At 42.5% G+C, this 144,179-nt stretch overlaps 3 protein-coding genes across 3 annotated transcripts in view; all 3 read left to right on the top strand.

The window, feature by feature from the left end:
* Positions 1–27,896, top strand: part of rnf11b (ring finger protein 11b) — a 31,391-nt gene extending 3,495 nt beyond the window's left edge. Inside the window, exons 2-3 of the mRNA XM_024004722.2 lie at positions 24,969–25,138; positions 27,317–27,896. Coding sequence (XP_023860490.1) covers positions 24,969–25,138; positions 27,317–27,488 — 342 coding nt within the window. The 3' untranslated portion in view covers positions 27,489–27,896. The remainder of the gene's footprint in view (positions 1–24,968; positions 25,139–27,316) is intronic.
* Positions 27,897–54,159: 26,263 nt separating this feature from the next.
* faf1 (Fas (TNFRSF6) associated factor 1) lies at positions 54,160–130,041 on the top strand. Its single transcript, XM_024004810.2, has 19 exons — positions 54,160–54,249; positions 56,513–56,581; positions 62,011–62,057; positions 65,579–65,811; positions 66,430–66,521; positions 66,728–66,819; positions 71,219–71,324; positions 89,693–89,779; positions 96,497–96,592; positions 96,685–96,811; positions 96,906–96,969; positions 97,071–97,152; positions 104,150–104,304; positions 109,508–109,644; positions 109,846–109,934; positions 113,640–113,720; positions 114,012–114,089; positions 121,393–121,608; positions 128,851–130,041. Exons 1-19 carry the CDS (start codon positions 54,202–54,204, stop codon positions 128,932–128,934), a joined length of 1,983 nt encoding a protein of 660 aa, XP_023860578.1. The 5' UTR covers positions 54,160–54,201; the 3' UTR covers positions 128,935–130,041.
* Positions 130,042–141,890: 11,849 nt separating this feature from the next.
* dmrta2 (DMRT-like family A2) overlaps positions 141,891–144,179 on the top strand; it is a 3,077-nt gene continuing 788 nt past the window's right edge. Inside the window, exons 1-2 of the mRNA XM_024003541.1 lie at positions 141,891–142,780; positions 143,111–144,179. The exon at positions 143,111–144,179 is cut by the window's right edge and continues 788 nt beyond it. Coding sequence (XP_023859309.1) covers positions 142,333–142,780; positions 143,111–143,964 — 1,302 coding nt within the window. The 5' untranslated portion in view covers positions 141,891–142,332 and the 3' untranslated portion in view covers positions 143,965–144,179. The remainder of the gene's footprint in view (positions 142,781–143,110) is intronic.

Here is a 144,179-nt window from a genome sequence, read left to right as displayed (position 1 = left end):
TGAGTGTTTGTTGCAGCTCGTTCCAGTCGCTACCTGCAGCGGACTGAAAAGAGGAGCCACCCAGGGATGTGTGTGCTTTGGAGACCTTTAACAGAATGTGACTGGCAGAACGGGTGTTGTATGTGGAGAATGAGGGTTGCAGTAGATATCTCAGATAGAGGGGAGTGAGGCCTAAAAGGATTTCATAAATAAGCATCAACCAGTGAGTCTTGCGACGGGTATACAGAGATGAACAGTTTACAGAAGAGTATAGAGTGCAGTGATGTGTCCTATAAGGAGCATTGGTGGCAAATCTGATGGCCGAGTGGTAAAGAATATCTTGGTCCCATCACTGTAGCTACTGTCATCAAGTTTCCTGACATGACTAATCCGAGGGTCTATTTACCTCCTCACCCAATGACAGAGCTGAGGCCCTCTTTTATTGATCATATTCAGTCCAGCACAAAGGCCATTATCCTGTTTTATTGATCATATTCAGTCCAGCACAAAGGCCATTATCCTGTTTTATTGATCATATTCAGTCCAGCACAAAGGCCATTATCCTGTTTTATTGATCATATTCAGTCCAGCACAAAGGCCATTATCCTGTTTTATTGATCATATTCAGTCCAGCACAAAGGCCATTATCCTGTTTTATTTAATATTTTCAGTCGAGCACAAAGGCCATTATCCTGTTTTATTGATCATATTCAGTCCAGCACAAAGGCAATTATCCTGTTGTCAGTGTGTTTTATGGTTTGACCTCATTGGATTGAAAACCTTGCAGACATTGAAAAAGCTGCCTGCCTGTCACAGCCAGGGCTGGAGGGCAGAGCATGATCTAAGACTTACCAGCAGCGTGTGCTGCCCTGGACTGAGAACTAACACTAAATCTCCCCTCAGAGGTGTCATGAGGCCTGGAGGAAAGAATTGGAGGCAAAAGGAGGAGAGAACCTGTATCACAGTCACTGCTCTGGTGAATGGAAGTCTGGTCAACGTTTTGCTTTGAGCCAGCAAGCTCAAGTTCGGGCTGTGAAGAGGGAAAGTTTTTACTTTGGAGGGGCGGTCTAATGAGCTGTGAGACCTACTGCTGGCGGGAGAGAAAGGTGAGCGAGTGAAAGCAGAGGGAAAAGAAAGCAATGAAAATAAAGCTTCGATTGGAATAGATGCTGACTTCACAATGTTTAAGACACTCGCCTTCACACTGCTGTACCAATAGTGAAAGGAAAATATGGGGATAATTTAAAATAATAATTCCTCACCAGTGAATTCCTCAGATGTGACCGACCTTTTTTGCYTGGAGCTGCTCTGGTACCTGGTTCACCTGCAGATCCTTGGTCTCCCACTCCCACAATGACCCAGATGTCTAGCCTCATTGGCCTGGCTGTGCTTGCATAGAAATGCTTGAGGATAGGAAATGCAAAAAGAGATCAGTATTACTGTATTCTTGTTTCCCTGTTGTACTGCGCTGTCTTGCACAGTGTGTCCTGTCTAACATTGTTGATTTGCAATAAAGTATCTTATTGTGTATAATGATACATGTTTATCCCAGGCTCTGGCAACTGGGACTAGTTTTCTTCTAGTGTAAATCACATTTTATGGTATGCTTCAAGAGAAACAACCCTCCTCAAATGATCCAGTACAAAGACAAAATATACTTTTCATGCCTGTATTGTACATTCTTCAAGTATGAACACAATGACGGACATGTACCTTCGAAAAGACGTGAGTCAGACTGACTGTAATCTGAAGGCATTACAACATTGTGGCGTTCCCAAATTATATATTTAACTGTTACGTCAGAACTAACTGACAAAGGACAAACAAACAGGCCTTTGTCAGCCAGGCCAGCCTTGACCAACCAGTCGGCCAGCCAGTAGAGTGTGTTTACTGTTCCTGTTTGAGAGATCCCCAGGTCTCCTTACTGTACTACTGTATGTAGAACAACTCTGCACTGGTTCAGCCTGTTACTACTCTGACTGTCTCAGGCTCTGATTGGCTGTTAGATATACACTTGTTTGTTTAACCTTCCCCATTGAGATAACCAACTGTTTCCGCCTTCATACCCCCAGCTCCCGTAAGTGCTAGTGACTGAGGAGACATGTTGGGGGGCTTGAGTGGGGGTAACTTGGAGGGGGGCCTATGTAAACAAATGTTTCAGTGGCAACATTTGTTCATATTTGGTTTATGATGTGGCGTTTAGCTGTACTGATAGAATAATGGGTCATTTCTACCTTAAAAAGCACAAGAAAGAGGACCTACCATCTCAGATTGTTCTGAAGTTGTTAATGTAGTTAGAAACGGGTTAGATTAGCATTCCTGCAACATTATTTTGTTGAAATATCATTTGAACTCTGAGAAATTAAGCTAATTGATTGCAAATTGGGTATTTTAAAATGATAGGATTCATATAATATTCAATAAATATAGTACATGTCATCCAATTTGGACCCAGAAAAATTTGAACATTGACAAAGATGCCAATCCCAAATCGACAACGATTGTACAGTTTCAGTTCACTATGTATGACAAGTAGTATGGAGCTGCGGCTCAGAGTATTATTTCTTCATCCTATGTAACGAATTCTCAGTGAATTTGGTGATTGGATTTTTTTCCCCTGTTCAGAGAAATTAGTTGTTGAAGGTTTATGTCCCATCCTACATCCTGATATTACCAGGTTCTGACCACTAGATGCTGTTTCTGCTATTAGATTATTTTATTTTAAGTCTCTCCCCCACCCAATGTTAAAGTGATATTTTTCATCAAAATTTTCAAAATGACATTGGTTTCCTTACCCTGTAAGCAATCTATGGACAAAAAAAAATCATGACAGCTGTGATGGAACAGGGAGTTTCGGAACAATTTTTATAAGGCTGACAGATAATTTGTTCGTTCGACATGGTGGGATCTTTTTGTGGCGGTAAAATTAATTATGCGAGAAATAGCGGTGGGAAAGCCTTTATGCGCATATATTGATATAATATCCATCATATCAAAGTAAATTTGGAGTCACGTGATATTGTTTGGGGTCCTCCCTCTGCGAATTGGGAAACCATGCAGTTTATTAGGCTACAGAGGAAATACAGTGCCTTGCAAAAGTATTCATTCCCCTTGGTGTTTTTCCAATTATTTTTGCCTGTAATTTTTTTTGTAACCTGTAATATTAAATATATTTTGTGGACATACACAAAATAGTCCAAATTGGTGAAGTGAAATTTAATAAATTACTTGTTTAAAAAAAAAAAAAAGTTTGCGTGCATATGTATTCACCCCCTTTGCTATGAAGCCCCTAAATAAGATCTGGTGCAACCAATTACCTTCAGAAGTCACATAATTTATTAGATTGCACACAGGTGGACTTTATTTAAGTTCACATGATCTGTCATATGATCTCAGTATATATATATACACCTGTTCTGAAAGGCCCCAGAGTCTGCAACACCACTAAGCAACGGGCACCACCAAGCAAGCGGCACCATGAAGACCAAGAAGCTCTCCAAACAGGTCAGGGACAAAGTTCTGGAGAAGTACAGATCAGGGTTGGGTTATAAAAAGATATCAGACACTTTGAACATCCCACAGAGCACCATTTAAATCCATTATTAAAAAATGGAAAGAATATGGCACCACAACAAACCATGCCAAGAGAGGGCTGCCCACCAAAACTCACGGACCAGGCAAGGAGGGCATTAATCAGAGAGGCAACAAAGAGACCAAAGATAACCCTGAAGGAGCTGCAAAGCTCCACAGCGGAGATTGGAGTAGCTGTTCATAGGYCCACTTTAAGCTGTACACTCCACAGAGCTGGGCTTTATGGAAGAGTGTCCAGAAAAAAGCCATTGCTTAAAGAAAAAAATATGCAAACACGTTTGGTGTTCGCCAAACGTCATGTGGGAGACTCCCCAAACATATGGAAGAAGGTACTCTGGTCAGATGAGACTAAAATTGAGCTTTCGGGCCATCAAGGAAAACGCTATGTCTGGAGAAAACCCAACACCTTTCATCACCCCGAGAACACTATCCCCGCAGCATCATGCTGTGGGGATGTTTTTCATCGGCAGGGACTGGGAAACTGGACAGAATTGAAGGACTGATGGATGGCGCTAAATACAGAGAAATTCTAGAGGGAAACCTGTTTCAGTCTTCCAGAGATTTGAGACTGGGATGGAGGTTCACCTTCCAGCAGGACAATGACCCTAAGCATACTGCTAAAGCAACACTCGAGTGGTTTAAGGGGAAACATTTAAATGTCTTGGTATGGCCTAGTCAAAGCCCAGACCTCAATCCAATTATGAATCTGTGGTATGACTTAAAGATTGCTGTACACCAGCGGAACCAATCCAACTTGAAGGAGCTGGAGCAGTTTTGCCCTGAAGAATGGGCAAAAATCCCAGTAGCTAGATGTGCCAAGCTTATAGAGACATACCCCAAGAGACTTGCAGCTGTAATTGCCGCAAAAGGTGGCTCTACAAAGTATTGACTTTGGCGGAGTGAATAAATATGCACGCTCAAGTTTTCTGTTATTTTGTCTTATTTCTTGATTGTTTCACAATAAAAAATATTTAGCATCTTCAAAGTGGTAGGCATGTTGTGTAAATCAAATGATACAAACCCCCCAAAAACTATTTTAATTCCAGGTTGTAAGGCAACAAAATAGGAAAAATGCCAAGGGGGGTGAATACTTTCGTAAGCCACTGTAACRTTTGATGAACTTTACASGGTGATGAAAGTCCACAGTGATCTTGATGCTCCTTTCCAATAAATATCTAACGTATTATTCTAGTGACATGATCGATGCTTGACTGCCTTTTGACAAATATAAATGTTTTGGCTCTTATCCATAATAATCTCATCATGTAGACTATCCTACCCGAACTGTATCTGCGAGCTGTTGGCTAGAGCACTCGTGGCAAGACCAGTAATCACATTTGCTATTTAACGATAGATAGAGTTGAAAATGCGATGGAAACACATTGAACTTTAGATTTTTATTCAGTACATGAAAACTTAAGCAAAAACAAAGTACATTTTGTTTGCACTACGTCATCACAGTGATTTTTATCCACAACAAGTCAATTTGGTGGAAACACACCACTGGTGGGAAAATGTGCATATTTTTTTTGTTGTTGAATATTTTCATGAAAATACGTTGCCAATTGGATGGATACCTAATTAGTGTTAGAATTTTTTGGGATCCAACTCGGATGTTATATGCTGTATGAATACAATGTTACATTTGGTGTAATCTATTTGCATCTCCCGGGTGGCGCAGTGGTCTAGGGCACTGCATCGCAGTGCTAGCTGCGCCACCAGAGTCTCTGGGTTCGCGCCCAGGCTCTGTCGCAGCCGGCCGCAACCGGGAGATCCGTGGGGCGACGCACAATTGGCATAGAGTCGTCCGGGTTAGGGAGGGTTTGGCCGGTAGGGAGGGTTTGGCCGGTAGGGATATCCTTGTCTCAGTATGTAAAAATGTAATAAAATGTATGCACTCTACTGTAAGTCGCTCTGGATAAGAGCGTCTGCTAAATGACTAAAAATGTAAAAAAAATGTAAAAAATGCTTAATTTCTCAGTTCAATTTACATTTCAACAAAATAATGTTGCAGGAATGCTTATCTGTTTTTAACTACAGAAACGAATTCAGAACAATCTGAGATGGGGGATGTCATGGCTTGCTGAAATGATATGGAACGACCCTAATGTGATATGACTAACCTGACAGTTACAGGCTTTCCTGTGAGAAAATGTAACACAACATCCATTGATGTTCAGGTTTTTCCTCCCCTGTTGTGTCGTTATACACTACAAGGGTTAACACTATAGGGTTTGCAGGTTAAACGAATGACTTGGTTGCTCTGAGGAGCGCCAGACTGACGGCTAAGATTTCACAGCGAGGGCTACAGTTTCTTCTATTGTTTTCAGAGGGAATAATGCCAAGTCATGCTGCCTATTGTAGAAGGCCTTGTTTTGTTTATTCCTCAGGAAACCGCTGAAGATTTTTGTTGTGAAATCAGCATCTAACTCTTTGCATCACTGATGACATTGCTGTTTGAAAACAGGCTGAAGAGAAATCTGTGTCATCAGACATTCTCTATCACTGCTGCCCATATCAACAGAGACTTGGACGTGCCTGTAGCCTCCACACAGACACAGGCCAGTGGCCACAGGGACACTGCCACTCCCTCAGTGGCTTCCTTCAGGGAAGCCCCCGTGTGTGTGTGTGTGTGTGTGTGTGTGTGTGTGTGTGTGTGTGTGTGTGTGTGTGTGTGTGTGTGTGTGTGTGTGTGTGTGTGTGTGTGTGTCTGTGTCTGTGTGTGTGTGGGTGTGTGTTCGTAAGTGTGTTTGTCTGTGTGTTGGTGTGGTGTTGCTAGTGTGTGTGTGTGTGTGTGTGTGTTGCTGTGTGTGTCCAGGCTCTCAGACAGGGCTCAGGAGTTCAGGCAGCCAGCAGAGCCTTCCATTGTTTGTTCCCTGAAGGAAGCCACTGAGGTAGTGGCAGTTGCTACTGGCCTCTCTCTGTCTGTGTGGAGATTACAGGCACAGGGCCTGGAATTCCTACTGCAGGCTGAGAGGGTGCATCTGTATGCCTGTTTGTCTGAGTTGAGCAGTGGGGGAGTGGATGGTAGAAGAGAAATAGACCCACGCCCTCTCTGTCTCGCTCGCTCTCTCTGTCTGTCTCGCTCGCGCTCTCTGTCTGTCTCGCTCGCTCTCTCTGTCTCGCTCGCTCTCTCTGTCTCGCTCGCTCTCTCTGTCTCGCTCGCTCTCTCAGTCTCGCTCGCTTTCTCTGTCTGTCTCGCTCTCTCCGTCTCGCTTGCTCTCTCGGTCTCGCACATCGTTACAACAGTGTTGTACGATGTGCAAATGGTTAAAGTACAAAAGGGAAAATAAATAAACATAAATATGGGTTGTATTTACGATGGTGTTTGTTCTTCACTGGTTGCCCTTTTCTTGTGGCAACAGGTCACAAATCTTGCTGCTGTGATGGCACACTGTGGTATTTCACCCAGTAGATGTGGGAGTTTCTCTCTCGCTCTCTCTGTCTCGCTCTCTCTGTCTCGCTCTCTCTGTCTCGCTCTCTCTGTCTCGCTTTCTATGTCTCGCTTTCTATGTCTCACTCTCTCTCGCTCTGTCTCTCTCTCACTCTCTTTCGCTCTTTCTCTCGCTCTCTCGTTCTCTCTCTCTCGCTCACTCTCTTGCTCTCTGTCTCTCTCTCTGTCTCTCTCGCTCGCTCTCTTGCTCTCTGTCTCTCTCTCTGTCTCTCTCTCTGTATCTGTATCTCGTATCTCCAGTGAGTCTGTGGGGGAAGGCTGGCAGCCAGTATTGTCTGCTGAGTCCCTGGCTGCCCAGAGCTTGGCAGTGCACATAGGGCTGCTCTGTGGCTCAGCTCTAGCTTTCGCTCTCCCTCTCTATATGGCCTCCCTGTCTGTCTATCTGCTCCCCTCTTCACATGTGTTATCCTTAGAGTTACCAGTGTTCAGCCTATATTCATTTAGCAGCGGCGGGCTGCTTAAAAATTCAGGATGGTAAAACGTTTTCTGTGTAAACAAATGACTAAAACCAGATATAATGTATGCAGAAAAGATAATGTATCTATGTAATTATAGTCTTTGAGAACTAACAATCACCAAAATATAAATAGTCAGGGACACAAGATATACAAGATACTTTGCTGAAGAGAATCTTAAATTCCCAAAATGTCATGGCATGGGCCCCCATTAATTTTGTTATGTTTGAGTCACTCAGATAGCATAAGAACAAAATAAAATAACATTTTATTGGTCGCGTACACATACTGTATTTAGCAGATGTTATTGCAGGTGTAGCGAAATGCTTGTGTTCCTAGCTCCAACAGTGCAGTAATATCTAACAATACACACATCTAAAAGTAAAATAATGGAATTAAGATATATAGAAATATTAGAACGAGGTGTGTGTGTGTGTATGGGATGTATAGACATTATGGACAGTATGTGGATATAATATGTAGTATATCTGAAGAATACGTAGGATAGAATAGTGTCTGTGCAGCAATGGTTAAATAGGATGGCCTTGAATAGAATACAGTATATACATATGAAATGTGTAAAACAGTATGAAAACATTATTAAAGTGAACAGTGATTCTATGTACATAGGGCAGCAGCCTCTAAGGTGCAGGGTTGAGTAACCTGGTGGTACCCCAGCTGGTGACAGTGACTAAGTTCAGGGCAGGGTACTGGGTGGAGTCCGGCAGTCTGATGGCCTTGAAGATTGAAGCTGTTTTTCAGTCTCTCGGTCCCAGCTTTGATGCACCTGTACTGACCTCGCCTTCTGGAAGATAGCGGGGTGAACAGGCTGTGGCTCGGGTGGCTYAGGTCCTTGATGATTTTCTTGGCCTTCCTATGACACCAGGTGCTGTAAATGTCCTGGAGGTCAGGCAGTGTGCCCCCGGTGATGTGTTTATTTTCCTGGCACCACTCCGCCATGGCKCTCACCTCCTCCCTGTAGGCTCATCGTTGTTGATAATCAGGCCTTTCACTGAACATTAGTAAGTAGTATGCTCTGAAGTGGTAGATGGTGTGCACGCCTCCTGAGTCAGACTAAAAGTCCACTCCGAATACTACTTCTCCGCCGGTGGCGTCTTGGAGCAGCCTCTGGGATAAGTTAAATCACCTTGGAGGGTACTAACAAAGGATCCAATTCAGGAAAGTCATATTTCTAATCAAAATGCTGGTTAGTTACCACCGCTCTGATTTCCAAAAGTTATTTCCGGCTGTATGTAATAACGCAAAAAAAACGTTCTGGGCTAATAATGTGAGAAATTACCAAAAATATATATATTACAAAAGTGACTTAGTAGCTACAAACAGAGCAGCCATGTCTATCAGCGCCATCTTTAATTCTACACTGCATAAGCCAAGGCAAAATGTGTAGAATTGCAGGAAATTAGCTTTAAAACATTGCCATTATTGGGCACGGGAGGGTGATGCGTTTTTTCCCAGGTTTACATTCGCCCTTTTGCTGGTTTGACTATATATTTTCTTCCATCCAATTTCCTCATCTCCTAGCATGCGCCTCCACTATATCAAGGTGTTTTGGTACTTGCCTTATGCACTACGCTTTAACGTGCGCTAACTATACCACAGGTCAATATGGTCTACAGTCTGTCTTAGTGATGCACCGATATGACATTTTTAGCCGATACCGATATCCGATATTTTCCTTGCCAAAAAAACCCCGATACGATACCGATAACCATTTTTTTTTTTTTTATGGTGGCCTTTTAAGCATTCTAGTACAGTTAAATAGTTAACACACATGGACGCAGCGGTCTAAGGCACTGCATCTCAGTGCAAGAGGCGTCACTACAGTCCCTGGTTCGAATCCAGGCTGTATCGCATCCGGCTGTGATTGGGAGTCCCATAGGGCGGCACACAATTGGCCCAGCGTCGTCCGGGCCATCATTGTAAATAGGAATTTGTTCTTAACTGACTTGCCTAGTTAAATAAAGGTTTCACACACACCACACTGACCAAAAAGTTATTTTGTTGGCATTTACATACATTTACATATCCCCATTACCAGTAAAACATAATGAAAACCTATTTCTTTCACTTACTTGCTGTGCTGTTTCGTTGTTTATTTGTTCAGTCGTTTCATTCTCAACCAGGATTTCTATGGAACGCAGTTTGGGTCTTTGCGTGTCATAAAAGATACACGTCAAATAACACTATTTGACATGTTAAATAACACTATTTGACCAATCAGGACCTGAATATGACTGCATGTTACATAATTTTTGAACGCGTTGATAATTTTTTTATGTAGTTCTTACACATTGATTACACTATCACTCGGATTTCATATGTCACAACGATTCATTGATACGTATATGATATGATGCTGGTAAAGCTGTCTCACACACCTACAGTGCTGGTCATAAAAAAAGCTAGATAGCTCATGGATGCAAACAATGTTCTTCCCCCAAAACAGAGCAAAACAACATAATCTGTTTCAGTAGCTATAATTAGCTAACTAACTATATAGCTAGGTGTACTCATCTAAAATAACCCTAATTTATAAGACAGTTCATATTTGATTAATGGTGGTCGGACCCATCTATGTGAAGCTTGCCAAAATAAGGATTAGCCACAATAGTGGACTTTGCGGTTAGCTTTCAAAATAAAAGTATGGCATATTTCTACTATTTGTATTCATTTGCATCACTGTCAATGACATATTTTATTTTGAAGGCAAACCGCAAATTCCACTATTGTGCCTAGTTCTTATTGCGGCAAGCTTCATAACACATAACCCGGTCCGGTAAAGCCTCACTAGCCAGATGAAGCTAGCTGGCTGCTTATAACATTAGCTTTGGACAACAGGGTTAAGTAGCTTGCTAGCTATTTATTTTCATGAACTGAAGTTCAATTTCAATAGGCAACCTAGCTAATACTTACTCAAAAAGATTCCTAAATCATTGCTAAGAATAATGAAAATGACTGCAGATTCTACTGGTCATTGTTTTCAGGCTGGTTGTATTGGTGCTAGCTAGGTACCAAGCTAAAGCTAGCTACCCCAGAAGTTACGGTCGAACAAATGATGCTTTATTACCAACGCGGTATTCTAAAAACACATCGTTCGTGGCCGGTGTTTGCTTGTTTGCAGACTTTTTTGTACAGCTTTGACAGTGCTAGTGTATCTTTTTTGACATGCAAAATCCCAAACAGCGTTCCATAGTAAACTTAGGGGGAAAAAAGAAACATCCTCTCACTGTCAACTGCGTTTATTTTTAGCAAACTTAACATGTGTAAATGTTTGCATGAACATAACAAGATTCAACAACTGGGACATAAAATGAACAAGTTCCACAGACATGTGACTAACAGAAATGGAATAATGTGTCCCTGAACAAAGGGGGGTCAAAATCAAAAGTAACAGTCAGTATCTGGTGTGGCCACCAGCTGCATTAAGTACTGCAGTGCATCTCCTCCTCATGGACTGCACCAGATTTGCCAGTTCTTGCTGTGAGATGTTACCCCACTCTTCTACCAAGGCACTTGCTAGTTCCCGGACATTTCTGGGGGGAATGGCCCTAGCCCTCACCCTCCGATCCAGCAGGTCCCAGACGTGCTCAATGGGATTGAGATCCGGGCTCTTCGCTGGCCATGGCAGAACACTGACATTCGTGTCTTGCAGGAAATCACGTACAGAACGAGCAGTATGGCTGGTGACATTATCAGCTGGAGGGTCATGTCAGGATGAGCCTGCAGGAAGGGTACCACATGAGGGAGGAGGATGTTTTCCCTGTAACGCACAGCATTGAGATTGCCTGCAATGACAACAAGCTCAGTCTGATGATGGTATAACACACCGCCCCAGACCATGACGGACCATTCATCTCCAAATCGATCCCGCTCCAGAGTACAGGCCTCAGTGTAACGCTCATTCCTTCGACGATAAACGCAAATCCGACCATCACCCCTGGTGAGACAAAACCGCGATTCGTCAGTGAAGAGCACTTTTTGCCAGTCCTGTCTGGTCCAGCGACGGTGGGTTTGTGCCCATAGGCAACATTGTTGCCGGGGATGTCTGGTGAGAACAGGCCTACAAGCCCTCAGTCCAGCCTCTCTTAGCCTATTGCGGACAGTCTGAGTACTGATGGAGGAATTGTGCATTCCTGGTGTAACTCGGGCAGTTGTTTTTACCATCCTGTACATGTCCCGCAGGTGTGATGTTCAGATGTACCAATCCTGTGCAGGTGTTGTTACACGTGGTCTGCCACTGCGAGGACGATCAGCTGTCCGTCCTTTCTCTCTGTAGCGCTGTCTTAGAGTACAGTACGGACATTGCAATGTATTGCCCTGGCCACATCTGCAGTCCTCATGCCTCCTTGCAACATGCCTAAGGCACGTTCACACAGATGAGCAGGGACCCTGGGCATCTTTATTTTGGTGTTTTTCAGAGTCAGTAGAAAGGCCTCTTTAGCCTCTTTAGTGTCCTAAGTTTTCATAACTGTGACCTTAATTGCGTACCGTCTCTAAGCTGTTAGTGTCTTAACGACCGTTCCGCAGGTGCATGTTCATTAATTGTTTATGGTTCATTGAACAAGCATGGGAAACAGTGTTGAAACCCTTTACAATGAAGATCTGTGAAGTTTGGGATTTTTACGAATTATTTTTGAAAGACAGGGTCCTGAAAAAAATATTATTTTTTTTCTCGCAGAGTTTATGTATGTCGTGAAGCTAATAGCAGTGACGCTACTGCTGTGTAACTCCGGTAGGGCAACTTCTGAAAAATAGAGCACTTGGTAGTGTGTACCGGTACTCAACTAGTCGGAAAAAGCCAACATAACCCATGACGGAGAACGGTTGATTGTCAAGGGCAATGAATTCCATTATCTTGGCTCCAATGGATTTCGCGAGTTGTGTCGCTGAATTCTTTTTACTCTTTCAAATGACTGCTCGACTTGTTGACTGCTCGATCCACACAGCAGACATTGTGGGCTAGGTTAGGAATGCTGTGTTGCACGTGTAGTGCAAACTTTCACGTGGCGTTATTATGTAATGTTCCTACGTTTTATAGGTATGCACGGAAGCTTTGACAACGGTTTTTAACATCGGTGTTAAACTAGACATCGGGCCGATACCGATGTTTGCATTTTTAGCTAATATCAGCCGATTCCGATATGTTCACCGATATATCGTGCATTTCTAGTCTGTCTATCTTGCACCTTATATACACCATTCATAGTGACAATAGTGGTAGGTAGGTCCAGATCTGCAATATGCTAACTAGCAATCATACCACACACAAAAGCATTCAAAGCTGCACCAATTTTCAATATAAGTGGAGAGAGGCCATGGTGCGTCATTGCGCATGAAAGAACAGTAAAGACATGAGGCGCTCAGCTCAACGCTCCCCTATTGATCTAGTTTAGGGTCACTACAATTATCCTCCCTAGTCTAGTCTACAATACCACATTACAATGAGTAATTGCATTATTGTTTTCAAGTGAGTACAAAATTCTACTCTAGGCTGTAAACTGCTGTGAAAATATCATTTTGAATAATGGCGCAAAATATTTCATTCCAATTGGATCAGTTGTGGGTCTATTCTCGACAGTTTATAAGGTACAGAAAGACACATTAGCATGCCAGTCTGGCTGTATTTTTAGTTCTGATACTGAGATGCGCTGTCTGTTGCGGATCATCATTCTCCCAAGTCATCCTATAATAATGTTGCCACATATGCTCCCAGCAGGCCCAGTTATTCAGGAAAGCTTAATGCCCTCTCTGCCTCTTCCGATTCGAGCCTCTATTCCTTGCCCACCTAGAACTCATAACTCTTCAATAGCATATAGCCTAAATATTTGTCTCAACTTTTAAAATGTATTATCTTTTGTGTGGCATAAACACAACCAGGTCCAGTGTTTTAATAGGATTAGGCTACTTCAACCGCCTCCTGTAGGCTACCTGCACACAGGGCCGGCCCGCCCATTAGGAAGAATTAGACGCTGCCTATGGCGCCAGATTGGCGATGGCYACATTTTCTGAGCTAAACTGGCCAAGACACACCTCCAACAACACATAAAACCTCACATAATCCTGCCCAAAAACAATGACAATTTCTTTCAACCAGTGGCATATGGGCTTTTTAGGTGAGCACTGATGCCGCCCTGTGATAAGCAGTTCCCACTTTGTCAAAGGCAGGGAACCCAAAATATCTTGTTCGTTCCCTGCGCGCCTCTCCAGGGTGCTGTTGGAGAGCCGCATCATCTCTGCAGCGCTCCACCAACGTTCCGTCAAAAAAATGATCTATAAAATCATGTAGCAGATATAGCATAATGGTAGAAAGAGTATGTGGACTTTTCTTTAGCCTACAGACTGAAGTTAAAATGTATGACAATGTAAATGAGACGGAAACTTTTTACATCATGCAGGCTTCTCCGATTTAACTAGCTTAACCTAAATGGCGGACAATCAAAAGAAAATTCACTGGCATGTTAACAAACAACATATCCTTAAAACAGGTCAAAGTAAAATGGACAGTATGGAATGGACAATCAGGCTACTCACAGCTGCTGTCCGGGAGTTTCATTGGGTTAAATTGTCATGATTGGTGGTTTTCAAGTTTGTATCCGTAAATGTTTTTATAAGTTGATCATAATGAAATGAAATAAAATACTTCTGCATTTCCCACTGTGTGAACACATTGCAAATAGGCTCAGCATAACTCCTTCTTGTAAAGTTGGGTAGCTGATATTCAGAGCTTAAATAGCCAAATTCATTAGTCACAGGAATCAGGACTAATAAAGCCAATGCAACTGCCTGTTTTACAAACGGTGGGCCTACCACATAAATGGGCATTTCTAAAATTCAATTTCAGGCAACAATGTAGGCTTCTGGATGTCTTTTTTTGGTGCAGTGTGAACCGGCCTTGATTTCCATGTCCACAGATGTTGGTTTTTGTTCTGGACCAAATCTAAYCCAATCAGACGACCAACCAGCCTTGATTTGGCCAAAACATAGACGTCTATAAATGAAGTCTTTTCAACTTTCACTTAATTATCCTGATTTCAACGTCCGGAAAAGACACAGTTTCACCTTTCATTCAGAATTTAAATTGAACCTAACTTCAATGTCATTTTGCTTACTAGGACAATTGTATTTTTTCGGGGGGCGGCACTTTTTTGGTCCCGCCTGGGGTGGCAGAACGGCCCGGATGGCAAACCATGATGTGGAATTAGACATTTAACTCAACATTTACTGTAGGGGGGGGCTGGTCTCGAGTTAGACCAGCCCCCCCCAGTAAATTTCAAACTGTCCTTTAGGTAATTGAAGGGTGTCTGTTCTAGGGTGACTTTTTGAGTTAAATGGGAGAGCAGGGAGAAGGACAGTCATCTTCCTGTCCTCCTCGTCATCCTGTGGGTTTCCTGCCAAAAGGAGAGTCCGAGCTGAGCCGTCACATCCCAGCTGACGCCCCCGGGACAAAGAGACTGCTGACTGCTGCACTACGTCCCCTGGCCCCACCGCCACACCCCCAGCTAATCACACAGCCTCGCACCAGACCTCGTCTGGAAAAGTTATTCTGACACTTTTGTTCTCAGTCTGTCTGTTTTTGACACACACAAGTAGGCAGGGAGAATATAATTCAGGGCTGAAAATGATGTCCTGGCCATTTTGTTAGTTAAATGCTGAGTCACAGCTTTTCAAAAAACACTGAGTGACTGTATAAGGGAATGAGGGACTGTGACTAAAATCCCACAGGAACTTAATCACTCATGCTTCACTTTTGCTTTTCACAATACAGTGCCCAATGCAAAAAGCCTAACGGATATGAATTGTTTGGCCTTTACGCCTATTAAAACTAAGTTTCAAGTTGAACCGTTTGCATGCTTGAGAGATGTTATGTTTCTGACATTAGTAAATGTGTGTACAAAGAAAAAGCACTTTTTTACACCGAGACCCTGTTTTTCATTATACTGAGTGTGTGATTCATGTTGAGGTGAGATTGGATGACCAATTTGAGTGAGGTTTCCATGGGAGAATATTAATTGAAATTTCCTTGATTCTTTGCATCCTCTCTCCACACCTGTTTCTCAAAACCCATTGGATGAGAAGGTCAGAGGTCCCTTCTCTATGACCTCATCCAATAGGTTTTGGGGAGGTGGTAAGGAGCAAGGACATGAGGAATCAAGGAAAAGTTTTTGAGCTTCTCCCCATGAGACAACACTCGTGCCTGGAGCGCATTGGTCTGATGTGATGTCATCTCAGTCTGACAGGCTCTGACAATAGACGTAAGAGGACTCTAGTACCCAAAAGGCTGTTTTAGCATGGGCAGCACCATTGACGACTTTCACCATTTTGAAGTAGTCAACTGGGTGGGACTTCCTATGGGTTAAGGAAGGATCACATAATTCCATTCAGGTCATCAGGAGAGATCAGCCAATGAATTATACTCTTGAGCAAACATTCCATAATTGCAAGTGGCAGTAAATCACCAATCTTAGCTTTATATCTGTTCAAACAACACACTCCAGGTGGCAGTATGCACCCTTTCAGTTTATCAACTTCAAACATAGGTGGCGTTTCAAATTTGGGGAAGTTAATTTTCACCATAAAAATTCACCTTTATAATAAAGCATTCCATGCATCATTGCATTTGCAGACTTATGGAAGATAGCCTTCTATTCCTAATGTGATGAGTAGATTGGATAGTCATTATTTAGGTTAATAATATAACTCAATCACTGTTCGGCAAAAAAAACTTCAATGCATGGCTTAGCGCGAAGTGGCATCGAGTAGGCCAAGGCTTTTTCAAATGCATTTCTTCTCCTTTGCACGGGAAAATTTTTTCATTTTTTATTAACACATTTGTTGCAATTCTACTACACTTTATATGACTGGAGACATTAGCAGAATCTTTTTTAATAGGAAAAAAAATTGCAGGGTAGACTACTCTGCTGACACTGACAAACAGATTAATAAAAGCGACGTTGTCTGATCCATATAATAGGTCTACGAGAAGGGGAGACACAAATACAATATGACATCCATCTAATTTGGAGTAGGAAATGATTGTCCAAAAACAAACTGTCAAGTGGCACTGACCCAACAATGATAAAGAGTGAATATGTACACGCACTGGGGACATGGCCGATGCTCTCCGTTGGTGCCAATAAGATAGGCTATACTGTTCTCTCAGTTAAGTTGATAATTTTGAACTAAAATCATTTTGAACTAAAACACAGATTAGTCTTAATTTTTTCCCCGCAATTGAATTTTAAAATATTGCAATATGCCTAGCTGGGCATATTGCAATATATATCTATTTGATATTTGCTGCGCAAGCTACCAAAATTGCAGGCCCTTCCGACGATAGACACTGCCATTTTTAAAGAAGCTAAAGATCCTCTGTGGCCAAATCATGCTTTCTTGGTAACCTATTTTTAATTATTTTATTTATTTCTGTATAGAAAGGACTAGGCTTATTAGGTTATACAATTTTGTCAATTTAATTACATTTACTTTAGGGGAAGCTTCAAAATGGAGATGGCCTCAATGACGCCATAATGGGACAGATACAATGTTGCATCCTCCAACTCTCTATGGCAATGACTTTTATATATATATGCAGCATCTCGGCACTGAGGTCACCTGGTGAAATGGCGGCCTACCCCGGGTTTGGCCGCGGTAAGCCTTCATTGTAAATACGAATTTGTTCGCCTAGTTAAATATAGGTTAAATAAATAAATAGGACTTAAGCATTTTCCAAAAGGGTTGCATTTTGAGGAATTAACCTGTTTTGTTGTTTTAAGTCCAGCTTTCACCCTGCACTCATTTCTTGCTTATTTTCTGTCATCCAGTTCTTGCTATAATCCCTCAAAGAGTTGAGACTCCCTCCCATCTTTTAGGTTACATACACAGTACTATGCATGCCCTCACTACATCATTGCCCCACTACCATTGAGGCTCTGTTGGTTTTGAGAGTGAAGTTAATCTGTGACCTGGTTGTAGCTTCCTGTAAATTGGCATCTGACTGAACTGGGCTCTGAGACAGTGAACTGGTCTGAACTCCGGTCTCACAGCCAGACTCTGACAGAAATAACCCCAGAGAGTACAGAATGACAGATTGGGAAGCACAGGACGTTACAGTCCATGTGCTCTGTTCATGCAGACACACCACAGACAGATCACTTGCTGGCAGACCACATATCACATGATGTTGTACATCATAGCCAATCCCATTGAGAAGATTCACAGATCATACACTAAGTAGGCCTAGACTATAGCTTAGACGGGCTGTTGTGAACTTCTGATACATGGACACCATCGAAACCCTGAATCAAGGAGATTCCATTGTGGTTATTCCTATTACATAGTACTTTCCTTAAATGCCCCACTTATGTTCAATTAGCGAAACAAACTATACTGAAACAATCTAAACTCAACGTGTAACAATTTCAACGATTTTACTGAGTTACAGTTCATAGAAGGAATCAGTCAATTGAAATAAATTAATTGGGCCCTAATCTATAGATTTCACTTGACTGGGCAGGGCAGGGGCGCCGCCATGGGTGGGCCTGAGAGGTCATAGTCCCACTCCCACCCACTTGGGAGACTGGCCCACCAACTGGGGAGCAAGGCCCAGCCAATCAGAATGAGTTTTTCCGCACAAAAGGCTTTATTACAGACAGAAATACTCCTCAGTTTAATCAGCTGAATCCCGCAGGTGAAGAAGCCGGATGTGGTGATTCTGTGCTGGCGTAGTTATACGTGGTCTGCGGTTGTGTGGCCAGTTGGACGTAATGCCAAATTCTCTAAAACAACATTGGAGGCGGCTTATGATAATTAATGTTCAATTCTCTGGCAACAGCTCTGGTCGACATTCCTATAGTTAGCATGCCTATTGCACGCTCCCTCAAAACTTAAGACATCTGTGGCATTGTGTTGTGTGACAAACTGCACATTTTAGAGTGGCCTTTTATTGTCCGCAGCACAAGGTGCTCCTGTGTAATGATCATGCTTTTTAATCAGCTTCTTGATATGCTTGATATAACACATTTGTGCACAAGATTTGATAGAAATAAGCTTTTTGTGCGTATAGAACATTTATTTWATATTTTATTTCAGATCATGAAATCATGGGGCCAACAGTGGGGAGAACAAGTATTTGATACACTGCCGATTTTGCAGGTTTTCCTACTTACAAAGCATGTAGAGGTCTGTAATTTTTATCATAGGTACACTTCAACTGTGAGAGACGGAATCTAAAACAAAAATCCAGAAAATCACATTGTATGATTTTAAAGTAATTAATTAGCATTTTATTGCATGACATAAGTATTTGATCACCTACCAACCAGTAAGAATCCGGCTCTCACAGACCTGTTAGTTTTTCTTTAAGAAGCCCTCATGTTCTCCACTCATTGCCTGTATTAACTGCACCTGTTTGAACTCGTTACCTGTATAAAAGACACCTGTCCACACACTCAATCAAACAGACTCAACCTCTCTACAATGGCCAAGACCAGAGAGCTGTGTAAGGACATCAGGATAAAATTGTAGACCTGCACAAAGCTGGGATGGCTTACAGGACAATAGGCAAGCAGCTTGGTGAGAAGGCAACAACTGTTGGCGCAATTATTAGAAAATGGAAGAAGTTCAAGATGACGGTCACTCACCCTCGGTCTGGGGCTCCATGCAAGATCTCACCTCGTGGGCATCAATGATCATGAGGAAGGTGAGGGATCAGCCCAGAACTACACGGCAGGACCTGGTCAAGACCTGAAGAGACTGGGACCAGTCTCAAAGAAAACCATTAGTAACACACTACGCCGTCATGGATTAAAATCCTGCAGCGCACGCAAGGTCCCCTGCTCAAGCAAGCGCATGTCCAGGCCGTCTGAAGTTTCCAATGACCATCTGGATGATCCAGAGGAGAATGGAGAAGGTCATGTGGTCTGATGAGACAAAAATAGAGCTTTTTGTCTAAACTCCACTCGCCGTGTTTGGAGGAAGAAGAAGGATGAGTACAACCCAAGAACACCATCCCAACCGTGAAGCATGGAGGTGGAAACATCATTCTTTGGGGATGCTTTTCTGCAAGGGGACAGGACGACTGCACCGTATTGAGGGGAGGATGGATGGGGCCATGTATCGCAAGATCTTGGCCAACAACCTCCTTCCCTCAGTAAGAGCATTGAAGATGGGTCGTGGCTAGGTCTTCCAGCATGACTACGACCCGAAACACACAGCCAGGGCAACTAAGGAGTGGCTCTGTAAGAAGCATCTCAAGGTCCTGGAGTGGCCTAGCCAGTCTCCAGACCTGAACCCAATAGAAAATCTTTGGAGGGAGCTGAAAGTCCGTATTGCCCAGCGACAGCCCTGAAACCTGCAGGATCTGGAGAAGGTCTGTATGGAAGAGTGGGCCAAAATCCCTGCTGCAGTGTGTGCAAACCTGGTCAAGGACTACAGGAAACGTATGATCTCTGTAATTGCAAACAAAGGTTTCTGTACCAAATATTAAGTTCTGCTTTTCTGATGTATCAAATACTTATGTTATGCAATAAAATGCAAATGAATTACTTAAAAATCATACAATGTGATTTTCTGGATTTTTAGATTCCGTGATTTTCTGGATTTTTAGATTCCGTCTCTCACAGTTGAAGTGTACCTATGATAAAAATTACAGACCTCTACATGCTTTGTAAGTAGGAAAACCTGAAAAATTGGCAGTGTATCAAATACTTGTTCTCCCCACTGTATATTTTTGTTCAGGAAACCAATTGAATGGTATTTGGTAATTTATATAATCTCTTCCAATGCGATTGGGAATAGGATTATTTTTAGTTTATTAGCCCTAAACTATGCTGTTTATCCGTGGAGATATTGTCACTTTGAAGAACATTTAACATTCTTCCATCAGGCTTATTGTCCCTGGCCTGACTGCAGAGATTAATTTACATAGTTTAAGCGTTAAAATACTTGCTATATTAATCCGCAAATGCATGAAATTGAGGTCTTTGCCATGCACGCCATGCCTCTATGAAAATTGCTGATGTTACACAGTGTCTGCAAATAAAAAGATCAGTCAGGATTTCTAATGGCTAAGCAGAAAAGGCGATTTCATAATCAGTGTAAGTACTATGTTTGTAACATTAGAAGCTACGTATGATGGGACCTGATCAAGTTATGGTTGATTAGGAAAACGTAGACAAAGCTTCTGGCAGGATTTGGATATCTACAGTGCCTTCAGAGTGTATTCACACCCCTTGACTGTTTCCACATTTTGTTATGTTACAGAAGGGATTTTGTCAATTTTTTGTCAACAAACTACACAAAATACTCTGTCAAAGTAGAAGGAAAAATGCAAACTTTTTTTTAATGAATGGAAAATAAACACAAATATATCTTGATTTAGATAATTATTCAACCRCCTGAGTCAATGGGGCGGCAGGTAGCCTAGTGGTTGGAGCATTGGGCCAGTAACAGAAAGGTTGCTGGATCGAATCCCCGAGCTGACAAGGTAAAAATCTGTCCTTCTGCCCCTGAACAAGGCAGTTAACCTACTGTTCCCTGGTAGGCCATCATTATAAATAAGAATTTGTTCTTAACTGACTTGCCTAGTTAAATACAACTTTTTTAAATAAATGCATGTTAGAATCACTTTTGGCAGCGATTAAAGAGTTTTTCTGGGGAAGTCTCTAAGGGCTTTGCACACCAGGTGGATTGTACAATATTTGCCCCTTATTCTTATTTTTTTTTAAAGTCAAGCTGTCACGTTTCTGACCTTATTTCCTTTGTTTTGTCTTTGTTTAGTTGGTCAGGACGTGAGCTGGGTGGGCATTCTATGTTATGTGTTTCTATGTTGGGTTCATTTTCAATTAGCCTGATATGGTTCTCAATCAGGGGCAGGTGTTTTACGTTTCCTCTGATTGAGAATCATATTAAGGTAGGCTGTTCTCACTGTTTGTTTGTGGGTGATTGTTCCTGTGTCAGTGTTTGTGCCACACGGGACTGTTTAGTTTCGTTCGTTCGTTCGTTCGTTCGTTCGTTCGTTCGTGTGTTCTTTCCTGTTCTTGTTTTATGTTCTCAAGTACAGGTCTGTTCACGTCGATTTGTTATTTTGTATTTTGTCAAGTGTTGTTCGTCTTTCTTTAAATAAATCAAGATGTATTCACACTACGCTGCATATTGGTCCGATCCTTGCTCATCCTCAGACGAGGAGGAGGACGAGCGTTACAGAATTACCCACCAACCAAGGACCAAGCAGCGTAGTAACGGGCAGCAGCGACAGCAGCGGCAGCATACACAGGACTTCTGGACATGGGAGGAAATTCTGGATGGTAAGGGACCCTGGGCACAACCTGGAGAATATCGCCGCCCTCGTGAAGAGCTGGAGGCAGCTAAAGCCGAGAGGCGGTGGTATGAGGAGGCAGCACGGAAGCGAGGCTGGAAGCCTGTGAGTCAAGCCCAAAAATTTATTGGGGGGTGGCTACAAGGGAGTGTGGCGAAGTCAGGTAGGAGACCTGCGCCAACTCCCCGAGCTTACCGTGGAGAGCGAAAGTACGGGCAGACACCGTGTTATGCGGTAAAGCGCACGGTGTCTCCTGTACGTGTGCTTAGCCTGGTGCGGGTTATTCCACCTCCCCGCACTGGCCGGGCTAGATTGAGCATTGAGCCAGGTGCCATGAAGCCGGCTCAACGCGTCTGGTCTTCCAGTGCGTCTCCTCGGCCGCATACATGGCACCAGCCTTACGCATGGTGTCCCCGGTTCGCCAACACAGCCCAGTGCGGGTTATTCCACCTCCCTGCACTGGTCGGGCTACGGGGAACATTCAACCAGGTAAGGTTGGGCAGGCTCGGTGCTCAAGGGAGCCAGTACGCCTGCACGGTCCGGTATATCCGGCGCCACCTCCCCGCCCCAGCCCAGTACCACCAGTGCCAACACCACGCACCAGGCTTCCTGTGCGTCTCCAGAGCCCTGTGCGCCCTGTTGCTGCTCCCTGCACTAGCCTTGAGGTGCGTGTCTTTAGCCCGGTACCACCAGTTCTGGCACCACGCACCAGCCTACTGTGCGCCTCAGCCGGCCAGAGTCTGCCGTCTGCCCAGTGCCGCCTGCACTGCCCGTCTGGCCAGTGCGCTGCACTGCCCATCTGCCCAGTGCCGCCTGCACTGCCCGTCTGCCAGAGCCATCTGCACTGCCCGTCTGCCCAGAGCCGTCTGCGCTATCCGTCTGAACTGCCCGTCTGTCCTGAGCCTTCAAAGCTGCCCGTCTGTCCTGAGCCTTCAAAGCCGCCCGTCTGTCCTGGCCTTCAGAGCCGTCCGTCAGTCAGGAGCCGCTAGAGCCGTCCGTCAGACAGGAGAGCCAGAGCCGTCGCCAGACAGAGCAGCCAGAAGCCGCCCGCCAGACAGGAGCAGCCAGAGCCGCCCGCCAGACAGGAGCAGCCAGACCGCCGCGCAGACAGGAGCAGCCAGAGCCGCCCGCCAGACAGGAGCAGCCAGAGCGCCCGCCAGACAGGAGCAGCCAGACCGCCCGCCAGACAGGAGCAGCCAGAGCCGCCCGCCAGACAGGAGCAGCCAGAGCCGCCGCCAGACAGAGCAGCCAGTGCCGCCGCCAGCCATGACCTGCCAGTGCGCCCGCCAGCCATGACCTGCCAGTGCCGTCAGCCAGCCATGACCTGCCAGAGCCGTCAGCCAGCCATGACCTGCCAGAGCCGTCAGCCACCCATGACCTGCCAGAGCCGTCAGCAGCCATGACCCTCCAGACCGTCAGCCAGCCATGACCTGCCAGAGCCGTCAGCCAGCCATGACCTGCCAGAGCCGTCAGCCAGCCATGACCTGCCAGAGCCGTCACTTCAGTCCGGCAGCGTCACTCAGTCCGAGCCACCTTGGGGGGGGGGTACTGTCACGTTCCTGACCTTATTTCCTTTGTTTTGTCTTTGTTTAGTTGGTCAGGACGTGAGCTGGGTGGGCATTCTATGTTATGTGTTTCTATGTTGTGTTCATTTTCAATTAGCCTGATATGGTTCTCAATCAGGGGCAGGTGTTTTACGTTTCCTCTGATTGAGAACCATATTAAGGTAGGCTGTTCTCACTGTTTGTTTGTGGGTGATTGTTCCTGTGTCAGTGTTTGTGCCACACGGGACTGTTTCGTTTCYTTCGTTCGTGTGTTCTTTCCTGTTCGTGCGTTCTTGTTTTATGTTCTCAAGTACAGGTCTGTTCACGTCGATTTGTTATTTTGTCAAGTGTTCTTCGTGTTCGTCTTTCTTTAAATAAATCAAGATGTATTCACACTACGCTGCATATTGGTCCGATCCTTGCTCATCCTCAGACGAGGAGGAGGACGAGCGTTACACAAGCTCTGTCAAGTTGGTTGTTGATCATTGCTAGACCATTTTCAAGTCTTGCCATAGATTTAAAGCTGATTTTTAAGTCTAAACTGTAACTAGGGTGCTAAGGAACATTCAATGTCGTCTTGGTAAGCAACTTCAGTGTATATTTGTTATTTTGTCTAAGTAACGACGGGTGTGTGCGCAGGGGTGTAAGCTGATTTGGTGGTGGTGCTCACTCAGAAGTTATGTAGCAAGCTAAGGTGACAACATTGCCTGCCATGGATGTTTTCCAGTTTCTTTAAATGTTCAAAATCATAGTGTAAGAACACTTTTAAATCCTCAAAGGATAACTTTCAAAACTAGTCATTTTTGGCTGGCCACAGCAGTCAACTAGCTAGCTGTAGCTGTTTAGCTTTCTAGCAAATTCACTCATTTGCTTGTAAACAATTAAGAAGCTATTTAGCTACCACATGTTCCTATCAAACTGTCGACAGAGTAGCTAGCAAGCAACAAGCTATGCCAAATAACAGTCTAAAAACCACTTGAGGGCAAATAAATTAGATTTGACGGTTCAGACACAAGTCACATGGCCAGGAATCAGATTTCTGTATGACTTCAAACCACTTACGAAGGGGGTTTGAAATGTGGCTTGAAATATCTGATTCTGTGCTTTTTGACTGTTTAGACTGCAGGAAGAATATCAAATTGGAATCGGATGTGCAAAAATAATAGGATTTGAGTCACTTCAAACGGTCCAACGTGAACACGGCTTAATAGCTTACGCTGCCCTTGCCAATCACTCCTTTCATTGGTAACAGATTTCAATAGGACACTTTGTCTTGCATTTTCTCAATTACAGTAATTTGAACTGAAACGCCCATGTTCCCTTTTTTAGAGTGAAAGTGCTCTGACTTGGGAAAGATTGCCACCTGCTGGCTCTATAATTTCAAACCACCTCTGATATACTCGTTCTAGTTGCACTACAGTGATACTCTTTACTCCAGTCAGCACTTAACTTGGTCGTTTGAATGTAAAACAGTGTAATGGCCTTGTACGTTATATTCACAATAAACAAGGTTTTTCAACGTGGGTGTTTTCACTAATCCCCTCTGTGTTACCTAGGCCTATTCTCAGGCCTCTAAGTGCAAGTTCATATGTGTCGTTGTGCCCATGCAGGAGCAGCCCTATGTGCCAGTGTACCACCCCACGCCCAGTCAGGCCCGCCTGGCCAGCCATCTAACAGAGGAGGAGCAGGTCCGCATTGCCCAACGCATCGGCCTCATACACCACCTCCCCAAGGGAGTGTACGACGCTAGCAGGGACGGCTCCGAGAAGAGAATCAGAGAGTGAGTACCACCGGCAACAGCACTCAAACACAACACATCTCCAAGCATTAAAACACTTATGTTGTAATTGTGTTGGATTAATGTGCCTCGTACTGAATGGAAATGGGCATCTGCGTTACCTCTGTATGCACATGCACATCGGGTATTTCCATGTAAAAGACCCCATGAGGACCAAGATGTGAAGTTCATGGGAGCCTATCAAATGAAAGCTAAGAGTTTATATTTGGGGAAATGAAGCCATAGATACATTTTTCAACCATTTTCCATCTTAAATATTTGCCATAAGTTATTTCTGGATAAACATCTTCCAGAAAAAGTCAAATAAGGAATTAGAAATACATCAAAACACAATGTTGATGTAAAGTCCGTTGGCAACTAATATCAACACTTATATTTAGTTTTGGAGAAATTGTTTGCCTTCTGTAAGTTTAAGAAATATTGCCTTGTGCCTTGTAAATCTGTAATCAAAAACTCACATATCTATAAGATATTTTCACAATTCTCTACCTCATGAGAGACGATAATGAAATTTCACAGATGTAACAAGTAAAGTTAATTAGTTATAGTGCTTTTTCTTTTTGTTTATTCATTATTTTGCTTATGAATTATTAAATGTATACTTTGGTATTTTGGTATGCTAGTGGATACCCATAGACTTCTAGTCATTGTGCTAACACTAGTTAGCATTGGCTCATGAAACTACCTCTAACTTCCTTCATACTGGACACAGAGACATAAAGATGGCATCCACAAGTTCATCTGACTCTGGGGAAGTAGATAAAGGGCCTTGTTGCCAAAATTTCTAAGTATCCCTTTAAGTGATTAAAATTCATAATTTTGTTACCAGATCGGTAACAGAATTACAAAKAAATCTGTAATGGAATTACCGCAACTGAATCGGCTTCAATGGGAAATCATAATAGTCACAAACCACAGTTGGGTCCCCTGCTACTTTCCTCCCCCCATGTTCAGCTCATATCTGTTTTTTCTTTCTCTTTCTGTCATCTGGTGGTCAAACCAAGAGTGTTATAACGGTCTGAGTCTAGACAACTCATCCCTCTCGCTCTCTCTCTGCTTCTTTCTCTCACTCTCCATTTGTCACCTTTCCTAGCTCTTACTGACACCTACCCATGAGCTCCCTCTCTTTCCATCGAATGTAACCAGCATCCTCACACTGAGCAGTGACCGTCACCGGATGCCCATGGATGTTAAAAAGTAGTTGCAATTTGGTCCACCCTGGCCTTGATTTCAATGTCCACAGACAGACTGGACTGGACTCAATCTGAACCTACCATAGGCGTATGTTTCACAAGTTTGGAGAGCACAGTACAGTACACTACAGTGAGTAGAGCACAGTAGAGTACAATACAGTACACTACAGTAAAGTAAAGTGCAGTACAATACTGTACAGTAGAGCACACTACTGTAGAGTACTGTATAATGTACTGTACTGAACTATACTGTACTTTACTGTAATATACTGAACTCTGCTGTACTGAACTCTACCCTACTCTACTTTATTCTGCTGTGTTGTGCTGTACTGTACTGCAGTGTATTCAACTGTGCTGCACTGTGATGTCCAAACATGTGAAACATGAGGAGAATGACATTCATATCCATAATTATGCATTGCTGTGTAATACAGATAAGGGACCCATGATATAATTACGTTACCGTACATATGTTACCGGGTGTTAATCCACTTCACTTAATGTAGTTCAAAGCCCAAAATATATGTTTTCTAACTCAAGGTGTCGTGTCATAGCTGACACCCCATTCTTTCTGCAGACATACTTGAATCTTAATTCGGGCAGATATTTAAGAGTTTTTGTAAAAACATGGTCGCTTAAAAACCTGAGGGAGATTTTACCGTAATTCTGTTACCAAAGTTGGCATCTGTACATTTCTTCCACAAAATTTGTTTTTGTAAAATATTCTACGGAAATTGATCAAAGTAGTTGTATGGTTTGTTAACTTTGAAATAATAGTTTTTTGTTTGGCATACATTTTAAAGTGAAAAAACTGGTAACGTAATTATGTTACGGTGGACTTGCCCGATCACTTACTGGTGCTGAATGTCAATTTGTAATAAATGAAAYTACTGCATAAGATAGGTAGGTAGATACAACTTCTTTCTAAATCCCACATGATACAAACGTTGTCTCCCCATCTGTGTAGGTGTGTGATTTGTATGATGGACTTTGTGTATGGAGACCCCATCCGGTTCCTGCCCTGCATGCACATCTACCACATGGACTGTATAGATGACTGGCTGATGCGCTCCTTCACCTGCCCCTCCTGCATGGAGCCAGTGGATGCTGCGCTGCTCTCCTCCTACGAGACCAACTGAGACACAACAGCACCACCGCTACCACCCCTGCACACTGTTTTGACTTACTCCCGCATTCCACCTATGCGGCCCCCTCCAGCATCCTCATGACCCACAGACAGCACCTCCAACAACGGGGAGGGTCACAGCCTCTGGGAGCAGTTGAGGGCTGTGTGGTGGTGTTGAAGGGTGCTGTGGAGGCGATGGATGGCTAACACAGAGAGGGGGCCTCTACCTTCTGGCCTGGCCTGCTGGACAGGAAAGCCCAGGCTGGGGGAGGACTGTGGATACTGGTGATCAAAACTGCCTCTTACTGTCATATATCACCCTCTGTCCACAGCCAGAATTCTCCTCTCTCTCACTACCACACCGTTGTCGTAAACGGCCACGCTAGAAGGGAGGGGAAGGAAAGAAATGCGTTAAAACTCTAGAAATACAGATATATGCAAAGATCTCTTGCAAGGAGGTGATTCACTGGCTTTCCTCTCCTTAACATTGTGTTCAAGTCAGAACCTCTGTTCTACCAGTCATCTTAAGGGCTCATTGGATTCGTTTTACTAATACAGAGGAGCAAACTATTAATGCACATGTACACAAATCAGAAGAACTTCTACTTATTTTCTAGCCTCAGTGGAAGAGTTCAGCATATGCTTACAAAATATTTGAATAGAAACACTTAATTTTCTCATATTCAGTATCCGCAACATGATTGTTTCAACACAATGGTAAGCTTTGTTTTCCTGATGTTGACACTGTATCCTTAATTGGTGAGTTTCTTAGACTAATGATCAGTCAAAAACTGATCATATTGGAAGCAGAGGTTTGTTGGTCTGCTAGAGGTTGGTCACAATGTGTTTTTGATCAAAGTACTCTTGTTTAGCACAGTCTTTCTAGACTGCACACCACGTTTCATACCAGAGATATTCAACCTTCAATTCACTCCATTCAGAACAAGTGTCTTAGTCATATTACCAAGACCATATGATTTATCATAATTAGGCCCCTGTGTTTTGGTTAATCATGTCACATGACCTGGATTTTAACTTTTACTTTTTTTGCCTTTTCCAGAAATTAGAATTTAGATTAAAAATGAAAGCAATTGTCTAAGGATGGAGCTGGTACATCTGACATAAAAAGTTTGATGAAAAAGCTTTAAATAATGGTTGAAATCCAGGTCATGTGACATGATTAACCAAAACACAGGGCCCTAGTTCATAATGCATACACACAAGTCATTCAGTTAATTTCAATGAATTAAGTCACATGCCCTAGTGTTTATTTATTAGTTCAACATATGAATCATCACGTTGTTGTGCAAGAGGTTTGGAAATGAGTGTGCTAACCACCCCAAATCCTTAGATTTTTGTGTTCGTCTGCATCTGTCTGAGCACGTGTGTTTCTTCATCCTACTTGTAAATAATGTTGTTTTTCCAAGACTTTCCTGATTTTCATACTTAAATATTGAAAAAATTCCTAATGTATTATAATAACATACTGGGAAAACAAACTATTCAATCAGCACAGTTCGCTGTAACCAATAGTTAATAAATAATGGGTGTGGTTTTGGTCATGTTATGTTGCTGTATTTTGACTGGCTCCAATTAAATGTAAATGTTTATTTCAATTTTATTTTAAATGGGGGCAAGGTATCTTTCATGTTAAGTGATCATTTTGCGACATTTAATAAAAGTATTTTAGATGTACTTTGTTAATTGAAAACCTGTTCTCTCATAGTTGGGAAAAATATGCAAATGTTCCATAAATTACTATGAAAGCATAAAATGTTGATCTATTTTGTTAGTTCGAAGTTTTTGGATGTGAAGAGCGGTATATTATCTATTTTACAAAGGAAGTAATGTAGTAACTTGTTATCGCTGTTTTCTCCTCATCCCAGACATTGAATTCACCACCGCCAGCTCTCTTTGGCATTCAGAGGGCTAGTCACATTCGTAATAATTGACAGATCTTTGATTTTCTCAATGGAGGTAGAAAACATGCCTTCAGTGATCATTAGTCCACTTTTGATACAGTCCCAAAAGGTTTTCAAGAAGCAAAGTGTCACTTGCCACATCATTATGATGATGCAAAATGCATTATTTGTTATGAAACGCATAAGTGTGATGATGTGGCAGGTGACACTTTGCTTCTTGAAAATCCTATGTATTGAAAACTTGACAGCTAATATGCAAAACATTTTGGGACCGTATCAACAGTGGGCTAATGGAAAAAAATCACCAGAAGATAGTGTTTGTGTGGATTTTTCCTTAAATCTTTTAGTTTTATTTTGATCTCCATTCAATGTGGAGTTCCATTCCCTTAGGTCTTATGAGATGGAGGTTGATTAGCTCCCAGGCTGGCATGGGACCCATATTATCTCAAAGAGATGAGGGGAGTGAAAATGGATCCCAGACATGACTTAGGAATGGCCTGGTCGTTGCCGATAAGTTTTAAGGACACTAGAGATGGTGGGAATACTGAAAGATGAAGCAACAATGAGATTGTGTACTTCAAATTATCCACAGCCCCCAACAGCATAAATTACAGGAATGCACTGCAAGACTAGAAGATATACAATACCAATCAAAAGTTTTAGAACACCTACTCAATCTAGTTTTTTTAATACTATTTTCTACATTGTAGAATAATAGTGAAGAGATCAAAACTATGAAATAACACATATGCAATCATGTAGTAACCAAAAAAGTGTTTAACAAATCAAAATATATTTGAGATTTGAGATTCTTCAAAGTAGCCACCCTTTGCCTTGATGACAGCTTTGCACACTTGGCATTCTCTCAACCAGCTTCATGAGGTAATCACCTGGAATGCATTTCAATTAACAGGTGTGCCTTGTTAAAAATGAATTTGTGGAATTTCTTTCCTTAATGGGTTTGAGCCAACCAGTTGTGTTGTGACAAGGTAGGTGTGGTATACAGAAGATATCCCTATTTGGTAAAAGACCAAGTCCATATTATGGCAAGAACAGCTCAAATAAGCAAAGAGAAACGACAGTCCATCATTACTTTAAGACATGAAGGTCAGTCAAACCTGAACATTTCAAGAACTTTGAACGTTTATTCAAGTGTAGTTGCAAAAACCATCAAGCGCTATGATGAAACTGGCTCTCATGAGGACCGCCACAGGAAAGGAAGACCCAGAGTTACCTCTGCTGCAGAGMATAAGTTCATTAGAGTTACCAGCCTCAGAAATTCCAGCCCAAATATTTTTTTATTTTCACCTTTATTTAACCAGGTAGGCCAGTTGAGAACAAGTTCACATTTACAACTGCGACCTGGCCAAGATAAAGCAAAGCAGTGTGACACAAACAACAACATAGAGTTACACGTGGAATAAACAAACGTACAGTCAATAACACAATAGGAAAAAATCTATATACAGTGTGTGCAAATGAGGTAAGATTAGGGAGGTAAGGCAATAAATAGGCTGTAGTGGCGAAGTAATTACAATTTAGCAATTAAACACTGGAGTGATAGATGTGCAGAAGATGAATGTGCAAGTAGAGATACTGGGGTGCAAAGAAGCAATAGTAAATAAATAACAATACGGGGATGAGGTAGTTGAATGGGCTATTTACAGATGTGCTATGTACAGGTGCAGTGATCTGTGAGCTGCTCTGACAGCTGATGCTTAAAGTTAGTGAGGGAGATATGAGTTTCTAGCTTCAGTGATTTTTGCAATTTGTTCCAGTCATTGACAGCAGAGAACTGGAAGGAAAGGCGGCCAAAGGAGGAAAAGGCTTTGGGGGTGAKCAGTGAAATATACCTGCTGGAGCGCGTGCTACGGGTGGGTGCTGCTATGGTGACCAGTGAGCTAAGATAAGGCGGGGCTTTACCTATTACCTAGCAAAGACTTATAGATGACCTGGAGCCAGTGGGTTTGGCGACGAATATGAAGTGAGGGCCAGCCAACGAGAATATACAGGTCGCAGTGGTGGGTAGTATATGGGGCTTTGGTGACAAAACGGATGGCACTGTGATAGACTGCATCCAATTTGCTGAGTAGAGTGTTGGAGGCTATTTTATTAATGATATCGCCAAAGTCAAGGATCGGTAGAATAGTCAGTTTACGAGGGTATGTTTGGCAGCATGAGTGAAGGATGCTTTGTTGCGAAATAGGAAGCCGATTCTAGATTTKATTTTGGATTGGAGATGCTTAATGTGAGTCTGGAAGGAGAGTTTACAGTCTAACCAGACACCTAGGTATTTGTAGTTGTCCACATATTCTAAGTCAGAACCGTCCAGAGTAGTGATGCTGGACYGGCGGGCAGGTGCGGGCAGCGATCGGTTGAAGAGCATGCATTTAGTTTTACTAGCATTTAAGAGCAGTTGGAGGCCACGGAAGGAGAGTTGTATTGCATTGAAGCTCGTCTGGAGGTTAGTTAACACAGTGTCCAAAGAGGGGCCAGAAGTATACAAAATGGTGTCGTCTGCGTAGAGGTGGATCAGGGAATCACCAGCAGCAAGAGCAACATCATTGATGTATACAGAGAAAAGAGTCAACCCGAGAATTGAACCCTGTGGCACCCCCATAGAGATTGCCAGAGGTCCGGACAACAGGCCCTCCGATTTGACACACTGAACTCTGTCTGAGAAGTAGTTGGTGAACCAGGCGAGGCAGTCATTTGAGAAACCAAGGCTGTTGAGTTTGCCGATAAGAAAATGCTTCACAGTGTTCAAGTAACAAGAATCTCAATATCAACTGTTCAGAGGAGACTGCATGAATCAGGCCTTCATGGTCAAATTGCTGCAAAGAAACCACTACTAAAGTATACCAGTAAGAAGACTTGCTTGGGCCAAGAAACATGAGCAGTGGCCATTAGACCGGTGTAAATCTGTCCTTTGGTCTGATGAGTTCAAATTTTAGATTTTTGGTTCCAACCGCCGTGTCTTTGTGAGACGCAGAGTAGGTGAACGGAGGATCTCACTTGTAGTTCCCACCGTGAAGCGTTAAGGAGATGGTGTGATGGTGTGGGGTTGCTTAGCTGGTGACACTGTCTGTTATTTATTTATAATTCAAGGCACACTTAACCAGCATGGCTACCACAGCCTTCTGCAGAGATACGCCATCCCATCTGGCTTGCAATTAGTGGGACTATAATTTGTTTTTCAACAGGACAATGACCCAACACACCTCCAGGCTGTGTAAGGGCTATTTGACCAAGAAGGAGAGTGATGGAGTGCTGCATCAGATGACCTGGCCTCCGCAATCACCCAACCTCAACCCAATTGAGATGGTTTGGGATGAGTTGGACCGCAGAGTGAAGGGAAATCAGCCAACAAGTGCTCAGCATATGTGGGAACTCCTTCAAGACTGTTGGAAAAGCATTCCAGGTGAAGCTGGTTAAGAGAATGCCAAGAGTGTGCAAAGCTGTCATTTTAGTCCCATTCTCCCCTGGGTGTAAAGAGACCAGGAGTTGCACCAACAGTGTTAGGGGTGTGTAGATACTTTGAAGAATCTCAAATATAAAATATATTTTGATTTGTTTAAACTTTTTTGGTTACTACATGATTCCATGTGTTATTTCATAGTTTTGATGTCTTCACTATTATTCTACAATATAGAAAATTGTAAAAATAAAGAAACACCATAGATTTTTTAGTTAACTAGGCAAATCAGTTAAGAACAAATTCTTTTTTAATATGACGGCCTACCCCAGATGAAGCTGGGCCAGTTGTGTGCCTCCATATGGGACTCACAATCACAGCCGGATGTGATAGCCTGGATTCAAACCAGGGACTATCATCTCTCTTGTACTGAGATGTAGGTCCTTAGACCACTGTGCCACTCAGGAGCCTAATGAATGACTAGGTGTGTCCAAACTTTTGACTGGTACTGTATGTAAGGAGTGTTTGTACAGTATGTGTGTTTGTATGGGTGCCTGTGAGAATTTTCTTTGTAAAGTATACACATGCATATGATATGTACTACAGGCAAATAACAAATATAAACTATGCTATGGGACATGTTTGTGTGTGATTTATTTCATGGTGTCTCAGAATAGAAACTGCTTGGTTTTAGCTAACAAATGTACTCTGGTTTGCAAACCCTTCAATCACAAGCAATGTGTGTTGTTTCTACAAAATGTTATCCTTACATTTCCGGAATTAACCAACCAACCAACAGTTGCACATTGTGAACTTGTAATTGAAAATATGTCCAGTAGAGGGACATGATATTAATTATAAACTTGCCTCCATTGTCAAAACACAACCAATATTTCCAACAGAGTATATAAAATAAAAAAAACTGAATAGAAAAACAACATTCACAATTGCTTTACACAAGACATTGACCTATTTGGTGCAGTGTCCAACTCAGAATTGTAGCACACTTTTATARGTAGACAGAGCCAAGTAGTAATCCTAAAGTAGTATTCAAGTAGAAAAACAATAATACATCTGTGTACGTGAGGATTTACATTTTCTACACAATCTGCTTACCGATCCTCCCTGCAGCCATGCGCCACACTGAGAAAGCCTTTGGGAGGAAGCTGCCTTTGATGAAGGCTCTCTTGTCACTCTCCCTAACCAGAATACACTGCTGAAAGAAATAGGAAGTATATATATATATATCTCCCTAACCCTGTTGTGGTTAGGCGTTCTTTGGCTGCAAGCACTTTTTTCTGAATCATCTCTCGAGAACAAAAGGGAAATATCTCTTTGCCATATCTATGAGAAAGGTAACACATTCAAATTCCAGTGTAGATAGAGGTCATGTTCCAAGAGTTGGGGATGACACGGAGGTCAAAGGCTCTCTGGACACTATTTTCATGTCAAAAAAGTTTTTAGTTCCCTACTCCCCTGGGTGTAAAGAGACCAGGAGTTGCACCAACAGTGTTAGGGGTGTGTAGATGTTGATCAACTCTTAATGCAGTGGGCCACAGGGCAACTTAGTGAGACAATCCTGTTAGGAAATCAGACAGTAACAGAGGATGAGTTCGTACATTGTCGCTCTCTCTCTTTCTCTCTCTCTTTCTCTCTTTCTCTCTCTCTTGCTCTTTTTTTTATCACTCTTGTTCTCCCCCCGCCACCCCTCTCTCTCTCTCTCTCTGGGATCTAGCTGATTGTGAAAAACATTCAGTGCCAGTTGAAATGTTTGTTGACTTTCGTCACCTTGAACCCTGGATAATGACTAGACAACCCACATCTTACTGGAACTAAATGTCTCCCTTGTAAAGAGACTATATGTGTCTCAATGGGCCTATTACTGGTTAAATAAAGGTTAAATAAATAAAATTGAATAAAATGATTGTTCCACTGCTTTGTGTTTGGATAGAATCGACTGACTCAGTTGCAGAGGCAATGAAACAGCTATAAAGGAAGGAGACATAAGGGGTGACACTGGTATGAGGGTGAGTGAGAGAATGGTCAAAATAAGGTACTGATAAGAGCAATGAATCATAGTGAGGATGTCTAAAGATATGGGGAAAATAAACATGGATTTATTTATTATTAATGAGCCCATGTGGAATCTCAATCAGGGTTATCAATGTATTTTCTATCCAAACCATGTTTAGGGTCATCACTTTTAGATGCAACTTCCTTCCAATGCGCATCAGAAGTTCTCAACAATAATACTGTATCATATTTCAATATTCATCATGCGTCATACACCCCCCCCCCCCCCCCCCCTTGCGCACACAAGTTGTGGAAAACCGTTTGACAGTGCAGAATTGGCAGAAATCCAGGAGTATCTGAAAAACAGCCTATTTAAAATCAATAACCATTATACACGTTCTGACATCCTTTAATGGACAGGATTCCTACATTTGTCATTTCAAACCATATCAAATTTAGCCTACATCTGAATCGACTGCGCTGCAGGACAACCGTGAAGATTAAGTAATAATTACATTCAATCGGATACCTACCTGAATACTTGTGTCTTAGTGACTGTATCCCGATTTATTAAAGTAGTCTCTTCGCTTTGCTTGCAATAATTATTAAACTTGTTTAAGCGACAACACGATGAGATGCACACAACCAGGAAGAAGCCAAACAAATAGTTATATTAGCTATTACATAGCCATTCACAGTTTGACTACACTGATATTTATGCAGTGTGTTTTCTTCTAATAAATATTAACGTTTTCTCGCTTTTGAAAGAAAAATAACATTGCCATTCAAAGCGCCAAAATTCGAAAATATGACCATCGGACAAAAAAAGGACATGTTCCTCCTACTCACCTAACGGTTGTAGGCTATGGTTTTGCTTTTCTCCATGTGGCCTGCACAAGCGTGTGATTGTTTGAAGTTCGTGTTTTAATGTTCATTGCACTGTCAATTTGCAAAGGAATAACAATATATATAAGAATTATATAAGAATCGCCTGTCTAAGTGGTGAGTGGCCTATAATTACATGCAGATATTAATATAATGTTTACATACCCTACATTACTCATCTCATATGTATATGGAGGCTGGTATGTGACAAATACAATTTGATTTGATTTTGATTAGATTTGAGATATTATTAGTGTTGGTTATATATCAAATAATGTTGTCTAACATGTGCCATAATCGCATCTGAAGTATCCTATAAGTATTACTGTAATTGTAAGRGAGGCATGCCGAGATGATGTACTGATTCAAAATCTGTTTGAATGTGAAATTAGGGTGGCCTATAGACAGACAAGCGATGGCTTSAATAGCCCCATAAAATAAAACAACTTTATAGTCACATCAAAACTAACATTATGTGATTTCATAATCACACTGATATTACTAGACACTCAATTCAGAAGTAACGGGGATGTCATATAGCCCATGTTTGGATATGAGTAACAATATTTTGCAGCATTTTTCATTTTGAACAGTATGTAGGCTATTTACGCTCCAGCTCAAATATTTAATTCCAATATATAGGCCTACTTTCAATAGCCTATATTTTCCTCTAATGACTGAGTAAAGGAAAGGCTATAGTGTAATGCACAATTATTCATGTAGGTGCATTGATCACAACTGTAGTGCTGAGTAGCCTAGGCTATCATGAAAGCATGGGGATCTAGATAAAAAGGTCAAATGCTAAAAGAAAAACGACAAAACAATCGAATAATCAGTGGACAACTGAATTTATTCGTCTCACAAATGACAACAGTGCAAAACATTGATTAGCAATATTCAAATAGAAGACAATACAGAAAGATGACGGCCGTCAACATTCTATTTCAACCAAATTTTGAGCTGACACGCCAATCAGAAAATTAAACAAACAGGTTAAACAATGCAGACCTGTAGTCAGTTGCTGTCTTTGGTACAAAATAAAACGTCAATATTAGCAAACGCATACTTTCACAGTTCATTACAAAATGTACTTGTTTCCCTATTTACAAAGTGCAAATAAAATCGAAGAGAATCGCCACATCAGTCAGGCTACCATTAGATTGGTCATTTATTACCAATGGTATGCATGGAAAAGGAGAAGACATGTATAGGCTACAGCTTTTTAGTCAAAATATCATGAGTTTAATTAACCATGACAAATGGGACAAAATAAGACATTTGCTATGGTGCACAAGAGTGCAATGGATGAAGAGGGTCATCTTTTTAAATTGTTACAGCCTAGAGAAGTTAAACGATACAATGTTGTTCCTCATTTCATTTGAAATGGTCGTTATAGCCTACTAAACCCATCTCAAATTCAGTTATTATATTATTGGGATTGAATTGAATTTGAAAGACAAATTTCTCTTCACTTTAACCAGCCATTAGGCTTATGCCACTATAGGCAACATCCCAAAACGCAAGATCATGTTGCCGCTCGAGATGTTGAGTTGTTAGGGAAATGTTGTGGCCTAAAAGTTTTAAATTGATTAAAATTATTGTTATAGTTCCAGTGGCATATAATCTTGTCACATTTGTTTCGCAATGGAGCAAACTGGAGTCAAAACCTATATGGAATGTGTTCTTATCAGGTTACAAGGAAACGTAACTGGACCTGAGTTCATGATAGCCTTTATGGTTGAAATTGAGGCTGTCATGTCTGAAAACATCCAAATACATTGTAACAAAGGAGAGGTAGATTACATGTTTGCTACTCTATCTCCACCTCTTTATCCCAGTTAGGATTGTCCCATGTATATTCATAAATTCATGTGCGCCTGAATGTATTGCGCAATGGATACTCTATTGTTCATAGTCGCCAAATCATAAGGTGTATGGCCTCCGGAGTTGTGCCTTGCGGCGTCCTTCGTACAACCAACAAGGAGCTGAACCACATCAAGATAGCCTTCTCTTGCGGCTAGATGCAATGGAAGATTGCCGTCGTTGTCCAAGAGGTTGACGTCTGCGCCATGATCTATCAGGACGCGTAGGGTGTCCACGTATCCATCCCTTGCAGCATCATGAGTGATAGTGAGACCCCTGACATGGTCGCGCACGTTTGGATTTGCGTTCGCCCTCAGCAACGCCTCCGCGATGGCTGGGTTACCAAGTTTCATCACCTGTAAAATATAATGAGAAGAGGGATAGAGCAGGATAATTACACACAAGTAATAATATAAAGACAAAATGTACCCTATAGGAAGTAAAAGCTACGGTTTTAATAGAAAATAGAAATCATTTAGGAATATGTTGCAGAGACACAGGTCTAGATTTACACCTATGTTTTCATAAGGAATGATCAAAAATAAATCGAACCCACAAAAATATTTATCAGTCCTGGGATATAATTTATTATCTTAACCTTTTTTATTCTTCTTCAGACCTAAATGCTGTAGACCAACGTCTGATACGTCTGATAAACAGCCGTACACTTAATTAAATCATAGAGCCTTAGTTGATCATCAGTATATAACTAAGTTTCATGGTAGGCCTATATATTTTTCATTTGGAAGAGAGGAGCGATACGAATAGCTTATTACAGTTTTGTGACAGTTTTTTGTAGTATGACATAGTTTTGTGTCATAGGCCTACTTAAATTATCATTTTTTAAATAAGGTCAAGCTTTGAGCGCTTTGAATAAAGTATGCCAATTTGTAAATTGTCATTATACATTCAACAGGCTAAAGCAACTTGTTCTAAATCTCTCAAAAACGTGTGTTATGGTTCAGTCAATGAACCATACTTGAACCACTTTTAGCATTTTCATCTGTGCCCTGTGCCCTATGACATGGTAAGAGATTAGCCTATCTGAAAATCTATGCAGCATGGTCATATGAACAGGCTGTCCAAATCAACCAAGTCTTTCACAATCTGCAATTTGTTCGTTTTTCATATTAGTTTGATTGTGTAATTTGACAAAACAATGAACGGTAGTTACATTCCTATAGCAAACATAGCATTTTGGGACTCCCATGTGGTACAAGGAAGTTATTCAAAGGTATCAGTCAAGGAGGGTAACAATACAAGCAAAGCAATACCGTATAAATTCTCAACCACCATCATTTAAGTATGAGATGAAAAACCAGATAATTTTAACTATAGGTCTATATTTTGAGAAATATTCTTGTTGAAAACTATTCGCGTTTTCATAGGCCTATTTGAGTGTGCATGCGGGCCCAAAGTGGTGCATGGGGTCATGCAGGGTCTTGATGTTTCTATATTATTTTCTTTCTATATTATGATCTAAGGCACACATTATTCTTAAAAATACCAAAACATAATCAAATTATTCAACGAGTTTTCATAGTGAACCCATGTGAATCACCAGCTTCATTAAGAAATATAAAGCTGCTAAACTTTTAGCCTACAGAATGTGTAAAACAACAACATTACATTGCATTTAGAGTGTTGTATTCTGTATTTCACGTCTCTGGTAAATCATATATAAATCATTAATCTACATTGGGTTTTTTAGTGGTTCAGATAGTGTTACTAAATTAAGGCCTATAAGTCACTTTAAAGCCCTCTAATTCCATAAATCATASAATAAAATATGACATCCAACATAGTAGTCTATGCTTTATAAGGCCTTGAAAATCACTTGGATTTTTTCAAGTAAGTCCAAGTTACAGAAATTGTATAGCCTCTTAATACCTTTACCACTTTGTCACCAAAGCACACCGTTCAGTCTATTTTACATTATGTCAATGCACAAATATGCTAAGATGTTGTAGTTTAAGTTGAAATCGATCATATAACTTCTGAATAGACTGAATAATGAATTTATAGATTTAGGCTTCATATAAAATGCTTTACCAACCTGTAACGGTGTCCTGCCGAATACATTGTTTGCATTAACATCTGCTCCGTTCTGTAATAACATCTCAACTTTTGCCAAGTCTCCTCTCGCAGATGCACTGCTCAGTCTGTTTGCCTCTCCAGTCATTCTTGGTGGACGAAAACAATAAAGAGAATAAGGTTATATAATACAGGTTAAAAACCTTGATAGGCCTCCTCTGTATATGCTTGATTTTGGTGGTAAGTCTTGGTTGTGACACAAGGCACTGCTAAAGTGTAGTAAATAGTCTGTAGCCCTCTAAAAGAAATTGGTAGGCTACACTGCCAGGGTCCGCCTCCCTTTTTAATGCCATCCCACTGTAACAACTCGCTTCGGCACGGAAAACAACAGGGATGTCACGCCATTTCTAACTCAAATTCATGGTCATCATCACCTTCCTTAAAAATATATWTTTTCATCACGTTGGATTGGTGTTTGGGATATCCAGTAGTGGACCAAGACGCACGAAGTTGAAAAATGTAAAACTAATTCCAATCGTCCAGCTGCAGAGTTGACGTTCATATTTATTATTGAACCCCGTTCACGTGCAGTCGGTAACATTTGAGATTCTAAAATAGAGTTCATGGATATTCCCCATGTTTATGTATAGGCTAGACCGGTGTTATTCCAGATTGTTTTACCCAACTCTGCAGGTAGCAAAACCTACTCTCATTAGATTTTAACCTATAGCCTGATAATGTATTCTAAATGCAGGGGGGGGGGGGTTATGTCCATTAAATGATATCATCTAACAGCTACAACGCATTAGGCTACAACTCACATTCAATGTCCAATTCGACCTTGAGTAAAAACCCATATTAAACTATTCTGTTTCATAGACAGCCTACTCCGTTCGATAGTCTACTTCACTCTGGGACTGACAATATAGGTTAGCCTACAGGTGCAACTCCTCTGCAACTCCCCAAAATGCTGGTCTGCTGCTCTCAAAAGCGTTGCCTATGTCCTGCAACTGTATCCATGGCTGCCGCTTCGATAAGGGCTTGCAACTTTGTAGCGTCTGATTGCCGACTTGCTCTCTCACCAGTCCCCGCTGAGAAAGAGAAGAACAAAATATTCTGACAACGTTAGGTTATCCAATGACATTTGGAGAGATGCTTGTTCAGACTTTTATGTAAACTTCCCGCCCATTTTCAAATGATGATACTTGGTCTGGATATCGTCCTTCTTTTGGTTCATTAATAGTAAAGAGTTTGTTCAGACAGTGCGCGGGAACAGTTTCGTCATTTGATAAGCAACGTTCTCTTCTTCCACTTAGCACAATGTAGCAGTATAGGCGACCATCTGTTACAATTAATAGTTAGGCTACTAAACTTTTGTAAAGGTGGGTAAATAAAAATAAAAATAAACCACACCACGGAGTTTACGGGACTTAGTAGCGTTTCAAGTTCAGCCTGCAATAGGCATATGCCGGGTAGGTGTAGCCTAGTCGTGTAGGAATATTAAACAGAAAAGCTTGCACGATTTTCGATTTATAGCCTAGCCTTCATATAACAATTCCCTACTTACTAGATACAACACCTCAGCATCATTTGTTGAATGAGTTCACTCATTCGATTGGTTGGCAGTCAATATTTAGATGGGGGAAAAACGCTGGTTTTGACATCACTTATTTTTGAAATACAGAGCCATACGCCCACATAACAGTCGATGAGAGCAAGAGAAGGAGGGCGGGACAAAAAAGGCTGCAGTTGTGACGATAGCCTGGGCTTCTTTCCCGGTTGTAAAATCACATTTTCATAACCGACAAATGCCACGGAGTGTTGTTCTAGGACAGTTAATATTTCTTTCTGGTTAGTCTTCTTAGCGCTCTCTGGCAAAAACAACAACGATAACCTAAATCATAAGCATGATTCTTTTGCTATGAGGTCTGTATGCCTAGATGATGTATTGAAAGATCATTCTTTATAATTTCAACACCCCTTTGGTAAAATGAAGGATGGAAAATATTCATAGGCAGAGCTAGGATGCAAGGACTGATATTCCATGAGATTGATAATTTGAACATATTTTAAAGCTATTGCTTTTATACTACATTGTTAAAAGGCTCAATTGACAATAAAAAAACAACCGTACATTTTGCGTTACGATGGGGGGCAGCTGTAGGGCCTATCACACTAAGCACGGACCGACGCAGACGTCTTTTGGATGTATTTCTTTGGTCCTATCTAGACCGCCCGTATTTTTAAATTTATTTTATTGGCGCGGTCCGAACCCGCCTTGATTTCAACATTCATAGATTTCTATGTTTGCTTAATCTTTGGTCCGGTTCGGACCGACCTATATTTAACGAGGTAAAGTTGGTTTTATATTCACACATTCAACAGACATTCAAAAGACATTCAAAAGACATTCGCCAAAATCCATTTAAAAATGTAAAAATCCATAACTAATTCACCGTTTGTCACAGAATCATCAAACTAGATATGATTTATTCTATAAATGTCTAGCATACTTTTACAACTTTTGTTTTGACTAAATATTCCAGTTTGGATTTGATAGAAGGCATGTAGTCTGTCTAGGTCAAAGTTCTAACGAGTCTGTTATACCCTATTAGAAGGGGCCTGGCATAAACTATCTTCAGTCATATTAAATTTGATTACAGGAAAAAACMATGGGATGAAGGGGTCAGGCTTGACTAACAAAGAAGACAGGTGGATGGATCAAGAGGACCAAGAGGATCAACATGGACATTCCACAGGGGACATAAGGAAAACTAAGAGTGATAACATACACTACTGTTCAAAAGTTTGGGGTCACTTAGAAATGTCCTTGTTTTTGAAAGAAAAGCTATTTTTTGGTCCATTAAAATAACATCAAATTGATCAGAAATACAGTGTAGACATTGTTAATGTTGTAAATGACTATTGTAACTGGAAACGGTGAATTTTTTATGGAATATCTACATAGGCGTACAGAGGTCCATTATCAAATCAAACTTTATTTGCCACATGGCCGAATACAACAAGTGTTGACTTTACCGTGAAATGCTTACTTACAAGCCCTTAACCAACAGTGCAGTTCAAGAAGAAGAAAATATTTACCAAGTAGGCTAAAATAAAAAGTACAGTGGCACCGGTACCGAGMCAGTGTGCAGGGGTACAGACTAGTTGAGGTAATCTGTACATGTAGGTGGGGGCGAAGTGACTATGCATAGGTAACAAACAAACAGCGAGTAGCAGCAGTGTACAAGGGGGGGGTGTCAATGTAAATTGTCCGGTGGCTATTTTTATGAATTGTTCAGCAGTCTAATGGCTTGGGGGTAGAAGCTTTTGAGGAGCCTTTTGTTCCTAGACTTGGCGCTCCGGTACCGCTTGCCGTGCAGTAGCAGAGAAAACAGTCTATAACTCGGGTGACTGGAGTCTCTGACAATTTTATGGGCTTTCCTCTGACACCACCTATTATATAGGTCCTGGATGGCAGGAAGCTTGGCTCCAGGATGCTCTCGATGGTGCAGCTGTAGAAACTTTTGACGATTTGGGGGCCCTTGCCAAATCTTTTCAGTCTCTTGAGGGAGCCATCTTCACGACTGTCTTAGTATGTTTGGACCATGATAGTTCGTTTGTGGACACCAAGGAACTTGAAACTCACGACCCGATCCACTACAGCCCCGTTGATGTTAATGGGGGCCTGTTCGGCCCGCCTTTTCCTGTTGTCCACGCTCAGCTCCTTTGTCTTGGTCACATTGAGGGAAAGGTTGTTGTCCTGGCACCACACTGCCAGTTCTCTGACCTCCTCCCTATAGACTGTCTCATCGTTGTCGGTGATCAGGCCTACCACTGTTGTGTTGTCAGCAAACTTAATGATGGTGTTGGAGTTGTGTTTGGCCACACAGTCATGGGTGAACAGGGAATACAGGAGGGTATACAGGAGGGGACTAAGTACACACCCCTGAGGGGCCCCAGTGTTAAGGATCAGCGTGGCAGGCGTGTTGTTGCCTACTCTTACCATCTGGGGGCGGCCCGTCAGGAAGTCCAGTCCAGGATCAGCAACCATCACTCCTGTGTTCCAATGGCACGTTGTGTTTGCCTCACTAGTCCTCAACTGGCAGCTTCATTAAATAATACCCGCAAAACATCAGTCTCAACGGCAACAGTGAAGAGGCGACTCCAGGATGCTGTCCTTCTAGACAGAGTTGCAAAGAAAAAGCCATATCTCAGACTGGCCAATAAAAAGAAAAGATTAAGATGGGCAAAAGAACACAGACACTGGACAGAGATATTGTCAGAGTCGTGTGTATAGGTGGCAGGGAAGTCAGGCACAGGAGAATCAAACTGAGTGTAATGGAGTTATTTAATAACAATAAACGAAACATACTCCAAACACTAAATGTAACAAATAAACAAAGTGGGTACGAGGACGCGTCGCGCACCAATACAAAAACAACACAACACTGAAATAACAAACAATCTCTGACAAAGACATGAGGGGAAACAGAGGGTTAAATACACAACAGGTAATGAATGGGATTGAAACCAGGTGTGTAGGAAGACAAGACAAAACCAATGGAAAATGAAAAATGGATCAATGATGGCTAGAAGACCGGTGACGTCGACCGCCGAGCACCGCCCGAATAAGGAGAGGCTTCGACTTCGGCAGAAGTCGTGACAGTACCCCCCCCTGACGCGCGGCTCCAGCTGCGCGTCGACACCGGCCTCGGGGACGACCTGGAGGGCGAGGTGSAGGGCGATCCGGATGGAGACGGTGGAATTCTCGCAGCATGGAAGGATCTAATACGTCCTCCACCGGAACCCAGCATCTCTCCTCCGGACCGCACCCCTCCCAGTCCACGAGGTACTGAAGGCCCCTCGCCCGATGTCTCGAATCCAAGATGGATCGAACGGAGTACGCCGGGACCCCCTCGACATCCCGCACTTCAGCTTCCTGGAGCGGGCCAGCCACCGCCGGCCTGAGGAGAGACACATGGAACGAGGGGTTAATACGGTAATTAGTGGGTAGCTGTAACCTATAACATACCTCGTTCACTCTCCTCAGGACTTTAAACGGCCCCACAAACCGCGGACCCAGCTTCCGGCAGGGCAGGCGGAGGTGCAGGTTTCGGGTCGAGAGCCAGACCCTGTCCCCTGGTGCGAACACCGGGGCCTCACTCCGGTGACGGTCTGAGCCAACTTTCTGGCGCAGTATGGCGCGTTGAAGGTGGACGTGGGCGGCCTCCCAGGTTTCCTCCGCGTGCTGGAACCAATTGTCCACTGCAGGAACCTCGGTCTGGCTCTGATGCCAAGGAGCCAGAACCGGCTGATACCCTTATACACATTGAAAGGGAGAAAGGTTAGTGGAGGAGTGGCGTAGCGAGTTCTGGGCCATCTCTGCCCAGGGCACGAACTGCGCCCACTCCTCTGGCCGGTCCTGGCAATAAGACCGCAGAAACCTACCCACATCCTGGTTAACTCTCTCCACCTGCCCATTACTCTCGGGGTGAAAACCTGAGGTAAGGCTGACCGAGACCCCCAGACGTTCCATGAACGCCTTCCAGACCCTTGATGTGAACTGGGGACCCCGATCAGACACTATATCCTCAGGCACCCCATAGTGCCGGAAAACGTGTGTAAACAGGGCCTCCTTAGTTTGTAAGGCCGTAGGGAGACCGGGCAAAGGGAGGAGACGACAGGACTTAGAAAAACAATCCACAACGACCAGGATCGTGGTGTTACCCTGTGAAGGTGGAAGATCAGTTAAAAAATCCACCGACAGGTGTGACCACGGCCGTTGTGGAACGGGTAAGGGTTGTAACTTACCTCTGGGCAGGTGTCTAGGAGCCTTGCACTGGGCCCACACTGAGCAGGAGGAAACATAAATCCCCACGTCCTTAGCTAAAGTGGGCCACCAGTACCTCCCATCAAGACAGCGCACCGTCCGACCTATCCCAGGATGACCAGAGGAGGGTGACGTGTGGGCCCAATAGATCAGTCGGTCGCGGACAGCAGACGGAACGTTCAGACGCCCAGCTGGAAACTGAGGGGGAGAGGGCTCTGCACGTGACGCCCGCTCAATATCCGCGTCCAGCTCCCACACTACTGGCGCCACCAAACAAGAAGCTGGGATTATGGGAGTGGGATCCATGGACCACTCCTCTGTGTCATACAGCCGGGACAGTGCGTCTGCCTTAACATTCTGGGAGCCTGGTCTGTAAGAGAGGGTAAACACAAAACGAGTGAAAAACATGGCCCACCTTGCCTGACGAGGATTGAGTCTCCTCGCCTCCCGGATGTACTCCAGATTGCGATGGTCAGTCCAGATGAGAAAAGGGTGTTTAGCCGCCTCAAGCCAATGTCTCCACGCCTTCAAGGCTTTTACGACAGCCAACAGCTCCCGGTCCCCCACATCATAGTTTCGCTCCGCCAGGCTGAGCTTCTTCGAAAAGAAGGCACAGGGGCGGAGCTTCAGTGGCGTACACGAGCGCTGAGAGAGCACTGCTCCTATCCCAGCTTCGGATGCATCCACCTCCACTATGAATGGCAAAGAGGGATCCGGATGAGCCAACACAGGAACCGAGGTAAACAGAGCCTTCAGGTGCCTAAAAGCCCTGTTCGCCTCAGCCGACCACTACAAGCYCACCGGGCCCCCCCCCTTAGCAGTGAGGTAATGGGAGCAGCAACCTGACAAAAACCCCGAATAAACCTCCGGTAGTAGTTGGCAAACCCTAAGAATCGCTGCACCTCCTTTACCGTGGTGGGAGTCGGCCAATTACGCACGGCTGCAATGCGGTCGCTCTCCATCTCCACTCCTGACGTGGAAATCCGATGCCCTAGGAAGGAGACGGATTGTTGGAAGAACAAGCATTTCTCAGCCTTGACATATAGATCATGCTCCAACAGGCGACCAAGCACCCTGCGCACCAGGGACACATGCTCGGCGCGTGTAGCGGAGTATATCAGGATATCATCGATATACACCACTACACCCTGCCCATGCAGGTGGCCTCCCTGATAAACCCTGACCCTAATGGTTGACTATCTAAGGCATGAACGGGGAAAAGCATATCCACAGGAGCAATGGGGATCCCTAAACTATGAGCTAAACTTTTATTAATGAAATTCCCAGCCGCGCCTGAATCTACTAGCGCCTTATACTGGGAACATGGGGAAAATTCAGGAAAAGTGACAGAGACAAACATATGTGCAACAGAGGGCTCTGGATGAGAATGGTGCCTACTCATCTGGGGTGACGCCAGAGTGCCCTGCCCGGTGCCTTGATTCCCAGAGGAACCAACCCGGAACCGACCAGCAGTGTGACCTCTGCGACCACATATGGTGCTCGAGCGGGAACCCCCTCCGGTCTCCCTGCGCACCATCCCTCCCAACTCCATGGGTACAGGAGAGAGAGTGCGGGAAGATGGAACAACCAGACCCCGATCTAGACGTCCACAAGTAGCCAGCATGTTGTCCAGCCTGATGGACATATCCACCAGCTGGTCGAAGGTGAAGGTGGTGTCTCTACAGGCCAGCTCCCGACAGACGTACTCGTGTAGACTACAGCGGTAATGGTCAATCAGGGCCCTGTCGCTCCATCCAGCGCCGGCAGCCAGGGTCCTAAACTCCAGAGCAAACTCCTGTGCGCTCCTCGTCTCCTGCCTCAGATGGTAGAGGCGCTCACCCGCCGCTCTGCCTTCGGGTGGGTGGTCGAATACTGTCCTGAAATGGCGGGTGAACTCCTCAAAATGGTCCAACGCCGCATCCTCTTCTCCACACACAGCGCTGGCCCACTCCGGGGCTTTCCCGGTGAGGCACGAGACGAGGGCGTAACTCTTCTCACGGTCCGATGGAGCTGGGTGGACCGTGGCCAGATACAAGCTTAGTTTGAGGAGAAAACCCTGTCAGCCGGCAGTATCTCCATCGTACCCCTTAGGCAGGGATAAATGGATCCTGCTAGGTTCAGGCGGGGGAGGGCGCTCAGGGGAGACCCCGGTTATGCTGGTGGAGGCGCTGGAAAAACTCCCTGTCTCTCCCGGCGGTCCATATTCTGGACAACGTGATCCATGGCGGCGCTCAGATTGTCAATCATCTCCGTGTGTTCCATGACGCGCTCCTCCACCTCGATGGCCGGGGTACCTTCTCCTGCTGACTTCCTTTTTTAGTTCAGAGATTCTGTCAGAGTCGTGTGTAGAGGTGGCAGGGAAGTCAGGCGCAGGAGAATCAAACTGAGTGTAATGGAGTTATTTAATAACAATAAACGAAACATACTCCAAACACTAAATGTAACAAATAAACAAAGTGGGTACGAGMACCCGTCACGCACCAATACAAAAACAACACAACACTGAAATAACAAACAATCGCTGACAAAGACATGAGGGGAAACAGAGGGTTAAATAAACACCAGGTAATGAATGGGATTGAAACCAGGTGTGTAGGAAGACAAGACAAAACAAATGGAAAATGTATAATGGATCAATGATGACTAGATGTCGATCGCTGACGTCGACCGCCGAGCACCGCACGAACAAGGAGAGGCTTCGACTTCGGTAGAAGTCGTGACAGATATGGCTTTTTCTTTGCAACTCTGCCTAGAAGGCCAGCATCCTGGAGTTGCCTCTTCATTGTTGATGTTGAGACTGGTGTTTTGCGGGTACTATTTAATGAAGCTGCCAGTTGAAGACTTGTGAGGCGTCTGTTTCTCAAACTAGACACTCAAATGTACTTGTCCTCTTGCTCAGTTGTGCACCGGGGCCTCACATTCCTCTTTCTATTCTGGTTAGAGCAAGTTTGAGCTGATCTGTGAAGGGAGTAGTACACAGCGTTGTACAAGATCTTCAGTTTCTTGGCAGTTTCACACATGGAATATCAAATCAAATCAAATTTTATTTGTCACATACACATGGTTAGCAGATGTTAATGCGAGTGTAGCGAAATGCTTGTGCTTCTAGTTCCGACAATGTAGTAATAACCAACAAGTAATCTAACCTAACAATTCCACAACTACTACCTTATACACACAAGTGTAAAGGGATAAAGAATATGTACATAAAGATATATGAATGAGTGATGGTACAGAACGGCATAGGCAAGATGCAGTAGATGATATAGAGTACAGTATATACATATACATATGAGATGAGTAATGTAGGGTATGTAAACATTATATTAAGTGGCATTGTTTAAAGTGGTTAGTGATACATTTTTACATAATTTCCATCAATTCCCATTATTAAAGTGGCTGGAGTTGAATCAGTATGTTGGCAGCAGCCACTAAATGTTAGTGGTGGCTGTTTAACAGTCTGATGGCCTTGAGATAGAAGCTGTTTTTCAGTCTCTCGGTCCCTGCTTTGATGCACCTGTACTGACCTCGCCTTCTGGATGATAGCGGGGTGAACAGGCAGTGGCTCGGGTGGTTGTTGTCCTTGATGATCTTTATGGCCTTCCTGTGACATCGGGTGGTGTAGGTGTCCTGGAGGGCAGGTAGTTTGCCCCCGGTGATGCGTTGTGCAGACCTCACTACCCTCTGGAGAGCCTTACGGTTGTGGGCGGAGCAGTTGCCGTACCAGGCGGTGATACAGCCCGACAGGATGCTCTCGATTGTGCATCTGTAGAAGTTTGTGAGTGCTTTTGGTGACAAGCCAAATTTCTCCAGCCTCCTGAGGTTGAAGAGGCGCTGCTGCGCCTTCTTCACAACGCTGTCTGTGTGGGTGGACCAATTCAGTTTGGCCGTGATATGTACACCGAGGAACTTAAAACTTTCCACCTTCTCCACTACTGTCCCGTCGATGTGGATAGTGGGGTGCTCCCTTTGCTGTTTCCTGAAGTCCACGTTCAGCTCCTTTGTTTTGTTGACATTGAGTGAGAGGTTATTTTCCTGGTACCATACTCCCAGAGCCCTTACCTCCTCCCTGTAGGCTGTCTCATCATTGTTGGTGATCAAGCCTACTACTGTTGTGTCTTCTGCAAACTTGATGATTGAGTTGGAGGTGTGCTTGGCCATGCAGCAATGGGTGAACAGGGAGTACAGGAGGGGGCTGAGCACGCACCCTTGTGGGGCCACAGTGTTGAGGATCAGCGAAGTGGAGGTGTTGTTTCCTACCTTCACCACCTGGGGGCGGCCCGTCAGGAAGTCCAGGACCCAGTTGCACGGGGCGGGGTTCAGACCCAGGGCCTCGAGTTTAATGATGAGCTTGGAGGTACTATGGTGTTGAATGCTGAGCTGTAGTCAATGAACAGCATTCTTACATAGGTATGCCTCTTGTCCAGATGGGATATGGTATCGTCTGTGGATCTATTGGGGCGGTAAGCAAATTGAAGTGGGTCTAGGGTGTCGGGTAAAGTAGAGGTGATATGATCCTTGACTAGTTTCTCAAATCCCTTCATGATGACAGAAGTGAGTGCTATGGGGTGATAGTTTTGCATTACTCATCTCATATGTATATACTGTATTCTATTCTACTGTGTCTTAGTCTATGCCGCTCTGATATTTCTCATCCATATATTTATATATTCTTAATTCTGGGCCGGCAGCCTTGCAAGGGTTAACACGCTTAAATGTCTTTCTCACGTCGGCCACTGAGAAGGAGAGCCCACAGTCCTTGGCAGCGGGCCGTGTCGTTGGCACTGTTATACTCAAAGCGGGCATCTCATGTCTCGTGTCTGAGCCGTTGAATTGCGACTCCACTTTGTCTCTATACTGATGTTTTGCCTGTTTGATTGCCTTACGGGGGGAATAACTACACTGTTTGTATTCGGCCATATTCCCAGTCACCTTGCCATGGTTAAATGTGGTGGTTCATGCTTTCAGTTTTGCGCGAATGCTGCCATCTATCCACGGTTTCTGGGTAGGGTAGGTTTTAATAGTCACAGTGGGAACAACATCTCCTATACACTTCCTGATTAACTCAGTCACTGTATCAGTGTATTTGTCGATGTTATTGTCAGAGGCTACCTGGAACATATTCCTAGTCCATGTAATCAAAACAATCTTGAAGCATGGATTCCAATTGGTCAGACCAGCGTTGAATAGTCCTTAGCACGGGTACTTCCTGTTTGAGTTTCTGCCTATCGGAAGGGAGGAGCAAAATGGAGTCGTGGTCAGATTTGCCGAAGGAAGGGCGGGGGAGGGCCTTGTAGGCATCCCGGAAGTTGGAGTAGCAGTGGTCAAGTGTTTTAGCAGCGCGAGTACTACAGTCTATGGGTTAATAGAACTTCGGTAGCATTTTCTTCAAATTTGCTTTGTTAAAATCCCCAGCTACAATAAATGCAGCKTCAGGATATGTGGTTTCCAGTTGACATAAAGTCCAGTGAAGTTCTTTGAGGGTTGTTGTGGTATCGGCTTGGGGGGGAATATACATGGCTGTGACTATAACCGAAGATAATTATTTTGGGAGGTAAATAGGTCGGCATTTGATTGTGAGGTATTCTAGATCGGGTGAACAAATCACACCATGAGTAGTTAATCATGAAACATACACCCAAGCCATTCTTCTTCCCAGAGAGATATTTATTCCTGTCTGCACGATGAACTGAGAACCCAACTGGCTGTACGGACTCAGACAGTATATCCCAAGAGAGCCAAGTTTCCGTGAAACAGAGTATGTTACAATCCCTGATGTCTCATTGGAAGGAAATCCTTGCCCTCAGCTCATCAACTTTATTATCCAGAGATTGAACATTAGCGAGTAATATACTCGGAAGCGGTGGGTGGTGTGCGCGCCTCCTGTGTCAGACTAGAAGTCCACTCCGAGTACCTTTTCTCCGCCGGCAATATTTTGGATCTGCCTCTGGAATCAGTTCAATTGCCCTGGGGGGTATGAACAAAGGATCCGATTTGGGAAAGTCGTATTCCTGGTTGTAATACTGGTAATGCTGGTAATGCTGGTGAGTTGTCGCTGCTCATATATCCAAAAGTTCTTCCCGGCTATATGTAATAACACCAAAAAATGTCTGGCCTAGTAATGTAAGAAATAACACATAAAAAAACTGTAAAGTTGCCTAGGGGCTAGAGGCACTGCTGCCCTCTCTATAGGCACCCTTTTCAGTAAGTGGCATATGTCTGTAAATTAGATAATTGCTATTGTGCTATTACATATTTGTAATCCCTAAATTCTATTTGTTCAGTATAAAAACACAATATATACCATCACACCTCACTCAAACACTGTAGTGGTGTTATGGGGTATCCAGGGTACATTCAAGTGTCCTTTCAACCTCRCCAAAGTGTCCGAATGTGGTAATTGTCCTGTTTTTGCACACTGGATGTGCCTTAAAGTTATTGTTCACTATAAAAACGAATGTCTACAACACCAACCTCTCTCAAACATTGTGGTGGTGTAGGGGGACATACAGGGGATATCCAAGTGTTTTCATCATATTTTTCATGCACAAAGATTAAGTCATACATCATCAGATAACATTGGCAGTAGGCTAGATTTGTTCCAACCTAAGCATTCATTTCATACCCCCCAGGTAGCTATAGCTCAAACACAGACCAAATCTAAGATGTTTGCTGTTTGGTGAAAACGTTGTGTAAAATAAACATTTTCACTTTCAGGGCTGCTGATCAATAACGGTAGGTCACAGGCAGACAAATAAGACATCCTCATTATCTGTGGAGTCCCGGCTTTCGGTGTGAATAAACGTATTCCGTGTTTATTTTGTTTATGCTTCACAGCGCTAACCTGAATGTAGGTAGCAGTCATCTTGAAATGAGGTCTGTATACAGGCATTTGTATGCCCATATATGGTAGTAAGTCACACCAAAGATTATGCACAGATCAATAGCCAAGACACTCAGCTTTCCGCAGACACRCTGCTTTTGCAGATAGGGGCTACCGTTCACATACCAGACTGAATTGAATAAAAAATAAAATAATAGGATCCTCAAATATGGAGACTTTACATTTAAGAGGTTTAGGGTTCAACTTTGTGCATACAGTGAAGGCGCAAAGTTACAATGTTGCAGATAGAGAGCCCTCTTGGAGACTTTTTGTGCTTTATACATTGCATTCTATCTGCAACATTCTGAAKATTGTGGCAAAATGAACCATATACATAGAAAATAAAAGAGGCTTCTAGAGGCCGTTTTAGCATGGGCAGCGCCATTGAGGACTTCCACTATGCTTCCACCATTTTGAAGTAGTCAAAGTAGGCCCAGTCAACTTGGTGGGGATTCCTATYGATTGTAGCCTCAATGGCACTGTGCCCATGCTGTCACAGGCACTGTAGAAGGGTTAGCTGACAACGTCACAAAAAGGATGTGCACGCTTCAATGGGGAGTTGTTGTGATTCTGGATGGCCAGATAGCTACCAACAATTACAAGAAACTGCCATGTGGGGAATCATAAGTGACTCGTTTGAGCTAGTTTCATATTGTTCTTGATACCATGTCTTGTTTTTTGGTGTTTTGGCTGATTTCATGTCAATGCTAATATGGCTCAAATTCGCTAGCTAGCTAACCAGCAACTGTAATGATGTATTTGAGAGATAAACGCTCATTGTGCGAATGTATTTATGTTTTCAATAAACATTGGAGACAAAATATAATTTACATGTTGTCAGCAATATATATATATATATATATATATTTTTTTTAACCTTTATTTAACCAGGTAACGTAGGCCAGTTGAGAACAAGTTTTCATTTACAACTGCGACCTGGCCAAGATAAAGCAAAGCAGTGCAACACAAACAACAACACAGAGTTACACATGGAATAAACAAACATATAGTCAATAACAGAATAATAATCTAAGCCAACCCTGTCTGTTTTTCCCCATAGTTGCTCACTAGTCGGTTGTGTTGCTAAACATCCAACCCGTCTACAATAGAGAAATAGTAATGGCGTCTTTTTGTAGGCACTAACTCCGCTATGGTTCATTGAACAAAGCCTATTGAGAAAATGAATGGCGTTTCAGTAGGGTTTTTGGATAAACACTGAAAATAAGGTCTGTGGTAGCCTAAACACTGGCTTAGGAGATCTTATATGTTTTGTTCTATGAGATAATGTTAATCAGCTAACATCAGTTTTTGTGAATTTTGAAGAATGTATGTTATTTAAAAAAAGCACATAAAGGCTTCATAATTCATAGTCATGTTAACTGGCTACTATTATCTCATAGAACAAAACGTATAAGATCTCCTAAGCCTGTTAACTTAAGACCTTATTTTCTGCGTTTATTGCGAAATCATATTATTTCCCCATTAATTTTCCATATAGCGATAGCTGAAACAACCAGACCTAACTATTTTCCGGGTTTTAGGACTACAAGTTGGCGAGCTCTATGGCACATATATAAAGATGAGTCCTCTATCAATCTCTATTACGTTATCCCACTTTGCGATTGCCGTAAAGAGAAGACAAAGRCGTGAATACCAACCAGAAAAAAAGTGACGATAACAGAGAATTGAAATCCATTTAAGTCGTAAAACCCAACCCAAAGTGCGGCATTTGCAACTTACAATAGCTGCCGCATATATATGTATTGAGTTTACTTAAGCAGATATTTACATGATATCGTACTCACCATTTGCTTGAGTGAGTGAGGCGAGAAAGCAAGCGATAGCTAGACGAAGAATAGCGTTTAAGCAGTCACTGCGATGGCCTCCGATAGCATGGACAGAGAAATGATTCTTGCTGACTTTCAGGTGGGTTCCGACTTTCCTTAGGATACAAAACCATCTAGATTGCTAGTTTAATTATCTTGAACCTTAACGTTAAACAATAGGCAGTGTTAACGTCAACAGCAATGTCTCGTCAGCTGACACGGAAAACACATTAGCTTACTAGCAAGCTAGCTAACACGATAGCTAGCGAACATATACGTTACTAATTAACGTTAAAACTAGTTAACGTTACGTCTAGACGCAGGAGCGAGTTTGCTACTAAATAATTACATTGTTGCATAGCATTTCGTAAAGCTGTCTACTCCAAAAGTATCTGAAGTCAGCAATATGATATACCAGTATGTCTGGTAGCTATCTAACAGTACTGTTAGACGTCAATTTAGCGAACCAACGTTAGTTGTTAGCTAAAAAGCTAGCTAGTTAGTAAAAGCTGGGCTCATCGTAGCTAATTATAGAGGAATTTAAAAACGATATAGCTACGGTTAGCTTGCTTTGTCATTTCTCAGCGAAGATATATGCTGTATGAATTGTAAATMTTCTCAACCGAGTTGGTTAGCTAGCTAACTTGTGTTGGCTTAACTCTCCTACTAACGTTAGGTAGCTAACTACTTGCTTGGTCACTATTGAGTAGGCTAGCTAAACTATCAAGTGACATCACTAGCGTGCATGTTTCCAAGCTCTGTAAATGTAACGTTAGTGTTGAACGCTTGAGCTCCTCATCCTGACAACTTACAGGTCTTTGAATAATAACAGGGCCACAAAAAACTGAAGAACACAGTTTTAAGCTGTCAGTGCTACATGCACTCCTTTTTAGCTCCTCGTTAATCCACATTAGGCAACATGGAGGTAAATAATAATTATGGAAAATAATTCTTTAAATGTAGCACTAATACCAGCTTGAGCATAGTTGGTTGGTGCAATGTAAATACTTCTAGGCCACTGAAACATGTCGTTATATTGATAATGACCAGTCAATCAAACCACCCAGTGATATACTGAGTGGAGGACCCTCATTCATTGAGGACCAGAGTAATTCATTTGGGTGGTTGATACCAGGTAAATTACAGTATCATTCAGTGTTATGGTATTGATAATGGCAATTTATGCGAGCAGTGTACTTTAAGCTCACTGTCCATTAGGAACATTTGGAATGTGGAACTTTTTGAAAGTTAGCTATAAACCCAATATTTTAATATCAATCAAATGTAAAATGGGCTTTATAAATACATCAGCAGATGTCACAAAGTGCTATACAGAAGCCAGCCTAAAACCCCAAACAGCTAGCAATGCAGATGTAGAAGCATGGTGGCTAGGAAAAACTCCCTAGAAAGGCAGGAACCTAGGAAGAAACCTGGTTGTGCCGGGTGGATATTATAAGAGTACACGGCCTTTAAGGCCAGATTGTTCTTCAAGATGTTCAAATCTTCAGAGATGACCAGCAGGGTCAAATAATAATCAGTGGTTGTAGAGGGTGCAACAGGTCAGTACCTCAGGAGAAAATGTCAGTTGGCTTTTCATAGCCAAGCATTCAGAGGTCGAGACAGCAGGTGCGGTAGAAAGTCGAAAACAGCAGATCTGGTACAAGGTAGCGTGTCCGGTGGAACTGGAGCAGCAGCACGACCAGGTGGACTGGGGACAGCCAAGAGTCATCAGGCCAGGTAGTCCTGAGGCATGGTCCCAGGGCTCATGTCCTCTGGGGGGAGAGAGAATTAGAGAGAGAATAATTAAATTCACACAGGACACCAGATAAGACAGGAGAATTACACCAGATATAAGACTGACACTAGCTCCCTGGCACAGACTAATGCAGCATAGATACTGGAGGCTGAGACGGGGAGGTCGGGGGACACTGTGGCCCCGTCCAACGATACCCCCAGACAGGGCCAACCAGGCAGGATATAACCCCACCCACTTTTCCAAAGCACAGCCCCCACACCACTACAGGGATATCAACAAACCACAAACTTACTACCCTGAGACAAGGCTGAGTATAGCCCACGAAGATCTCCTCCACTGCACGAGCCCAAGGGACAACAAACAAATCTTCTAAAACTCATCAGTTTCTAAGAACATTTCAAAGTTGGCCTTGGTTTATTTACCAGTAGCTTTTATCCAAAGTGACTTAGGCTACAGAACAGGTCATAGTGGCACATTCAGTATATGTTGCAAATGCAGGAATCAAATCTATAATGCTGGTATTTTCGGGCAGCATCATAAATGCTCAATTACACTTTCCTTTGGTCCTTGTGTTTTATGTACATTATCTCTTCTGTTTTTCTTACAGGCTTGCACTGGCATTGACAACATTGCAGAGGCAATCACGCTCTTAGAACTCAATAATTGGGATTTAGTGGTAAGTTCACACATCAGGTCATACAAACCTGACATTTTCTTCTTTTAAATTGAAAATATATTATATACTTATTTTGCTATTAAAATTGTTAAACAACCTGGCCACTGTAGTGACTATAGCCTTTACCTCATTGGTCCCCAATCACAGCCGTGGGCCTATTTTTTTCCTTTGAGCAGATGGTCTGGGGCCAGAACAGAAGCTAGTTTTCTATCCAATTGGCAAAGATTTCCATGCAAATATTCTGAAATCCGCATTAAAACAATGTGTTTTTTTCCCATCAGATGTTTCCCTCAAATGTACTTTTTGCGCATTAAAGGCTGTGTGTGACAACGCGCTGCACATAAAAATGACTTAGGTGGTTAAATTCTCAAAAAAAAATAAAAAAATAGTGTTTTCATTATGAACTCAGCACTAAAAGAAACGTCCTCTCACTGTCAACTGTTTATTTTCAGGAAACTTAACATMTGTAAATATTTGTATGAACATAAGATTCAACAACTGAGACATAAACTGAACAAGTTCCACAGACATGTGACTAACAGAAATGGAATGTGTCCCTGAACAAAGGGGGAGGTTCAAAAGTAAGTCAGTATCTGGTGTGGCCACCAGCTGCATTAAGTACTGCAGTGCATCTCCTCCTCATGGACTGCACCAGATTTGACAGTACTTGCTGTGAGATGTTACCCCACTCTTCCACCAAGGCACCTGCAAGTTCCCGGACATTTTTTGGGGGAATGGTACTAGCCCTCACCCTCCAATCCAACAGGTCCCAGATGTGCTCAATGAGATTGAGATCTGGGCTCTTCGCTGGCCATGGCAGAACACTGACATTACTGTCTTGCAGGAAATCAAGCACAGAACGAGCAGTATGGCTGGTGGCATTGTCATACTGGAGGGTCATGTCAGGATGAGCCTGCAGGAAGGGTACCACATGGAGGAGGAGGATGTCTTCGCTGTAACGCACAGCGTTGAGATTGCCTGCAATTACAACAAGCTCAGTCCGATGATGCTGTGACACACCACCCCAGACCATGACGGACCCTCCACCTCCAAATCGATCCCGCTCCAGAGTACAGGCCTCGGTGTAACGCTCATTCCTTCAACGATAAACGTGAATTAGACCATCACCCCTGGTGAGACAAAACCATGACTCGTCAGTGAAGAGCACTTTTTGCCAGTCCTGTCTGGTCCAGCGACGGTGGGTTTGTGCCCGTAGGCGACGTTGTTGCCGGTGATGTCTGGTGAGGAACTGCCTTACAACAGGCCTGCAAGCCCTCAGTCCAGCCTCTCTTCGCCTATTGAGGACAGTCTGAGCACTGATGGAGGGATTGTGCGTTCCTGGTGTAACTCGGGCAGTTGCCATCCTGTACCTGTCCCGCAGGTGTGATGTTCGGATGTACCGAWTCTGTGCAGGTGTTACACGTGGTCTGCCACTGCGAGGACGATCAGCTCTCCGTCCTGTCTCCCTGTAGCGCCGTCTTAGGCGTCTCATAGTACGGACATTGCAATGTATTGCCCTGGCCACATCTGTAGTCCTCATGCCTCCTTGCAGCATGCCTAAGGCACGTTCACACGCAGATGGCACGTGGTCTCTAGCCAACAGCTCGCAGATGCGGTGTGGGCGTTGCCTACATTATGAGATTATTATGATCAAAAGAGCAGGATTATTTTTATTTGTCAAACTGCAGCCAAACATTGATCATCATGTCACCAGACCAGAGTAAGACCCTCAAAATTTATTGGAAAGGAGCATCAAGCGAATCACCGTGCACTTTCACCACCCTGTGAAGTTTATCATAATTTATTTAATCTGTAACCAAGTTACTGCATGCTTTCCCGAGTTGTTGTGGGAGGACCACACATCGCGGGACTCCAAGTTTACTTTGATTTGATGTTTATTACAGTGCATTCGGAAAGTATTCAGACCCCTTGACTTTTTCCACATTTTGTTATTTTACAGCCTTATTCTATAATTGATTTAATAAAATAACATCCTCATCAATCTATGCGCAATACTCATTATGACAAAGTGAAAACAGTTTATGTTGGAATTTTTGCACCTTCTATAAAAAAAATAAACCTTTTATTTACATAAGTATTTAGACCCTTTGCTATTGGACTCGAAATTGAGCTCAGGTGCATCCTATTTCCATTGAACGTCCTTGAAATGTTTCTACAACTTGATTGGAGTCCACCTGTGGTAAATTCAATTGATTGGACATGATTTGGAAAGGCACACACCTGTGTGTATAAGATCCCACAGTTGACAGTGCATGTCATAGCAAAAACCAAGCCATGAGGTCAAAGGTATTATCCGTAGCGCTCCGAGACATGATTGTGTCGRGGCACAGATCTGGGGAAGTGTACCAAAACATTTCTGCAGCTTTGAAAGTACCAAAGAACACCGTGGCCTACATCATTCTTGAATGGAAGAAGTTTGGAACCACCAAGACTCTTCCTGGATTTGGCTGCCCTGCCAAACTGAGCAATCGGGGGAGAAGGGCCTTGGTCAGGGAGATGACCAAGAACCCGATGGTCACTCTGACAGAGCTCCAGAGTTCCTCTGTGGAGATGGGAGAACCTTCCAGACGGACAACCATCTCTGCAACATTCCACAATCAGGCCTTTATGGTAGAGTTGCCAGACAGAAGCCACTCCTCAGTAAAAGGCTTGGAGCTTGCCAAAAGGCACCTAAAGGACTCTCAGACCATGAGAAACAACATTCTCTGGTGTGATGGAACCAAGATTGAACTCTTTTACCTGAATGCCAAGCGTCACGTCTGGAGGAAACTTGGCACCATCTCTACGGTGAAGTGTGGTGGTGGCAGCATCATGTTGTGGGGATGTTTTTTAGCTGCAGGGACTGGGAGACTAGTCAGGATCGAGGGAAAGATGAACGCTGCAAAGTACAGAGATCATTGATGAAAACCTGCTCCAGAGCGCTCAGGACCTCAGACTGGGGTGAAGGTTCACCTTCCAACAGGACAATGACCCTAAGCACATAGCCACTCCTGCATTGAGTTGGCTTCGGGACAAGTCTCTGAATGTCCTTGAGTGGCCCAGCCAGAGCCTGGACTTGAACCCGATCAAACATCTGGAGAGATCTGAAAATAGCTGTGCAGCTATGCTCCCCATCTAACTTGGCAGAGCTTGAGAGGATCTGCAGAGAAGAACGGGAGAAACTCCCAATATACAGGTGTGCCAAGCTTGTAGTGTCATATCCAAGAAGACACGAGGCTGTAATCGCTGCCGAAGGTGCTTCAACAAAGTACTGCGTAAAGGGTCTGAATACTTATATAGACATTTCCGCCGCCATTTCTCACATAATGAATGTTTSACCCCAAAAGATCCCACATTGTCTAGCCTGTTTTTTGTTGCCATTTGCAAAGTTTACAGATGAATTTGCTATTTCCATCAGGCCTGTCGTGATATTTTTGTACTTTACTCGCATAAATAGGTTGTGTGGAAACCTAGTTAGAGTTCTAAATAAATTGTACAGAGCAAATTTGATCGCAACCGTCCCAAATGGATATAATATTTGACAAAAACAGAATCAGACCTTGATTACATTGGAATACGATCACGTATGCCTCTATTTATGCGTTTGAATACTTGAACAGATCTCCTAAATTAAAATCACTGAGTAGATTTCCTGGTGATATTATAGTCTTATGTCCAACAACAAATTATACGAAAAAATTATATTTCCGAAAACTCGGGATGCCAATTTAAAATCACCGGACCGCCTATTGGGGACCTTGCTTTAGTGTTGCACGTACCCTTGTGTAATGTGAGTTATAGATTTCTGTATGTGCTTTACGCTGAAAGAACTAATGTTGTCGTTTCTAGAATATTATGCCTAACCATTATTTAATTATTTTGTATAATGTCTAGTGATACTCCAATTACTGTATGCTGAGATACATTTTTTTAAATGAAGACCTATTTATATAAATTGAAGGCCTAGGTAGGCCTAATTCACAACTCTACTCCTGTCATCCACCAAAGCTTAGTCTACATGGTGAACCTGACCAAATCATACTACAGTACAACTGTGAGCACTGGTGCTTGCTAGTTACTTCAACTTGTAAGCCAATTCAAATGACCAAAGAAGCAAAAAGCATAGCTGCTAAAAGCACACAGTCTATTTGTTTGCTTCCTATTTGAACTAAAATGGGACACTTATTACTGAGATGTATTGTCACCTTGATTGTGACGTTTCAATCAACAATGCACCATCATTGCCATGTGTCTCCGTTTATCAGTGAGACATCATTTGGGCTACCTACCACCCCTCTTTAATGGGCGTATAAAGAAAGTATTCTGTCAGTTTTGATTTCAAGTTTAAAATTTAAAGGAGCGGTATGAAACGGTTTTACTTTATATCCACAATGTAACCCTTTATCATAGTGTGTGTTGGATGGGGTGGGCTATATTTAGCAGAGCGCTGTTCTTGTGCTGGCAGCTTTTCAAAGCAAGCAAGCAGAGCCTAAGCAGTGGTTAAACGCACCTGTAAATGTGATGACTTGCAGTTCCTTTTCGGTGCTGTTAGGTTGAGCAAAATGTACAAAAGAAACCTGTGTGTTGGGACAGGACAGCGAACAAGTGTTAAATACTCGGTGGCCCTTTCTCATGGATTTGTGGCTTCACTAGTAGACCTACTTACAAACTTTTCTTAAAATACTTGCCAAGTTTTCACAATTACAATTTTCTCTGGTATTTTTGTCAATTTAAAATTATTTTATGTTCATGTACTTTTTAGTTGATGGTACATTTTGCAATGTTTGGAYACACTGCTGGACATTTCCAAGTGTTCTAGAGCACTCATCTCAATAGGTCTCCTAACAATGGGCCCCTAATAAACTCATTGCAAGTATTGTCCTCTCGCTGGTCTGTGTCCTCAACAGTTCCCCTAAATCAGTTTCACGGTTTAAAAAAAATTGAGGCCAACGACATACTTCAACCTCCTTTCTCATTTAATGATCTGTTCTCGTGTGAATGTCATATCATCGTTTGTGCACCAGTGCCCCCTCATTTGCTTGCATTACATTCCCTTTGCTTTCAGTCCAAATATGATAAAAATCGAATTGTTTTAACAGAAAAAAGAATAGCCCATCAATGCATGCCTATAGCCTATACCTAATGTGTCTGACTATCATCCTAGCTGTGTCTGTGCATGTGTCTGACTATCATCCTGTACAGTAACATTCATTTCAGAATTATATTTGCTGTAGAGACACTCATAGCCACTCGTATGGCTACCAAAAGTTGCCTTTGAAATTCAAATGACTGTAGTTCTATTGGCAGGAACTGGCAGTAGATAGTTATGGGAACATTTACTGTTGATTATCAGTGTTTGAACATGCATGCTCTCAAGAGTGTAATACTTTGCGACACATTTTATTCCATGGTCTTTTCTCTTTTTACAGGCAGCCATCAATGGTGTGATGCCACAAGAGAATGGGATCTTGCAAAGGTAATATGCCAGAAATGACTGTTGCATCTTCAGAAGTGAATCAAGTGTTCACTCTGCATTTTCTAAACATCCCATCAAACTAATGTTTTGACCATATTGCAAAAAGTCATATGTTAACCAAAATAGGGTGCACAACTTGTACACAGGAGGTAAGTATAAGGGAAGGGAAAGGGGGATACCTAGTCAGTTGTACAACTGAATGCATTCAACTGAAATGCATCTTCCGCATTTAACCCAACCCCTCTGAACCATATGGCATAGTGTCATATGCAAAAACGCGTCGCCGTCAATGTGATGTTCTACCTGCTACACAGAAACAAACGAAAATCAACTTTATTTCTCATTTCAATTCACAAGCTAGAATAGAAAACTACCATAGCACATGCTCTTCATGTACTTTATGTAAGCACAGGTGTGGGCAAGGCCAAGAACCTTGTTTTGTTGACCTGAATATCAAGCCTAAAACCCCAAATGGCAAACAATGCAGGTTCTGCTAGAGGTTATAGAAATGTAGTATCTAGAACTCGCAGTGAAAGCACATTTTGGAGCAATGGTGGTTACTTGTTCATGCTCCTGCAAAAAAATTTTTTCAATTTATATCACTTTATAAAGTGCAGCTGTGGTCTCGTCTGTCGGCCTAGTTGTCAAGAGCTAGGTTTTATGTTTTAAAACAGCAATAACCTTGTGGCCTGATGACGATTGAGGTGTTCAGAAGATTCACAATACATGTAGTAATCAATGGCTAAATCAGTCACTTGACCTCTTGAATATGTAGTTCTTGTACAAAGCCTATTGAGTAGGCACAAACTGACATGATGGAAAAAATTGTGATCATCAGTGCATGAAATTGAGGCTTTGGATCTCATTTCCCCCACAAAGCTCAGTGTCATGTAGTTATTCAGTCAAGATTTGAACACCAAATTAGGTAGTAATCAAACAACCAGATTGGTAGCCCATAGCTGGGCAATATCAAGCGAAAGACTGTGGGGGTGGTTATAGTTTGAAGTGATATTCAAAGTTGTAGGCTTGACATTGCTTTGAATTACTGCATTTCAGTGGTAGGCAGAAAAATATAACTCTGATAGTATTTGGTATGGTCTTTGAGTATAGAGTATCAACAGAAGCAAAAGTGTTTTTATGTGAAAGAACATAGAGAGGAATATCTTCCCAAAAACTGAAATTAAAACAGCTACTGAGAAAAAGGCATTGTGGCTCACGTTTTTTCTCAACGGTCAGTCCGAACTCATGAATACACTGGCCTGAAGAACAAATACATTGACTGGGCACATTCTGTTAAACGGTTTATTTTGCGAGTTTCTGAAGACTTTGGGCATGAGAACATGGTTTCTTAAGGGCACACATAATTATGAATGGAGCCTGGCTGTGTGACTTGCAGTCAGCCCGTATACTGGCTGGCACCAGGCTGCTCTCGTAGGATGGCACTCCTCCTCAGTAAACGGCTCCATTGAGGTGACCGGAGCCAGCTGGAGGCCTGCTCTTATCCCCAAGCCTGCCTCCTGACTAGGTGGAGAGTGCCATCTAGATGTATGCCATGGAACAACCGTTTGTATTKTTTTTAACACTCATAATAGTCAACGATCCTCGGTATCAATGTGCCAAGTTTCAAATTGTAGTTTAGAATGCTTACAAAAACCTTCCATCACGTTGCAAGGGAAATGTATAGCCTACCGTCTAGGGTGAATTCTGACTTTGCTTTTTTCATCCTGTTTAAGAAATTGCGTAGCATGTCCTCTTTGTTAGACCATGTTATGGTTTCTTTGGTTGTCTGCACCCCTGATGAGAGTACAACTCAAACACACCAACATCTTCTATGATGGATATGAATGACAATCAACTGTGTATAACAGTTTTGCACCAAGATACTGAAACTGAAATTTCAGTGCACTCTAGGTTTCTAATTTGTATAGGTACAGGAAGTGTTTATTTGCGGTATTGGCTGTTATTTCACTCACTGAACCTCCTTTTCACTCACTGAATTTACTAGCTAATGGTGAGTTACCTGAAACTGTTAGTTTGTTTTCTGTCTATATGTAAATGCTTACTGCATAGCTGATTATGACTTGATCTTATTTTCCTAACATCCATGCTTGTAGACTTCTTATTCTGTGGTTCTTAGTATATAAGAGGTCATTATGCACCTGTGCAGATCTCTGTAGGACAGGTGTTTGTCCATGCAGCCTTAGAGGGTTAGACCCTTGTATATGGCCAACAGCAAGCCGCTGCTCTCCCTGAACCGTCATTTCCACCTGCCTATGATGGTAGGCCTAATTCTTAGCTGTGGGTGAATCCAAGCCTCAAGTGGTTTCTGTGTACGGTATGTTGTTTTTATGCCATTATCATGGAACATTGATCTCTAATGATTTCCTACGTGCCCTCAGAACCCCCAACGTCTTTAACCTTTTTGGTATTGTAATCAGGTTGGATAAATACAGCCTTTGTGCAAGACCCTGCTCTCCCTCCCAGCACGATATGTGCTGACCCACGAGGAAAAGAGAAGCGTCTTTGTTCGGGTTGGGAGAGAGAAAATACATTATTTACTGCCGTGTGGGACAGAGCCTCAAGGGAATTCAGGCTTTAGACATGGAGAGAGGCTGAGAAAAAAAGATGTTTTGTGTCTCTGGCCTCTGCAGCAAAATAAGACTGAATTTGTTCTGTGGCAGACAATTCAGCATCTGTTGGGCCCTGCCCATATTATCCACTAAAGCCTGTTTACACTGACTCTGAAACTGTTTGTATTGCTGCTGAGAGGCTCTTGTTGCTGCCTCAGAAGGGGGCTGTGGGTATTTTGTGGATTTTGAATATTTCTGTTCAGTGCTGCTTGTATCATTTGTGATGGGGAAGAAGCAACAAGCATGAAAATTATTTTAAAAAATCATATTCAAGCTATTTCTAAGGTTTAGCCCAGGGGTTTCAATGAGGTCCGGAGGGCCGGCCTGAAAATGTATTATATAGTCTTCTACCCATCGTTTTTGGGAATTTTTCGATGCTCTCTGTCTATCTTTCATATCTGTGATTTATTAGTTTGCTGGACACAGTCAAGAAGCCTTAAGAATGTATGTCCTTTATCACGTCTGCACAGTTTCTATTTGGTTTTTAGGCGTTTTAAAGTATGAGTTTTTTGTGTTTTTTTSCTCAAACTACCCGTGGGCTGGATCGGACCCCTGGTTTGACACCCCTGCTTTAGCCTATTTAGTGGACAATATTTTTTTTCCTGCAGTGGATAAAGTATTCAGAAACCCAGTAAAATCTGCATAGGCTAAATGTTTGAGTTTACTGAAATATTTTGCTTTGTTTTTGCATTTCAATGGTGTTGAGTAAAATTGCACATGTAGGGTCTAGTCTGAGAATTACACTATTTTGGTGGTAGACTTTCTACTTTTATAGACACACTAAARTCTGTATACAATTCAATATGATATTGAACTGCACTACATGATGCTCCCTGTGTTGACGTTTTCTGAACCTCTGCTTACTGTCTGAACCCACAAAAACTTCCCCAGCGAGTCATCCCAGGCCAACATCTATGGGCCTCACAGCCAAGCAGCAACAGCAGAGGCAGCAGTGGCCCCACCAGCCACCTCATCGTCTTCCTCTCCGCCATCCTCCTCCTCAGCCTTCTGCCCTGTCCTCCCCTCTCGACACATTGTGGAGCGGCAGCCACGCTTGCTCAACTTCCGGGTGGAGTACCGCCAGCGCACTGTGGAAGTGGTCGTAGAGGAGGGCAGCGCAGTTGGTGAGGAGATGCGCTCACCATACACTACTCTTCATACTATGGTTCCTACACTAATATTCCACTACGGGCCTACTCATCATTAATCTGTTGTGAATGTCTTGTAATTAAAACTTTTTGTTTTTATTACTGCCTTGATTTTGCTGGACCCCAGGAAGAGTAGCTGCTGCCTTGGCAGGAACTAATGGGGATCCATAATAAATACAATACATCACACACCCTTACTGCTTACTCAGAGAAAATGTGGGTGTTACAGATGTGGTGTTACTGAGAATCTAAAATATTYTGGGTTTCTGGTAAAAGGAGCGATGTTGGTCAATACAACACCTAGGTATAGTGCTTTCGTTTTTAGACTTTGAACCCTTTCTCAGAKTCTACACACTTGTACCCAGTGTTGAAGCAATTTATGTTGTGAAGATAAGGTAGTGGAAGTGTGTATTACGAATGTTTTACTCAAATGTAAATCGCTTGTAAGGTGTAAAATTTCATGAATACACAATGAATTTTGTACTTTGCTTTGAAAACAGGTTTTCTCATCTATTACTACCATCTTATGGTGGGGATATGTCTAACTGCCTGTTRATAGTACTACAACTTGTTTCTTCCTTTTATTGTTTGTAGGGGAAATCAAACATATTCTTGAGACAGAGCTTCAGGTCCCCATATCAAAAATGCAGTTAAAGGGTTGGAAAAGTGGAGACGTATCTGACATTGTGAGTATTTCTCTCAAAACAATTGTTTTGGTTAATGTAATACCTCTTGAAATTAGCATGTTTAAAGCATCTCTTTGCCACCTTTTTAGTTTTATCTTTTATTTTTCACATCGGATGAGGTTTCATAAATGTCACTCACACCCATCTAGTGGGGATAGATAAAGTACCACTTAGTATTATTTATTGGTCTGTCCCTGTGTCCTCAGACGGTTCTGCGAAGTTTACACTTGCCCAAGAACAACAGCCTGTATGTGCTGACCCCAGATATCGCACCCACTGCCAGCACCAGCCAAAACAGGTACCCAACTTGARTCACTTACACTCATCTTTTGTTTCCTGTTTTGAGTCACATTCAGCAAACAATTCCCAGCAGGTAACTGACACTGTTTACCCAATACCCTCCAGTACCTCAATATGCAGCAGAATTGATTTTTACCAACATCAAAAGGACTGGTAAATCAACAGGACTGCACCACTTTGCCAACAAAGCCATTTTCATATGGGTTGAACACTAGGTGGCACTGTACACCTAGTCATTTAAAAAATAGTTTATGGAATATATGCCATGAATATTGTACAATAGCTTCCAATTTGAATATTTACAAAGATATTTGGCCCTTGTGCACAGAAGGCTTCTGTAATTTATTTTGACATTTGAATTGAAATCCTACTGAAATATTCTTTGTGTAATGTAAATAATGCTCTTCATTGCTGTATTTGTTGCTATTTCCAGTCTTTATTTTGTTGCTGAAAATATTKTCTTCCTATACAAATAGTAGAGCAGCTTTTTCACTTCTGTAATTTTGAGAGAAATTTGAATTTCAATGAGGAGGATCCATTAAGCCACTCTAGAAGGTCATTCTACCAAGCTTTATGAATCCAATGAGGCTTTAGCCATGTCTCCTTCTAAAATGTCATAATATTCATCATTGAGCTATAATCCTGTCACGAAGGCTGGTTTTGTCACTGATCTGATATTTCATCTGTATCAGCCAGGTAAAGTTCATACTAATAACGAAATCCCACTCACTGTAATAATTCTCTCTGCTACATCTGCTCACCAGRATGGCAACAAACCACACTAATAAGGCTTGTCAATATTTGGTACGCTGTACACATGTTCAATCTTTATCTGAGCATACTTTAGCAACATCCTATTCKGAATTCCCCGAATGTAGAGCGAGAACGGTGTGAAAGGCACTAAGGCATTGCTCCTGTAATTGTTGATGAGCTGAAGTGCTGTTGGAGTGTGTCTGTTGTCYGTTGTAACAGGAGGGGATGTGTCTGTGTAATTATCTGTGTTGATTAGGGAGACTGTCGGGCCCAGAGGGGTTGCTGAGGAGATGGACGCGTTGCACTGCCATGCATTATGAAGAGTCACTCTGGTTCTACAGCAGTCATTGTGCACCGACGTGTGTCGGACAGGAAGACAACAGTCAATACAGCTGGTCTCATGTTTCTTCCCCCGTGTTCATCTCAGAACCCATTGAATCAAACACAGAGAAACGGCCAGATACCGACACGGGTCAAATATTGCAATGCCTTGTATGGTTAGGGTTCTATAATATCTCACAAATATGTAGGGTGTTGAGTTCCAAAAAGAGAGAAGGCTACTGCTGCCGTTGGCTSTGCGTCTTTGACAACCAGTAAGTAGAGGTTTGACTGTGTAGCAGGCAGCTAATGGCTATTTTCTGGATAACCATGGCCACTGCAGTGTCTCTTAGTGGTACAATTTTCTTAGTGCTATCATTTTCAGTGTTAGGTGCTCATTATCCTCCATAAACTATTTTGGTGAGGGTGTGTGGCGACCCTGTTGTGATCTTTGCTGCTGGAAGAGGGTGACAGATAACACCGCTCAGAGGAGCAGGCCTCCTACAGGGAGGGCAGSCAAGCTGTTAGCACAGCGGCATTAAAAATAACCGTTGCAGCGCATTCACAGAGCTGGAAGTCTGCTGCGGTCAGAGAGCTGCCATCCCACCGCTCTGACAAACCCTGTACTAATACCTGCTGAAACAGGGCACTACTAGCAGGGCTAGCTTGGGTACCACCTTTTTTAAATCACAGGGAACAACCAAGATGTACAGTAGCCTCTTCTGAGTTGTACTGAAGAGGGTGCGTTCAAGCCTGCTTAACTCTAATTGAAATGAAACTTTYTAGGAAATAATACGTAGGCTAAATCAATTATGATTAGTATATGTCATTAACACATTTTACTATTTATCTATTGCCTTAAGTTATGGAAGGCAATTATGTTTGGTGGCAATTTATTTATTCCAAAATAATCATATTGATTGCTTGCTGGAATAGACCTTCAGTATTTAGTACTTCACTGGGATGTTTGTGTGTGTATTACTATGCAAGGAGTACTTGTGTCCATATGTAATATACTCATTGCTTGAGTTTAAAATAACATTTTACCTCTGATTTAGTTCCTATTCCTTTGTAATAATTGGGAGAAGTTTCTGAACATGGGACATAACTTAACAAATAAAAGCCACAGTAGGCAATTACTTCAAAGCACATCTCTGCACACCTAAACCAAACAGACTAATCAAATAGTTATCCATATCACCAGGCCCACTCAGTCAATCCTCTGTTTGATTTTAAATAAATTGGGAGGCTTTGGAGATTTCAGACAAGCGCTCCCTCCTCCAAGGTAGTTACCGAGATCCACTCCTGAGCCAAACAAACGTTTCCCGGTGTCTGTGTTGACAGACGGTTAATACAGGAGGGTATCTAGATGGAGCTAATCTCTTGCATAAATAATGTAGGTTGATTTATATATTAATGCGACTCATCTATTTCTGTTGCTTCCAGGAAGTGTGTTTTATTGAAGGTTATTTTAATTTGAACTCTGAATGTGAAATACAAATGGATTATTAGACATTTGGAATTAATTTGCAGCGTCCCTCCCTCCCCAGTTTGTTATCCCCTCAGAGATACTGATGCCTCAGATGCTGGCTGGCAAAAATCAGTGGAAATTATTAACAATTAGTATGCTGATTGGTCTTGAGACAAAATGGCAGACCAAGACATACCAGATCATGGGAGATTGCGTATTTGCCTATTATGTTGCAGATACAGAATGTGGAGGTAGGATYGTTATGCATGTCTGCCTGTAGTTTGACCTCTTTAGATCATACATCACAGATGAGATGGTCAGTGTGTGTGGTGTTCTAACGTAAAGGGAAAAGTGTGTGTCTCTCTGGCAGGGCTATTTTAATAAGGTCTGTGTGTCTGCTCTGTGCCTGGGGACTCTCAGAGGCTTATCTCAGAATGAAACCAATCTGTTGAGACTGCTCCTCCCCTGCAAAACTTGTTTATTTTTTTGTCTATAAAGTTAAGTGACATTTTACTCAGAACACCTCATGCCGTGTCAAGTACTCCTGAGAGGACACGGCCCGGTGCCTCCATGTATAGAGGTCACTGACGGCTGGCGCAAATGCTCAGGCGCAGGACAGCCTGATGGGAGTCAAGTGTAGAGAGGACATCATGAGAGGAGCTGAAAGCACTTTGTTGAGTCAGTAGTAGGACCCCGGAAGCAAAGATATTAATTCTCTATATTTGCTTAGGTCTTTTATCTCAATACGACCAACTTGCTGGAAGCCAAATCGCTAAGTAACAGAGGAGACAAATGCCTCACAGTATGGGCCACATAGTCCGCTCACGTTCAAAGTGTTTACTGTGTAAAGCCATAAGTCCCCATATTATTATTTATTATTATTGCTGTCTTCACAATGGCTTATGGTAATGCTACAACACAGCTACCCACTTTTCCCCTTTGCTGTTTCGTCTGCCAGAATCAGTCGGGACTGTGTCTAAACAAATCATGCCGATATTAGCTTGGTCCCCTATGTGAGTCCCCATTCCTCCCTCTCTCCTGCCTGCCTCTCCCTGCTCAACCCATTACATATGCATCCAGTCCTTCCACACCACACATTTTCAATCTTCCCGGTTAGCTACAACAAACATTACATTTACATATTGATTTCGTAGTTTTAGTCAATGTAAATATGCTGTCATTACAGTAAATTTGAGCTTCTGTTAACATAAGCTCGTCCAGATCTGCGCAGATTAAGGCAGTGATTGCATAATTAATGTGTGCTACATYTTAATTCCGACTATCCTTTTCCTCCTCGCTTCGAGTTGAGCTCTGATTAACTGCCTGGCTTGGACTAAGCTTCCGATTCATATTCACGAACACAGACTGAGCGTTTGCTCAAACCGCTACTTAACCTCAACGTTTATTATAAGTGAAGRGTCCAAAACTTTAATCTCTCTGTGAAGCACACAGTGTCTTCCTGTACTGTACACATCCTCAGTCATTGTTCATAGCTGCAAGCTAGGGCCTAGAACTCTCCACTTGTCTGCCCTTATTAAAAACCACTCTGGCCCAATGTATAGGAGCAACTTTGAGAAAAGTCAGTCTGACAAATCAATACATTGACTTGTCTGCCAGACCAGCAATGTTGATGTCACTGCTGTGGCCCCGTGTCCTGACCACCCCATGCTGGCTCAGGGAGCAGGCTGCTGCGCAGAAGAGGGACCCGGCACCAGGCCTGTCTGGACAGAGACGGAGGAGTGGGCACGAGCCCCAGGGGAGACGCAGGAAGTCATCTCACTGCAGGGATAAGTGTCTGACTAGTCTCAGCTTGTTCTCCACTTGACTCTTGTTTTATTTGTTCCTCCTTCTCCAGCGTTCTTCAGGAGTCATTAAATCAGAACTTCCTGCTCGTCATCAGCCACCGTGAAGCCCAGAGAGACTACAACCTCAACTTCCCTGGCAGCAGAACCATACAGGAGGTGGGTCTCCCTCTCTCTTCACATAATGTCCTGTCAGTGCTGAAAGATCTTCAAGATATGGCCTTCTACCAGTAGGATAGTTGTAAGGTTTGATTGATATTAGTTCTTATAAAACATAACCGCCATCACTGAGTAGGAACATTTTTAATATTTTAATTGACTATACAACTCTAATAAACGCTAACTGCAATCAAAGTTTTGCTCAGCCATGTTGCTACAATAGGAATTCATATCAATATTCTACATGAATGCTCAAATTTTACACACAGCTGTGGTGCATTGTTTGCTTACTGCAGCACCTCAATAGAGTTGGTAGTTATAATTTCTCTTCTCCAAGATTGCCCATCTATCAGGTCCACACAGCCAGTGACTTTCTAAATGTCCGAAAAGCTGTTTGAGGACAAATTGGCAAGCAACATTGGGGAGAAATGTGTTTGTGTAGTGGGGGTTGGGAACGGGTCATGCTCATTTTCTCTATCTGAAACCAAACACTGGATTTGGTAGCAGATTAAATATTCATACTGGGCCCACTGGCTTCCTATTTGCCCCTCTTTTTACTTATTACAGTCTCAGCTGCAGCTCGATCTGAGGGTTGAACGTGGTTGGGTGGGGGGACTGCCATGTAGACAACACCATAATCTATTCTGTTCAGTGTTTTCCCTATATGCATTTAGCAGTGGTGGGCTGCCCCTGCTAAATCGTTGTTGCCCCTCAAAGATATATACAAAAATCTTGCTCTCTCTCTTAATAAAAAATGTTTTCAGTGTTAATTTTAATTAAACAACTTAAACCAGATGTAAAGTATGTAGAAAAGATAATGGAGCTATAATTTTTGTATACACACTTTGTTTAAAAAAATTATCACCAAAATAACTAGACAATTCAAATGTCATGGCATCGGGCCATTGATCTTATGTTTGAGTCACTCATAGTATAACAGCAACACTTGTAGGATGTTAGAAATAATGAAAAAAACCTCTGCAGCCAATAGAATGATAGTAAAAAGCTTTGGAGCACCTTAAATTATGTTTTGGGCCAAAAGGCAAACTCTGCTTCATCATTCATGGAATGATCACAAATTGCACTGATATTGCCAACTACTTTAATTATATTTTTATTGGCAAGATTAGCCAATTTAGCTATGATATGCCAGCAACAAATGCTAACACTACACATCCAAGTATAACTGATCGAATTCTGAAAGACAAGCGTTGTTATTTTAAATTCCGTAAAGTGATTGTGGAAGAGGTGAAAAAATGATTGTTGTCTATCAACAATGACAAGACACTGGGGTCTGACAACTTGGATGGAAAATTACTGAGCATAATGGCGGATGATATTGCAACTCCTATTTGCCATATCTTCAATCTAAGCCTACTAGAAGGTGTGTGTGTGTGTGTGCGCCCTCAGGCCTGGAGGCAAGCAAAAGTAATTCCGGTACCAAAGAATAGTAAAGCTCCCTTGGTCGGCTATTTGAGCCAGTAAATCAGCCTTTTAGAAAATTTGTCAACTTTTGCACCCTTTGACCAGAAACGATGCTATTTTACAGTAAACAAATTGACAACAGACTTTCAGCAAGCACGGCACATATGGTAAAACGATTGTGGGAGCTGTTTTGTTAGACCTCAGTGCGGCTTTTGACATTATCGATCATAATCTGCTGCTGTAAAATGTATGTGTTATGGCATTACATCCCCTGCTATATTGTGGATAAAGAGTTACTTGTCTAACAGAACAGAGAGGGTGCTGTTTGAGGCGCTTCCATTAAAATATAATCTAGGTAGAATCAGGAATTCCCCAGGGCAGTTGTCTAGGCCCTTTGAGAAAAGTCATCTTTACTAATGATATGCCAGTGTCTATGTATGCGGTTGACTCAACACTATACACGTCAGCTACTACAGTGACTGAAATGACTGCAACACTTAACAAAGAGCTGCAGTTAGTTTCAGAATGGGTGGCAAGGAATAAGTTACATTGCTTTTCATTTTTGAAATATTTGGAAGTATTTGGATCAAAACACTCACTAAAGCCTAAATCTTGTAATAATTWATGTGGAAATTGAACAAGTTGAGGTGACTAAACTGCTTGGAGGAAACCTGGATTGTAAACTGTCGTGGTCAAATCATGTTGATACAACAGTAGCTAAGATGTGGAGAAATCTGTCCATTTAATACATTGTTACTCTGCCTTAACACTATCAACTAGGCAGGTCCTGCAGGCCCTAGTTTTGTCGCKRCTGTTCTACTGTTCAGTCGTGTGGTCAGGTGCCACAGAGGGACCTCAAATTACTATTGGCTCAGAACAGGGCAGCACGGCTGGCCCTTAAATGTTCACGAAGAGCTAATATTAATAATATGCATGTAAATCTCTCATGGCTCAAAGTATAGGAGAGATTGACTTCATCACTACTTGTTTTTGTAAGAAGTGTTGACAGGCTGAATGCACCGAGCTATCTTTTTAAACTACTAGCACACAGCTCTGACACCCATGCATATCCCYCAAGACATCCCATCATAGGTCTCTTTACTATCCCCAAGTCCAGAACAGATGATGGGAGGCGCGCAGTACTACGTAGAGTCATGGCAACATGGAACTCTATTCCACGTCAGGTAACTGATGCAAGCAGTAGAATCTGATAAAAATACACCTTATGGAACAGCAGGTACTGTGAAGAGACARGTGCACAGACACACACTCTACCCACACATAAACATGGATTTTGTATTGTAGATAAGTGCATTCGTAAAGTATTCAGACCCCTTCCCCTTTTCCACATTTTATATTAGTCTTATTTTTTAAATTGATTAGATAATTGTTTCCCTCATTAATCTACACAAAATACCCCATAATGACAAAGCGATAACAGGTTTTTAGACATTTTAGCAAATTTACTTAAGAATTCACACCCTTTGCTATGAGACTCGAAATTGAACTCAGGTGCATCCTGTTTCCATTGATGATCCTTGACGTTTCTACAACTTGATTGGAGTCCACCTGTGGTAAATTCAATTGATTGGACATGATTTGGAAAGGCACACACCTGTCTATATATGGTCCCACTGTTGACAGTGCATGTCCGAGCAAAAACCAAGCCATGAGGTTGACGGAATTGTGTGTAGAGCTCCGAGACCAGATTGTGTCGAGTCTCAGATCTGGGGGAAGGGTACCAAAACATTTCTGCAGCATTGAAGGTACCCAAGAACACAGTGACCTCCATTATTCTTSAATGGAAGAAGTTTGGATCCACCAAGACTCTTCCTTGAGCTGTCCTCCACTGCCAAACTGAGCAATCAAAGTAGGTCAGGGAGGTGACCAAGAACCCAATGGTCACTTGACAGAGCTCCAGAGTTCCTCTGTGGAGATGGGAGAACCTCCCAGAAGGACAACCATCTCTGCAGCACTCCACCAAACAGGCCTTTATTGTAGTGGCCAGACGGAAGCCACTCCTCAGTAAAAGGCACATGACAGCCTGCTTGGAGTTTGCCAAAAGGCACCTAAAGGACTGTCAGACCATGAGAAACAAGATTCTCTGGTCTGATGAAACCAAGATTGAACTCTTGGTCCTGAATGCCAAGCGTCACGTCTGGAGGAAACCAAGCACCATCCCTACAGTGAAGCATGGTGGTGGCAGCATCATGCTGTGGGAATGTTTTTCAGCAAGAGTGGGAGTGGGAGTGGCTTCGAGTCCCTGAATYTCCTTGAGTGGCCCAGCCAAAGCTCGGACTTGAACCTGATCGAACATCTCTGAAGAGACCTGAAAATAGCTTTGCAGCGAGGCTCCCCWTRCAAGCTGACAGAGCTTGAGAGGATCTGCAGAGAAGAATGAAAGAAACTCCCAAAATACAGGTGTGCCAAGCTTGTAGCGTCATACTCAAGAAGACTCAAGGCTGTAATCGCTGCCAATGGAGGTTCAACAAAGTACTGAGTAAAGGGTCTGAACACTTATGTAAATGTGCTATTTCACTATTCAGTATTTCAGCCGTTCTAAACCTGTTTTTGCTTTGTTGTTATGGGCTATTGTGTGGATATTGGGAGGGGAAAATAACAATTTTATCAATTTTAGAATAAGGCTGTAACTTAATGTGTAAAAAGTCAAGGGGTGTGAATACTTTCCTAATGCACTGTATTGGCTAGTAGAGCAGTGGCCTGAGGGCGCGTACTTTAAATTCTTATTTTATTTTCCCATACAAAAATAATACATTTAAAAAAGGCCGATACTAACATTGACTTTCATTGTACTGTTGCATGGGATGGCAAATTTAGAGGCCAAAACTTAACTCAAGCATACAAAAATAATCATATTAGGTGTTATATATTATTAGACGATAGCATAGTCATTACAAGCAGTGTAGTTAAGCAACATTTAAATATTGAGTGGAGTACAGCACAGGGTAGCAGCAGCTCATCAACCCAGTTATGAAGCTGGACTAGACCATTTATCCTGTATAGGCTGCCATATTTTGTATAACAGACTTCTATTGGAGGTATGGTATTGAATCTTTTCCATATGCATTACATTACCTAAATCCAGTAACCACATTTCAAAGGTAGGTACAGTCTCCAATTTCCAAAATTGCATTATGAGCCTTTTGGCTAATATAGTACAAAGATAGACAGCCTTCCCTTCCTTGTTATTCCCATCAACTGTACCAAACAGAGCGATCAATCGGTCTGGGGCTGTAACTCTATCAAAGGCTTTAGATAAGTACTCAGAAATGAGAGCCCAGTAAACATGTAACTTAGGATGTCCAAAATAAGTGGGTCAAAGTCCCCTCATCCTGCTTGCTCCTCTCACACAGTGGTGAGGTGTCTGGGAATATTTTATGCAGTTTCACATTTGAGTAATGTAACCTGTGTATCACCTTAAACTGAACAAGGTTGTGCCTGGCATTCACAGAACTGTGTTTTATATTCCTGAGAGCTTCTACCCAGTTCTCATTGGAGATTTCTGAACCATGTTCCTGCTCTCAAGCCCTTTTTAATAGTGTATGTAGTAGAGGTCGACCGATTTATGATTTTAACGCCGATACCGATTTATTGGAGGACAGAAAAAGCCGATACCGATTAATCGGCCGATTTTAAAATAATATATATATATATATATATATACACACTGCTCAAAACACTTAAACAACACAATGTAACTCCAAGTCAATCACACTTCTGTGAAATCAAACTGTCCACTTAGGAAGCAACACTGATTGACAATAAATTTCACATGCTGTTGTGCAAATGGAATAGACAACAGGTGGAAATTAATAGGCAATTAGCAAGACACCCCCAATAAAGGAGTGGTTCTGCAGGTGGTGACCACAGACCACTTCTCAGTTCCTATGCTTCCTTGCTGATTTGGTCACTTTTGAATGCTGGCGGTGCTTTCACTCGTGGTAGCATGAGACTGAGTCTACAACCCACACAAGTGGCTCAGGTAGTGCAGCTCATCCAGGATGGCACATCAATGCGAGCTGTGGCAAGAAGGTTAATTCTTACGAGGATTAAATGTCAGGAATTGTGAAACTGAATTTAAATGTTTTTGGCTAAGGTGTATGTAAACTTATGACTTCAACTGTGCCTCTGTGGGCCTGTAGCAAATTATAAAGTCTAGAGACTGACCCTTTTGAATGGGGTTTGACAAGGATATCTAATGTAGGATTCTTTGGCTTAATGCCATACTGTGGGATGTGTCCTTAATAAATTCCTGATTTGGAGGTATCTGATAAAGTGTTGTTGGCATGTTAAACTTACCCTGTGATTGTTGAAATGTAGCTAAATGACCAATGTATAAGTTACCGATTGTTGTGAGCCCCTTCTCTCTCCACTGTGATAACACCATATTATCCAATGCATGATTCAGGCAAATCGGGCTGTCAATGTATACAGTGGGTATGTTAAGAAAATACAGAATCTGTTTCCAGATCCTTAGTGTGACAAATGACTGGGTTAGAGTCATAAGTGGCCTTTTTCACATATGCTGGGCTGTTAACAAGTGCAGGGAGTGAGGAACGTTGACCGGAGGTCTGCTCAATCAAAAGTCATGAAGGCATATCATTCTGTCAGATCCCAGGTAAACTTTCCCTCCAGAAAGACACAATGTTCAGATTAGCAGCCCAATAATACAGTTTAAAGTGAGGAAGGCCAAAACCCCCCCTGTACTTTCTTAAATGCTTCTTTGAAATTCTGGCTGCCTTGTTATCCCATAAGAATGGAATTATTATTGAATCCAGTTTCTTAAAATAGCTTTGTGGTATGAAATTGGGTAGATATTGGAAGAAGTAAAGAAACCTGGGTAGGACAACCATTTGGAGTGTTTATACAACCAACCAAGGAGAAAGGCCGAGTTCTCCAAAAATCTGTATTTTGTTAAAGCTGATCAATTTTCATATCCCAATTCGTTTTCAATAGCTGATTTAAGTTTTGTCACTGATGCCAAGGCTTGTGAACTTGTCCATCACTGTTCTAAATGGGGTAGTTTGTAGAAATGGCACAACCACAGGCGGTGATATTGGCATCAATTTGCTTTTTTGCCAGTGTATCTTGTAGCCAGAGAAGGAGCCAAATGAATTCATCAAGTTAAGTAAGGGGGGAATAGTTTCAGGCTTGGATAAAAACAAATGAACAGTCTGCATTGAGGGAAATTTTGTTCTGTGTGTCTTATTTTAACGGGAGCTATATCGGCACATACACAAATGAGAGTAGCAAGGGGTTCCATGGCTAAAGCGAAGAGAGCAGGTGAAATAGGGCACCCCTGTCGGCAGCCTTTGAACAGGTGGAATGACTGCAACATCTCTTGATTGGTTACCACGGATGCTATTGGGTGTGCATAAATAATTCTTATCCAATTAATACATCCCTTTCCAAACCCGAAATGCTCCAGAACCGACATATACTTCCGCTCAATCTGATCAAACGCCTTCTCTGTGTCAAGCAATTACCACTGCCTCAACTTTATGATCATGATACATTACGTTGAAAAGGCATCTCAAATTGTAGTATATATGTCGACCTGGGATAAAACCTGTCTGGTCAGGGTGTATGATGTCAAACAATTTTTTTTCTATCGGTTTGCCAATTATCTTTGTCAACACCTTATTTTCTATGGGGAGCAACAACACGGGGCGATAAGAAGACATCTCCGTGGAATCTATCTTTTTTCAAGATCAGTGCTATAGTAGCCTCATACAGTGTTTGTGGGAGTTTGGCATTTTCTTTGGATTGTTTAAACATTCGCAACATAAGTGGAGCTAGACTGGCGCAATACTATTTAGAGAATTCTATTACATATCCATCGGGCCCAAGTGCCTTGCTGTTTGGAAATTGTGCTATTGCTGTGTTAATCGCCTCTAAAGTTATCCTGGCATCAAGTGCAGCAGCTGCCCCCCTGTCTAGTTTAGGAAGTTCACATTCAGTGACAAAGCGTTCCATAGTTTGTAGATCAGTAGCATCGCATTTCGATTGATATAGCTCTGAGTAAAACTGCACAAAACATTTATTAATATCCTGCGGGTCTGTTACTATTTTACCATTGTCTCTTTTATTTTATGAATAGCTCTAGATGCCTGTACATGCCTTAGCTGTCATGCTAATAATCGATGTGGTTTATCACCCAGTTCAAAATAATTTTGTTGCGTTCTAGCAAGTAAAGAGCCCACCTGTTTCGGAAGGATGGTACTGTATTCATATTTAAACTTTGATCTTCTCAAGGACTGCATTCGAGGAATTCATAATAAAACCTCCTGTTCCCTTAACTCTCTTTCAATTTCTTTCAGCCTAGTATTGGCGCGTTTCTTCCCCTCTGATGTATATGAAATAATGTAACCTCTAATCACAGCATTGAGAGATTCCCAAAGGGTGGAGTAGTCAACATCCCCCGTGTCGTTAGCTTTATTCCCCCTCGGAGCTATCTGCTCCTTCAAACACTGACAAAGTATCATCTTTCAACAAGTATGCGTCTAAGCGCCACGGTCGTAGACACATTGTCGAGTTTCAGCACCATGGACAACAGAGAGTGGTCCGTAATTACAATCGGATGATGGGTAACCGACGCAGCTGCTGAAATTTAGTTTGGAGTACAACAAAAAATAGTAAATMATGGAATATGACATGAACTGACAAAGAATGACCCACCCAATAGATAGACATTAGTCTCTAAATATCGACTATGTTACGGGTTGTCATCAATGTATTTAGACTGACACTGGCATTTGATTGTTGAAGTGGCCTTGATAGCTGTTTTAACTGTACATTAGATCCTCTTTTAGATAAAGTCACCTCCAACAATAACACTTGTATTTGAGATATTTGGTATGGCCTTAAATTTCGTTTGAAAAAATAATGGATCATCGACGGTAGGTCCATATAAATTGACCAAGGTTATTGGTATCGAATTCAGTGTACCAGCCACAATAATATACTGACCATTTAGGATCTGAAATCGAGGATGAGTAAATAAAAGGAATGTTTTTCCTTATCAGGATTGCTACCCCTCTAGCTTTTGCATCAAAATTAGACTGGTATATCTGACCGATCCAGCCGACTCCGTTTTGGCCTGAGCCGAGCGTTTTATTGAGTTTCTTGAAGAAGCACTATGTCAGCGCCCAGTGATTTTTAAGATGAGAACAACATTAGCTCTATTCACGACATGACCTAAGCCATTACAGTTCCAACTGACTATCTTTAATCCACCAGGTCTACTCTGTGCCTGGTCACTTTGGCATTTCTTATTTTAGAGCAAATTGTTGCTGTCATACAAAACGAAAAACATCCCACTGTGTGGGAACTTGTCATGCCACGTGTACTAAAAGTAAACATGAAACACAGACCACGTCCTCTTACTGAGTGACTTCTCCAAACGAAGCACTCCTTGACTAACACACAAACCTTAGTTCAGGCTTTATGTCTAGGCACCCTAACTTGGCATCTATAGGCTCTGCATATAAAACGAATATTAGATAACACATAACTCTCACATTGGGACTAAAACATGATAGGCTAAACAATGCTATATAAGCAATAACATATCACCCATCATAAGTACCAATCTCTGATCTTTTGATCAAAAAGACATCGGTAGGAAATTCAAACACATTCCTCAGCCAGGGAGCTTGCGTGACAAGAACAGGTCAGCCTCTCTTGGGTTGTCAAACGTAGGTGTTGATCCCTCGACTGTCACCTCAAACCAGGCTGGGAAGAGGAATCCATATCGCATGTTGGCCGCCCTGCATTTCTTGCGCAACTCATCATACTCTTTCTGTTGGTTCCTCACCTCCTTAGTAAGATCTGGGTAGAAAGACACCCTGGCTCCTTTGTAGTTAAGGGGGAACTTTTGACTAGCCAGTTTAAGGATGAGATCCCTGGTCTGGAGATAGTGCAGTCGTGCAATGAATGTCCTTGGTGGTGCTGGCTTCGTTGCCTGGGATCTGTGTGCGCGGTCGATCGGGATGGGTGTTTTGAAGTGTTCACTCTAGCAATGCTGGTATCGGCTCTGAAACAAATTCAAAGGAATTCCCTTTCTCAGTGTCCTCCTGGGTCCCAAATATTCGGATGTTCTGGTGTCTTGAATGCGACTCGAGCATTTCCAGTCGGGCTTTCATGGTTTTGTGATTTTTTTTTCTTCTCTATGTCCTGTAGCCTGGCCTCGTGATTAACTGTCTGCTCGACCTCATGCACCCTGCCATTGGTTGCCTTCACAGTTTCAGTCAAAGTCCCAATACGCTTTGAGATATCAGCCAACCTTGTGTCCACCTTCTTGCTTAGTGAGTTTATAGCAGCCAGTAGGTCACTTGGAGTAGGTTATATTGGGAGCTAGCATCTTCAGCTAACTCCTCGTTGGARGGTGATATTGAAATCGGTTCGTTGTCTGTCTCATCCAAATTCTTGTTTAGGACCCCCTTTTTTTGGTGCATTTTCCCATTTATCGTATTGCCAGATAATGTTTGATATTATAGGTGGTGAGAAATTAATATTAAATATGAATTATTTTAAAATTGAGCGGAGCTCTAACAAAACACGTCTTTTCCATAGCTTGCTCTCTAGTGCCCCCGAGGGGGGAACTTAATGTGTTGCAAAAAGTGTTATGTAATATTTTATATAACATTATAACTGTCTCAATGTTGCTGTACCCCAGGAAGAGTCCTTAATAAATACAAATAGGATGGCCACCATTGCCCACGCGATCCTTAAAAAATACAAATAGGATGGCCACCATTGCCCACGCCCACTAGCCCCCCCCACTAACTTTACCGCCACTGCAGAAAAAATCCTAGGGGAAACACTGCAGTTGCTCTCTTTTCATCCGTTGCAGCTTTAGCCTCTAGTGTTTCCACTTAGTTAGCTCAGAGGACTAAAACAAAGTGTTCTATTATAAGGAAACACCTCATCCTCTTTCTCTTGTTTTAATAGCATATGCAGAGCAATCTGAAATGGCTCCATTAATTATTCACAGCAGGTAGTCTGGTCCACGTTAAGTGTAATAAGCTCCCCATGGACTGACAGTGTCGCTGAAATACCTCTCTTCAATGTGAGCGATACTGGGGTACGTAACGCACTCGGGGAGTAGCCTCCATTTGAAGTTTGAATCAAGTTTGTTGGGACCAAGTAAGAATGTTGAGTCGGCAATGACCTCTGACAGTCCCAAGGCGCAAAACATTCTGATTGATAAAAGCAAGATGATATTCAAGTACAAATGTATCATCTTTGTGGGAAAGTTGTTTTCATTCTGTTCATGTCAAAGGCAGCATTTCCACTACTGGTGACTCGAGCGACYCCAAAGTGCCAGTGGTTATTGTTTCTGTCTCTCATAATTAGTCAGACTGCAGACAGACCGTATTGTTGTGTTTTGCTGGTGCATCGGTTAGATTGGTTTCCTGGGCCCCAGCGTCCCCTGCTCTTGGTGTTGCTGACTGCATGGCGCTGGTGACCATTACTGTAATCAGTCTACTTTACGGGTTTGTAATGGTGCTAATTGAAGAGATTAATACAGCAGCAGCGGAGTGAGGGTGTCCTCTCCCCTTCCTCAGGCAGATGGTTTTGATGAGCACCCACTGTGAACCTTAAGTGTTTCTGCTGGGATTACAAACACTGGGGAGGGGTCCCTGTTGTGAAGAAGGGGAAAAGAAACGATGAAGAGGGCTAGTAGCTTGTTGGGGGAGCAGGCYAGGGGACAAAGCAGAATCAAACAGTCCTCCATGTCCTCCCACATGCTTGTCTTTAGGCATTCTGTTCCCCCAAAAGAGAATATGAGGCCCAGCACCTTTACCACCGTTAATCGATCTGTGGAACACTGCGTGTTGGGCACATATTTACTGTTTGGTCATTGACAGTTTTATTTAGTATTTTATTTTTTGCACCAAAACGTGTAGAACATAATAAAAGATGCAGGTGATGTTTCATAAACTAAAAGGTGGAAAACTGCTATTTGTATCGTCAAGTGCCAGGCCTAAAGAACATCAAAGGGTTTTGGAATACTTCATAAAACTCAATGAATTCTTAGAATAAGTATTGTGGGGAAATATGCAGTTGGCTGTCTATTAATTGACTTGCCAAGTAAAAGTTGTAAGGGATTGTATTGTGGTCATGGAGATCTGAATGATCAAATAAGAACGCAACAAAGAAGCAACACCATATTCAAAGATGCAGCCAGCCGCATTTCGTCCATTCTGTCCCCAACACTGCCACATAGGGAGCCCACTGCAAACCATCTTTCTCATCCTCTTTTGTCTTAGTTGAAGACCAGCCGATGGTCTCTGCTTATGCATATCAATGGGGAGAGAGTCCTGTCCTCTTGTTTGTCTTTGCCAAAAGCTCTGGCTTTGCCTTGTGGCTCCCAGGGAACGGCTCCCTGCTCTCCTCGCTCGCCACAGTTCGGCCTCGGGGGCTCTGATTGGCATTCACAGCCAAAATGTGGGGGTACGCTAAGCTGGAGCGCAAATGTTTGCCAGGAAAGTGGCGGGTAGAATYGTGATGGCCGATGGGTCTGGAGTGTCCGTGATCAGAAGAGTTGTCCGGGGGATTTCTCCACCCCTTGCCGTTTCTCCTCTGCAGCTGGGGAGAGGAACAGAGAAAAGAAAGGGGGGAGAGAGACTGAATGAAAGGCATCTGGTGCTGGAGAGCTTGTGACTGTTTAACGGCAACCTTTTCTTCTCTTTGATTTTGCTCCAGCCAAGGATTACTAGTACTTGGCATTTCYAATGATTTGATCATTAATGTTTCTGTGTATGTTGCCCAAGCACTGTGATATCGAGTACATGCTGGTCTCAGCCTTAACAGCAGGGAAGGGCTTTCTGTGTGTGTTAAATTCTGTTAAGTTATTAAAATGTGTTATTACAGTGGATAATTCATTTTCTATCTATGTCCTTGAGTAAAATGACACCGACTCAAAGCATTTGTCACAAACTATTTTTTTCATTGTCTGCGTCTCAAACTGCTATTACCTTTGTAGTCACAGCCCTTTTTGTTATTACTTAAACATTTACATTTCAACAGGGAAATCCCATTGAGACCAAGGCATATTTTGCATAGGGAGCCATGCATGTATACAAAATTCACATTTACAAATGCAATGCAAGCAATTTAAGAAAAGCAATCCCATTCCTCAACAAGGAGGTCCTCCATTAACAACTACCCCACTCCAGAGCATCAAGGTGCAGAGAGCTCTGCAGATCATTCTATCCACGGGTGCKAAAAAATAACTGAATGCAGATGTACCTAATTCCATAGAGATCAACGGGACCTCTAGAAAGGGGGAATTTCTGTGGAATGTGGATTTGCACAAGGCGTTTGACACGGTTGACCATAGTATCATGTGCTACAAAATGAAAGCCCTTGGTTTTAACCGCAGGACCAAATGGTGGATGTTAATGGAAAACATTCTAGTGCGAAAGGGATCAGCTGTGGAGTCCCGCAGAGGAGCATCCTTGGTCCACTTCTCTTCCTACTGTACATTTAACGATAAAATCAGCCTGCTCTCGTAATTAGTTTTTTTTTATGCGGGTAACTACTCTACTGGTGTCCCATAAGAACAAAGCCTCGGTCAAAGAGCTCCTTAGTGCAGAGTTATCCAATATCAGTAAATGGCTTTCAGATAACAAACTTTCTCTGCATCTTTGAAAAACAGAATCCATCTTATTTGGTTCCAGAGTAAAGCTTGCATGATCCCCTGATTTTAGTGCCAAAGTGGGCAACTCGGTGGTTACACCAAAAACTTCAGTCAGCGACCTTGGGTGTGAATTGGATAAGTACCTGACTGGTGACACTATGCCCCTAAAGGTTTTAACAAAGATAAACCAAAGCATTTAATTCTTAGCTAAGACCTGAAAATATCTTGATAGTGACAAACTAAAGACTCTGGCAGGTGCGCTAGTTCAGTGACACTTTGATTATGCGTACACATACCTAAACCTTTAAAGAATAAGCTACAGACCAGCTACAAAACAAGCTGGTGAGTATTATAATATTAATTCAACTTTGTCTGGTCCATGTAATTTTGGACCAGACCAAGGTACCTTTCAAATTATTTGACTTATTAGATATGTCCACCAATACAACACTAAAGCCAAAGACTATTGCKTTTTTTTAAATTWATTTTTATTGTTGTATCTGGTAAGAAGACATTTTTATATATGGGTACTGTTTCAKGCAACAAAATACCACAGRAACTCCAAGCCATGCCGACCATAACTTAATTTAAAAAGAATGTCAAAAGCTGGCTAATGATCAAGCAATAGAAAATGTTTAATGTCTGTATGTAATGCTCTAGGTTATGACAACATTGTCCTTTTTGTTTTGTGTAACCAAAGTACGCCTAGTTTACCCTAGGCCTACTAAGTTTTGATGAAGTGTGCAATTGGCATGCTGAATGCAGGAATGTCCACTAGAGGTGTTTCCAGATAATTTAATGTTAATTTCTCTTCCATAAGCTGCCRCAAACATCGTTTTAGAAAGTAAGTCCAACTGGCTTCACAACCGCAGACCACATGTATGGCGTTGTGTGTGCGAGCGGTTTGCTCATGTCAACATTGTGAACAGTGCCCCATGCTGGGGTTATGGTATGGGCAGGCATAAGCTACGGACAACAAACACAATTGAATTTCATCYATGGCAATTTGAATGCACAGAGGTACCGTGACGAGGTCTTGAGGCCCCTTGTCGTGCCATTCACCCCATGTTTCAGCATGATAACCCCATGTTGGAAGGATCTGTACACAATTCCTGGTAGCTGAAAATGCCCCAGTTCTTCCATGGCCTGCGTACTCACCAGACATGTCACCCATTGAGCATGTTTGTGATGCTCTGGATCTCTGTGTACAACAGCGTGTTCCAGTTCCCACCAATATCCAGCAACTTCGCACAGCCATTGAAGAGGAATGCGACAACATTCCACAGGTCACAATCAACAGCCTGATCAACTCTATGCGGAGGAGATGTGTCGTGCAGCATGAGGCAAATGGTCACACTAGATACTGACTCGTTTTCTGATCCARGCCCTTTTTGTTTTAAGGTATCTGTGACCAACAGATGCATATCTGTATTCCCAGTCATGATTAGGGCATAATGAATTTATTTCAACTGACTGATTGCCTTATATGAACTGTAACTCAGTAAAATCTTTGAAATTGTCACATGTTGGGTTTTTATATTTTTGTTCAGTATATTTATAGTTGGCTATCCATGTGATCTGGTTTGGTGACTCGTGTATCTGGAATTTAACAATGAACTAAGGTACGGCGGAAGTTTGTAAAAGGGCTTTATAAACAAAGAGAGCAGTGTATCAATCTACGAGACTTAAYAGAGGGCCAGCCTGCTTTCTGATATAGGATGCAATGATGTGTACTCAACCTGTCCCCTGTAATAAAGTGACATGTGCTGTGGTAAACTGCATCTAATGGTTTCAGTGTAGTGGCAGCTGCATTCATATAAATGGTGTCACTGTAGCCTAGCACTGGCAGGAAAGTTGACTGAATGATCTGTTTTCTCCTGTTCATGGAGAGGCATAGTCTATTTCTAAAGAAGCCCATTTTTATTCTCAACTTAACTCATTTATCCATATGCTTTTTAAAATAACTTCATCAATCCATATGCCCAGATATTTATTTATAATATAATAATCTGAGAACTTGTACCGTTTCTTAACATGTACCATTCTAAACATTCTACATAAAGGGGATTGGGCTACATGTTAAGAAGTGGTACAAGTTGTGTGATTTTTATGTAATGTATCTGGTGAAGTGAGACCCTAAACAAGCTCTTCTCAAAGTAAATACAGTTCTCTGGCAGACAGGGGGCAGCATTAGACAGCACTGTTATCAGAGTATGTGTCTAACTGGCCTTACTAGTAATGTGATAGGCTTTTTTGAAAAGTGAATTGTAATATCGCTTTGGTCAGCAGTGGTAATGGTAGGTTGCTTTGGTGAAAGCTGGGCGATTGGAGTTTTAATGAGATTTGTAATTGGAARGCCTAGCAAAAGGCTGTAGTACATAGAGATTGCATAAAATCATCATGAATAGTTAATGCTGGTTCTATTTAGCCAGATATTGATTAAAAAAGGAATCCTGGTCTTATGTTGATATTGATTTTAGGGTAGCTTCAGAGGCAATTGGTCAAGATGGTTGTTATAAGCAAACATAATTAGCCTAATTGCTCATTCAGTTCTTTCCAAATTAGGGATGAGCATGAGTTCTTGAACGGACGTCAAATTTCCATCTTTAACCAGAAATACTGTTAACATTTTTGGTGGATGTGCGTTGTGGCTGCCCGAACAGGCAATTGAAATTTTGTCTTGAAGACCTAGTTAATTTGCTTTGACTCTAGTGTTCCATTTGTACATGTGCATTTGCGGCTCACAAAAAAAAAAAGAAACCAAGCCAAGGATCACACAGTTCTTCTCCCTAAATTACTTTTCCCCCTCAGTGTCTCATTCACTCAATTGCCTTCCAACTGCTCCCTACACACACATGTGCGGAGTGCGCCCACAAGCTCCAGTTAGGCCTACAGAAATAAATGCCTATCAAAACACATAACTAATGGTACACACAAGCTACATTTCTTGACAAATGACAGTTTTAAAACACAAATGGACTGGTTGGTTGAAGTAGGAAAATGTGTTCCAACAACGAGTTGCAGTTTTGGAATAATTGAGTCCTGTCCATTTTCCGCTGCGGCTACTTTGCTAACTGCTAGTGCCATTTAGAATTGGTTATCCTAGGCTTTAACCCCCTTAAACATAGACCGGTTCCACACTGAAAATCCGCCAAAGACATTGGTTTGATAAAGACAGAGCATATTTTCATCAGATTTATTAAGCATAGGCCAAAGAAAATGTCAAACAGGCAGAATTTTCTAAATTGAACATCTGTATATCACCCTGTTTCAAATGATCATTCTTTTAGAGTTTAACTGGTCCAGATTTGAAATGTGCATCAACTTTTCTTTTTTCATAAAAAATGTTTCACTATAAAATAATTGTCTTGACTGTGATGAGGGCTCAGGAAATATGGGTGTCTTGTCTGCTAAATTAGCCTTATTTTGTTATGCCATTGCACATCCATAGGCTTCTCCAAGCAAGCGCCACTGCTGAGGTTACTGCCTTTTTGAAGATTGCGTTGCACCATCTTATTTAACCAGTTGATATTACGGTTTCAATAAATTCATTTTATGGCACTTTTTTATCGACTGACGTGTATACACTACATGGTCAAAAGTATGTGGACACCTGCTCATCTAACATCTCATTTAAATATCATGGGCATAAATATGGAGTTGGTACACCCTTTGCTGCTATAACAGCCTCCATTCATCTGTGAAGGCTTTCCACTAGATGTTGGAACATTGCTGCGGGGACTTGCTTCCATTCAGCCACGAGCATTAGTGAGGTCGGTTCCAATTGTCGAAATCGGTGTGTAAGAACTTGACTGGCCTGCACAGCCAAGACTTCAACCCATCGAACACCTTTGGGATGTTCAACYAGTAGGTTTCCACATACCTTTGGTCATGTGTATCTTACTTTTAGAAACTTTGTTCTCACAGTTCTGTCAACTTTTTTTGGTTTTGAGGCTCGCCTTCCTGTTCTGTTTACTATGCACGTGTTAGAGGATGTGGATARGTTGTGGTAGGGAAAACTTTCATTAAAGCAGGAGATTGTAATGCGTCTAGTAAAATCTGAGCTAATAAACGTATAGCTGCTCTGATAGAATAGGTTTGGTTAAGGTGCTGTTTCCAGCTTGCAGCCATCAGGACCTCCTTTATGGGCATTAGTTTYTTGTTTCTCTAAGGCTGCCTTAACCTCTGACTGGAGACACTTAATTACAGCTGGGCGCTAGTGTTTATGCCTGCCTGTCGGTCAACGCTCGGAGGAGAAATCCCTGTAGCCCTCTGGTCAAACACAGATATTACACTCTGTAATAACACTGGCCACCCGGCCTGACCCCACTCCACTTCATAAAGAAAGGCACTGTGCATGTGTGTGTTTGGGACTGGCGTCCTGCTTCAGAGAGGAGAAAATGAGGTTTGAATATCGTGATCCCATGTCAGCCACGCATTATGTCTAAACTTTTACCAAGGCATTTTCAGGCCGGTGTGCTTCTTACCAAGTGACACAGACCTCAACACAGACACTCTCATCTGCAGAATTGTTGACTTTTATTCAACATAAAAAAGCACTCCAGCTATGGGCACGAGKCCGACGTCTCGGCAAGGATACATCTCTCCCTCTGAGTGTTGGAGGGGGGATTTGGCTGTGCGGGGAGCTTTCCACCACAATGGCCAGTTTGCTCAGCATCAGTATCTACCCCTGCAGGGTAGTGCATTCTGCAGGGGTAATGCGCTAGAATCCAGCACTCAGGCGACACCTGCTTTGATCACCCTCGCCTTGCGCACATCAGGCTGGCATTGGGCTTTAAACCAACAGGGCAGGGATGGCGGAGCATGGTGCTCGTGGGACGCTGCTAACTGTTTAAAAGCACGGAATGTTAAGTGCAGATACACCGGTCATGAATGGGAGAAGAGAAATACTGTTAATTTGAGAGTGTGGTTCTGTTGTTTCTGTGCATTAAGCAAGGCATCTGTGGAATGCAGATGACACAGGGCTTTTTCTCTGTCCAATGCCCTGTGCCCTCCCTCCATCTTTGTTATTCCCTGTGGTGCTATAGTGTGTGACTGGCTATCTCTCAGTTCCTTTCCACACCTCCACAGGAGACAATCAAAGCTATGCCGACACACCAATGATGTTGTCTCATGTTGTGTTTATTGTTATAGTTCGGTATAGGATACTTACTGATATTTGCAGTTATTTTCTTCAGGATTTACATTAAAAGTATTCATGTTTTAATCTGAAATGATAGATTTAATAATTATTTGCCATTGTCTTTCTTTCCAGGTGAAAAGGAATGTTTCAGACCTGACAAACATCCCAGTGCGACACCAACAATGGGAGGGCTGGCCTGCTGCGGCATCTGACGATTCGGTAAGGAACAAAAACACATGTCTCTCAGGCTTGGACTTGGGAACACCACTCCATTTCCATGTTGTCTTTGGCCCTTATAGCTGCTGTTCACCAGCAGTCTTACATAAATTAGGAAAATATGTTACCRATGTTTTCATTTACTGAATATATTTTGATTTAAGAAGGTTAAAGACCCGGGTTAAAGTTTATTCCATGAAGGCTTGACAAAAGCCTATTATTTTACAATATGTAGTGAATCTCGGTTTGAGAGAAACTGGTAAATGTTTTCAGTGCTGAAACATCTGTCCAGTCTAAAAGTAAGATGTAGAAACTAATTAAGATGTCAGGACAGTCTGCAGGGGTCTGCAGGGTCCTTCTATCTGTGGACATTAAAGCTCACATCATTGAGTGTCACTGACCTTTCCCGCCCGGGMTCACCGTTCAGCCATTCAGCTAAATTTAGTCAAAGTGATCAGACGCGGTCCTCACACGGAGCCCTGAGGAACTCCGAACCCCCCCCCCCTCTTGCTTTTCTTTGACAGCTTGTATGTTCCCATGCTAATTTTATGGATGATTGTGCAACTGGGTTGTTCCATACACATTCAGTTGGCTCATCAACTTTTATCTTTGCTGTTGTTTTAAAGTATTACCTCTTATTACATTATTTTGTGGCATCCTCTTTACTACCCTGAACTGGGTTTTCTTGCTCTGATCATGATTAAAATCTACAATGACATTTCTATTTTAGATGTAGTAGGACAGGGTGTGGTCACCTGGTGAGAACCTGTTCTCTAAATGTTGTGTGGTTCATATGGCAACCCTCTCTTTTCCCATCTAACATCTACATTCAAATATTCACTTTGGCAAATTAAATTAACAATCCCTGCATCTTTTGTTTTGTTTTTAAGTGGAGCTTTTATGTCTCGCTTGGTTGCTCTTTTGTCAAAGCAAATACGTACATTGCAACCGTTTATTTTCCTGAAAGGCTGAGACAAAAGGTTATATCTTTTTTGTTCTAAATMGTTTGCTCTTTGTGTGCCTTAATGTAAAGCGCAGTGGCCAAAGGCAGCCTCTCAAACCACAAACCCTATACAGCACTGATATGGATCTATTTCATTGTTATCCATCTCTTTCCTTAGACAGGCAATCTAGCCAAGAGATCAAGTCCAACCTGAAACCACAGTAAAGTTTACATTATCACTTCTCACCCTTAGCACTTTGGAACCCACAATATTCCGGAATATGAGGTGGGCTGCTTGTCAATGAGTCTTGGCTCGACCAAAGCTCTAAGGTGGCTTGGGGATGAATAGAAAGTGGCTTTAGGTCATAGCCATGTGCCTGGCCATAGCCTGGCTAAGGCGGCTCACTGCTCCCATGTTTCATGGGAGGAGATATTAAAAGCATTGACTGCAATATTAGCCCTTTCCAGCCCAAACCCTTATTGAAATGTCTCTGAGCATTACAGAGAAAGCCCTTGCATGCCAYCCTGGCTGTTCCATTGCATATCTCATTAACCCCGCCTCATCTCTGGGGATTTGTACCAATAAACATGGCAGCTAGGGTTTAAAATTACATTTTCAAGGAGTCATAATCGATGACTACTTAGCTCCGTTTTTCATTATTTTTCAGKCTTTTTTCATTCAATGCACTCACTTAATATTTAGTTGGGGGAAAGWCAGAATTATTTTTTACAGTGTAATCATTTGTTCAATTTAGGGATCAATATTGTTCAAACTTGAGGTTTTATTGTCACCAGGCTGTTTTATAATTAAATACCCAATTTAAGCTATGTCAGAAATGATAGTCTACGTTCAAGTGAATGGGAAAAATATATATATTTTTTTCAGACAGATAAACAACACAAACATGCATACTGTTAGATAACAGGCCTTATATTGGTGGTGCCCAGTTTTGTACACTGCTGGAGCATCTCTGGAGTTAAAGATCAGTTCACAAGCTCAGCTGGGCACCACTTCTGCCAGCCACTCCAACACCCACTGCCTTTTGGCAACCAATTACCCAGACTCATTTTTATTTAAAGCCTTGCAGAGGTTGAAAATACAGTTTTCACATCCAAGGCTTAGATTTGTCTAATTAAACATGAGCTAATTGATTAACTTATTTACCTACTGCTTATTTTATAATTGTGCTTTACACTCAGAAATCGTAATCTTCAAAGATTGTTAGGTTGTTGGTTTTTTTTGTCCAAGAAGTCAAATGTTGTAGGAGCTTACCTGTGAAGAAACAAGTTATTTCTTTTGGTACTTCACCTCCCTGATTCCGTGCCTTCATTGTGTATTGCTCTACAAAGTGTTAGACATCYAATTTAAATCGGAGCAGGAAGAAACACCTGTTGTTTTGGTTGGCAATGTGATTCAGTGAGGTAATTTGATACWAAAAATTTAAACGATGAAATATAAAAGGTGATAAAGGGAAATGCAAGCAACCTGGCCACAGAAACAAGAGGGTAATGCTCATTTGGCAGTGTAAGCCTATATCCATGGTGCCTTAGATTATGATGAAGCTGACGCTTTAAAGTCCCCATGCAGTCTTGAAATTGTTTTTAAATCACTGTCATCACTGTGTGTGTATTGAAAATAATAACTTTTTCTAATGAATTTCCCTGAGCCTCCTTTTGCCATTTGAAATTTTAAATAAAGGTTAAACAAGGCCAGTCAGTTAACAATTTKTTTTTTACAATGACGGCCTACCCCGTCCAAACCCGGACGACTCTGGGCCAATTGTGTGACGCTTCCGCCCTATGAGGCTCCCACTCACGGCCGGTTGTGATACAGCCTGGAATCGAACCAGGGTCTGTTGTGACGCTTTTAGCACTGAGATGCAGTGCCTTAGACCGCTGTGCCACTCGGGAGACCATCCAGTGTCGCCATGTGTTTACATTAACATCCCTGAATGGCGGATAGGATTGTCTAGAATCTAGAGCAGGGCTCTCCCACCCTGTTCCTGGAGAGCTACCCTCCTGTAGGTTTTCACTCCAAACCTGTTCCTGGAGAGCTACCCTCCTGTAGGTTTTCACTCCAAACCTGTTCCTGGAGAGCTACCGTCCTGTAGGTTTTCACTCCAACCCTAATCTAGCACACCTGATGTTGGAGACCCCTGCTCTAGAGCTTACTCCTTGAAAGTTGGAGGATACATATGGAAATAAAAGATGACTGARCATTGGTCAGAATAATTCTATCAGATTTTGATGATCTGGGCCAAAAACATCTCACCTGAACAGACTGAAATTCCTGTAATTTAGTTTTTTTTTTCAAATGACTTTTACACAAAAAGGGCACTATCATAATTTCACAATTTTTAGTGTTTTTTCTGACCTCTCTGTGGACATATTCATAAAGAGGGGCAGTGCAGTCAAACGTTTGGGGTTAGCTGAGTTGAAAAACAAAAGGCACATTGTGGAGAAACAGTTGTTGCTTGAGGTAATGGGCCACTGACTGACTCCCTTGGTGTGAAAGATGATTGATCTGTTGTGAGACTTTCTTATTACCACCACTTTCGTCTACTCCTTTGAGGAAACAAGCCGAGCCAAGCGGCAAGTATTCTGGCTATTCTGATTGACAGAGCGATCCTACACCTGTGGGAGTGATTGACAGACAGTGAGACATCCTTATTAGACTGCTTTTTTCTCTTCTGCCATAATTGCTGACATTTATCCAGTGTTTCATGGTGTTTGCTAATGTATTAATGCAGTCACTCTGAGGGCTCTGATCCCGGCTCCTCTCCTCCCGGCTTTTAATGGATTCTGTGGTTGACAGCCCCTTGCAGGCTTATTGAGGCCTGCTGGTTGCCGTAGAGACAGGGCTCAGTGATAAGCCGAGAAAGAGCCCCCTGTGTGATTGCTGTCTTCAGGTAACATTCAGTGGGGCCAGACTCAGTGAGGAGGATATGCGCTGCATGGAAGAGAGACTGTAGGCTCAGCCTCTATCTATCTCCCTCTGACCAAATGCATTTGCTACTTTGAGGGCTTTAATGCATAAGTTCCCCCCCCCCCCCATCTCCAGAATGTTCCTCATTAGCTTGGGCACTTCTTGGATCCCCTGCTCTGTGAGCATAGTAGTAAAACGCCCCGCTGTTGATTTCAGCAGCAGACAGGCATGCATTTTCCTTCAGCACTATGACTTTCTGTGGAGAAGCCGGTGATCACAGTTGCCTGTGTGAACCTCAAACACTTGGTGCAGGACCCCTGATCTTAATCAGGAGTGACATACTGTAAACAGGCAAGGAGGACCAACAGGTGTTTAGGGTGGGGCTTCTTTCTTTTCTTCTGTCTTTATTTTCTCTTTCTCAGGCTCTGTTGTTCCCCTTTATCAAAGAGTTGTTGAACAAGGTGGTATTGGGGCTCTGGGTACTGTCAGTGCAGCTGTCAGTGATAATTATCTCACACTCACAGCCAGAGACCTAATCCAAACACTGCCCAGACAAAAAAGAAACAGAAAGAGAAAGAGAATGAGGGAGAGCGGGAAAGAGAGAGGCGGCAAGGGGGGCAGAAAGAGAATTCTTTCCTGGCATCGCTCCCCAATGCTTAGAAGCTTCAGTGCAAGTGTTAATTAAAAGAATCCAAAAAAGAGGAGCTTGTTCTTTGTGTTGGGATGGAGGAGAAGGTCAGTGGGGGGGTTAACCTCTCCCCTGTGCCCCGCAGCGTTCCGCCACAGAGCCGGGAAGCTGCACWTGTCCCGCAGCATCAGTGGAAGGCACAGGGTCAAAGCTTGGCTTGGATGACCGCTCAACTTTATTTTTCTGATTTTCAGCACATGTCGTCCCTCCCCTCAATGTCCCCCATTGACAAGGGAAGTGATCAACTTTATTTATACACATATTAGGGCCTTGGAGGAAACCTTTTATTGTCAAGGGGGTCCACTCAACCGCCATTAAGATACTCACGTTTGATTGCCACTCGATTGGAGAGGCAAGAGAAAAGAGCAAGACATTCCTTCACATCTCAAAGCCCTCGTCTCTGTCCTGCTCAAGGGGTCAGCCTCTCAAACCCCTGTGTCGATCATTTTTTAACAGCACTTGGCTTTCTATGGAGCACTGTTTAGAAATGCTCTTTCAAACCAACAGTGTGGCAACCTGACTCAATTTACAGTCAAGGATATTTCCATCCAATTCTATTTGATTTAATAAGATCAACTTGGCTAATGAGAAAATAGGAATTGTACCATTATACAATAATACTTACGCTAAAGAATTAGTGTGGGAGTATTTTTGTTACATGAACAATGTCAGGCAGTTCTTCCTAGGTGTTCCAGTGTTATTCAGTGCAAGTGTTAATGCTTTTAATTAACACTTGCACTCAGCTGTCCCAGCCATGGCAGCCTAGTCCTGCCTCTTTTTATTCATATTTTTTCTTTTAAAGTACATTTGCTTAAAGTTAGTTGTGAGAGACAAACACAATCTGTTGTGTGTGTGTGTAGCAGAACTAACGAGGCCAAATTGGAAGACCATGACAAGAAGATGGTAACATGACTTTACGGARTCTGCTGCTTCTGCTGCACGGCTTTCCTGCATCTTCCCCTGGCACTGTTCTGCACAGCAGGGAAATAGCAATGGGCCACAGCAGGATATTGCTCATGCTTTATTTGTCCAGGGAATACTGTTTTTCCTCAACTGTTGAGCAAGTGGAAATTTGACTTACAATGGTCAAGATACAACCTTATTTCTTGCGCCAGTAGTAATTTAACAGTGGATTCAGATGAGAATGATGGCTCTCTATATTTGGATATGTTCTGTTTTTATCAGCCAGCAAATCATGTGCCAAACGAGGACTAGTGGTTACTCTCTTCTCTGGCTGAATTACTTTAAAAGAGACGTGGAAAACTCCAGCAGTCACTCTGCTTTTGAAACTCAATTGCCGTTACATGTAATCGGGTCCTGATTCAATAATTACCAACTGGTTTTGTTGGCTAGAGGACCTGACAATAGCAAAGATTGCCACCCCCTGGTGTTGACGGCCAGGGACTTTCTGTTTTGTCTGTCCGTGTCAATCACGGCATTAGGGTTAAACCTCCAGTTAATGCCACTATAGCACTTGTTTGCAATAAACATAAGGTTGTTTTCTCAAACGATGAACCAGTAGGTAAATACATTTTTACTTTATTTGAACTGTAGTGGATGAGTTGGCTTGCTAATGTTGATTATGAACGGACTAAAATACTGTATTGTTAAGTAGAGATTATTTGTGCTAGGTTTTGACAATGCTTTTATTAATTTGCCGCTTGGCTTCAGGCCATGTAGGATGTTGTGGTCCGGTTCAGATCATCTGCCCCTAGACTGTCATACTTGAAATTAAAGCCTTTTAAGACATGCAGTATCGATTTAACACTGATCATCCCTTACACTCTCAGGGAGAGCAGGTTAGTGAGTAGCATAGGTTGAGAGATGGGTGCTGGGGCCCCATCAATTTCCATGGCCCCTGCCTCTATCTTTAGCCTATCCCATTGGGTTCAGCCATATAGATGGTCTTTAAWGAGTCCCTCCAGTGCTGCGGTTGGTGACATTTCCAGTTTTTAATGAGGTTGTCCATAAACCATACCTGTACATTTTATTCTGGGCTTCCTCATAAGTCTGGATAKATTTTTTCTAATCCTATCAGAAAATCAGAATGGTTTATCTGTGAATGCTGAACTTGGATCTCTTTCTGCCTTTACGCCTCCTTATAGAAGGTTAATGAATTGTAAGTTTATTCAGATTTTATTATTATTATTTTTCTGTCCACAGATGACACTAGCTGCCTCTGGAATCAGCTACCCCTGCCATCACCTCAGTGTGTGTCGAAGGTCCTCACCAGCCAACAACCAGGAGCCCACAGAAGAGGTAGAGCAACACACACAGTACATTTGGCTTTGTTTTACATTTTTCATTGTGTTTGATAGGTCAACAATACTGAAGCGAATATGTTTGAACAGTGCGCAGATGTCCACATGGTAAGCGACAGCGAGGGGGATGACTTTGAGGATGCGTCTGAATTTGGAGTGGACGAATCAGAGATGTTCGGTATGGGGTCTTCTACAGGCTGTCGGAAAGCCGCCTTGAGTACGTACCTCACTTAGCATGAAGCTACCACTCGATTCAAAAAGGTTGATTTGGTATTTAATTGTTATCAAGCTAATGCGTTTTTTCTCTGCAGTGCCAGAAAATAGTGAGAATGAAAGTGATGCCTTACTGCACTTTACTGCTGAATTTTCAACAAGGTACGTATTTAGTATTGTTTTAAGGGTTCTGTGCTTCTCAAACGATGTGGAAGATCCATGCATTCTTTTTTACAGGTCAATCTCCTTTGTGTGTGTTGCAGGTATGGAGAATGTCATCCAGTGTTCTTCATTGGTACTTTGGAGGCAGCATCTCAAGAGGCCTTCTATGGCAAAGCCAGAGATGTAAGTAARAGTAGAGGAGCTGGTCTCAGTAGTATAACTTACAGGTCAACAGGACATGATACTAGTGCCTTTAGAAAGTGTTCATACCCTTTGAATTATTCCACATTTTGTTGTTACAGCCTGAATTCAAAATGTATTTTTTTAAATTATCACCCATCTACACACTAAATACCCCATGATAAAAGTGAAAACATGTTTTTAGACAATTTWGCGAATTTATTGAAAATGAAATACCGAAATATTGCATTTACATAAATATTCACARCCGAGTCAATACTTTTGGTGGCGTTTAGTTTTTTTACCCCTTTTTTCTCACCAATTTRGTGATATCCAATTGGTAGTTAGTCTTGTCCCATCGCTGCAACTCCCATACGGCTAGTAGAGGCGAAGGTCGAGAGCCATGCGACCTCCGAAACACGACCCTGCCAAGCCGCACTGTTCGCTTAGCCCGGAAGCCAGCCGCACCAATATGTCGGAGGAAACTGGCGACCGAAGTCAGCGTGCTGCGCCCGGCCTGCCACAAGGAGATGCTAGAGCGCGATGGGACAAGGACATCCCGGCCGGCCGAACCCTCCCCTAACCTGGATGACGCTGGGCCAATTGTGTGCCACCTCATGGGTCTCCCGGTCACGGCCAGCTGCGACACAGTCTGGGATCGAACCTGGGTCTGTAGTGAAGCCTCAAGAACTGCGATGCAGTGCCTTAGACCGCTGCGCCACTCGGGAGGCCACGATTGCAGCTTTGAGTATTCTTTCTGTATTTCTGAATCAGCTTTGCACATCTGGATTTGGGGATTTTCTCCCATTCTTCCTTACAGATTTTCTCAAGCTCTTAAGTTAGATGGTGAGTGCCGGTGAACAGCAATATTCAAGTCTTTCCACATATTTTCAATGGGATTTAAGTCTGGGCTTTGTCTGGGACACCCAAGGACCTTCACATCCTTGTTCTGAAGCCATTCCAGCATTGCTTTGGCTGTATGCATTATCCTGTTGTCTCCCCAGTCTAAGGTTGTTTGCACTCTGAAGCAGGTTCTCATCAAGGATTTGCCTGTATTTGGCTCCATTGATTGTTCCCTCTATCCTTACCTCTCTGCTGCTGAAAAGCATCCCCATAGCATGATGCTGCCACCACTGTGCTTTACGGTAGGGATGTTGTTAGACGGGTGATGAGCTGTGCCTGATTTCCTCCAGACAGCGCTTTGTGTTCAGGCCAAAGAGTTCAGTTTGTCTCATCAGACCACAAAATCTTTTTCCTTATGATCTGAGTCTTTCACATGCATTTTTGCAAACGCCAGGCGTGCTGTCATGTGCCTTTTTTCTCAGCAGTGGCTTCCATCTTGGTCACCTCCCTGACCAAGGTCCTTCTTGCCCTGTTGCTCAGTTTGGTCGGACGGCCAGCTCTAGGCAGAGTCTGGATAGTTCCATATTTTGTCAATTTATTTCACAATGGTGGGGGCCACTTAACTCCAGTAATTGTTTTATACCCTTCCCCAGATATACAGTACCAGTCAAAAGTTTGGTCACCTGCTCATTCAATGGTTTTTTCTTTATTCTTACTATTTTCTACATTGTAGAAGATGATTGTACATGCGCTAAGAAAAGTCTGCCAAAACTTAAACCATCAATATGGAGCCAACATACAAGTGTAAGTAAAACGAATGTAAATAAGTTAGAAATTGTGCTACTAATGCACAAACACATCTCGTAAAAGTAAGAATGTTTTTGTTTGATTGGCTTTTGGAAATTGTAGAAATAAAACATTTTCCTTCAGTTGTAGCTAGGCAGGCTAACGTAAGTTAGCAAATTAATTTGCTAGCTATCACACAGGGGTATATTAATAATTATATAGTTAGTAGACATGCAATCATAATTGACTGTATCGCATATAAAAAGCACCCACAAGCTACCAGTGGCTGAAAACACAATCGTCGCGGGATGAACGAGTGATGAATTTCTGGGCAAGGGCGGTCCATTTTAAATTAATTCCTTCCTCCCTCGCCCTGCATGTGTAAACTCGTCAGACGTCATGATGTGTTATCAAAAGTGTCTGGTAGGCTGAGGGGAGAGGGTGTGTCTTAAGTGTTTCCACTTGAAGAAACTTTCAAAGTTATTGGCTGCATTCCAGTCACAAAAACCATCAAGCGCTATGATGAAACTGGCTCTCATGAGGACCCAGAGCTCTGTTGCAGAGCTAACAATTTCTTAGTTACCAGCCTCAGAAATTGGAGCCCAAATAAATGCTTCACATCTTTGGTCAGATGAGTCCAAATTGTAGATTTTTTTTGTTGTTGTTCCAACTGCCGTGTCTGAGATGCAGAGTAGGTGAAAGGATGATCTCTGCTTGTGTGGTTTCCACCGTGAAGCATGGAAGAGGTGGTGTGGGGGTGCTTTGCTAGTGACACTGTCTGATTTATTTAGATTTCAAGGCACACTTAACCAGCATGACTACCACAGCATTCTGCAGCGATACGCCATCCCATCTGGTTTGGGCATCATGCCCTCCAGGCTGTGTAAGGGCTATTTAACAGAGGAGGAGAGTGATGGAGTGCTGTATCAATGACCTGGCCGCCACAATCACCCGACCTCAACCCAATTAAGATGGTTTGGGATGAGTTGGACCACAGAGTGAAGGAAAAGCAGGGAAGAACTGCTCAGCATATGTGGGAACTCCTTCATGATGATTGGAAAAGCATTCCAGGTGAAGCTGGTTGAGAGAATGCCAAGAGTGTGCAAAGCTGTCATCAAGGCAAAGGGTGGCTACTTTGAAATATATTTTGATTTGTTTAACACTTTACTTTGGTTACTACATGATTCCATATGTGTTATTTCATAGTTTTGATGTCTTCACTATTATTCTACAATGTAGAAAATAGTAAAAATAAAGAAAAACCCTTGAATGAGTAGGTGTGTCCAAACTTTTGACTTGTACTGTATGCCTAATCACAGTTCTATCTCTGAGATCTACAGACATCCTTGGATTTCATGGTATAGTTTCTGCTCTGAAATGGACTGTCAAATGTGGGACCTTATATAGACAGGTGTTTTTTTTTTTTATCATGTCCAAACAATTGAATTGGCCACAGGTGAACGCCAATCAAGTTATAGTGACATCTCAAGAATGATTAAGGAAATTGGATGCACAATTTGGAGTGTCATAGCAAAGGGGTATGAATACTTCTGTAAATGATTTATTTCTATATTTCATTTTCAATAAATGTACAAACATTTATAAAAACATTTTGTTCACTTTGTCATTGAGATATTGTGTGTTTTGAATTCGGGCTGCATCACAGCAAAGTGGAATAAGTCAGAATATGAACACTTTGAATGCACTGTAAATGACCATTGTCATTTATTWATTTTTTACATCTAAAGGTGGGAGTACCTGTTCAAAAAGAGCCTCCATTTGATTCCTCTCATAAACCTCATTATATTTTCATCATGACAGCTGCCACTTTTATTTTTAGCCCACAATTTTTCTTCATTTTTCTGCTTTGTCCTTTTAAGGAGGGTTGTATCAACTGACAGCTTGTGTGGATTACTGTCTTATTAGAATGGGAGAATACAGCAAGATGTTTGGGGGGTTTTAGACCGTGAGGCAAAGGCTCGGCTTGCCTCCCAGCTGATATCCTCTTCCCTAAGCTAGCTCAGTATGGCCCCCCCTCTGTTGATCTCTCTGTGGTGCAGCTGGAGACTGTACATTGTGTCAATGAAAATAAACCAATATGAAGGGACACATGCAGCTGACCCCCTACTCTCTCTCTCTAGCCCTAGAGGAGATGAGACTGGAGAAACAAACATCTGACTCACTGATGTGACCATTGGGTGTCAACTTCCGAAACACCCCTCCCCAACCAGCACCACCTCCCTCTTGAAGAAATTGGTCTAAATCTCTCCTCTCTTGTCATCACAACTAGCTGTTCATTTAGTGGATATTGGTATGATGCAGGTTTCAGGGGAAGGAGGGACCAGGGAGAGATTTTGCAGAGGAATCTGTCTCAATGTCTGATGGGCTAATCACTAAGTAAAACACTACATTTGATGAAGCGTTTCTGGAGGGAGAGATGCGCCTTAATGAAAATGCTTTGGGCCCCTGAGCCCTCCAGAGGATCAGCAGTAAGGCCCTTCAGACAGGCCACCCATCACTGCCAAGGCTCCCCTCAAATCCCCTTAACGGTGCGGTTAATCGGAGTAACCCTGCTCTCTCACTCACACAAAGACACACATCAAAATTCATAGCAGTGCCGGGGTGAGGGTTTTATCACACTCGAGTATCCGCTTAAATCCCCCGTAGTTTAGCAAAAGAGCAATGAGAGGGAGAGAGGAGAAATCGATACCACGGGTAGGGAATGGATAAACACATTTTCATCCACCTCTCCCTGCTCTAGTGAAAGTGATCTCATTTTAATGTCTTAATGTTTTTATTTGTTTCTACTAGAACACTTCCAGTCAGGTGAACTGAAGCCCAGCTGAATATTTTGACTATTATAGTTTCATGTGTATAAAGACTGAGGTTTATTATGTTAAGGTGCAATATGTATAAATCTTTCTGCCATTACCTGGTTGCAAAAATTTGAATAGTTCGCCTAATTTCAGCTTATGTGACAAAACAATGTATAGTGTTGAGAATTGTTGTACCATCTAAACCACTGTCAAATATATTTTCAATAACCAAAAATATTTTATTTTCAGCTGTTTTGAAGCTGGTGTACAAAAGTAAAAGATGCAAGAACAGGGAGCATAGAATAGCGTACCTAGAGAAGATCTACCGCTTCTTAGACTCACAGGTCTATAACTCACATTTATATGTAAATTTGGTTAGGTCTCCCACAAAGTTACATATTGCTGCTTTAAATTCAATTTGACAATTGTGTGCTTTTTTTGTCTTCACTAAAATGTTTGACTAGTTTATGGCACCTCAAAAAAATGAAATCAGAACTGGTTACTATTAATACCAAATGTGTTTTTCAATCATGTACCTACCATCTGTTAAAGCATTGATCCGAATGTGTGTTCTCAGTTTGTGTGTGTGGCAGGGGAGCAGTAATTTAAGGTCTTCATTTTGAAGTGTTTGTTTTTCTTCGGGCTACTGTGGATGATCACTTTCRCCTGGCTTCTCTGCTCCCCAACACTGGCTATAATTAAAAACGTTCTCCCACAACACACATACATAAACTGAATGAGACTAATGAAAACGCATGGCTGGCACAAATGACATATGGTAGTGTGTTTATCAGGGGCCACGGTTATCAAGCAGGTGTATTTTCACATTGTCCTCTAATGACCCGTACAACAAACTTTTTGTAGAACAAAACAAATGCTTGTATTTTTCACTGGAGTCGTGCTGCATTATCACAATCTGGGTGGTGTGGTTAAAGATGAGATGAGTTCAACATTTCACAAACTTTGCGAGTCGTTTTATTCTGACTGGTCTACTGAATCTTTCGGTTGTCATTCTATTCATCCCCCAGTGGCACACCTGTGTAGAAGAATTCCTGCTCATGTTGCAGATAATCATACGGTCCAGGCTGGACACAAAGACCATCCGGATGTGAGCTGAGCCCATTCTGCTTCCCCAGCTCCTGGCCAACGGCTACCTGTTTCACATGGCTCTAGTCTACACTAGGAGAGGGACAGACGGGAGTGACTGAGAAGTGAACACTGACAGGGTGCTGTGTGAAAGTCACTACAGTCTGGCTCACAGAACAGATCGGTTTTCTCTAGTTTCTTTACTCTCTCCTCCCCTCTGTATGGTGAACAGGTGGGAGGATTCACACCAGAAAGAGGGCCTTTTGGGTCACTTTCTAGCCCAGGTTGAACCTAGTAATTTGGTTTTACAGGTGATTTGTCCCTGCTAAGGAAAGCATTACAAAAGATGAAAGGTGAAAGAAGATAGGGAACAGTTGGAGAAGAGAGGGAAAGACAGTTTAAGTAAAGTGAGGGAGTTGGTGATTGGGTGTTATTATAGGAGAGGGGTTGTTCCCTCTTTACAAAATGTTTGGAGACAAAAAATATTTTGGAGACTTAAAACAAGTTGCAGAGGAACAAATGTGCGTGTGTCTACGTGCATGTATGTATGTATAAGATAATGAGTGCAAGGGTGTGTGCGTGTGTCTTCATCTTTTTTGAGAAGGGGGGAAAAAAAATCTCAATGCTGCATTTGCTTGTCTTCTCAGCATGAGTGTTTAATCTTTTCAGGGCGTTCAATTGGGCCACTGAATGAGCCCCAAGCTCCTTCCCGCTAGGAACCGGGGAGCTTATTCTAAACCTCTAATCGCTGAGCAAACACAGCAGTGCTCTCCCACTCCTTTTCTACACAGGCCACAATATAGCACAACTTTCTTTTAACTTTCCCTCACTTTTCTGCTTGTGCTTATTTTGCTTTTGGTATGTAGCTACAGCTCCTGAGAAATCACCCCCTTGAGTTTTGTACGGAACGTAGGGGGTCAGAAAAATTTGTGAGTGATGTAATTTAGAGGGCTTTATTTCCTACACAGTCCAAGATAACCTTTTGTGTTTAAAAAAAATAAATAATTGTTGTCAGTGAGTCCTGAGAATCTGTCGCTCATATGATGGTGTCAATATCCTTGGATTTTAGAGCTTCGTCAATATTTCACACCCCTGCTGCTAACCTGAGCAGGCAGGAGAAGGCCAGTGGCATTCGGTGTAAAATAAATGAAGTGATTTGTCTGTTTTTGTTTTCTTATCGGCCCCCTCAAAGGAAGTTTTATTTACTCCCTGTTCATTTGATTTTGTGTGTTTGCTTTTCATTGGTTTGGCCTTGCTGTCGGTGCAAGCAATCGCTTTACTCACGGTCTCCTGTTGAGCGACGCGTGAAAGCTGTCTAAAACCTCTCCCTTCAATGATTAAATTCTGAGCAAGGACCAGACTGAGCAAGGACACTTTTCTCACCCTGTGTTTCAGGGTCTGGCTTGTCATTAGCTTCTCAATCCTCACACCTCTGCTAATGAAAACCTCTCTGTTGTCCATTTCCACAGAGAAAACTGCTGGCCATTTACCTCCACAATGACGAGAGTGTGCTCAGCAACGTCTTCTGCTCCCAGATGATGTGTGCAGACTCCATAGTGGCCTATCTGAGCCAGAACTTCATCACATGGGCATGGGATGTCACTAAAGAAGCTAACAAAGCCAGGTATGTATGAGTACTCTATGCCCTCATCACATCTCAGGAATCCACCGCTGTAGCCCTGAAAACAAAATGAATATCAGAGATTGTCTGACAGGTGGATGCCATCTTAATAGCTGAGATTCGTCCCTTGCTCCGCACCACTCTTTCTCTTTAACTCAAGCCCCTCTTCATCGGTGAGGGGGATGTGTGCTAACAAAAGCAGTTGTGTTTGCAGTATGAGGCCCCAATTGGGCAATCTTCACTAATCTGCCTCATTGGAGGGTAGGTTAGAAATGAAGGTCCCATGAAGTCTACATTGCCTGGGAGAACATCTCTATTTCCCCAAGGCTGAGGGCGCTCATGACATGGCAGCCTTATCAACTCTACTTCATCTTTCCTCCATAACAATTCACAAACCAATTCCATTATTTCCACCAATGTCCTGCCTGTCTCAGTATGTGACTCRCTGCACTAGCAATACCCAACAACACTCTCAAGCCTTCAACTCCTGACCCCAAAGCCAGGCTTGACCCTCCCTGGCCATGCTCTACTCCCCTAGCCAAGGGCAAGAATGGGGCAGCGTCCCAGGTGTGATGTGTCTGCTGTGGGAGAGAGGGCCGTTAACCAGATGGAGGTTTGATTAGGGCCCAGCAGCAGCCTCTTGCTCCGGGGCAGGCCCCAGCTTTTCCTTCCACTAGACTTCAGGGCTAAGCCCACCCCCTGGTAGGAGGCGTTTAAGAAAGACGGGGGAAAGGCTCAGACACTGACCTTCCCTCATTCCGTACCCTTTCTCCCTTTTGGTTCTTGCTTTTTGCCCCAGCTGAGCCTTTTTATTGCAGATTAAAGGCAGGCAACATCTGGAGCTTTTCATAATGTGCACTGCTACTTGCTCTAACGTACGTATGTACGTACACACACGTTTTTCCCACATTCTCACGCTCTTAGGTTGATCCTGAGTGACTGGTGATTGGCATGAGTCACAGTGGCTATTAAGAAAGTATTCTAACTCATAGGGCCTCATAGCGTATCCTTTAGTTGAGTGTGAAATTATGCATAAAACCAGACCTGTTGAATACGTCCCAATGTAATTGTTGCCCATGGCAAAATGTCTCTGAAATACCACAGACACTGAGCCTCATGCACAGCTAGTATTGAACTTAATTATGAATAAATATATTCAAAACACTACATCTTTCAGGTAGTTGTTAGCTTTTGATTCCATGCTTTTGTGTTTGACTGCCTACTTTCATACCACATCTGTTCTATTTTTATTTATCATACGGTGCTATACCGATCAATAATGGTATTGAACTCCTCGTAATTGAGCACATTACCAGTAAAAGTGTCATGCACTCATCTGACTTGTTCAGAAGCGCTGTATTAAAAACGTGAGAATCGCRTGAGAAACGCTGTTTTCCATTCAAAACATGTCTGCGCAGAGTATCTGTTTTCTGTGTAGCATCCGGTTCCTATTCCACGTGATTGACTAAAGCACACCTGAGAGTTTGTTGTATGCTCACTGGAGTGTATGTAAAGTTGCAGCAGTCTCTCAACATCTCATGCATGACTTTGATGTAAATAAGTGAACCTGACAGTCCAGGGAAACATTAACACTTTACCATGTGGAGAGGAAGAGTGAGCTGAATTAGAAGCTGTCACTCTCATTACCAAACCAACCATGACCTGATATTCAAGGACCAGGTGTTTCCAGTAGTTAGAAAAAAATAACTCCCTTAAGGATTTTGTGAGAAGCAAAGCTATACATTCTTTAAGATATGTTATGGCTGAAAGAGACTGCAGTGAACCGCTCACCTTATTGACCTTATTTCTTGGTTTAATTTCTACTTCCTGCGRTTTAGACACGATTTTCACCCTTCATTTGTGATGCTGTGTCAGTACGTGTTATTGTGCACCATATACAGGTTGATGTTTATTGTCATGAATCTTGCCCTGGAGGCAGAACTGAGTGATTTCTGCAAGATGGCCCAGATGCAATGTCAAAATTGTCTATCGTATAAATGTGTGCAAATTAAAGGTTAGTGTTAGGCATTAGTGTTACTGTAGCAATGTGGTTAGGTTTAAAACCAGATTTACTGACTTTGTAGCTGTGCCAGCGAGTGACCACTATGCAGAGCAGCCTCCAGTATGAGTCATCCCAATAAATGCCGACCTGCGCGCCATATATAGAAACATTTCTGCTCTTTAGGGTTACTCCGGAGTTAGTGTACTTCTGCTTAATCTTTTTACTATGTATGGTAGTTGTAAGAGAAAGGTGTGTTGGGTTGACTCCTAAGGTGTTTGATTGGAACCAAAGGAGGTTGTGTTTAATATGGGAATTAAGATTGGGTTTCTCTGAAGGCTGTGGCGATTGTTGCCATGACCTTGGTGGCAGGTTAGAATTACCTCTGTCCAATGTTTTGGCCTGGCTGTGTTGAGGCCTTTTCAGGGCCCCCTAGAGCAGGGACAAGGACAGGGCTTGGACATCCTCTTAACCTCATCGTGTCATGGGGAGAACCCCTCCTTAACCACAGCTGGATGGTCAAAAGACTGGTCAGCCACATTGTCAGAACCCATGATCAACTACAGTTGAAGTCAGAAGTTTACATACACTTAGGTTGTAGTCATTAAAACTCGTTTTTCATCCACTCCACAAATTTCTTGTTAACAAACTATAGTTTTGGCAAGTCGGTTAGGACATCTACTTTGTGCATGACACAAGTCATTTTTCCAACAATTGTWTACAGACAGATTATTTCACTTATAATTCACTATCACAATTCCAGTGGGTCAGAAGTTTACATACACTAAGTTGACTGTGCCTTTAAACAGCTTGTAAAATTCCAGAAAATTGTCATGGCTTTAGAAGCTTCTGATAAACTAATTGAGATCATTTGAGTCAATTGGAGGTGTATCTGTGGATGTATTTCAAAGCCTACCTTCAAACTCYGTGTCTCTTTGCTTGACATCATGGGAAAATCGCAAGAAATCAGCCAAGACCTCAGAAAAAAAATTGTAGACCACAAGTCTGGTTCATCCTTGGGAGCAATTTCCAAATGCCTGAAGGTACAACGTTCATCTATACAAACAACAGTACGCAAGTATAAACACCWTGGGACCACGCAGCCGTCATACTGCTCAGGAAGGAGACGCGTTCTGTCTCCTAGAGATGAACGTACTTTGGTGTGAAAAGTGCAAATCAATCCCAGAACAACAGCAAAGGACCTTGTGAAGATGCTGGAGGAAACGGGTACAAAAGTATCTATATCCACAGTAAAACAAATCCTGTATTGACATAACCTGAAAGGTCGCTGAGCAAGGAAGAAACCACTGCTCCAAAACTGCCATAAAAAAAGCCAGACTACGGTTTGAAACTGCACATAGGGACAAAGATCGTACTTTTTGGAGAAATATCCTCTGGTCTGATGAAACAAAAATAGAACTGTTTGGCCATAATGACCATCGTTATGTTTGGAGGAAAAAGGGGGAGGCTTGCAAGCACAAGAACAACATCCCAACCGTGAAGCACAGGGGTGGCAGCATCATGTTGTGGGGGTGCTTTGCTGCAGGAGGGACTGGTGCACTTCACAAAATAGATGGCATCATGAGGGAGGAAAATTGTGGATCTCAAGACATCAGTCAGGAAGTTAAAGCTTGGTCGCAAATGGGTCTTCCAAATGGACAATGACCCCAAGCATACTTCCAAAGTTGTGGCAAAATGACTTAAGGACAACAAAGTCAAGGTATTGGAGTGACCATCACAAAGCCCTGACCTCAATCCCATAGAAAATGTGTAGGCAGAACTGAAAAAGTGTGAGAGCAAGGAGGCCTACAAKCCTGACTCAGTTACACCAGCTCTGTCAGGAGGAATGGGACAAAATTCACCCAACTTATTGTGGYAAGCTTGTGGAAGGCTACCTGAAACGTTTGATCCAAGTTAAACAATTTAAAGGCAATGCAACCAAATACTAATTGAGTGTATGTAAACTTCTGACCCACTGGGAATGTGTTGAAAAAAATAAAAGCTGAAATCATTCTCTTTACTATTATTCTGACATTTCCCATTCTTACAATAATGTGATGATCCTAACTGACCTATGACAGGGAATTTTTACTAGGATTAAATGTCAGAAATTGTGAAACTGAGTTTAAATGTATTTGGCTAAGGTGTATGTGAACTTCCGACTTCAACTGTGCATGAGCTATTTGGTGTAGATTTAGGGTAAGAGTTGATTTAAGCATCAGTTGTCAGAGCAGCTTACCGATCACTGTACCTATACACAGCCCATCTGTAAATAGCACACCCAACTACCTCATCCCCATATTATTATATATATTTTTTGCACCCCAGTATCTCTACTTGCACATCATCTGCACATCTATCACTCCTTGTTAATGCTAAATTGTAATTATTTCGCCTCTATGGCCTATTTATTGCCTTACCTCCCTAATCTTACTACATTTGCACACACTGTACATAGACTTTTTCTATTGTGTTATTGGCTGTACGTTTGTTTATTCCATGTGTGACTCTGTTTGTGTCGCACTGCTTTGCTTTATTGTGGCCAGGTCGCAGTTGTAAATGAGTACTTGTTCTCATCTGGCCTACCTGGTGAAATAAAGGAGGAATGTTGTGGTTGAAATGACCTTGTTTCTCCTGGAATGCTGATTGGAGATTGGTGCTAATGCTTCCCATGGTTAAGCGTTGAGTTGATGCTGTTCCATCTCAAAGTTTGAAAAGTATTGCAACTAGCACTCTCAACTTTGAATTCATGATTAATGAGTAGCACCGCCGCCCAGACCAATCACTCCATCCCTCTCCCCTCTGACCTCATCCTCCACCCATTTCATTACTCCTATATTTTACCAGCCAGTTATTAAAGTGGATCTTATTAAAAGGTGAGCAAAAAATATAATCTGTATTTGCATTCACTCTATAGCAATTCATTAATATTATGACATTTACAGTGAGCTCCAAGGGCCTGCCTGCTACCCTTTTCCTTCTAGTGAAATGTTAATTTAAAGTTCTGTCTTTGTAATGGAATAAGAAATCCTCTCTGCCCTATCAATTCATCACATGCGGTGGGGAATACTAATTTGTCTACTAGGCCTATTTAGACAGGGACGTCTACAGTAAGAAAAGGCAGAATTGGTTTTAAAGTCCTTAATGGTATGAGCTGTGTACCTCTGTTCATGTGAAAAATGTCCGTCCTGTCTTTTCCTTTCCTAGACTACTCACCATTTGCACGAGGCATTTTGGCAGTGTGGTGGCACAGACGATTCGGACGTACAAGACCGATCAGTTCCCCCTGCTCCTTATTGTCATGGGAAAGAGGACATCAAATGAAGTTTTAAATGTTATTCAAGGTAATGAATGTCAACAATATTGATGGGTTGAATATTTGTTATGTTCTGGATAAAGGGAGGGGTTTTTAAAGCTATACTTAACTATAGCTATAATTTATCAATTTACTCTGACCCTTCTATAATGATAAAATAGTAAGTGTTTGTGCGAATGGGGCAAAGTTTTTTTTATTTTTATGCCTTGTTTTTTATTTTTCTTTGAAGGCAATACAACAGTGGATGAGTTGATGATGAGGCTAATGGGTGCGATGGAAATCTTCTCAGCTCAGCAGCAAGAGGACATCAAGGATGAGGTACAGATGGGAGGAACTCTAAAAGCACACAGAAGAACAGAGTCTTTAAGGGGGAGTAGATGTTTGAAATGTAAGCCATGATTAGGCCATGGCCACTGAAATATACCATGATTTGTTTAGTCACAGGAGGCCAAGAGGGAGCCAATTATTGTGCCATTTGAGCCGTTCTCATAGAATTATGCCATAGTTTGTCTCGGAGCTAAATGGGGACATGCGGAGACAAATCGGAATGCATTGTGACTGCCACCAGCTCCACTTAGGGCCAAGGCTAGGAACACACATCTGAGAGGCCCTTTGTCTGGGACAGGGGGGGCGAAGCACAATTAATTTCCCTCCCATTTGGTTTTAGTTAACTGTGCCTAAGGTCTTCACAATGGGAGCAGGATACAACTGTTCTCTTCTTCACCATTCTCTGTCCATTGCCGCTTTAATCCAATAGAAACTCGACAAACAAATTCCAAGCTTCACTCTGAGAAGAAAGCAGCGAAACAGAAGCGGTATTCTTTCATGTGAGGACAGGAATCTTGGGACAGTATGGCTGGGGTCCCTCTGTCAGACATTTACCTGACCTCATGAATGCTGTCTTTTATGTGTCGAAATGGATGGATTTAATCATTCTCCCGCTCTAGCAGATATTTACTCAACATCAAATAAACAAAGAACGGCATTCTAGTTTTGTCTGACCCTTTAAACAGGTAGTTCCCCTCAGCTGACTACACTAGACCATGTTGTCTTTGGCATACAGTTCTTGTTGTTAGTGAATACAGATGACTCAATGCCCTGTTTCTTTGTACTGTTTAAATCTCTCATTAATCAGCAGTCTGGAAGAGATGAAGTGGGAAGACGTGCCATCAGGCTCAAACCAATGTGCTCAATACTTAGCGTCAACTTGTCAGTGGGAGATGACTGACTACCAGTACACATTCTCTCTCACCGACTTATCTTTAAACCTTTCACACTTGTTGATGGGATAGAGATTTAAAGAAAGAAATAGTCACAAAGTGGTTACTGTCTCTAAGATGAAAGGCATCTGCAGCAGCGTGTTGTAGTAGATTAACACCTGAGATTGTCTCATGTTCCTCAGCACTAGGCCTGGCTGCTTGCCTGTCTGTCTTAGTCACATCATATGAGGAATGTGTTAGACTCCCACTGTGTTTACGTAACAATACTAGTTTAGTGACCTTTCTGTGTTTGATTAGTTTAGTTACAGCATATCGTCATGGGAATTGTGAGACAGTGTTGTTTTGTGCACAGCCGGAGGGCTAACTGTAGGTGAGCCAATGAATGTCTACAACTGGGGTTCCCATTATGTTCTTATTGGATGCCTACCCTTTCAGAAAAAATAATTAAGACCAATAAGCAACAAGAAGTGTGTACACTGTGCACATGTCACTAAGCTGTATGTCCTGTGTGACCAGGCTGGATGATACAGCTGTATGTCCTGTGTGACCAGGCTGGATGATACAGTACCAAGCTGTATGTTCCTGTGTGACCAGGCTGGATGATACAGCGCAAGCTGTATGTCCTGTGTGACCAGGCTGGATGATACAGCAGCAAGCTGTATGTCTGTGTGACCAGGACTGGATGATACAGCAGCAAGCTGTATGTCCTGTGTGACCAGGCTGGATGATACAGCAGCAAGCTGTATGTCCTGTGTGACCAGGCTGGATGATACAGCACCGTTTAGAGAAGTTGAGGGACAGGTTTTCATGGGTAGAAGCTTGGGTGGTTGCGTTGCTATTGTCTTCATAGATGCAAAGCGAATATGACAGCTTTTGATGTCAACAGAAATATTGTTATTCACTTAACATACCATGAAATTTGGTTCTTAATGACTTTTCAATTTGACATATTTAGAATGTTTCTGTTCATGACAAGTAGTATATTATTTTCTGGCACATTGACAAGCGATCTGGCTCCATAAAGGTCACTGGTTGTGTTAATTACACAGGCCTGTCGGGATTGATGGAAATGTGAAGTGATAATGTCACAAATCAGGAGAACAAATGATCATGAGTGGGTAATGTACCAGAGTGATTAATAACCACAGGAATCTGCAACCACATCCTGTAAATGCCAGACCATATACATCTTCGCTGTGAAGTGAACTTGTCACTCCTTGAGCTCGCCGACCGCCTTTCAATCATTGGAAAGAGTTATCATATTAGCTAATTCTCCTCACTACGTGTACAGTCATAGATATTTAAATACAATTGTTTGGCCCCTTGGCCCCCTTATCAGTCGAATGCCTTGGGTCAGATTTATGTACAGCATGTCAGTAATCAGTCATCATTTGGACTTGAGAGTTCAAGCAGAGGACTCCTAAGGCTAGGGGTGTTGGTGTACTCTGAGTCACCCTTCAGTACAGGTCACTCAGAAGAATTCAGGTTCACTCCAGGAAGACTAGCTGTCGCCATTGGCGTCGGCTAATGGGGATCCCCCAAAAAATCTAAACCTCATTCCCTATATTCCGACCTGATGTTCTCCCATTGCCACAGCCCCCGCTATCCCAGACTGCTCTGAGCTCACACCTACTCACTGTCTGAGGCTGTCCTGCTCTGCTGGCCCATTCCTCTGAGGACAGACCCAGACATCTGCCAACATCACACTCGCATTCCTCACTGACTGACATGCCTGGGAGGTGGACAGACTGCAGCAGAGCCAAAAAGTTACTTTCACATAGATTTGAACGAACTTGACTTAACCAAACACACCTGGATTGTCTGTTTAGTTAGTTATGGACTGTGCATCAACAGCAGGAAATACCTGGCTGTTAGAATCTGTTCCATACTTTTTTGTTTATTCCTTTGATCTATTTTAATACCAGATAAAGGCTACATAAGTAGTTGGAAACTGTATTGTATGGTATCATATACCCAGTAAATACCCAGTAAATGAAGAAAGGTACCTGTCCATAATGTGTGTTATGTGTAGTAAAAGCAACGTTTGTTTGTTTCATGATATTTTATCAAAAGGAATGAACACAGTACGGAACATTATACTTTACAGTAACTGTTATTGCGTGACTGCTGGGCAAATGCACTTACGGTAAGTGACCCTTTATTCTTTTGTCCTCAACCATGCTATTACAGTGTCTGTTCAGCGACCAATATGATTTAGGACAACAGAAAAATGTATCCTTTTCATTCTCAGGCTTGCAAGAATTGACCACTCCCCCTGCCCTGTGCACAAACCCCACAAATCACAATAGCTCAACTTTTTCACGTAATTGGCACAAAGTCCAGGGTTCAGAAAAGAAAAGGTAGTCTCCCAGGCTCCAAAACAAATGCCATTGCTGACACAATGGAAACAGTTCTTTCTCCCTGCTTTAGAAAGCCTCTTACACACAGCCTGTAGAAAGGCAGTCGTCTGCCTCTGTACAAACAGGAACTCTGAGGGAAAAGAAAAGAGCCCTCAGGTCTGTTAAGGAAGTTGAGGCCCGGATGGATTCCCTTCTCCCACATGATACTCTTTCAAGCCTTGTCTGGCTAAACCACACAAAGCATTTAGTTCTCTCATTCTACTTCCTGCTGCTCAGCTGCCAGGTATCACAGCTATTCAACACAGAACAATATAACATGTGGCAAAGGAAGAAAGCAACTTTGTTTTTACTTTAACTACTTCTGTTGTTATTGGTGTTATTGGTTACCTCATAATTTGAGGGTATTTGTCTTCTCTTCTAACGTGGTCTCTTTCTCTATCCAGGATGAACGTGAAGCCAGGGAAATGGTGAAGAGGGAGCAGGATGAGGCCTACCAACTGTCATTAGAGGCTGACCGTAAAAAGGTTGGGCATCAACTACAACACAATGGCATGGATCCATTCTCATCAGATAAATGTTAGAGGGTTTTTAGCATGCATTTTAGCATTAAACTCAAGTGAAACATTTATACAGAGCACAACTTTAAAGTGGATACCCTTCTATAATCATGTTATGATTGTGACCATTACTATGTGTCGTTAATGGTTATTGTGAAACCACCCAGTAAACRTGTTAACATGGTTGATTGTTTGATCACTATTTGTAATGGTTTGATGTCAGCTGGATGGATTAATAAAAATATATTTCTGTTTCAGAGAGAAGCACAGGAGAGAGAGCAGGCAGAACAGCTTCGCCTGCAACAGATCCAGAAAGAAGCAGATGATGAGAAAGAGGTGAGAACATTATGGTTAATGTTTAGAGTTAAACAATCATTTCCTACTTAGATAACTGAAAACACATGGTCACTTTGTTAGATAAAAAATATATACATCATTTATACAGTACATGACCAAAAGTATGTGGACACATACTCGTCAAACATCTCATTCCAAAATCATGGGCATTAATATGGAGTTGGTTCCATCTTTGTTGCTATAACAGCCTCCACTTGACTGGGAAGGCTTTCCACGAGTTGTTGGAACATTGCTGCGGGTACTTGCTTTCATTCAGCCACGAGCATTAGTGAGGTCTGGCGCTGATGTTGGGCGATTAGGCCTGGCTCACAGTTGGTGTTCCAATTCATCCCAAAGTTGTTCGATGGGGTTGAGGTCAGGGCTCTGAGCTGGCCAGTCAAGTTCTTCCACAACAAACCATTTCTGTATGGACCTTTCTTTGTGTATGGGGCATTGTCATGCTGAAACAGGAAAGGGTCTTCCCCAAACTGTTGCCACAAAGTTGGAAGCACAGAATCGTCTAGAATGTCATTGTAGGCTGTAGCGTTAAGATTTACCTTCACTGGAACTAAGGGGCCTAGCCCGAACCATGAAAAACAGCCCCAGACCATTATTCCTCCTCCACCAAACTTTACTGTTGGCTCTATGCATTGGGGCAGGTAGCGTTCTCCTGGCATCCGCCAAACACAAATTCATCCGTCAGACTGCCAGATGGTGAAGCGTGATTCATCACTCCAGAGAACGCGTTTCTACTGCTCCAGAGTCCAATGGCGGCGAGCTTTACACCACTCCAGCCGATGCCTGGCATTGCGATCTTAGGCTTGTGTGCGGCTGCTCAGCCATGGAAACCCATTTCATGAAGCTCCCAACGAACAGTTCTTGTGCTGACGTTGCTTCCAGAGGCAGTTTGGAACTTGGTAGTGAGTGTTGCAACCGAGGACAGGGTTGTTTTACACGCTAAAGCACTTGGTGGTCTCGTTCTGTGAGTTTGTGTGGCTACCACTTCGCGGCTGAGCCGTTGTTGCTCCTAGACGTTTCCACTTCACAAAAACAGCACTTACAGTGGACCAGGGCAGCTCTAGCAGGGCAGAAGTTTGACAAACTGTCCTATGGCGGTGCCARGTTGAAAGTCACTAAGCTCAGTAAGGCCATTCTACTGCCAATGTTTGTCTATGGAGATTGCAAGGCTGTGTGCTCAATTTTATACACCTGTCAGCAACGGGTGTAGCTGAAATAGCCGAATCCACTAATATTAAGGGGTATCCACATACTTTTTTATAGTATTTGTCTGTTTCGTCCTGCATGTCCATATATGTTGTTTGTGGAGTGAATGCTAACATGTGATCCCCATGGTGGAGGCAGAGAGACAGAGGGACATGTACTAATCTCTTGTGTGTACAGTAAGCCCTATCCCTGTTAAGCTTGTCATACAGAGATGTTATTGTCCTGTTTGAATTCCCTACGACACACAAGATCATATTGAAACCAAGTGAACAAAAGGTGCAGCACAAAGCACGGTGGGACAAAGAAAAACAATTATGGCAGTGGGAACGCAGTGGTGGATGCTGTAGATATAGCTCCTTTTAGCCAGCTGATTGGCTATTTACTCAGCAGCAAACTCCACAGACAGCAGGGATCAGGTGAACCAGCTAGCTGAGATGATTTGTCACATTAGTTAAACAGCCCCGAACAAAAGACCTTTCTGTCCAGTCTTAATTATATCACTGTAGTCCTCTAGCCCGTTGCCATGGTTTCCTCTCCACCAACCGACCCTGCTTGTATGCAACAGTGTAGATATTCAGAAACATGATACCCAACAATGGCCCCTCTGTTTACATGCAGTCTATACCACATCCTTTACCTCAGACAGGCTTACCTTATTGTGGCCTTAAAGTCTAAAGCAGGGGAAAACGCAATCTAGTCATTGACCTGACCTGTGTGTGACTGTATCAGGTGTATTTTCACCTGGTCAACTGTTTCACCTGTCTGGTTGTGTGTCTGCCTGGTCAAGTGTGAGGCAGGCAGGAGGGCATGTGCTGTGTTTAGTAGGGTTTCACATTTTGGGGAATATTCAGAGGTGTAAACTCTCCGTGGGAATTAACAGGGAATATATGGGAATTAATGGAAATACTTGCATATTAATACCATTTAAATGTAGTTGTTTTTTGCATTGGATATATTTACCTTATATGGAGACAGAAACATAAACCTTTTACCTTATCATAAGTAGACATAATTGCAAATGATTAAATCCTTCCAATACAAATTTAAAAAACAATTTAGTTACAAATTTAACTTTAATTGAGTTGACTCTTCACATGTGATGATTTCACTGGACAACAAAAGAAAGGGAATATTGAATGATCCCCAATGATCCATCGCATCTCCCAAAACTTTTCTCAATGTTACATCTGTAAAATGATAGTCTAGAAACTAAAGCTTTGGTTGTCTTCCTCTCAGGCTTCCATGTCATCTCCCTGGACCTCCTCAATGTCCACCTCTTGAACATCAGACTCTGAGGCCTCATCTTCACTGTCACTTTCCAGCCTTGTTGAGGATGACTTGTTGTCAGGCTCAAAAAGCCACCAATTTGTCAACCATTGTATTTGTCAGTCTGTTGCGTGTGTGTGTGTGTTCCCAAACAATGACCAGTTGCGCTCTGAGGCGGCTGATATTGGTGGAATTTGGAGGATGAGGGGAAAGAGCCTTAGATCCACAAAGTCCCTTCCACCAGGTGACTGATGAGATATGCTGGCACGACTGCCATATTGCATCTCCATCCCAAAGCCCTTGCTTTGAAGTGTACTTCGCCAGACTGCCAAGAACCTTTCCCTCATCCAGGCTGAGGTGGCGAGACACGGTAGTGATGACACCATAGGTCTTGTTGATCTCTGCACCAGACAGGATGCTCTTGCTAGCATACTTGGGGTCCAACATGTACGCTGCGGCGTGTATGGGCTTCAGGCAGAAGCCCATACTTTTTGATGRATTTCAGATCTGCAGTTTCCTCTGCTTGGAGCAACAGAGAAGTGGGKAGGGCAGTACGGATTTCTTCTTACATCGGCAAGCAGAGTCTGAACATCTGACAGGATGGCATTGTCTCCCTCAATCTGTGCAATGGCTACTGCTATAGGTTTCAGGCTGCTTACCACTCTCTCCCAAAATACATCATCCAGGAGGATCCTCTTGATGGGGCTGTCCATATCGGCAGACTGTGATATGGCCATTTCTTGGAGAGACTCCTTCCCCTCCAGGAGACTGTCAAACATGATGACAACACCACCCCAAACGGGTGTTGCTGGYCAGCTTCAATGTGGTGRTCTTATTCTTCTCACTTTSCTTGGTGAGGTAGATTGCTGCTATAACTTGATGACCCTTCACATACCTAACCATTTCCTTGACTCTCTTGTAGAGTGTATCCATTGTTTTCAGTGCCATGATGTCCTTGAGGAGCAGACTCAATGCATGAGCAGCACAGCCAATGGGTGTGATGTGAGGGTAGGACTCCTCCGCTTTAGACCAAGTAGCCTTCATGTTTGCAGCATTGTCTGTCACCAATGTAAATACTTTCTGTGGTCTAAGGTCATTGATGACTGCCTTCAGCTCATCTGCAATGTAGAGACCGGTGTGTCTGTTGACCCTTGTGTCTGTCCTCTTGTAGAATACTGGTTAAGGGGTGACGATATAGTCAATTATTCCTTGCCCACGAACATTCGACCACCCATCAGAGATGATTGCAATACAGTCTGCTTTCTGTATGATTTGCTTGACCTTCACTTTAACTCTGAACTCTGTATCCAGCAAATTAGTAGATAAAGTCTGGTTGGAGGGGTGTATGCTGGGCGAAGAACATTCAGAAAACTCTTCCAATACACATTGCCTGTGAGCATCAGTTGCATACACAGCTCGAGCAAGACATTCATCAGCATTTCTCTGACTACGTTCCTCCATTAAGTCAAAAACTTCTGATTCCAGGAGGACCATGAGCTGTTGCTATCGATAAGGTGTCTGATTCATCATTTTCACCTTGAATAGAAGTAGAGGGACTTTTGTCAGGGTTGCTTGTTGTGAGCGCTGTTTGAACTTTATGCACTTCGCCAGATGATTCTGCATCTTTGTTGCATTCTTCACATATGATTTGGCACAGTATTTGCAAATGTACACAGCTTTCCCTTCGACATTAGCTGCAGTGAAATGTCTCCACACATCAGATGGTGCCTGTGGCAATTTCCTGTAGAGTAGGGAAAACATTTGTAAAAGAAAAGCAAATACAATTCCATGTACAGATAAATAGTTAAGCTGTTAGATTAAACAACTCCTTTGTAAGATAAATGTTTTAAAATGAAACATGTATGGGAACAGGTGAATTAACACTCCTCAGTTAGCAGGCTTAAGCAAGCTAAACCCCAAATGGTAGCAGAAACTAACTAGCAGAAATTGTTAACAAGTTAGAAATGATTTAAACACACTTTGCTGTAGGCTACTATTTACTAGTTAACAAAAAATCATGTTTGTCATATATATTCACCCCAGCCAGTATTGTAATCAAAACTTGACAGAAAGCATCTCATTAGTGTGCAAGATCTTGAATTAGCTGTACATGTGATGGAAGAATGCACTGTGCAATTCCATTGAATTGGGATAGTTTAACCAAAATATGCTACAAGACCTAGAATTGCCTTGTGTGTGTCCCACAAAAAAGGTTCACTGTTATAAGCTAACTTTTTTGATGAATTGAAGCAAAATTCCCGGGCTTAACTTCCCATGGAAGATATTTGGGGAAATGTCGGAAATTTACTGGAAAGTTTCCAACCCTAGTATTTAATGATGAGAGTGAAGACAAACACACTGGTGGATTCAGTAATGAAGCCTCAAGGACACTCCCCACAACAGGAGAGACATAAACAACCTGGAGGAAGACCACTAGCTATAAACCACAGACAGACATCAACACATATCATAGCACAACCATAATCATGTGCAGGGATGAGTGTCTCCTAGAGATGAAGGTACTTTGGTGCGAAAAGTGCAAATCAATCCCAGAACAGCAAAGGACCTTGTGAAGATGCTGGAGGTACAATAGTATCTTTATCCACAGTTAAACAAGTCCTATATCGACATAACCTGAAAGGCCGCTCAGCAAGGAAGAAGCCACTGCTCCAAAACCGCCATAAAAAAGCCAGACTACGGTTTGCAACTGCACATGGGGACAAAGATGGTACTTTTTGGAGAAATGTCCTCTGGTCTGATGAAACAATAATAGAACTGTTTGGCCATAATGACCATCGTTGTGTTTGCAGGAAAAAGGGGGAGGCTTGCAAGCCGAAGAACACCATCTCAACCGTGAATCACGGGGGTTGCTGCATGTTGCGGGGGTGCTTTGCTGCAGGAGGGACTGGTGCACTTCACAAAATAGATGGCATCATGAGGGAGGAAAATTATGTAGATATATTGAAGCAACATCTCAAGGCATCAGTCAGGAAGTCAAAGCTTGGTCGCAAATGGGTCTTCCAAATGGACAATGACCCCAAGCATACTTCCAAAGTTGTGGCAAAATGGCAACAAAGTCAAGGTATTGGAGTGGCCATCACAAAGCCCTGAACTCAATCCTATAGAAAATGTGTAGGCAGAACTGAAAAAGTGTGTGCGCGAGCAAGGAGGCCTACATACCTGACTCAGTTACACCAGCTCTGTCAAGAGGAATGGGCCAAAATTCACCCAGCTTATTGTGGAAGGCTACCCAAAACGTTTGACTCAAGTTAAACAATTTAAAGGCAATGCGACCAAATACACTCCAATTAGTATAATACATACACTCCAATTAGTATGTAAACTTCTGATCCACTGGAAATGTGATGAAAGAAATTAAAGCTGAAATAATAAATCATTCTCTTTACTATTAGTCTGACATTTCACATTCTTAAAATGAAGTGGTGATCCTAACTGACCTAAGACAGGGAATTTTTACTAGGATTAAATGTCAGGAATTGTGAAACTGAGTTTAAATGTATTTGGCTAAGGTGTATGCAAACTTCAGACTTCAACTGTATTTTAACAAGGCTAGAGTTCTAACCACAGACCTAGTTCCAGATCGTTTCGCTCGATCACCCACTACTACTGCTGTCGGTCATCAGGTAGAAGGTTGGGAGATAATAAGCGGAGCCAGTGTGTCTGTATGGTGTGTGGAGGAAGGACAACAGCTGTCCCAACCATTCAGAGTTGTGCTGCTTATCCCTGGCTGCTCCAATGCCTAATTTCTCTGACATTGTGTATGAGTAAACAAGGCAGCATGGTGTCCCACACCTGGAGCCCAGCCAAACACCCACCCACTCAGCCGCCCGGACTACACACTGTCTGTACCCACAGACCAGACCTCAAGTCTGCCTCACGTCTCCGGCTGTCTGCCCTGCACCACCCGTCACAATGCCCCGCAGGGAAACAAACCGCTCAGTAGACCCATGAGTACAAGGGGAAATGCTTTCTGTGATTTTGTCTTTGTGTGGAGAGGGAGATGAAAGGAAGAGGCAGAGGGGGGAGTGGTGATGTCATTATTTACTAGTACCAGTGGCCTCATGGTGCTCCTGTCAGGTGCGCACACTGCCCCCCCCCGCCCCTCCTGTGGTGGTGTTTGTTTTTTGCGTTGAGTGGTTATGCTCCTGTGTTCTTTGTGCGAAGCAGGGCCTAAGTGAGGCGTGTGCTCTGTGGCTTTAGACGCCACAGTGCAGTGTGCTGCTGGGGGGCCCTTTACCAGGCACCTACCTGGGGAGTGCCTCTGGCACGCTCCCACTCAAAGCCTGAAGCTGCTAATGAGCTACTGTTGTACACTTTTATGAAATATAATTGCATTATGGTTGGTAAATAAAGCTGCTGTGTGTTGTCACAGCATATGCTACCCTCTGTCAAAACAGGAACAACAAGCTGGAGGGAAAGAGCCCCGTGGGAGCAGCAGGTCCTGCTCTGTGACACTGGAGACCTGATTTAATTTCCCTGCTGTTGATGAGGCCATCCTATTTGTTCTGGGCAGTTATCTAATCTACCCCGGCACGAGTTAGCGTTGTACTGCATGTCTTTATTAATGAGACACAAAGACTAGCCTACACGTTTTGGAAGAAGAGGCCAGAGGATTTGATGCCTTGTGGATTCATATGTTGCCTCATAAATAGTCGTTTTAAAGTTCCCCGAAACAAAGTGAATCCATGTCATTGTAAGCAAATTAATCACACTTAAAAGTCATTGTCCAACTGAATAATCACCCCCTTCCCTACCTAACTCTATGATCGCTTTGTCCCTCCCCTTTGTTTAGGCCATCCGTCTCTCATTGGAACATGCCCTGCCGCCAGAGCCTGCAGAGGAAGGAGGAGAGCCAATTAGCAAGCTGCGTATACGAACTCCCAGTGGTGAGTTTCTGGTGCGGCGCTTCCTGGGCAGCACCAAGCTGCAGGTCCTCTTTGACTTTGTGGCCTCCAAGGGCTACCCCTGGGATGACTTCAAACTGCTCACCACCTTCCCCCGCAGAAACGTAAGTATTGACATTTTTAGTCTTATCCAAAGCGACTTACAGTAGTGGAATGCATACATTTAAATACTTTTTTCATACTGGTTCCCCGGTGGGAATTGTTCCCACAACCCTGGCATTGCAAGCGCCATGCTCTACCAACTGAGCCACACGGGACCACAGTGTGTTTATATTAGAAATGTAGCGATTCACCGATACGTATCGGTCCCCAATACAAATATTTAAGATACAAGTGCATCGAGCCACAAACCGATTTGAAATGTAGCATGCGTCGATCAGAAAATATTTTATATTATGTTCTTTCTAACTTCCAAAAAAATAACTCCTCTATTGTGACAACTGATGCATCCTCTCCTTTAGTGTGGAACTGCATGTAGGCTTAACTGTGTTGACAGTCATCATGCAGAACAACTCCAGGCAATGTCAGTAGCCTAGTCAAACTGAGCACTGTGCCCAGCTTCGCGCACTGACCAACGCGAGGTAGGCGGCCTGTTCCTGATCTAGCTCATCTGCGCGGCACCTTCAGCATTCAAATGCTAAAATGGCTTGCGTGATATTAGGCTTTATTAGTTGAGTAAAAACAAATTATATTGGTTATCTATGTGCTGTTGAAAAAAGTGTTTTACGGGAGTAAAAGTAAGATACTGGAGACAAAAAACAGTCTCCATTGCACACCCCTAATCTGGTAGTGGTAGTGGGGTGGTAGAAGCCTGGTCTCCCTAATAATTATTATTGTTAGGTGGGTGCTTACATTTGTCCTATTTCACACATTAGTGTGTATTATACACGTGTGAATTGGACATGTTACTTTTTTGCATATCCCACTCCCTGAGACACCCTCAGCGAGTGAGGCCAGGGATCAGCCATTATTGATGGCGACCCTGGAGCAATTAGGCTTAAGTGCCTTGCTGAAGGGTACATTGACTGATTTTTCACCTAGTCGGCTCGGGGATTCGAACCAGCGACCTATTGGTTACTGGCCCAACGTTATTATGGCTCAACTCAGGTGCCTACATAGTACATATGCCATAGACCTACACGGATTATACAAAACATTAACACCTGTTCTGTCCATGACCTAGACTGACCAGGTGAATCCAGATGAAAGCTATGATCCCTTATTGATGTTACCTGTTAAATCCACTACAATCAGTGTAGATGAAGGGGGAAGAGATTATTAGGCTTTGAGACATGGATTGTGTACAGGTGCCATTCAGAGGGTCAATGGGCAAAACAAAAGATTGAAGTGCTTTTGTACGGGTATGGTAGTAGGTGCCAGGCTCACCGGTTTGTGTCAAGAACTGCAGCGCTGCTGGGTTTTTCAAGCTCCATTTCCCATGTGTATCAAGAATTGTCCACCACTCAAAGGACATCAACCAACTTGACACAACTGTGGGAAGCATTGGAGTTGACATGTGGAAATGTTTTGACACCTAGAGTCATGCCCCAACAAATTTAGGCTGTTCTGAGAGGAAAAAGGGGTGGGGGGGGGATGCACGCAACTCAATATTAGGAAGGTGTTCCTAATATTTGATATACTCAGTGTACAATCATTTACACACGCCTAACACAGCTCAGACAGATCAAGCTCAGAGGCCCAGGTCATGAGCTCAATCAGCAGCAACAAATGTTAGTGCATCGGATTGCGTTGAACCGAATCGCATCGATTTGTTCTCTAATCGCACCAAATCATTTAACTAAAACGTATTGTTCCTGTATCGTATTGGAGCCTGTGTAATTAGATATGTATCGAATTGTCTTGAACACATCCCTACTTTAAACAAGGTGGAACCAAAGTGTAACTAATGACCATTATTTAACTCTACAGTATGTTTATCTTTATTTGCTCAGTACCTCTGGTTGGCTAACTACAGGTACTAAGCAGTGATCAACACAGCAGCCTGTAATGTAACATCTCTGCAGGAGAAGTCCACAGTCATAATTGGCTCACCCCTGCATGTGGCTCCAGTTTGTTGCTCATCTCAATCCCCAGTGTCCAGAGAGTGTGACTGTTCAGATAGTTAGAGGATTTCTGTATAATTAAAAGCCATGGTGGGCTAATGAGAAATGTGTTTTTTCGTGTGCTTGCGTGAGTGTGTGTGACTTCTATCCACAAGTGCATTTATAATGGGTTGAATATTAATTAGCCAGTACGTATACACAGAAGAGCGCTGGCTACTTAGGATACAGTCAACAGTATTCTCCTCGGTTGGTTCCTCTGTAGCCGCGGTGCACGGCGCCGGACCGACTGGAGTTCTCCCAGTAATTAGAGCTGTTGGCCACGCTCTGCTCTGTGCTGTGGCAGGTAGCTAATGAGCACCATTTTAACTACCTGCTTAATTGGAGTGGTGGAAACAAAAATGGGATTTCCATTAATCAACGGGAGTGTGTGTGTGTGTGTGCAGGCCTGCCCAGACAGCCTGCCATCCAGGTCTGTAGGGAACATGGGGGTACAAACACTTCACTCTAGCTAACGCACACACACATGCACACACTTATACACATGCGCACACTAGACACATATACAGTACACAAACATTGATACACATACAAATGCTCACACACTCAGGTGGGCACACATGCCTTCATCTATTCAAGCAGATCCATGCCTTATTCACATCTTCTTAAATACACTTTAAAATCCACGTGTTTTAGGCCAAGATAAAAATGTCTTCATCTCCAATGAAGTTCCAGTAGAGACGTGGTGCGGAGGACAGGAGAAAGAGAGAGCAGAATTTATGGGTATGTCCCAAATGGTACCCTGTTCTCTATATCGTGCACTACCATATGGGCCCTGGTCAAAAGTAGTGCACTACATAGAAAACTGGGTGCCATTGTGGACATCGCCAAGCAGTGTGTGCCAGTGTGTTTGCATCTGAACAGTGCCCAGTCCGTCTAATCCTGCAGCTCTCCTCTAATTAAAAGGAGCCTCAATCTCCTCCAGACGCTTCCACTGTTGCTCTGCTCGGATTAGCGGATGTACCACTATTGCATTTGTAATACACCGCAAATGTTTAAACTTCTTCTCTCCTTCCCCTGCATGACAACTCAAGATAATTGCCAGCAATAAGAAAGCAATTAAGTGGAAGATGATTAAACAGAAATAAAATAAAATGCATCGCTGACTTTATACTTTAGTTTCTTTGACTGCTTGTAAGTTATTGGAGGAAGTTACATGTTGACGCAAAGAGCAAAACATGTCTCTTCACACTCACCAGAACCAGTATGTACTGTGTATGTGGTCTAGATACTTAGTWGTTCCAGTCGTGAGTTAACTTGGCTCAGTCTAGGTTTTAGACCCCCATACATTGTCTTGACAGGATATTTTTCTTCACGTTGTGTTACTGTACTTTGTGCTGAGTTTAACCTTGCCCTAATTGATGTTCCAGGTTTCTGAAAATGAAATGTTTGAACAGTACCAATGTGTAGAATGATTTAGACAAAACTCTAGATTTAGTCAAAATAAACAGTGCTATGAAATGATCCTCGTGTCCAACTGAACTAGACATCACATCTGCGTTCATTTCAAGTCTGAAACAGTGAAACGCACAGGAAGAACAATTGCAGTTTATTGATTTAGTCCCAAAATTCATACTCCTTCCCCAAAAGTCTTTCCACAATATCTTCTCCCACCTGTATGACTGCATGTGGGATATAGCTCCATGTAGGTTATAGCTCTGATTCCAGTCGCTCTTATCCAGAGCGACTTACAGGAGCAATTAGGGTTTAGTGCCTTGCTCAAGGACACATCAACAGATTTTTCACCTAGTCTGCTCGGGGATTTGAACTAGCGACCTTTCGGTTTCTGACTCAATGCTCTTAATCGCTAGGCTACCTGCCCCCCAAAATCCTGTTCATGTATACTGTACTCAGTCTCACACTTTATGCACTGTGTGTGTGGGACTGGTGTTTGTGTTGGCTCTGCTCTAGACAGCATATAGGGGACTTCTGAGAGCAGATTGCTTCCCTGTTCCAGAGAAGTTAAAAGCTCAGGGCCTGTTCCCCTGGGGAACGGCAGCCCCCCTTTTCACCCTCCTCCCTCTCTCCAGGCTGCGCGGCGGCCCACTTTGAAGTGTGTTGTTCACGCCCTGGCTCTACGTGTTGTCATCGTTCCTGGAAGCACATAATGATCTCCCACTGCTTTTGTAATTGGCCAAATAAACACTTGACAACACAAGTTTAAAACAGACAAGCTATATGGTTTGAATTAACATAGAACCTAAATGGCTTCATAAAAAACTGTTATTTCAGCTGCACGTTCGATTATGTTGGAAACTGACATCTTGAGACGGGTGTTTATTTTTTCACTCGTCTCAAGTTATCAAATGTTTTATTCATACTAATGAAGTGATTTGCAATATTTATTTTTACTTCAACTTAAGTGTTAATTATGTTAAGCACGATAATCATAACACTGAAGACAATGACATGGAGTTAATACATTCTTTTGTGAGATGTGATAGCGGATTCTCATACCGATATAAAGAAATGTTCCTACTAGTCCTTCACTAGAGATTGAAAGTAAAGATCCAACATTATCTCAAATAAAATCTAGAAATTCTACTTAGTGGGAGGGTGGAACATCCGATGGTAGGCATAACATTTCTTGTGCATTATTTTCTTGATACAACCCACATTGATGTTCACACACTGAAAACTCTGTAGTCCTTGGGTAACTTGCATAAGTAGTGTACGTGAATGAGCCTATTTTAGACCAACATTTGCCGTTAGTTTTAATTTGATGGAAACAGTTTTATGACATCTTCAGAGGAATTAGACTATTTTGGCAGTAGTAGTGGGTCTCTCAAGGAAGGTGGCATCTTGTTCTGCTCTGTTTGTTTGGCCACTGTGAGGCCTGTCAGGATGAGTGTGTGATCGGGTTCGATGATTATCCACCAACATTGTCAAGCACTTGAGAAAACACCGCTGCTACGGATTAAACCGGAACCTTCAAAACACTTAAAATGGCACTTCAGACTGATGCTAGACTTTAATGTTGTGTGCCAGACATCTAGTTGGTTTATCTACTACACTAAAATGTAATTACAAGTCATACAGTACAGTTTAAATGCTTGTGTATTGCCTTTATCATAGAGCTGTTTGTTGATAAGATTGCTTTGTTGGCCATATCATGAATAATGTAGGCCTGTGTATGTTTGTGTGTCAGGCTCTCCCCGGCTGCTGTATGTGTCAGTCAGGGGAGAAGAGAATTCAGCGGATATAGGGAGAGCCAGACAGTGAAAATATAGAGAGGGTATCGCGACGCAGAGTGGAGAGAAAAACAACAGCTTTGTTTGTTGACAGATGCCTCAATGCTTATGGTCTCTTAATTGGATAACAATGTAAACAATCACTGATGGTGCTTGTCTCCTGTGTCAGTGTGGCATCTTGTTTCTCTACTTTCTTTTTAGTCAGATGCTCTCCCCTCCCCCCGTCAACACACACACGGCCGCACCTGCTCCTCCCTAAACCCTAATTTACTCATACCTGATGCTGTGGTGTCATAACAGCCTGTCAGGTTCATTAGCATAGCTGGCATTTGTGAAATACTGAGCAAAAGGTGGGGGAAAAAGGTCTTCAGTTCACCCGTTGGGACGTAATCTGTTAGCAGCACACCATCTTGCTTTCCCCTGGCTGCGGTGCGTTGTGTAGGTTGACGTGACACCCCTCCCTGTGCTGCCTTATGAGCTCAGGTCATGCTGGGGAGCGAGGAGCCCTAATGACAGGAGAAATTAGTATGAGAACCTGATGTCAAAGAGCCTCCATTGGTGTGACATTTTCCTTTTCCTCTGGGAATAGCTGTTTGCTGATGAATTCTTGCTCCTCTTTGACCTCCCGGCATCATACCGTTGAAATTATGTAGCTCTATTGAAGGTTAGTTTTTGATGACTCAATGATCATTGGAAATATTACTCGTTAGGAAAGACGACTCATTATTTATATTGAGGGAAGATTAGTTTATTACCATATGTGTGTGGTAGAACAGAAGAACATGAGATGTCATATCAGGAAGTAGGATCCGTCTGTTGGCGGCATAACAGGCACAATGCATCCAAATTCAACGGCGAACCGGGCAGGACAACTGCAGGGATTACTTCCCCAGCCAGAGCAGAGATTGAGAGAGACAGAGCTGTCAGGATAGTTATAGAGCAAACTCTGACTCCATGGTGAGAGGTGGGTGTTTAACTTGGTTTCAGCCTCAAAGGTCTTCCAGCTATCACATCATCCAGCAGTGTTTCTCCACCTAATGTCGTTGTGATGATGGTCTCATCAGTGTGAGGTGAACTCAGACCTTGTTGCGCTGGTTGTCTGATGCCTGCTAGTTAATTACCACCCCAGTGATCATAACAGGAGGTCTAATCAGAGGCTGTCACCACAGGCAACAGATAAGCCCTGCCCTGGCCTGGCTCCCACGTCACAGTAGACAGAGGGCCCAGGTGTGCGGAAGGGGATGACGGGGCCTATGTAACAGGAGACTCCCGGTGATTAACCCTCATAAGCTAGCAGGCTGGGTTGTCTCATGTTAAACAGCATAGGTTACCCGTGTGTCAACATGGCTGACAAAATTAGCTGCATTATGGGTGGCAATGCATTATTACCATCTTGCTCTGCCGATGCCCTCAACCTGGATTTGAATGATGAATATTTTGACACTTATTGATACTGTATGTCTTTTTTAATATTAGCATCTACCTTATGTATTTTTGTTTGGTCATTCATTCAGTAGGTAAAGGTGATTCGTTTATGGTCGTACACACATCGTTCAAGGCAGGTCCTTGTAGAAACCACAGCCGTTTAGTTTGGATGGAAACCTTAGAAAACAGAAATGATCGATCTCTCTGGGGAAACGCAACGCTGGCCACCAAAACAGAGATGATCAGATTACTGCCTCACTGTCAACAGCTTTTCCACTTGATGATGTATCTTAGAGACATACACCAAGCAGAGGCCAAGTTAACACCTTTCCAGTACATCTGTTTGCATGGCGTACTTTGGTACGTCCACGTTTGTGTACATGTCCCAAGGTACACAAAACGTGTTCAATGATAAAAAGATTAAGAAATGGACTAGTTGACCGTTTGTACTTTTTACCAGGCACATTGCAACTTAATTCTTTCCATGTATGCACATGTGGTTAAATGTCACTTCCAACTGGAGCTAGAACAAGGACTTGTGTAATGACTGTCATGTATCCTGTATGAATGTGTCCTCTTCTCATGCTTCTCTTGTTCTCTTTCTCTGCAGATCACCCAGCTAGACCCAGCCTCGTCTTTACTGGAGGCCAAGCTTTTCCCGCAGGAGACCCTGTTCCTGGAAGCTAAAGAGTAGGACAGCCTGGCCATGTGGTGGTGGGACTGGCTGGAAGAGTAGTGAAGAGTTCTAGCATGGTTTTAGTGGGTCTACAGAGACAGACCACCCTCTCACATGGAGGTGAACTCTCAAACACACACAATACACAACATATACAGTACACTATTCACACTCACACAAAAAAAACACACGCGCGTGTAAGCGTCCCTGCTCTCGGCCTGTGCATCGTACATGAATGCCTAGTGTACACGTATGCACAGAGAAGCTACCACAAGCATACAGCCAAACACTCTCGCCCCTCACTTAATTGCAGTGTCATGGTTTTCTCTGTCCACACTTACAGTATGATAAAGGATATTAATAAGAAACTTGAGTAGAAGAACAGCCTCACGGACAAAGACTTCCCACTACAGTACGGCTGCTTTTTTTTAGTCATGTTTTGTTTGAATAAGATAAGCAAGGAGACATTTCCTGGAGAACGCTGGACTAACTAATCTCCACCTGCAATTGGCCGTACCCCCATTGCTCCCTCCTGCCCCTCCATGCACCCAACCAGGGATGGACCTCCTCCTGCCCCCTTCCCACCCGCAGCCAGAGAGGCTCAATGTTCCTGATCTGCACCCCTCTTCTGCTCCAACCAATCTGGTTTTAATTTCAAAATGCTCCACAACCAACTGTTACTACTTTATTTTTCTTGGTCCTTTTTAAGTTTGATGCTGTATTAGTTTTAGTTTGATATACATTATATAAAATATATATGAACATGCATCCGTCTGAGCCAGCACTCTCTTGAAACGCACACACACACACATACACGTCATATGAATTTCGTATTATTGTGGCCTTTTGTGATTTCTTTTCTTTTTTTTTCTTTCTTTTTTTCTAATTTAAGTGGTATCGTTAATACAGGTTTGACCGTGAGTGTTTTGAGCTGTAGTGGAGAGATTGGTAGGCTATTCATTTTGTAAATCTGACTTGGAACATTTAGTATTTTAAGTGGCTATTAGGTTTTATTTAAATTTGGTTTATTCCTTGTCACCTTCTGAGTCATTATTTCAGGGTTTCTGTCATTGAGACCTCAGCAAACTTTCTACAAAACATTAAAGCTATATTATTTAAACCATTTATTGTCTATTTGGCCAGTAGGCTATGGGCTGTCCTTGTATGAAGGATCTGAATAGGAGTTTTTGTGTTTGACTCTGAAGTGTGTACGTCAGCATGCTGAACTCAGTTAGCTAACATGGTAAGCTTCCTGTCAAGCCAGGCATGGGGAAAATACACCACATCTGGTCAGCGATTGGCTCTCTGGAGTAGCTGTGAAGACTACATGTCTCTTTGCAGCCTGAGTTTGCGTTAGACATTTGAGACATTTCTAAAAGCAATACGTTTGGATGAACTTCAGTGTACTGAGTGACTGAATTCCTGATGGACAACCAGTTCTATTGTCTAATATAAAAAATGTGACTAGTGATGGGTATCAGTGTATGATCATGCGTCAGTATTTGCTATTCAGTAACAATATACACTATACATACAAAAGTATGTGGACTTCATAGGAACAGCAGTTACAGTTGAAGTCAGAAGTTTACATACACTTAGGTTGGCGCCATTAAAACTCATTTTTCAACCACTCCACACATTTCTTGTTGACAAACTGTAGTTTTGGCAAGTCGGTCAGGGCATCTACTTTGTTCATGACACAAGTCATTTTTCCAACAATTGTTTAGATGATTTCACTTTTATAGTTCACTGTCACAATTCCAGTGGGTCAGAAGTTTACATACACTAAGTTGACTGCCTTTAAACAGCTAGGAAAATTCCAGAATTATGTAATGGCTTTAGAAGCATCTGATAGGCTAATTGACATCATTTGAGTCAATTGGAGGTGTACCTGTGGATGTATTTCAAGGCCTACCTTCAAACTCAGTGCCTCTGCTTGACATCATGGGAAAATCGCAAGAAATCAGCCAAGACCTCAAAGAAAATTGTGGACATCCACAAGTTTGGTTCATCCTTGGGAGCAATTTCCGAACACATGAAGGTGCCACGTTCATCTGTACAAACAATAGTACGCAAGTATTTTATTTTACCTTTATTTAACCAGGTAGGCTAGTTGAGAACAAGTTCTCATTTACAAACACCATGGGACCACGCAGCCGTCATACCGCTCAAGAAGGAGAAGTGTTCTGCCTCCTAGAGATGAACGTACTTTGGTGCGAAAAGTGCAAATCAATCCCAGAACAACAGCAAAGGACCTTGTGAAGATGCTGGAGGAAACGGGTACAAAAGTATCTATATCCACAGTAAAACGAGTCCTATATCGACATAACCCAAAAGGTCGCCCAGCAAGTTAGAAGCCACTGCTCCAAAACCGCCATTAAAAAAAGCCAGACTACGGTTTGTAACTGCACATGGGGAACAAGATGGTACTTTTTGGAGAAATGTCCTCAGGTCTGATGACACAAAAATTGAACTGTTTGGCCATAATGACCATCGTTATGTTTGGAGGAAAAAGGGGGASGCTTGCAAGCCGAAGAACACCATCTCAACCGTGAAGCACGGGGGTGGCAGCATCTGCAGGAGGGACTGGTGCACTTCACAAAATAGGATCGCATCATGAGGGAAATGATGTGAATATATTGAAGCAACATTTCAAGACATCAGTCAGGAAGTCTACATACACTATATATACAAAAGTATGTGGATACCCCTTCAAATTAGTGGATTCGGCTATTTCAGCCACACCCGTTGCTGACCTGTGTATAAAAGCACATAGATATGCAATCTCCATAGACGAACATTGGCAGTAGAATGTCCTTGCTCAGTGACTGAAAGGTGACATCATAGGATGCCACCTTTCCAACAAGTCATTTGGTCAAATTTCTGCCCTGCTAGAGCTGCCCCGATCAACTGTAAGGGCTGTTATTGTGAGGTGGAAAGGTCTAGGCGCAACAATGGCTCAGCCACGAAGTGGTAGGCCACAAGCGCAAAGAATGGGACCCCCGAGTGCTGAAGTGCGTAGCGTGTAAAGATCGTCTGTCCTCAGTTGCAACAGTCACTACCAAGTTCCAAAGTGCCTCTGGAAGCAAAGTCAGCACAAGAACTGTTCGTCGGGAAATGGGTTTCCATGGCCGAGCAGCCGCACACAAGCCTAAGATCACCATGCGCAATGCCAGGCGTCGGCTGGAGTGGTGTAAAGCTCACCGCCATTGGACTCTGAAGCAGTGGAAACGTGTTTTTCTGGAGTGATGAGTCGCGCTTCACCATCTGATAGTCCGATGTACGAGTCTGTGTTTGGCGGATGCCAGGAGAACGCTACCTTGCCCGAATGTATAGTGGCAACTGTAAAGTTTAGTGGAGGAGAAATAATGGTCTGGGGCTGTTTTTCATGGTTCGGGCTAGGCCCCTTAGTTCGAGTGAACATTCTAGACGATTCTGTGCTTCCAACTTTGTGGCAACAGTTTTGAGAAGTCCCTTTCCTGTTTCAGCATGACAATACCACCTTGCACAAAGTGAGGTCCATACAGAAATGGTTTGTCGAGATTGATGTGGAAGGACTAGACTGCACAGAGCCCTGACCTCCTTTGAGATTAATTGGAATGCTGACTGTGAGCCAGGCTTAATCGCCCAACATCAGTGCCCGACCTCACGAATGCTCTTGTGGCTGAATGGAAGCAAGTCCCTGCAGCAATGTTCCAACATCTAGAGGAAAGAGTGGAGGCTGTTATATCAGCAAAGGGGGGACTAACTCCATATTAATGGCCATGATTTTGGAATGAGATGTTCGACAAGTAGGTGTCCACATACCTTTGGTCATGTCGTGTATCATGGTAGAGACAAGTTTGCTTTTCCTAAAAAAGTAAGTTGCCTTATTTTCTTGGTTTAGAGCAATATTTTCCAGACATCTCCTGGTATTATCTGCCACAAAGGCAACAAAAAAAAATCTCACTTCCACGACAAGCTTATAGGCTTATCTCTCCATCTGAAATGGCGTTCTTTTAACAGCAAAAAGCAACGTTTGAGCCGGCACAGTGGGCCCAACAGTAGAGCCCTCCTGTTCACTGAGGACTTTTCCTTTTATCAGAGGCAGGTTTTGGGAATCAGGATTAGTGCTCTCAATGCATGCCTCTAATGAAATGACCAGAATAGATTTAGTTATTTCTGGCATTCTTATTTATTCTTTGGGTGGAGGGTCAGTCATTAAGTTGGAACAGGAGCTCATGCAGTGTGTTTCAGAGCAGGAGTCTGACGTTCGTTTGGTCATTGGTTAAAACAGGTGGTGAGCAAATAAGAAAATCTAGAAATTCTTAATCTTCTTGTCAGATTGTGTTCATATGACCTCTGTTTAAGTGGAGAGGAAAGAATCTCTCCATCCTTGAGGCGAATTCATCCCTCTGCAACATACCCACCGCTTTCTTGGTTCTCACGCAAGGAATTTGAATGTTTAATGTGTTCATTCAGTCAGACTTCCCCAGGCTGCTGTGTGTGTGCCTGGTGAGACCGAGCAGAGCATGCGTCAGTCGGTCCCCTTCACAACCTGACCTGACACACCCTGTCAGTAACATACTGCTCAGTATTTAAATCCTAATTTGAATTATCCAGGATTATACATAGATAGGAAAACTGTTCCTGATACCCTGGCGAAACAAATAACTCGGTGACAAACTTCACTCATGCGTTCCCATTTTAAGGTCCCACAACTCTGACTTGTTTAAATAGGTAAGATGATGATTTTAAATGTAAGGAGTTTGCTGCATGTCAAAGGTGGGCACGTCCAGTTACAGAGCTACCTGTTTTGGCCCAGAGTTGACATCATGGTTGTAAAAATAAGGAATCCTGAACAGAGTTTAAGGCAGAGGAGAGGTCACTGGAAGGTCACGATTTCATTGAACATATACTAGGTGCACTTAATCAAGAGACAGGTGCATAATCCTTGTCAGGCATTCTTCCCCAGGGAACTATGTGGATTGTGCAACTCCTCTGGTGTGTGATATTACAGTTTCAATCATTGAATGGTTCACTAATGCACTTGGGCATCTGTTTTGTACAGCTGCAACTAATGATGATGATTCAGTCAGAAATGCCTATTGGATATTATGATATTTCTCTCAACTTGATCCAACTTGTCACCAGATTTTTTTTAAGGCCAGTATATGTTAACTGTGCCATGCTAAAACAACATTTTACTGTACTAGAATTGCAATTTGTCCTGTTAAAGATTTCTCTTACAGAGAATTGGTTGTGTATTGATGTCTACACGGTTATTCAAAACCACTTTATAGCTAAATAATTAATCCGTAAAGGCTTATTTTTACAATATTGTTGAAGTTTGTAGGAGTCGTCAGTATTCCCCAGGATAACCATTCTCAAGCATAATGTTGCAGTAAACAGTGGGTGAGGTGAGTGTCTCTCAATGAGTTGATCATTCAGAATTGTAAAACTTGCTTTCTTCCAACAATATTTGAATTCACTGTCCCACTTCCATGTATGTATGGCTTAGTAGAAATATTGTTTTATGTTGTTGACTGTGAGATTTTCCACCATCTCTCTTAGACTGGACCGTACCGTAATTATAACAAGGTAAGTGTTGTATAGGCCCATGTTCATGTGGATATTGGAATGCAGATAGCTGTTATTGTGCATGTACAAATCAAGTCAATATGGCTTGACTATTTGGTGACGTCAGCTTGAACTCCCAGGACACCCTTTTTTTTTGGCGTCTTGGTCAACCTTTGGATGTCAGTGTCTTAAAGACGGTGGCTGTCACTCAGGGTCTGATCTTGTAATGCCACCACCGTTAAAACCCACAATTTGAGAATGTGGCCGTGTGACAATGGACTTATTCTCTGGCTTCCTATGACACAGATTCACTGGTGGCAACATCAGGTGGTGACTTTATTCTTCCCTAACAAAAGGGAAGTGTTCAATAATGTTTAACCAGTCTTCCAGGGTCAAGAATGTTGGCCCCTGTTGAGGGAACAGAATTCCTGATGCAAGTGATCTCTCCTTTTGAAGTAAGTTGTGATCCCACAGCATCCTGCTTTTTAAATCCACTCACCAAGTGATGGAGGGATCCCAGACTAAACTAACCTGGAGGGTCACTCAAAGTTTACTTTCTCAGAGACGTTGGCACTCAATGAGTGCCAAAGAAACAGAATCTATGCAGCTTAAACTGTTAGGCACAAAAGGGGGCTCATTTCTCTCTGGGTTTCTTGTTCAATAAGAGGGAGTGTGGTTGTGTGGTGGTGGGGGTAGAGCAAGGGAGAGTCTGGATGTGTGCATGGTCAATGGACAGTGAGTAGGGGAGGTGGAAGAGTCAAAAATGATCATCTGAAGCGACAACTTTTTCCTAATGAATGCATATTAACTGTACCTCCCTTTACAGCATAGCATCAGAAGATATGATTCATTAGGTTTAACAGCCTTATGATGAGCCTATCATTATTGCCTAATACCCCACCCCTAAAGTCAATTTAGCTTTGGATGATGCAAATAAAGGTTGTGATAGTAAAAGTATTATTTAGTAGAAATAATAAACGTGTGTGTACACACACCCACTCTATAGGTAAAATAGCTATGTAGAACACTAATCAGTGACCTGCATATTTCTTTTATATGGTGTAAATCTATAGGCTTACATGTATACTGTACATTGGACCGTTAAATACTGATTACAGTGAGTCCCCCTAGTAATAAAACTCAACTGTTTTTCGATTGAAATTAGGACTTATAGCATATGAAAAATGTATCACTAATGTTTTTAGGTCTTTCTCGCATTATTGTTGGTCTGTCTTTTATTCAATTTGTAGAAGTAAATAAAGTTCAGAACTTAATTAAACCTCTTGACGCCTACAAAATAAATGCCTTTCTATAGAATTTTATCCTTTATGTAAATTCAAGCGGAATAAGAACTATTTAGGGTAACGCATAGACCATTTTAAATGCAATTGGTCACAAACATTGGCACAGCTACAGTACGTTTAAAATAATGTTTGTTTCATGTAGTTTATAGGGACTGTAGACCATTTTTATTTGTTAATTTATTTCACCTTTATTTAACCAGGTAGGCCAGTTGAGAACAAGTTCTCATTTACAACTACGAACTGGCCAAGATGAAGCAAAGCAGTGCGACACAAACAACACTGAGTTACACATGGAGTAAACAAACGTACAGTCAATAACACAATAGAAAAAACGTAGCAATATGTTCCATTTTTAGGCCGCTTTTTATTTTGATAGAATATAATAATTACAGCCTCCGTAGGCCTACACTTATAAATGTCATGTGAACAGCATTTTAATCAACAGCTATTATGAGGCTAATCAGGGCAAACGCGATGCAGTTAAGTTTCGCTGCGTGCTTAGAGGACCAATTAGCATACAAAAATAGATTTTTTTTTTTCCATTTATGAAATTGTTTAACTTTCCCTCATTCGTTGCCCTACTGAGTTGTAGCTTTTACGATTTGTTATTTTTCCGTTTTTTTGTTCCTCACTAAAAGCATGAGATAGTGAGTTGATATGCGGAGTGCGATTTTTATAAACCTATTTCTGACTGCATGAATAGCCAACCACCAAAATAAACTAAAGGCGCATAAAAACCAAGCCAATAGGTTTGTTTCCCGACCCTCGTGTAAATTGCATGACAATCTAAATGTTGTGTGACATAATATAGCGGTTCAGTTATTACAAGATCTGAAATACTGACACAATTGTGAACTCGTGTCAGTAATTTCAGCTCTTGTAAAAACATAAGGAATAAATATTATCAATGCCTTCATGCCTATTGTTGATGTTTTGTAATTGTAGTAAATTGGTAATAGATTAAACTCAAATTGACGCTTAATGGACTGTAGTTGTGTTGTTATTATGGGCCTAACATCCGGCTAAACGTTAGGCRTGAGCGAAAAGCTATATCATTCAGCAGGCTGCTATTGCAACGACATGCAACATTCATTTATTTAACGAGTCCCAAATCAATTTATATGCAAAAAAATATATACGCCAAATAAATTAAATCTGTTGCTTTCGGATTATCATGCCCTGGAATAAAGCATTAAGCAGAGCTAAAGGGAGTTGAATGGGAGCAGTGGCGTGCGAAGTGAAGCAGAGTAGCCTAATTATTGCTTCATAATTGTGTTATTTTTCTTTTTGAGCACGGTCTTGAGGCGAGCATTCAGGGGGTGACATTTAGGAGGCAAGCCTTTGTACTGAACACTTCAAGTTTAAAAAACAAGGGCAATTGAAGCGGCAGAGCTCAAAGCCCAGCCCATTGTAGGACAACACATTGAGTTTTGATTGGGGACAATGGTGTTTCTCAAATTTCGAGCAAAAACCCATACTCCATCTGTGATCTCAATGAACGCCCATTCATGGGCTACCTTCTCTGTGCCATTCGTTTGCAAAGGAGGCAGATGTGGAAGGATAACGTCTGCATTTTAATTGGCTGTGCGGACGTAAGTAACACACACACACACATTTAGGCTACTCTAAAACAGTTTAACATTTTAGAATTGGAGGCGTGGAATGTCTGTATATTAATAGCTTGATTACTTTTGTTGACGTAGTTATGTGCACACTGTTGTCATTATTGTATGGGTGGGTCTAAGGCTAAGTAGCCTAATACAGTATGACATTATCAAATGAATCTCCTTATGGATAAATTAATTTTAACCCCCACTATGTAAAGTGAGGGATGATACCTCTGCCGCCCTGCCTCTTGGGCAGAAGAAACGGCCGGGCTTCAAAAAGTGTGTGCGTGCACTGCCACTGAAAGGTGGGCAAAAGGTTTGACAAAAAGACCCATAAAATGTGTGATGTCGGGGTTATCCCCCATTTAGAAATGCGTGTTCCATCGGTCAAGAGTGGGGAAGAAGGGCTCTCAAGTGTTTTTTTGAGGGACTGCGACCTTCCACGTATTCTCAGAGAAATGTACCGCAATGCTAGTGTCTCGCCTTGAGCCTATGGGACTCATTATTTGAAGAGTAATCCATGAGTTATGGGTAGAGTAAGGTAGGCCTACTAAGTACGACCAAGCGTAATCAATTTTTACTGGGGTGGCCTGTGAGATTCAATATAGCTAAACTATTTCAGGGCCTATATTGTGGGTCACAGCAACAAAGGGCTATTTTTATGTAGTTATTTTAAGGTTTTGATCTAAAATGTCTTTCGGGAAATGCCACCATTCGCTTAAACTCAACATCGCCAGAGCCTCATTTGAACTAGAGGTTAACAACCTAATGAGCACTTGGTGAACAAATGAAGCGTGTAAATGCGCAGTGGTTTTTCCACCAAACCCGGTGCCGCTTACACGTTGTATAACTGCTACTCTCACCTCGGTCTCGTTTAATAAACTATGCTATTTCAGCGGAAGAACCCAGGAGGCAATCCTGGTTCAGCCGTGCTCAGGCAGGGCGGCAGCAGCGAAAGAGTTCGCCGCAATACTTCACCAGGGTGCTGCGGTAGCGGAAACATGCTGCTACATACGTTGTGTCAAGCATTCCTTTTGTGGCCGTCTAAAAAGGTGTAAAAACTCAGTCACCTAGCCTTTCGTAAAGAAATGAAAGCCTCACATGTTTTTTTTATGCATAGGCCTAATGAACAGTTCATTTAAGTGCCCACCGTCACTTAATTGCGCTGGGCCATTTCATTGGAAACCATGAGAGAACACAGATAATGTTTTATGGTAGTAGGCCTATTGATTATACTACTATTTTAAAGGAAAATGCCACCCCAAAACTATKTTTTGGTATTTKTTTAATTAGTCCATTGCAGATATACTTCCAAAATATTTTGCATGTCAGCAATCAAGTTTTAAAGATGTAGAACTTTAAAAATACAGAAATACAGCCAGTATGATGCAAAACACAGCATCCTATGATGCAAAATGCATCATACCTAATGTATTTTGTAAGTTATATCTTTAAAACTTGATTGCTGACATGCAAAACATTTTGGGAGTATATCTGCAATGGACTAATGAAATAGAAAAATATAGTTTCTGGGTGGACTCTATCAAGGCTATTATATTTTCAACTTTAACCGATATTGTTAGATGAATGCTTAGTTCCACACAGCCCTCCAAAAGGATTTGTGGGCCTGTGTTTATTAGCATGTTGATGTTTTTCGTCAATATATTAATCAACATATTTGTTCAACATTTACTACAGGTTACAAACTCCACCTTTTTAAATAAAATATCACATATTAACCCACACTGTGATTTATAGTGAACGCAATGAACCCCTATTTMTTTCATGCGTGTGAGAACTGCTGACATAATGACAATGTAAAAAAATATATATATGTATTATCTTCTATTAGGTGGGCTAATTAAAGGTGCAGATGACAGCTGCATGGGAAACAGGTGTCATTTTGCTTACTGTGATTCTGTAGGTAATCAACGAGTGGCAGTTCCGCGTGCTGGGAAACGCAGCGCGCGGAACAGAGTGGGGTATACACCTCCAGTGGAGGAGCCCAGAAAAGCCCTAGACCAAATGTGGAAAGGTGCTCAGGGTTATAGAGGTACAGGTTATGATGTTTTGGTTTGCTTTTGTGAAGTTACGCATGCAGCCCTATCCAGTCAATATAGCCTAAACCCACATTCATTAGAATACAATTATTGCAGTGTCCCATGTAGGCCTACAGGTGAAATGTTTAGCCCACCTGTATTAGTCATTCTGAGGATTATTACTAAAGGTTACTAGAGAGGGGACATGGGTAATGTCGGGTTTTCTGCGGTTCATCAATATCACTGTGAAATTACAGAATTGTAGGCCCTATGTTAGTTAATTTGGTGCAAGTAAAACGTAACACTCAACATTGCATGATCTACCAGGATCGAAACATGATGGCCTACAGACCCATTTGCTCTTGATATTTGCGTTTGTTGACCAGTAGTATTGTGCCATTTTAAAATGTTTATTGGAGTCGACTAAATTAATCAATAAAATATTCTTATTGAATTGATCCTCTCGAATTGACATTTAATCTCACCCGTTTATATTTTATAATAGATCATTATCGTTAATTATTTGCCTCATTATTTAAATGGTTTGTACAAAGTTAAAATGAAGTTCTGCGGTTGATTAAAATGTACCCAGTGTAGCATCTGCGAAGTTTCATCCAATTTATCAACCAGCCCACGTCGTTTACAATGTGATTGTAGGCATAGGTCATCGAGGGCAGGGATCCAAGGCACCATCAGGATCCCAAGTTCATCCTGGAGTGACATGGACGATTGCAACATCATCCCCTGGTGTCCATGGCGGGCCAGCAACCTTCTAACTTAGTATCACCTGCAATCTGGTCGTCCAAAAGTACAAATTAAATACCTTGGTATGTTGTGATTTTTTTACATTTACAATTCAATGTACACTTAGCCTGTATATGAACCATTATTCAACTTGCAGCCTAAGTTGGAATTTATTTGTCATAATTCAATATGAAACTATTTCAACATTTGCTGGTAATATAATTGTTAATTTGTGTAAAAAATTACTTACTGACTCTCACGTTGGCAGTCAATGCCTTTTTAAATGATTCYGTCTAAAAATAGGAAATAAATTAGGCTAAACCATAAAAACACGTATGAACATCGATTATTAATAGCAAATAATACAATTAGCTTGATTGCAGGAAAATGTAGACGTAGTCCATGTACTAATTTAAGAATTTCGCCTATTGTCTTTTTCTTGGGGTGCTGCATACAGGCTTTGACTACTGTTTGCACTTGACTTGAGGTATTGCCTACTGACAAAAGCCAACGTGACAAGCAGCAATTATTTCAAGATGGTTATTCTCAAAAATAATTCCAAGCAAAAGACCAGTCTGTCAAGTACGAGGTTGTTGGATTTTATATTTTCTCACGACCTCAAATGCTGTTTACTGTAATTACAAAACATGCGGTCTTTAAATTTCCGTCTCACTCACAGTAAATTATTTGATTAGGCTATAGCCTATCAACTCATAAGGTTACTCGTTTTTTACCATTTGATTTATGCATGTTGAAAGTATTTGGTAGCTATGCTTGAATTGAAATATTGTACCAAAAAAATTTGAATGGCAGGATAGTTGTTGGCTCACTGTTTGCTGACGACGTAAATAATATGTAGGCTACTTTTCGACATGGTCTTCGATATACCAATTCTATTRCCAAACTTAACCGCACTGAAACCTTTTTTTATTATTGTCAGTGCACAATAGCCTACATAAGATAAGTAGCCTATGTATCAAAGGGCCCGGCTTGGCTCAACCGAATCCATAATGAATGTCCATGAGTAGCATTAAAATCGTGTAATAATGGTCCTATCATTGTACAATAAAAACACGTAAATTACTATTATGATACAAAAGTTATGTATTTTTATTTATCTTAGACGTTTTTTCCCCCAACTCCATGCACAACATTCTACCAGCTCTTGCACTGCATAGGCTAGTCTATTTGAATCAATATGTAAATGTACTTACCTTGTGATTTGACGGAATTAAAGGGCAGTGACGTCAGTGAGCCTTTAAACATTGTCTTAATAAAAAAAGCGTAAATGAAAGGATCAATAAAGGCGTTTTATACATGAAAGACACGTGACGATACATCAAGCAATATAATCAAGTAAAGCAATATAGATCAACTTCAGAAATCGAATTATTGCCTGAATGTCTCGATAATTGCATTTAATTTGAGCTTTGGAATCTGTTTCCATAATATTTACAATTTTTATAAATCTTACTTGATTTGATACGTAGTTTTCTATTTGCTTTTGAATTCAAGTTGAAAAAAGTATGTATTTTAGCTCTTCAGGATCCCCTTCAGATTCTAAACACTTGTTATTTGAGAAAGAACTCAGGTGGACACAGTTGAAAAAGTGACAGGCCAATCAGATTGCACCTTCCCCCCTTGGCCAATGACAGGCGCCACATTGTTGTCAAATTTGTCTAATGAAAACGTAGGAGTAACAATGGAGAGAGGAGGATCTGTATCTAGTGGCAATCTCTTGAGTAAGTTAGTGTCTCACGCTGGTGCGAGTATAGCAACCTCGGCTCCTTTTAGGTGATATTAAGTTAAAACAGGGCACTAATTTCTGCAAGTCTCTTGGATTTCTCCTCGTACATAACACGTTAAAAGTTAGTTTTTCAGTACAGATTGTTGCTGAGTTAATCAACTCTTGACAGGTTGCATGGCGTTTTTATACCTTACTCGCGCAAGTTGACAACCGGTCTTATCTGGTTGAGGCTACGTGTCGTTATCTTCAATGGACAGAACACCAGTAGATTAACCTACTTTAGAAGTTGTGCAGAGATGTTGACAACTGTTCGACTGGTGTGAACGGTTGAACAATTTACTCCTCAGCATCAATACAAACTACGCTGCTCACGTTACTTTTTCCAATTGATAGTAGATATTGATCAGCAATAGGACATGGATCTGAGACCAGAGCTCTCCACCGCGCCGTCAGGATCCCAGGTCCACCCTGGAGTCGGAGCGTCTGTCAACATCCCCGTCTCCATGGCCAGTAGCTTCCTGAGGGGTCCAATGCTATATCGCGCAACGGAGAAGTATCCTCGCACCCCGAAGTGTGCCCGCTGCAGGAATCATGGCGTGGTATCTGCGCTGAAGGGCCATAAACGCTATTGCCGCTGGAAGGACTGTATGTGCGCCAAATGCACCCTAATCGCTGAGAGACAGCGCGTAATGGCTGCACAAGTGGCTCTCCGTCGACAACAAGCTCAGGAGGAGAACGAAGCCCGGGAGCTGCAGCTCCTGTACGGGACAGCAGAAGGGTTAGCTCTGGCGGCCGCCAACGGCATCATACCACCTCGTCAGAATTATGAGGTCTTCGGTTCTGTCAACAACGAAAGTAACTCCGGTAAGTGGATTTATATATTATCCTGCTCAGAGTAGCCTGCTCATAAACACTGATAGGCCGACATAATGATATTGGCATGATGTAGGTCAGATTGTTTTGTACGTAAGAGTGTTTTCCGCATTGTTTTTCGTAACTTTGAAGAGTAACGTAAAGGACCCTGATGGAGAAATGTTTGAGGTGACGCATATTTCAAGATGACAAGTTGGCATTTTAATTTACCAAACTGTCAAGTGACAGTGACCATCTTGGTAAAACAATCAAACGGAGCGTATTGGGCGTCTTTGTTATTTGACTGACATCTCATCGTTTTTTTATGTATCTATTTCACAGATTCAAGCATGCAGAAGTTTGAATTGTTTCCGAAGTCCCAAATGTCGGTATCAGTGACCCAGCAGCAGACGGTGGGCAAATCGGTTTCCACTGACAGCGAACCAGGGATCTCATCCCCAGACGGGCGTCATGGCTCGGGCTCCGAGAATGGAGACGGAGAGTCGTTCATTAGCTCTCCTGTCTCCAAGGCACTGAAAGACGGAGAAGACACCCCGGGTTCGATTAGCCCCTTAGGATCTGACTCGGGTTCGGAGACCGACAAAGATGATCAAGAACCATCGCCCTCCTCGGCCGCCTCCAGGCAAATGAACCCCATCGACATATTGACCAGAGTGTTCCCCAGCCACAAGCGAAGTGTTCTCGAACTGGTTCTACAGGGCTGCGGGAAAGACGTGGTGCAGGCCATCGAGCAAATTCTCAACAACAGTGGACAAGCCAAGGCCCCGGAGCAGGTGTGGACAGCAGAACGCATGCTCCAGAGCGCACAGCCGCACCTCTCCTCCACTCCAAGGCCCATGTTACCGGGAGCAATGACGCTGAGCAACCGCTCCGCCTTCTCCCCTCTGCAGCCAAATGCGCCACACTTTGGCGCGGATCCCAGCACCTACCCCCTGAGCACCCATCTGGGACTAAACCCCTTGCGGCTGGCCTACTCGGCCCACAGCAGAGGGCTCACCTTCATGACACCCTACTCCACCACGGGGTTGATGCCAACTCTGGGCTTCAGGCCGCCAATGGACTACTCATTCAGTGACCTCATACGGGACAGGACACTCTTGCACAAAGACCAAGGGTACACCAATGGCCTGTACGGGCCCCTCGTCAACAACAACCCAGACAAACCGTTAGACTGAGAATGGGCAATGTTTCATTATCTCAGTCGTGTTGGGACTAGGATTCAAGTGGACACATTCAGAGACGAACAATGTATTTGTAGCCACAAGTGTTGAATGTTATGGGAGAGATCAGTAATGTTTGATACTCCACTGCTGTACATAATGCTTTGTTTTTAGTCCGTTTACTTGCCCAAAATGGCATYAGAACCCAAGCTCATTTATATAACTTTGTT

Source organism: Salvelinus sp. IW2-2015, linkage group LG16 (assembly GCF_002910315.2).
Source record: "Salvelinus sp. IW2-2015 linkage group LG16, ASM291031v2, whole genome shotgun sequence".
Classification (NCBI taxonomy): Eukaryota; Metazoa; Chordata; class Actinopteri; order Salmoniformes; family Salmonidae; genus Salvelinus; species Salvelinus sp. IW2-2015.
Note: the sequence above shows the minus strand (reverse complement) of the source record. Positions and strands in the feature narration are given on the sequence as shown.

Bases quoted from the DNA above. Each gene is read 5' to 3' on its own strand.
- faf1 (XM_024004810.2), top strand. From the start codon at position 54,202: ATGGCCTCCGATAGCATGGACAGAGAAATGATTCTTGCTGACTTTCAG. The intron at 71,325-89,692 runs GTGGGTCTCCCT...CTTTCTTTCCAG, and splicing joins GCAGCAGAACCATACAGGAG to GTGAAAAGGAATGTTTCAGA. The intron at 96,812-96,905 runs GTACGTACCTCA...TTTTCTCTGCAG, and splicing joins CTGTCGGAAAGCCGCCTTGA to TGCCAGAAAATAGTGAGAAT.